This window comes from Lygodium microphyllum, chromosome 1, assembly GCF_053477565.2.
Source record: "Lygodium microphyllum isolate KBCC chromosome 1, Lygodium_microphyllum_v1.1.10, whole genome shotgun sequence".
In the NCBI taxonomy this organism is placed as follows: domain Eukaryota; kingdom Viridiplantae; phylum Streptophyta; class Polypodiopsida; order Schizaeales; family Lygodiaceae; genus Lygodium; species Lygodium microphyllum.
The window spans coordinates 147,744,748-147,888,926 of NC_141135.1; the positions used below are offsets into that span (position 1 = coordinate 147,744,748).

Genomic DNA, 144,179 nt, shown 5'->3' on the forward strand with positions numbered 1-144,179 from the left:
GATATGATTGCTAAAGTGGGATATTCATAACTAAGCAAGCTAATAAGAAGAGTAGAGCATTAGATTTTAACATTAATGCCTTTCCTTGGCTCTATATTCATGATCACTTTAACACAAAGGTATTGAATGTTATTCCTTTCATTTATTGTAAATGAAAACTCTTATAATTGGTGTGATACACCTGATGGTAGTCATCTAGGAGGTAGGAGCAAATGTCTCCCCATTGTCAATGCCTTTCTTTTGTGCGTAGCCCTTGGCCACAAGCTTGGCCTTATATTTGTCAATGGATCCATCTGCATTCCTTTTCAGCTTATAGACCCATTTTGTACCAATGGCTTTCTTCCCAATAGGCAAAGACACTAAATCCCATGTTTGATTCTTTATGATGGAATCAAACTCAGCTTGCATTGCTGCCATCCAATGCACACTATGTTGTGCATCCTCAAAACATTCAGGCTCATCATCAAATGTATTTGATGCCTTAACAAACTCCATGGTATGTGAACCATCATGCATACGAGCTTGCCTTCTAATACGGCCAGCAATAGGAGCATCCAAATGACTATCTTTCACAGTCTACAAATACCATCTAGGCATTTGTCTAGCCTCCTGACTATGTACAAGCTCTTGTTGAATTTCAGATTCAGCATCTTGCTGAATATTCAGATCACCCATGGGCTAATTTTTTGCATTACAAAATGGAGCAACTAGATGAACATTAAGTTAACTTGCTGAAGCTTCAGCTATATCACCGAAAGAAATGGGCAACAGCCCTTCGAATACATCATTGGCAGCCTGATATGTGTCAAAACCAGCAAGGGATAATTCTGATGTTTCATCGAAAACCACATCCCTACTAACAAATACCTTTTTAGAGACAGGATCATATAATCTATATCCTTTGATCCCACTGATATACCCCATAAAAATGCATTTGACGGCCTTGTTATCCAACTTCTTGTTGAGTACCTTAAGAAGGAGTGCATATGCAATGGCGTTCTTGACAAGAGATTGTTTGTAAAGAAGTGGCCATAAATGTATTCATTTATGTTTTGAGAAATTACACATATGAGGTTAATCCCCAAAAAATTTCAACATAAACAAGGGTGCACTATCACACACAAGAGCTTTGCCCTTTTTTTTTAGAGAGAGAGAGAGATTTCATTTTCTTTAATTTTCCAAAAATAAACTCTTCTTTCTCAAAAAGCAAGATCTCCATACATTTTGAGGCTAAGTGAACCGCTTAACTAAAGCTAACAGTGGGTAAATTTTTTGGGACCTACACCACCTTGTCACTACACCATTGTATAAGTATATGCCCTAAGGGCAATGCTAACAAAATGATGTAATAAATAGTTACAAGTATTCATAAACAATAAACAATCTATAATCACAATTAATACATGTTTTGATTAAAGTTCTTTAAAATATGGAGAATAGGTAGACAAAGGAAAATTAATATAGTAGTATGTCGTAGGAAAAAATTTTGAACAAAAAACTATATAACATCACATGAAGCTAGTCAATATATTTGTCATTATGCTTTTAAAGAAAGACTTGTTAAGATGAAAAATTGGAACAATTTCTACAAGGAAATACTTAACCTGAGTATTCTACAAGATGTGCGATGCATATTGATCTTCATCTATGACAAAATAAATGTTCAAGGACATGTTACTTTCTTAAATAACATTTCAAATGTTTGGCTTTCTTCTTATGGATGCTACCATTTGAAATGTTTTTGTATAAACTTTGTAGACAATATTTTGAATAATTATTTTGTAATCTTTCTTTGTCTTGTCAATATAGTTGAACTGTCTCGTATAGATGAGTGTATTTTTCCAAGATTTTTTAAACTACTTACAAGTGTAGTGGTATTTTGGTTTGAAATCATCATTTAAGCTTCCTAAAGTATGCATTGTTACTTATTCAATCATGTGCATGTAGTCCATATGCAAAATAATTACATAATGCAAGTGTTAAACTATTTATACATTGAGGAAGGTTCTTGCAATAACTTGTACAAGTTCTCTTTTGTAAAATCCACATTTATAGGATATGTTTAGTGGTTATCTTAGAGATATTACAAAAAAGAGATACATGTCTAATTGATTAATTATAAAATTTAATGGTACAATTTGGAAAAATGTGAGCTACCAATAAACACATGGTCAAACAATATATAGCAAAAAATAAGCTATGAAAAAGCATGTGATTACACAATCAGCTATAAAATTGCACATGTTTTAAATAATTAAATATCAAAATGAAATGTTGCAAACTATTGTCATGATTGAAGCATTAAATACTTGCAATTTCAAAAGTTTGCATATATAATAATATAATAAAACATATAACTATCCTATGGATATATTATTTTTTAGAATATACAAATTGCATATACAAAATTGTTTAAAAATCATATTTATGGAACAACAAGATTGATATTGTTGTTGTGACCAAGAAAATGTTGTTTTTTTAGCATTGCTTGTTAGACCATGTGCTATTATATAATGTCGTGATAAGGTGGTTCTTCATTGAAAACTAACCCTTGGTTGACTTGTGTTTAGTGGCCCACTTTTAGATTTTTAAATGGCTAATTTGTTTTAGCTTAAGTATCTCACCTCTCTTTCCTTTTAAAGGAAAATATTGAGAAATCTATTTCTTCGAAATTAAATTAGTTCTAGGACCTTAAAGGGCAACACTTTAGTGCATCATAGACACACTTGTTTTAAGAATACTATTTATAAGAATTAAATGTTTATTTGTATATGAAAATTTTCTAATGTTAAGAATATGGCAATGTTGTCTCACTGATGTTAGTGAATAGTTGTTGCCTTGTTTCAAGGATAATTACGAGTTAAAAAATGCTACAATATTGAGATCACACCAACTCATGCCAAAACCTAGCAATTTTCCATTTTTTTATGTAAATTGATGGATGGTGGAGTGAGCATGACACATCATATTTCAAATATATGGCTTGAACCACTTTTATTGGATGCTCGAGTAACCAATTATAACATCTTTTATTTGATAATCTTTTGATGAATGGATGCAAAGCATAATACAATAGGAGTACTTCATAATAGTTCTTACAAGAAAAGCAAAGTTTGTATATTGCACACTCGCTCAACATTTTGTGCTTCACAATCATGAGTACATGAACAAAAAAATTGAGTGATCCTATTGCTACATCACACACACACACACAAATAATGTGTGTGTTTGAGAGAGAGAGAGAGAGAGAGAGAGAGAGAGAGAGAGAGAGAGAGAGAGAGAGAGAATCACACATTGCATGATAGGCACATGCACATAAGCCTTGGTGAAGTCTTGTTACAAGTGAAGTGAAGCTACATCTTGGCAACTTTGTTTCACTGACAATGAATCATTACTAATGGTGTGAGTAAGACACTAGGATGCACCTTCATGAATAATGTTGTAATAGTTCTAGCACTCTAATACGTATCATATGCTTGAGTACAATGTGGTAAGGATAGAGAGAGATATAGAGAGACAAAGGGAGGTGGGTGTGTAAATATAACATGGAGAGATCAACCTCAAGATGCCTTGACGTATATCCATGTTCAAGTTATTCATTTACATGCCACCTCCACATATTCTCATTGAGCTTCAATGGTTTGCATTGACTAGGGGGTTTGATATCCCATGCGAAGCATGGCATCATTGCTTCACTATCATTATGAAACTTTCATGAAGCTATGTGCAAAATTAGTTATGCAAATAACTAGGATTACAATCATGTACATGTAGGTTTTAACATGGAAAATTAGCATAGGCTCTTTATTTATGTTTCACTAAAATATTGCAAGGTATAGAATTCAAAATTATACAATGTGAATGCCTTAAAAATTAATTTAAACTCATTTTTCAAAAAATAAATATAATATAATATAATGTAGGTATAATTTTGACTTTCAAAATGTATACAAATTACACTTTGATAGTGTATATACTTTTTTTCTCAAATGTATAAAATAGGGAGAGACAAAAAGAAAATTGATTTTGTCAAAACTAGTTCTTGAGGGTAGTTTTTTTTACTAGAGTAAGCGGAGGGTCCAACTATTACCTGCGTCCACAGAAAAGAAGAAGGTGAGAGCCTTACCATCTTAAGCGTTGCAAGTTTTCTCACACGATTCATTTGTCATCTTGGTCACGTCTATATAAATTACTCAATGAGCACAAGCACTTGGTCTTTGATTGGGAGATAAGGAATGGACTTGGTTTACTAGTCTAGACAATGCTGAATGCAACGACTTCACTCATCAAAAGGATCCTTTCATCAAGAGACTCTCATAGGCAGGGTACTCCAATAACCCCATTGTTAAGCTGGTGAATGTCAACTAAAAGAACAAAGAGAATATATGAGACTACATCACCCATGTGAGGAGTCCCTAAAGAGGATACATATAGCTGAGCAACCCAATGAGAGAGAGGTCTCCACCGTATTCATCAACAGGATCCGCAATGAAGAACTATATAAGGCCTTAGCAAGCAACTTGAACGTGAAAAGGGATGTGCTCACAATAGTCTTTGAAGAGGTCATATGAGTGGATGACTCGCTCATCAAGACAAGCTCTAGGGCTACGCAGCAAGGAGCAACACATTTGGAAATGCCTAGAGAATCACAACCCCCAGCAAGCAAGATAAAGGAAAGAGCATTGACCAGACCCAAGCAATAGCAGCTGACTGAGCTAACCAGACTGCAAGAGTCAATACAAAGTCCAATATGACCTCATATGGTGCATTGTGGAGCCAGAACCACCTGCCATCAAAATGTCCTGATCCTAGATCTTGGCCTTCTGCCAACTACGAAAGATTAGGGCATGATGCTACACATTGCTGATTATCGAGATGATTTCCATACTAGCAACCTTATGCTCAGCCATACTATCCAAGAGTTAGGCAGCCTTACTTTGAAAGGGGAGTCCCTTTGGCTCTCCCCATACCTAATGATTCAAAGCTAGCTTCTCCAAGGATAGACATGAACCCAACATGAATCCCTAGACCACCATGACCTATCGTGACCCATCCACCAAGCAGTGCTCCAGTGCACTTTGTGGAGGAACCACTAGAGGAAGACTCATATGTGAACCCTTATGTCTCTTATGACGAAGAGGATAATCCCATATTGATGGACTTTAGGCCTGTGCCAGTTATGGCCTTAGGCAAAAGAAGAGGTAGAGGCCTAGGAGGAGCTCAGAACCATGAGACCATAGCATGTTGGACTTGTGGCCATCCAAGGCATATCTCATCTCACTACCCTAAAAAGAAACAAGTGAATAGGGAGAAGGCCAACTTGAGATGCCTCAAATGCAGAGTTACCCACTTTTTTTTCTCTTTTCCTAGGTGTAAACCCTCCACTACTTTGACAATCGTGCCATCTGTGCTACTTGGACTCTTTTGTGTCGAGTCACCTAAAAAACAATGCCACACCCATCCCCATAAATGTCATGGCACGAGCACAAACAAAGCAGGCATGTATCTCATTACCAGGATCCAACAACCTAGATGCATCCTTTGTAGGAAAGAAGAACTAACGAAGGAGAAGAAAGAGGATTGAGGCAAAAATAACACTCAAGACAAATAGCAATCCCACATTAACAAAGGAAAAGTAGGTTACTAATGTAGAAGTAGAAACATCTTCTGCTAAGACAAGGGAGAAGGAAAGTGCTAAGGTTGGAGAGTGTTGGAAGAGAGGGAGAGAGACAGAGTGGAGTGGAAGATGAGCCTCAAATCATTGTTGTTCTTCTTCCATTATTCTTCCATCATACTAACTGAAAGAGACTTACACACATAGGTATGACTAACCAAGACTAACTGTGGTTAAGTCATTGACTACACCGACTTATTGAATGTCACATATGTGTGCAGATGTATCCAGTTAACGTCGGTCACACACATAAAGATAGACTGACTGAAGAGTAACGAGAGCTTGATATTCTAACACTCCCCCTCAAGCTCAAACCATCTGATAAACTGCAAGTAGTTGTCTGAAGTATATGAACTTTTCTTTATCGAGAGACTCGGTAAATATGTATGCTACTTGGTCTTCAGTCTTCACATGAATCAAGTCAATCTACCCTTTAAGAACCATTTCTCTTATGAAATGATAGTGAACCTCAATATGTTTGGACCTAGCATGGTAGACAGGATTGCTAGCCAACATAACAATGCTAAGGTTATCTCAATGCAATCTCACTCTGCTTTCCAACTATATTCCCAAGTCTTTCAGTAGTTTCATCAACCAAACTGCTTCGCAAGCTGCTAAGGCAGCTCCTCTGTACTTAGCTTCTATACTAGACAATGCAACAGTAGGTTGTTTCTTACTCTGCCAACTAATCATACTGCTACCCAATCCAAATTCATAACCACTATGGTTGACCTCCTATCATAGGCACAACCATCCCAATCAGCCTCAGTAAACCCTATTAAGTCAAGGGATTTTCCATATGCATAAAACATCCCATAACCTGTAGTACCCTTTACATATCTCATGATGCTCCTAACTGCATCTAAATGTGGTTTGCAAGGCTTTTGCATGAATTGACTAATCAGCCCCACTGCATAACATATGTCAGGACGGGTAATAGTCATGGTAATAGTCAAGCATATCAAGTTGTCCACCATCTGTCGATACATGGTCACATTCTCTATGTCATTCCCAACATCAATCTGCAGCTTGACATTCTAATCAAGAGGTATCTCCATAGGCTTGCATTCAGCCATACCATACTTCTGTAACATGTCATGAGCATATTGCTTTTGTAGCAGCCATATACCTTGAGGCATAGAGACTACCACAATCCCAAGAAAATACTTTAGTTCACCAAGGTCTTTGACTTTGAATTCAACTTGTAAACATGATTTAATTTCAGCAATGCCCTCTTCATCATCTCTAATGATGATAAGATCATCTACATAAACCACTAGAAACACATATCCATGATCTGTCTTCTTCGTGAATAGATTCAAGGGTTCACAATATCAATAGAATGAGCCATGTGGAACTCAAAACCCTAGATGGGGAGGGCATGGGCTTTTTCAACAAAAGTGCATCAAAAATTATTACCCTCCCTCACATCCACTTCATGAACCTCCAATGATAGAACCACCAATGAATGTGAGAGTTGCAATTATCACTGAACTAGAGGAGGAGAATGAGGAAGTAGTAGCACTAGCCTACCTATGAATAACCATGACTACTCAAAAGGGACATACTTTTGACACACTAATTGATGAAGGAGCTAACTCTGATATCTTAACGTATGATCACAAAATCACCATGGGTCAACCTTAATTGCAACCAACCAATGCAAAACTCAACCCATTTGGGAGGCAGCCCTATCCACTCTTAGGGAAATGCAAACTAATGGTTTCTATCGAGACTGAGCCTACCCATCATCTTTTATGTGCTACCTAACAAGAAAATTGTTGGTAAGGAATCACTATTGGGTCACATGTTTAAAAAACAAGTTCACTGTAATGTTGACCATGATGACTTACATGTAGCACATCCACCATTGCCATTGGCAATGTTAGACTAGTAATTGATTTTAGCAAGGGCACCACAACCATCCGAAGGCATGTAGCATCACGGGTAGTTAAACCTAGTGTCAACCGTAAGGAGGGGGGTTGTACACCACAAGGTACTCCCATAGTAAAGTCACACCATCATCTAGAGGCCACAATTAAATCTACGATTCAAATACTCAAGTGGGTCACTAAGCATAAACCATAGCCTCACAAAGGTTGATCATTCGAAACGCATACTTTCCATGCCTCACACTCTAGGCCTAAATAGAGGAGTTGGCGCTCCTATAACTCACAGATGACTTGACCGCACTAGGTCATGAAAGCTCTATTGCAGGTCCAAGGCTACTATCAAGGTAACTCCTTGATGTGGCTACCTAAACTCTCAAGTGCCACATATGATTCTCAATCTCATGCTACAAAAACCAAGGCCCTAAAACATCAATCAAAATAGAGGAGGAGAAAAACGAAAAGGAAGAGTACTCAATCCATGAGTGCTCCAATGGTTTATCAACCCAAATTTCAACCAAGAGAATAAGCAACCACTCATGAATGAGCTCCTGCCTAATGACTCTAAGGCGATCACCACTACAAAACATGACAACAAAGCATCAATCTAAGTCCAAACTTCTCAAATCAAGCTTACCACACCCAATGAGAATCCCAAAGTAGAAGTACCACATATTATCTTGTCTAATCCCAATAAACCAAAGCCACACCAGTAAGCCTTAGACCATTGCAGCAATGATGATCCATTCTTGATGAAGTGGCTTCCAACATGGCCATGGACCCAGGGGATGACTTAGTAACATGCATCCAATGACTAGACTCAACTTTCACTTTACTTGCTAGGAGTTACAAATGTTTGGACCTAGGCCTACTTGATAAACCCATAGCAAATGAGATATGTTCCTTGTCGTGTTCTTGGGAAGAATACAAATTCATCTTCACGAAGGCCTCTACCATTGCACAAGAGATGATTGCCAATGAAATCCATCTGTTAGCCAAAATTAGGTCTGTCTGTTGCAGCCACGTCAATCCTAGCTTGTCATTAAGGAGAGCAAATTTTCCATTCCACCATAGAAACTTGCTGAGCTTCAACGATTAGTTGAGTCTGAGCCCAATTTCTTAGCAAGTGGTATACTTTGCACATTTTATGGGCTCAAGAGAGTTATCAAATCATGAACAATATAGAGCAATGACATGCCATCAAGTCTTCTAAGTATGACCACATATATGTGGCCCCAACTTCATTTCAAGTATTAGCAATGACATGAAGTTAGCCATTAGAAGACAATATCATGCTACATTCATATTTGGATAGAATCATAACGGAGGAGAAACTCCACATTGCAAGCTGAATCAACTCAGGTGACCTCTTGACTAATGTATTAACTTATATTACACAAGTGGGAATACCTCCATAGGATATGGGCTATTATGCAACCCTAGAGTATAACCCCAAATTTTACAACTAGCTCCTGAAAAAGTAAGGCATACCATGCACACACTTAAGGCCCTTGAAACCTTTACTTCCACAATCCTAGGAAGGATTTTCATCATTTCCAAGGGGGAGGGGATAAACTGGAAGGTGAATAAAAATGGAAATAGGAACTAAAGTTCAAAAATGGAAATTTCTTCTTCTTTTAGTAAAAATGTTCCATGAAGTTCTTGTGTGAAATTTATGGGTCGATTCATGTGGACTTCTCATTTCCTTATTTATACATTTCATCATCTGACAGTGTTTTTCTAATCACTTTACATTTTGTTCAAGAAATGTCCTTTAAGGAGAACTAATGGTGGGTTTTCATGTGGTGTACAGGAACCCAAATGGCAGGACAACAAGATAAAACCAACAGGCTTCCATTCTTGGAGAAAGAACATAAAAAATACAACTTAGCCATGGAGATACGCACCTTCAATCAACTGAAACACCATAGCATCCATAACCTATGGGAGTTGGTTACATCTAAAGAGGAAATCATGCTAATAATAGAACAATGCAACCTTGCCAAATACCTGGAGAAGGTGGGGCATGACATCGACCATTGCAAATGCACTAAGTTCCTGAGAACCTTTGATGCCTAGAGGAATAGTGGCACGATAATAATCAAACAATAAGATGCCATGACAAGGGTGAAAATGGAACTTAGCCCAAAAATGGTGAAGGCCCTATGACTAGTTGACAAACCGAAGAAAAGGCCCAAGAGAGATGTCTATGAGATGTTGGGAATAGACAATAAGAAATTCTACACAAATGACGAAATTAGCTTGGCTAATGTCCTCAACCCCACCATTAGACCAAGGCAAAGATGGTCCACACCCTCATGAATAGAATAGGATTGCCATTGCTAGAAAGCCTCGTAGCAAATGCATTGGACGAGGTAAACTAGAATGCCTACATCTAATAAACAATCCAAGAGATAACAAAGGCGCTGACAACATTGTCAAGGGTAGCACGAGGAGGGTCTTCGGCTACAATAGTGGAGTCGAAAAGGAAAATCTAGTGTCTAAAACATCAACCGTAGGGTTTGGAGGGGTACTAACAGCTATAATCCGGGAAGCCCTGGGGTAGGTGAAAAGAGAAGAAGTAGTGGAGGAAACCCCTCAATAATCACCGATCCAGGAAGAGCATCTCTCTCCCACTCTTGTGAGCCCTCCCGTTTCATTTTCAGCATAAGAGTTGGGGAGGAAGAATTCAATAGAGATCAACAAGAGAAAGCACAACAAGCTGCTAAGGAGAAAGAAGTCGACAGCACTACTCAGTAGAGCAGGGAACCTCAAGTGAAAGGACAAGCAGCAAAAACAACAGGGCTCAAAGCTGTCAAATCAAGGAGGAAGAAGAAAGATCACGTTGAAAATCCCTATCGGGAGAACCCGGTCCACCATAGAAGAAAACAGAGAACTGCAGAGGCTGGAGAAGAATCTAGGAGGCTCAAACAAGAGCGCAATAAGAAGCAAGAGGAAGAGGAAGAAAGACTGAGATAAGAGGAGGAGAAGCAAATAGCCTTGGCTATTAGAAGATTAGTGGAGCAACCCTCCAAATCCAAGAATTGGCTATGATGAACCCCGCACATGGGAGGACATGCCAAGCGTAAGTGCAATGACAAAAGAGACAAGACAAAGACTAGTGAGGTGAAAGGCAAGGGAAAGGCCCGTCCGTCTACACGCAATCCCATTGGTCATAGTCACCCCGACAATCATCCCAACACAAAGAACCACTGAAGAGGTGGTCAATGAAAGCAATGTCATGGCTTGGGTGCAGTATTTAGCTGGCAAAGTGCAAGAACTTGCATTTGCACCAAGTAAAGGAGGCCCCCTTGTAGGAACTAAAAGGCAAGCAATGCTGAATCTCACCAAGGGCACTCAAGAAACCCCACTTGGAAGTACCAACAACTTTGGTTCCCTAAGCCAATGTGCGACACAAAAAAATTAGACGACTTGGTAAAAGAACCTTAGAGCTAACACGACAAGATGACTGAAGAGAAAAATGTCACACTTACAAAGCTAAAAGAAGAAAAAAATGCATTTGCAACCTACATAGTCAAAAGAACAAGGGTAATGACTATCATAACCAAGGAGATGATTGCATTAAAACATGCCTTAAAGGCAAGCAAGGTGAAGAAAGCCTAAAAGATCTGTATGATGACAACCATATGGCTCTAGAGAAAATGTGTGCCTTCAACTCTAGGGAAAATAGACGTCTAGAGCTAAAAAATGAGGAGTTAAAGAGGCAAAGAGAGGAAGCAAAAAAGGAGATGCATGCCAAAAAAATGGAAAAAATGAAGAGTCCACGAAGAAGTTAGTAGAGCTACATGACCAACTTCAAGCAGCTCTCCACAAACATGCAATCCTAAAGGAGCAAGTAGAGCACTAAAACCTAGAAAAAGAACAAATGAATACATTATGGTGGCAGAGCAGGAGTAGGTAAGCGCCACTCTAGCCCAATACCAAAATCAAGGTTTGGAGCTGATGAAAGAGAAGGCAGAAGAATGGATAGCCAAGAATGAGGATAGAATCAGAGACATAGCTTACCAACTGGCCCATTCAAAGAGAGTGAACGTCTCATGGCAGAAATCAAAGTTGCAACCACAAAGGCGATGATATTGGAGCAACAAAGAGCCTTATTAAACATAGTGCTAAATATAACACAGTCAAAAGAAGAAGAGACCCTTAAGGAAGTCAAAATGAAGTTAGAGTTGCAAAGGAGAGCCCTCCAACATGGCCTCCATGCCAAGGCACCCAAACTTAGTAACAGCTTAGGAGTGGAGGAGCAAAGAGCCCATTTGATCTATGCCAGATTAACCATGCAAGAACTTGAATTGCTAGGATTTGGAGAGCCGAAGCAACAAGCATAGCCTCTCCCACGAGAGCCAACACAGTCAATCCGTGAAGAGGGGCTAGATTTTGAGCATGACTAGGAGGAGGACTCTAACTCTGCAACCATAAGCATGACCAGAAGAGAAAGGGGAGAAAGCCACATCACCCAAAAGAATGGTGGACATGAGGCACAAACAAAGAGATCAAGTAGAACTAGCACGCAGAAAGCTCTGAGCGAAGCCACTACAAGTTTCACAAGTGTCCATCCCTCAAGGAGAGGAGTGAGACCCTGTAAACTAGGGCCAAGAACTTGTGGTGTGGGAGTAATGGGAGAACCGCATCTCCTCTTTCAAATTCTCCTTCACCTTCTCTCAAATGCTAGATAAGATATTATCTCCAAGGGTGGTGGAGGACATAATAAAGCTCTCAGCAAGCAAGGCTAGGAAGGAGATCATTGGAGAAAAGAATGAGACACCCCACGAGGTGGCAACAAGAGCCTGCGGATTATTGGGAAGACAAGGCGGTGGAGATGTCCCAAAGAGTGGAACGGTATGAGGCTCACCCTAACTGGCACAAAAACATCTGGGACTCTAACTTAGAGAGGCTTGAATGGCTTTCACCCTACCACACAAGAGGGATGATCCTACCTACATGCCCTATCCATGGAGGATCGGAGTTGACTTCAACTAGGAGGTGCATGCTAGGTATGACTTCCCTCTAATTTATAATGTGAATGCCTCATCTCCTGAAAATTGCCTAAGCTTCACTGAAAGGGATCTCCACCCACTATCAATAGCAGGTTCAGTCCTTTTCTCTAACCAATTGAGCTACCTAAACCATAAAAGAAATCATTGCCAATTATTATTACGTTATCTCTAAAGATTGTTAATTCATTTTGCATCTATTAGCATTGAATCCGATCTCTCTGTCCTGATTCTTGCCAATATGAGACGGAGGGTTCCTCAAAGGTTTCTCCTCGTGCTCAGATCTCATTTTCATTACCACCTGTAAGTATCTTCATCTTTTGTGAATAGTACAAAAACAAAAGCCTACTACAGAGGAATAGCGATTACCACCCCTCTTTTTTTATATTAATGCAAGAATAGATAGCTATGCAATGGCCTATCTCATGATGAGAACCACCCTATTGCCAATGTTTTGTATGAGTCTATTAGAAGATATGAGTGACAGTAGGTTCACTAGGTGCAACCACCCACTTTTGTCATCTACGTCCCTCAATGTAAGAGTTAACTTGAAGGGCTATATGCAAAGTAGGACCTTCCTAATCAAATCCCTTAAGCCTCCACACAACTAGGCCCCTATCCATAAATGGGATGCTACTTAATGTGCTCCCTTGTAATTAAAAAAAAGAAAATCAAAAAATCAAAAGAAGAGAAAGAGAAAAAGAAAATAAATAAAAGAAAGATGTGGAAAAGGAAAGAAAAATAAAAATGAAATCCGTCCATCTATACTCTATGAGCATCACATCCACTACACCTAGGGACCACCCTAGCCCTTCTCCACTTCACAACTTAGGGCACATCAAAAGCAAGACATTTTGATAGAGCTGTCTCCCTAGTTTCTCACAGCACCTTCCTTTACACGAACTAGGTCCTCAAGTGTGGGACAACACCTTAGGCTCTCTCCCATACAAGTTGTAAACAATGAGAGGCATGGGTTAAGACCAATGCTAATAGAAAGGAGGAAGAAAAAGAGTAGAGAAATGGACAAAGGCCCAATGAAAAAGGGGATGGCCGTCCAAGGAGAAGATAGGGCATGTATAAAAGTCAAAAACAAAATGAAGAAGCTCGTTCTTAGTGTGTGGCCAAATTCGTTCTCTTCTTGCTTCTTGCTCTTGTTTCTTATGCATGAGAAAGATAGAGAGGGTGTGAGAGAGGGAGAGTGTGTATGTGAGAGAGTGAGAGACCATGGAGAAACTCTTCGTCGTCTTCTTTTTCACTTCTCCTTTCTCATGCGAATGGCTATGGAGGTCAAAGCTTGGAGCTTGGAGACGGAGCATGCTTGAAGTGCATCTTGAATCGTGGACCTATCAATGAATTCCTGGGAAGAGGCAACACGATCGAATTCAAATGTGAGATCACTACATTTGTGTATGGAAGAGTGGGCATGGTTATGTGAGAGGTAGCCATACCTCTCAACTTGAAATGCTTGAAGTAATAAGCAGTCTGTGGGTCTTAGCGGTTGCTCGCGAGGATGGCGACAGTGAGACTACATTGTAGCAAAGGGATCAATGCATAGCTCCCTCTCGTTGATACTTTCTTTGAACCAAGTGTGGGGCTAGCCTTGGTCTTGATTGGTTGCAAAGTGGCCCTTCTCGATCAAATACTAGATTGTTGAGAGAGATCAAGAAGTCATAGGAATCTCAAGATGATCTGAGTGGATCACAATCAAGCACTTTGCTTGCATAGCAGCAGACTTAGAGACTACCCAACAAGCTAAGTTCCTCAATTCGGTTAGATCTAGATGATGCTAGTTCAGAAAGGTGTTGAAGTGACTAGCAAATGTTACCTCTCTAGCTCCACTAAAGCAAGTAAAAAGTTATCATTGAAGTGATGAGAAACATACTTGATTTTTTCAAGCTCATAATACTTATCTTAAAATAATCTTCAAACTAGACAACAAACCAAGACAATACCTTTTTTGCATCTTTACTACCATCATAGGTGCAAAAGTTGGAGGTTCCTTTAGTAATCTTCTCAAAGTTTTCACACTTGAAAAGTGATGTTGATGGTGCAAAGAAAAGGAACTTTGAGTTTATCTAATGGTTGAAAACTTAAAAGCATAAGAGAGGCAATTATTTGTTGAAGTTTTGTCATTAACACAACATGAAGACCATTCTTCTTCAAGTTCCATAGAATAGATCCATGCATTGCTCTATAGTCATGAAAGGTGCAGCCTAAGTGGAAGCACGAGCAAGCAAAAGCAAGAGAGATACAAGCTATGGTGGATCGAGAGAGAGAGAGAGAGAGAGAGAGAGAGAGAGAGAGAGAGAGAGAGAGAGAGAGAGAGAGAGAGAGAGAGAGAGAGAGAGAGAGAGAGAGAGAGAGAGAGAGAGAGAGAGAGAGAGAGAGAAATGATGGGCACCTGCCACCTTGTAGTGTACAGTTGTGTAATCACTGTGTGCATAGTAAATACAGGACGGTACAGGTACATGCACCTTTATAGCCAACCTCACCACTTAAAGGCAAATGTGCATGTAGGGAGCAGAGAATAAGAAAAAGCAACAAAGTACGAATGTACATAAAGTACAACAAGATGAAGAATGGGCATCATCTCATCCTACACTCATCATCTTTCTATGGAAGGCAAAAAGTTCTGCTAAAAGATATTTAGTGAGTAAACCTCTAGGGTTCTCCTCAAGTCGAGATCTGAACAAGCTCAACAAACTTGTCCTCTATTACCTCCCTTGATGAAGGAATAACGCATGTCAATATGCTTTTTCTTCGCATGGAAGACCAATTTCTTGGCCAATTGAATAACACTCATAAAATCTAAATGCAGTGTAGAAGTAACGGTAATAACAAGGTTTGCCCCACTAGATGGCCTAACCATAGAGTCTCCTCTGCAAGCATTAATGGGCTACAATATACTCTACCTTAGTGATAGATAATGCTAAGCATTTCTACACCTTGGACATCCAAGAAACAGCACCTCCAACAAAAGTGAGGACATATCTAGAGGCAAACTTTCTATTGTTTGCATGCCTTTCATAGTCGAAGTCAAAGTAGCCCACAACTATCGTATCCTAACCACCATAGCAAATGCATGTATCTGCAATGCCTTTCAGGTACCCTTATGATGTACATTATGCAAAGTACATACCCAATGCAAAGTCATTTCCAAGTCTCACATAACCTATCATGCTACAGTAGAACTGAAACCAATCCCTATACAAGGTAACATGAAAGGAAGCCCCGAAATCAAGCAATCAACACTGAGAATGTGTAGATATAGCATTTGTTGATTGAAAAGCAACAAGAGAGGAAGTTGCTAAGATGTACTTATCATCTAAGTGACGCTGCATTACATTTATCTCTTTAATCTTTACACTAGATTTACTAGGGACAATGTTATGATCATAAGATTTTTCTTGCATTTTTCCTTTACCTTTCTCATTGTGCTTATCATCGCACATCTTATGGCGCTGCAATCAAATATGACCTTGCTTCCCACTGTAATAACATGTTAGAGAGGACTTATGACGGTTGGACTTACTACGAGACTCCTCATGAGACTAAGACCTCTATGAATCTCTACCATAAACAATCATTACCACTCTTACCATCATGTCTTCCCCTAATAGTCAATGCATGAGAAGCATAACCTACATCTATATTCTTTTTGTTTATCTCCTTTGTGAGTAAAGCACCCTCAACATCCTGGACTTTCAAGTCATCATTAGGCATATCAACACGCTTGGCTATATGAAAGGTGTTTCATGACTTGGGAAATGTCACAAGCAAGAACAAGGGAGGTATATTCTCTTTGAACTCAATGCCTTGCAAAGTAAATTGGCTGCAAATCGAATGAAATTCATTCAAATGCACAAACATACTAGTCTCTTCCTTCATGCGAAGATCCACAAGTTGTTTCAATCAGTGCATCTATGACACTAAACTTTGCTTTTCACAATTCCCATAAGTACCAAGCATTATTCGCAGGTGCCACAACATTGAAATAAACCTATTTAAACAATGATAGTATAATAGTATAAGGGTGGATTTACATTCGTTCTTTACACTTGGTTTCCAACGGCCTAATTTGTTTTCTTTTAAATTAGTACATGCCATACCTACATCTTCCAATGCAAAAAATTAGTGCCATCAAGCTTTTCAATATTGAAAATGGCACTATCATTAGAAGAACCAACCATAATGACAATATACTAATAAAAAAATCTAAGAGAATGGCCTGTTGTAAATGACTACAAATCAGCCCCAAAAACTCAGCCAAACTAAGGAAAAAACAAAAGGGAATACCAAAGTAGAGAGTTGTCCAACCAACTGCAAGCAATAGATCTCTAAGACAATGTTGAAAACAGTATCACTTTTGTAATAAATTTAGAAGTATGACCAAGACCATTGTGGGCAAATAATAAGAAAATACCAGGCTCCCACTGTTAGGAATATTCAAATAACAATCGGGATATATAAGAGCAACTAGCAATGAATAGGCATACAACTAGTACTAAAATCTATGAATAGGCATACAACTCAAGGGAGTCCGTAACTAATACATCCCATAGGCATAGACATTGTGGATCTAAGAGACCTCAATATTAGGTGCAAGGATCCTTGTCAAATACACAACTAACAGAGTAGAGAGGAATGAAGCTTAATACATAATCAAGCATGTATACATCACTAACATCCTACCGAGAGAGGTAAATGTCGATGTCCAAAGCATGTAAAATCAAAACAACACACCAATAGGTGTAATTGCACCCAAGGATATCCAAGAGAGCATGTATTTAGCATAGAAAAAATCTAAACCTCTAATGTGGTGCATCCAAGTAAACGCAAATATCTCCAAGGCACACTACTAAAGCATATCTAGAGTGTAAAACTGCACTGCAAGGCTTAGTATATCAATTCATAGACATCAACCAATATATTTTGGAGCATAAAACCTAAATCATCTTCAAAATCGTAATGTCAATCATCTCAGTGAAGCAACTAAAGTATATAACCAAAGCTCCATAAATATGAAAGGTAGCACAAATCGGAGTGCCAAAGCATTCCATAATCATATCCAAGCTCATACATCAATGTAAACCACCAATACATTCATGTTACATATGGGTAGAGCATATAGACCTCAAATGCATAAAGCTTACTCTTAATAGCTTGCTAACCATAGTATTTACAATAAAGAACCATGCTCAAAACACAATTAAGCAAACTCAAACCAAGCCAAATAGCATCTCAAGAGACATATCAAGCATCCCAACATCAATACATAGATGTATGATCATCAATGGAGCTCAAACAGTGACAAATAGTTGTTCTTGTTTGTATGACGACAAACTATGTATACATGCAATTGTTGAGGTATTCACTTGCAAGGAGTACTCAATTGGGTCCCAAACAATGTTGACAAAATTGCCAAGCCTTTGACCAAATACTGCAGGAGCCACAAGAGCTGCCAATCTCTACAATAGTATCAGAGAGAACATGAAGCTAAAATCTGGCACAAATCACACTAAACTACCTAGTATGTCTATTGGTCTTGTTTTTTACTACCAAATCTCGAGCAAAGATAAACAAGGTCCTTTGAAACCTTTGGAGAAAGCCTTATTGGTGAAAACAAGCAAGGAAGAAGTGGGAGCACAATCCAGACCTTTTGGAAGACGAGGGCTAAACTACCATGAGACCTTCAAGCTCAAGCTTTTGTCAAAATGATTAGCTTTGATGCCAATTGCAAGGTGAACCCCGTGTGAAAGCAAGAGAGAGGCAATCTATGGTGGATGGGGTAAGAGAGCAAGAGAGACAAAGAGACATATAAGATGTGGAAACTCAAAGAGTCACAATATGTGACTAGCCTTCCCTTATTGAATCATCACTAAAATAATAAAGAATAAAGTGATAGTGATGGGTGTCCACTACCTATAGTGTACATGTGCGCATTCACGTTGTGTTTAGTAAAAATAGGGCAACATATGCACATGCGCCTTTATTCCACCAACAAGTAACACGATGAGATGAACCCCTAAATTCTTCAATGTTGGATAGTTCTACTTCAGTCATGATGAGGTCTGGATGATTGATTTAATACTTGCAATAACCTATTGGAAAAAATACCAATTCAATTATTATCAATCCTAAGTTATCAAATTTCAATATCCAAAGCACTTGTAGATAAGAATATTAGCTAAACAATCTAAAATTTTGGAAATCAAAAGGATTGGAGAAGAATTATTTTAAATTAGCAATTTTAGCAAGCACTTGATGACTTGACAAGCTTCTAAATGCATAATTTGATGGTGAAAAATTCCCAATTATGAACTTTTTGACTAGCAAAAAATCAATAGTTTCCGAGCAACATTTCACCCAAGTGGAAATAGAAACCTTAGCTACACAAATCATAGGCTTGGGATTGTGAAGGCCCACAATCATGATGATATAGAGGATTTTTATGGAAATAGAAACCTTAGACCCTACAAGCAATGTTTTTTGTTTTTTGGGGTAAGATTTTACGAATTTAGCTACCAACAAGGTCCAAAAGGTAAAACCGTCGCTCTAATTCATGCAAAAAATTACCCCTTGTAATCACAAATTAGTATAAGCCAACCTCATATTCAAGGCTTAAACTTGAAGCCATTCGTGGAAAATGCATCATAACCTTGAGTGGCCAAGATTACTCTCCCTAATTGGTTTACTAAATAATAGATAAATAACTAGTGACTTCGTTCTTTTCACAACAAAATTTTTAGGCCTAATAAAAGAGACCAACTCAAAGATTACAAGTGTAGAGTAGTACATGAGGTACATGCCAAATTATAATGGAGGATTCAATAAGCACAAGGCATCTGTTGTGATAGCACATAAATAGCCATTTACCTTTTCTCATAGATTTTGGAGGAAATTACAAGAATACTTTTGAGCTCAAAACATAATTTAAAAGAAAGCATCAATGTCAGTGGAGATTGTTCTTTCCCTTATCCTCATACTCCATCTCAATACTTACGACGTGATTTTCAATGCTCAATAGAACACAGCTCTCCTTTCCATGAACGATAGTGTTGCTCTAAGTAGATCTTTCCATACTCCATCTCAATACTTACGACGTGATTTTCAATGCTCAATAGAACACAGCTCTCCTTTCCATGAACGATAGTGTTGCTCTAAGTAGATCTTTCTATAAATCTTAGAGAGAATCCCTACTTATTATATGGTGATCTTGTCAACTCATTTTCTTCAACAAATGTGTTTCCCAATTACTCTAATCCTATAGCCTAACATAGGTATAATGATACTTGTTTTTGCAAGATTAGAAGAGAGCAAGAGGGACTCCACACATGCAACTTTATTGTATTTGTTTTCTAAAAGGTAAGGAAAAGGGGAGAGAGAGAGAGAGAGAGAGAGAGAGAGAGAGAGAGAAAGAGAGAGAGATGATAGAAAACTAACTCAATTGTAAACACAAAGAGCTTAAAATAGCAACTTAAGTAAAAATACACATCCATAAGGCTACTTCTCAAATTCGCATTTTGAAGAATAATCTCAAAAATATTCATTTTCCTCAGCACCACATAACAAAAAGAGATTAAGCTAACCTTCCAAAGCCACACAATCACTACCCCATTCACTACAGTAACATATTATCTATACTATCCTACTCAACATTAAGTTCCATGAGCTCTCTCTCTCTCTCTCTCTCTCTCTCTCTCTCTCTCTCTCTCTCTCTCTCTCTCTCTCTCTCTGTCTCTCTCTCTCTTTATAAACTCCTAGTTCTGTCATCACAAAAGCCCAACATAGCTCTCAATTATAATCCCTACGTTTTCCTTTCTCAATGGCAAACTTCAACAATAGTCCCCAACACTTTCACTCTATATCCCCTTTCTCCATAAAGACAATTCGGATGCATTGGCTCGGAGCATTTTCTACGCTTCCCCATCACCTTCCCCAAAATGTGCAAGGGCAACACCTAGGTAGCAAAATGTATGTGAAGATTTTACCAACAATCTTCCATCATCATTTAAACCAAATCGAGAGCCAAGATCATGAGGCGAAACCCACATCAATAAGCTTGCAACATGAAAGTAGAGAATGTGGCTTTGAGAGGCTCATGAAAGTGCTTACAACTAGAGAGTTAGCAACAAAGTGATTACATCTAATAAGAAGATTAAAGATGAGTACCAAAGGTGACAATCTAACGATCGACACTTCAATACATGTTCAAAAGGTTGTGGGATCAATTTTCCCTAGGTGCACCACTCGTATGGACACCTTGATTCACTGGTATGCTCATGTAGGACTCCTTTCTGTTCAAACACTCCACTATCCTCCTTCGTAGGGTCACACTAGTGGATCTCAATGTAATCAAGCTCTATTGTTCAACCAACTTGTGAGCTATTCTATCTACACATAGAAATAGTGTTAACTTGGCTCTTGCCCGCTACTCTCTTGGCAATATTGGATGGTAACATGGAAATACACCTAGCAAGGAAATGGGACTTACACCAACATAGGTCAAAGCACTACTAAGAGACATTGCCAAGAAGGCAACTAGAAAACATGGGAGGGAAAGGACAATTTATCAATGTGCCAAAGCCATCATAAATAAGTTCTAACGGCCTACGCACTAAGCTTCAGAGTTACGGTAAATTAACTTTTGTAGCTTTTGCAATTGGTTCTCTTTTGGTTGCTAATAGCAAACCCAAGTGGATTTGTAACCAAAACCTTGATGTATTTCTTCTTGCCATATACACCTTTAAAAGGGCACACCTCTCTCTCTCTCTCTCTCTCTCTCTCTCTCTCTCTCTCTCTCTCTCTCTCTCTCTCTCTCTCTCTCTCTCTCTCTCATATTATTCCAAAAAAGCTATTTTTTATAAAATGAATCTTACTAGGACCTTAAGTCTTAAATTCTTCCTACAATGTGAACTGGGCCTTAAAAGTTTTGATGAAGTCAAAATGTACATTATATTTTATTACGCATGAAAATGCATGTACATGCATTTGTAAAATGAAATATACACCTAAGTGCAAGACTCAAATCACACAAAAATGATGAGGATTTGTTTTAGGTCTGTACACTCTGTGTGTGTGTGTGTGTGTGTGTGTGTGTGTGACCCTATAACACAGCACATGCAAGTAATCCTACAACATAATTATATTTGTAGTGTGAGGTAAGCCTCTTAACACATATAGAGTCATTATTCTAATGTTAGTGGTCTATATGCTCTTCGTGACACCATCATCAGTACACATTGTGTTTGCATCAACTATTTTTTTTAACCAGTTGACTTCAGTTAAAAAAATTAAACAGAATTCAAATACATAAATCATCACATTGATCGGTCCCATGAATTGTTGAATACTAAATACCCCTCAAACATAAATATCCAAGAAAGTGTGAAGGAGAGATGGCCCAAAGAAACTCACCTAAGACCATAACCCACAATTTCACCTCAAAGTGTTGGGATGGTATAATAGAAGCACTTCACTGTTGATGATGGTCTAAGATAGAAACTTTCAAATAGACCTACAGCTCCTTCCAGACCAGCCCACCTCTTAGCAAATTGGCAGAGCTCATACTTCCTAGCATGCTCAGGCTGTAGACTCTGACTTACAACGTTCATAATCCAAGTTTTAGCATTAAAAGTCAGCATCTTTAATTTGTGTCCACCATCTTGCAATTTTTCTTTCCAACACCAATGCTGCAGACACAAGTATGGCAGTTTGTATTTCCCATGTTCTATAGACAACCAGGGACAGCTGCTGCATTAACATTGAATATCAGGGTGTATAATTGGTTTGCATCAGCAATGGGCATACATTGGTTTCAATGAAAAAGTCACATAAGGCTTGCCCTATTTTTTGATCATTCCAAATATGGAATATGTTTACAACAAAAACTTGCCATGCAATATTCTCATTTTTACAACAAAAACTTGCCATGCAATATCCTATTGAGTGAACTGTAATTGTGAAGACTCAACCCTGCGAGGCCGGAACTTGTATGCACATTGAATCCCTACCACTCAGACTGCAAAGAAAAGTAGGTCTACACTCTGAACCCATAATCTTTACAACCTGTGAGGCTGGTACTTGTAAACGTGTTGAATCCCTACAATACAGACTGAAAAACAGTAGAACAATATTTTCAACCACTAAATGCTTAAGGAGAATATTGAGATTTTGGCTATTGAGATTCGCTGTATCTTATGACTGGACACTAACTTCAGTAATCCCATCTTCCAACCTTGGTTTCTTAGTTGAAACTACCTTCACTGTATGTTCAGTGTCACCAACACCAGTTGATGTTGACTGATTGTAGGATGCCACATGAACACCTGTTGCAGCTCGACCAGAAGGATCTGGATTTTTTGACCATGCTTCATCCCATTCGACAGCTTTTGCTGTGCTACAAGCCACACTTGGTCCTCCAGGGACGGTTAATCTAGCAGAATTCTACATAAACAGCACTTTGATTAATCATTGCCTACAATCATTTCTATCTGTGAAAGATCAACTGCAGAAACTTATACAAGAAACAATACTTGTCACAAATACAGAAGTCGTTCTGAACATTCACCTGTGGGAAAAGCCCTTCAAAAATTTTACGGTAGTAAAAAGCTTCCTTGCTAGTTGGAGTGTTGTGAGGATAAAGATAGTGTGCATTTGCCAGCATTTGATCAGTAACCTGCAAGCAAGTAATATTTCTCACAAAGATTAAAGCCTACCAAATGGGCAGACAGAGGAACCCATGTGTGAACAAGACTCTTTACATTAATTGTCTACATCCATTTGAGTGTCACACCTTGAAGTACGTATGCACAAAAGGAAAATAGACATCTTAGCCCCACCATTTGCAACTAAACACAAACTAACTACCGTGCATGTAAGAACAGGTTGAGTACAGAACTATGAAATATTAATATGAATTATGGTTCAGCCAAATTATGAGATTGCGCTGTACACATGCAAAAAGCACATAACATCATACTAGCGAGTATGCAAAATTTAAACGAGCGAGTTGCCTAATCCAAACAAACTTCTTCACATTTAAGACTTTCTCCGAGGCTGGAATTGATTACATCACGTACAAACAGAGAATCAGCTTCTCCTCAGACAGCCAAACCTGCACATAAGCCTCATCCCTATAGCCCTTGCAACATGCAAAAAGTGCTAGTTTGTTAAAGCTTTAATGTGTTTTTATCTATGTTTTGTGAGAAAGAAGTATGCTTGGACAATTCTTAAGTGTATTAGTTATCCTTAGTTGAGCCTTCCAAGTAAATTACCTGTTTCTCAGCGTGCGCTTTTAATCCATCTATCCAACTGTAGCCAACTCCATCACTGAACTGCTCCTTCTGCCTGTACAGGATGTGCTGCAGATACAACCAGGAAGTGACATCAGGAGATGGAGAAACTGAACCCTGTTAGAACAAAATCAGTATTATGAAAGTTAATGTATATACGTGTACATATGTACACCTATATACATACATACGCACATGCACACACAGGCCACCAGCAGCTCTTTCCTTCTCTTGTTCATAAACACAATGCAAGTTAGTCCAAACTCAAGAAACTTCTAACCATTTGGGGGATTCAACATACTTGCATCCACTTTTCTATAGAATATGGGCAGGCTAAGGTTCTCTTGCTTTGGAATAACTTCATGGGTGTGGATGACAAGAACCCATCGCAGGAAAGCGATGGAATGCGATTAAATTTTGCTCTGCTTTACTACAGTTTAATAAGCACAAAAGTAGAGAAACAGGCATTGTATAAATAACTCACCATAAATTATTTAGCTTAGCTACAAACTCAATACCTGTGGGCCTGCACCACCAACTAAAATCACAACTTTATAACTTCTACATGAATAATGAATTGATCATAGATATGTCGCTGTTTTTTAAACCTAATAGCACTTTAGAACCACAATAAAACCAGATGGTCAGGAATACTGGGGGTAAAGGCCCTTAACGCTACTCCCGTGTGTATATTACTTTACACATGTGAACTCACCCTTGCTGGTGTAAGTGTACCGTACCCTAAGTATAAACACATTCTTTTATTCTTTGTGTGTACCACACTGGTACACACATATCTGCCGACTCTCACTCTCACACTCACTCACTGTTCACTAAACTCCTGCTGCACCTAGATCGACGTGTGTGTTCTCTTTGCTTCCGCTCGTACTCTTCAAACTGGTATCAAAGCACAACGGTCCAAGCAGGTAGTCGTAACAGGCAGCTGCAATAACATCTCCTACAGGCATGTCAGACTGGCAGGTCTTTCGAGGCTGGTCAACTTGACAGCTAATAGACTACACGATTTGGACTAGACAAACTGCACAACAGGTCAAGTGTGACAGGCAGCCGATAGGCACAGGCATGGCTGAAGGTCATCTCGACGGCTAGCAAGCGATGGGTTAGGCAACGGGCGACAGGCCAGAACAGTCAACGACTTGACTTTTTTTTTTTTTGAAGAATTAGGCCCCTCATCTTACCAGGTGTTCGCACGTGCGAGCATAGAACACAAATCTATGCAAATTTGCTCCTAAAAGTTGGGGCTTTTTCCAAATTTGGTGCCGAACACACATAGCAGTGACTATTGACCCATAAATTGTAGACATTGCATGCACAAGCCTCAAAAATTTTGCGACTTTTCACATGTAAGTGAAATTTTGCTCCGTTGAGCCAATTTCATTGAAATTTGTGCACTCTTCTTGAACCTCGAAATTTCAGGCTTTTGCAGAATTCGTGAAATTTCCGCAACATTTGCCCACATTTGATGCTTGAGAATATGTATTGATGCAATTGGGGCAGATTTACTGCAAAAATTTTGGAGCTTTCCACATCGGTGATGCACTTTGAGTCGATTGACAATGAAACTTGCAGCAGATTTATAGCTGAGTGGGAGAAATTTGAACTTCGAACGTTTCAAATGTTGTAAAGGGCAGCTTCTCTTTGTATATGTATTGCTGAATGCTCATTATACAGTGAAACAATGGTATATACAGCACTTGGGCTATTGCATTTGGAAATCATGGTGATGTATTACTAAAGTGGGAGCTGTCGTCAATGCAAATGTATCAAATTTGATTTGTGTACATGCTGTAATCAGTAATTTGAGACTGAAATTGCAAAAAAACTTCTGCTTCTTGGACATCTTGGAAGTACAAGTGTGTGTACTTGCTATTACATTCAGCAACCTTGCTATTGGCTGAAAGCATTCAGCACTTTATTGCAGTTTTTTATTCCTGAAGATGATTGGCAATGCATCTACATCTAACACAAAGAATCTCTTTGAGATTCGTCGTAATTTAATGGCAAGGGCTTTGATCTTTGGAAAGATCGTATGCAAGTATACTCTTTCTGAAGGATTGTGATGGTGCCATGGCAAAACATAAGCCTGTTGATTTGCTACTGACGTTAAAATGGCTGTCACAGATGATAACTTGGTTGATATAAAGGGACTTGCTACAACCTATGCAGTTTGGGAGAAACTCAAGGCTACTTATGAGAATACAACTCCTGTCAATCAGGTACATCTCATGCAAAAGTTAGTTAACTTCAAGCTTGATGAGTCTAAGCCTACCTCAGAGCATTTGAATACTTTCACTGGTATCTTGAGTCAATTACAGGATGTAGGCTTACCAACTTTTGATCCTAAATTGAGGGCTATCTTCTTGCTCATGACTTCGCCTGATTCATGGGAAGCATTGATTGTGTCATTGAGCAACAACCTCAACTTGACATTTGATGATGTGTGTGGTTCTATTCTCAATGAAGAGATTAGATGCAATGCAAGTGGGAAAAACAGTGGATCAGCCTACAATGTAAAAGGAAGAACTGAAAAAGGATCAAATGCTACAAATAAGAACAAAAATCGCAGCAAAAGCAAGGAAAAACAACAAGATGTAACTTGCTATCAGTATGGTCACAAAGGGCATAAAAAGCCCGATTACACGTACTTAAAAAGGGAAAAAGAATGCGGGAAGCAAGCTAATACAAAAGGTAAAAAGAATGAAAAGGATAGCAGCTCTACCGCTAAAGAAGCAAAAAAAGTAAATGTGGTATCTAGTGTTGTTATTGAGGAGATAGAAGAAGATAAAGATATCGATTTGCTGGTTGCATCTTCACATCCACATGCTATGACAGTGGAGGACATGTATATCACTAAAACAGATGTGACAGATACTTTATTGTCAGCTCATGATGGTTTGTCACAATTGTGGATTGTAGATAGTCGTGCTTCATTTCATTTCATGTAAATCTATCTTTGGAGTGTTTTTCTTCTTATGCAAAAGGTAATCTTGGAAAAGTTTACCTAGGCAACAACCACGCATGTGATATTGAAGGAATGGACACTATACACCTAGCTCTTGAAAATGGTCAAGAATTAATCCTTCATGATGTTACGTATGTACCTACATCAAGAAGAGCTTGCATTCTATTGCGCAGCTAGACAGCAAAGGTTACTTTTCTACTTTTCGTGGTGGAATGTAAAAGATACAAAAAGGGTCTATGCTAGTCACTAGAGGTGGTAAAAAGGGTACTTTATATTATCTCTACTACATGGCACTTCCTAGAAAGTTTGTTACAGTTGCTGAAGTGCAGTCAAACATAAAATTATGGCACAAGCGTCTTGGACATATGAGCCAAAAGGGTTTGTAGGCACTTTCTTCACTTGCAAGAGTTGACGTGAAAAACTCAAAGCTTGACTTTTGTGATAACTGTATTTTGGGTAAACATGTACAGAATCCATACTCTCATGGAGCCTCTAGGAAGGTATGTATCTTTAATGCCAATAAAAACTCATGTGGAAGATACAAAAAGGGTCTATGCTAGTCACTAGAGGTGGTAAAAAGGGTACTTTATATTATCTCTACTGCATGGCACTTCCTAGAAAGTTTGTTACAATTGTTAAACTGCAGTCAAACATGAAGTTATGGCACAAGTGTCTTGGACACATGAGCCAAAAGGGTTTGCAAGCACTTTCTTCGCTTGAAAGAGTTGATGTGAAAAACTCAAAGCTTGACTTTTGTGATGACTGTGTTTTGGGTAAACATGTATAGAATCCATACTCTCATCATGGAGTCTCTTGAAAGGCATGTATCTTGGATTTAGTTCATTCTGATGTATGCACCATGCCAATAAAAACTCATAGTGGTTTTCATTATTTTGTATATTTTATTGATGACCATTCTAAAAAGCTGTGTTTACTTACTTAAGCAAAAAAGTTAGGCATTGGACGCTTTTAAAAGGTTTTATGCATTTGTTAGTACTCAAAAGGGTTTTAAATTAAAATACATAAGAACAAATAATGGGGGAGAGTATGTATCTAAAGAATTCAATAAGTTTTGTGATGACAATGGGATTCAACGGAAACTTACAGCTCCTTATAATCCATCATCTAATGGTGTGGCTAAGCGAATGAATCACGCATTATGTGAGAAAATTCAGTGCATCCTATCCATAGCTCATCTCCTACAATCATTTTGGGGAGAGGCACTTAAAACCACGGTGCATATTTGCAACCGATCTCCATGACCTGCACTTGAAACTGACATACCTTCAGAGCTTTGGTTTGGCAACCCTATTTCATATGACCACTTAAGGATCTTTGATTGTGAATGCTATGTGCATGTACCTATTGATCGCACGACCAAACTTGACATGAAATCTCATAGAGGCATCTTTATGGGCTATGGAGATGAAGGTGAAATGGGATATAGAGTTTGGGTTCCAAGCATAGAAAAGGTGCTATGCAATCGAGATGTGGTATTTAATGAATCAAAGCTGTTTAAAAATGTCACATCTAATGACTTAGACAAAAAGAATGTGCAATTTCAGTATGATCAACCCCTTGAACAGCTATCAACCACTGAAAATTCAGCTCCATTTGATGCTAGTTATGATAATCAATGTATCATCATTGAGCCGAATGACTATGGGCAGCAAAGGAATGCTCAAAATCAGCTTGGGCAACAAAATCAGTATGCTGAAAATAACTTACAGCAACCCGAAAATGTATTGCAGCAACCTGAACATGCAGTTCAGCAGCCAAATAATGAGGTCATTGATATTCCTTTGGATGTGGATCCATTACCAGATAACATAGATCGTTGGGTAAAAAGGTCTACACGTGTTAAAAGACTTATACAAAGGTTTGATCCCTCTTTGGACTGCATTTTGCTCACAGATGAAGGTAAGCCCCTTGCGTATAAAGAGGCTTTATCATGTGATTTAAAGAAAAAGTGGGAGCTAGCTATGCCCAAAGAAATGAAGTCATTGTATCATAATGATACCTAGGATTTGATTCCATTACCCAAAGATAGGAAAGCTATTCCTAATAAATGGGTCTATAAAATCAAATGTATTAATGGCAAACCCAAATACAAAGCCAAACTTGTAGCTAAGGGCTATACACAAAAGGAGGGCATTGACTTTCAGAAAGTCTTTTCCCCTGTTGTCAAAATGACCACTCTTCGGGTATTGTTTGCCATTGTAGCATCTATGGATCTTGAACTTGATCATATGGATGTTAAAACTGCATTCTTGCATGGTGATTTGGAAGAAGAGATGTACATGAAGCAACCAAAAGGTTTTATTATACAAGGAAAGGAGCATTTGGTGTGTAAGCTTAAGAGAAGCTTGTATGGTTTGAAATAGACTCCTATCCTAGACAATGGTATAAAAAGTTTAACACCTTCATGCTCTCACATGGGTTTAAAAGAAGTAATGCTGATCACTGCTTATACATCAAGAACCTTGATGATGGAAGCCTTATTATACTTGTGCTTTATGTGGATGATATGCTTATTGTTGGTAAGCATCAAAGCCAGATTAATTCGTTGAAAAAATAGCTAAATTCAGCCTTTTGCATGAAGGATTTGGGTCCAATTTGGGTATGCGTGTGACAAGGAATAGAGAGCAGCAGCTCTTGTTTCTCTCACAAGAAAAGTACATCGGTAAAGTACTTGATCATTTTTCTATCGCTAATACTAAGCCACTTGCTGTTCCTTTACCACCATATCTTAAGCTTAGCAATAAGACAACCAACTCTAAGAAAGGTGTTCCTTATGCTTTAGCTTGTGGTTCACTTATGTATGCTATGGTTGCCAATAGACATGACATTGCTCATGCAATGGGAGTTGTGAGTAGATTTATGTCAAATCCTAGCAAAGCACATTAGGAAGAAGTGAAATGCATCTTACAGTACCTTAAAGGCACACAAAGAAAATGTACTTGCTATGGAAAGGGTACGTTAGATCTGCAAGGGTATTGTGATACAAACATGGCATGTGACTTGGATACTCGCAAGTCTACTAGCGGGTACATTTTTACCTTGACTGGTGGGGCAGTTTCTTGGTGCTCTAGATTGCAAAAGATAGTAGCACTTTCTACCACTGAGGCTGAATATATTTCAGCCACTAAAGCTTTAATAGAAGCTATTTGGCTTGGTTGTTTAGTCAACGATTTTGGGCTGCCCACCAAAACACCTGTACTTGGATGTGATAGTCAGAGTGTTGTATGCTTGGCTAAAAATGCCATGTTTCATGCGCATACTGAACATATTAATATTAGGGATCATTTCATCAAACACGTTCTTGATGATGGTCTGGTCACACCGACTAAGATCAAAACACGGCATTACCTTGCCAATATTCTCACTAAAAGTCTTACAAGGGCTTAGCATGAGCGTTGCATTCGACTAGTGGGAGGTGGTTAAAGGTTTGCTTAGGACCTTTAAGTGGCAGGTTGTTGAGGGTAAAGGCCCTTACGCTACTCTCGTGTGTATATTACTTTACACATGTGAGCTCACCCTTACCGGTGTAAGTGTACTGTACCCTAAGTATAAATACATTCTTTTATTTTGTGTGTGTACCACACTGGTACACATCTATCTGTCGACTCTCACTCTCACACTCACTTACTATTCACTAAACTCCTGCTACACCTAGATCGACATGTGTGCTCTCTTTGCTTCCGCTCGTACCCTTCAAGGAATATGTTTTATACATCTTCAAAACGTATCAAGCAAAGCCCATTCCAGGCTTTTCTTTTACATGGTGACTCTCCTCCCATGCTTCATGAACACCTTATTTCATGGAGGGATTTGTTATGGCTTCACCCACCCATTATGTTTTTATCAAGCAAAGCCCTCCCACAATTTTGAATTCATCATGGAACAGTGTTCCTATAAGGGTTCACAAAAGAAGGATAGGAACATGGAGAGAGAAGGGAAGAGCAGACTGAAATAAAGACAGAGAATGGTGAAACAAATCTGCACTGAACTGAATGGATTGCTGAATACAAAGTGGACTGATCAGTCCCTACACCTGCACTGGACCAGGCTGATGACCGAGAATGCACTAACTGGGGACACTGTCCACTGGCACTGAGAGTGTGCTGAACCCAGCAAAGTGCTGAAAGGAATGATGATCAGCCAAGTGTGGGGCTTGCCTTAAATAGGCAGTAGGAGCTCACCAACCTGCTGCATAAACTCCAACTGGTCCAACTAGCAATGTCCGACTGTCCCAACTAGTCTGCCATCCAACGGGGCCAACTGTCCAATTGGTCCAACTACCAAAAAAACAGATCAGCACTAAACCAAACCATGACTAAAACAACAGCATATGTTATGATGCCATTGATGTTTTAGCCATGGTTTATGCTTGCTTACGCTATACTATGGTTTGGTTTTGCCAGATGAGTTAAGCTCGTGAGAAGTGGACATGTCACATGATAATCTGGCAATGTTTTTGAGATTTTTTGTTAGTCTTATGTTGTGTTATGTTAGCTGGTAATTTTCTGTTTTAGCCATGGTTTATGCGTGGTTACGCTATACTATGGTTTGGTTTTGCTAGATGAGTTGAGCTCATGAGAAGTGGACATGTCACATGATAATCTCGCAATGTTTTTGAGATTCTTTGTGAGTCTTATGTTATGTTAAGTTGGCTAGTAATTTCCAGCATATGTTGGGCATAAGGAATGGTTGAACAACAGTGCGCAATGTTGTGTTGACTATGATGCCCTATGAAAATTCCATACAAACAGGGAACACTCGTTCTGGCACTTAGGAACGGATTAACGCATTCTGAGAGGTCCGAGCCCAAGAAACGCTGGGGGAATGTTCCAGCCCATTCCTTGTCCCGTCCCCGCCTGTTCCGGACCGTTCCCTGTTTGGAACGGCCATTCCAGCAGCATGGCATTTTTTTAAATAAAAAAATCGTCAATTGTGTCATGTCCCACCTCGCGCTAGCTGGTCCGACTCCCGCCTCTCGTGAATACTGTCGCGGCTCACCAGTCATGACTCTTGCCTCGCCTCGTGCCAGCTAGCCCACTCCCGCCTCTCCCACCTCTCTTGCCTGCGTGACATGCCTCCCACCTCTCTCCACTGCCTAGCTGCCCCCGACTACCGGGCCCGCTTCCCAACACCCGCCTACCTATAATTTCTAGATGAATCTAGACTTAAGTGCTCTCTCTCTCTCTCTCTCTCTCTCTCTCTCTCTCTCTCTCTCTCTATCTATCTATCTATCTATCTATCTATCTATCTATCTATCTATCTATCTATATATATATATATATATATATATATATATATATATATATATATATATATATATATATATATATATATATATATATAATGACGTTCCCTCTATTCTCGTTCCCTAACTTTGGGCATTCCCCCCGTTCCAAGGGGTCTTGTTCCTCATTCCTGGTAACTATGAAAAATTCCAATATAGTACTTTGCTTTTGATACATTTGGCAGTGCAATCGAGGATGATTCCAAGGATTTTAAGGGGAAGGGCTGTCATGAGGACATGTATTTTTGAAACGTCACTTAACATGTGGATAAACTTTTAATCACATGATTAAGTAAATGTTGCACATGTGAGGTGCAACTGGGGTTAAAGTAAATTAACCTAATACGGCATCAAGTGGAGAGGATGCATCACTCCTTGGTTAATCACGTGGTGAAGAGAAAAATGCAATGATTGATGTTGGGCTTGGTTCTCAATATGGACAACATGCTGAAAATGTGGAAAATGTCCCACATGTTGGCACTTCAATGCATAAAGAGACTGATGACCAGTAAGGGGAGGGGCTAGAGAATTTGATGATAGCTTCAAGGATCGAATGCGTACAGCAACAAATATTTTTGCTGAATTGGCAAAGGATCCCCAATTTACTCGATTCTTGATGATCCAAAGAAGGACAGCAAAGGCAAGAAAAAGATGTCTTCTACACATTCGGGACAGCAAGATGCACCAAAGATAATGCGAAACCCTTCATTTGAAGCTCCCAAAGATGCTAATGAAATAAAACAGCTGGTACTTGCAGGTCGAGGAATGAAAATACAAGGCCATCACATAAGTGCCAATCCAATGAATTTTGGACAGCCAGGTATGCATTCTATGATGGGGCAACCATGATATTTTGGTGAAAGCACGATTTTTCATGCTATGGTTGGACAAGCACCACATAGGGGAGTGTATGGCACAAACCCCTATGATATGCAACAACCAATGCATGGAGTGCAAGGCCCAATGTATTCGGGTATGGTTGGAAATATGCAAAACCCTATGTATGGCAGTATTGGCTTGATGCTAGCAGTACAAAATAGCATATTTGGTATTGCATCTGCACCCCCGAATGCTCATGGGGCACAAGGAATGAATGTTGGCCATGCAAATGCTCTGTTTGGCATTGGTGAGGCAGCAAAAGACTATGATGAGGGTAGAAAAGGAGTGAAGTTTGAGTCCTTCAGCGGTCTATAAGATAGGCTGAAAGCTTTCATTCAGTAGTTTGATGCAGTCTATTCAGGGGGAAACTTCACAGAGTCCTCAAAGATTCGAAAGGCAACCACTTTCTTGAAAGGGAATGCATAGGGTAGTCCACTCTTTTGATGCAAGATAGAGCACCATCAACATGGGTACAATTCAAGCAAATGTTTGCATCGAATTGGTAATACCATTGAGGTGGACATCATAACAGCTTGGAATAAGGTAGATGCTAAGGAATGTAAAAATTTGGAGCAATATAATAGGAAGTTTTGGGATACATTGCTCCCTATTACTTCTTATTGCCCCGTACCCCTTCATAAGCAAGTGGAAAAATATGTTTGTGGGCTGCCCAAAGGAATCAGGGATTTTTGCATTAAATCCACCGTGTCTAGCATGTCTCAGATTATAGAGGCTGCTGCTACAGCCGATGCTTTCCTGCGTGGGAAGGATTCAGGCTTCCTAGAGAGTGGGGAGAAGCCAAATAAAAAGTTGTTTAAGGTTGAGAAAAGGAGCAAATCTGAAAATTAGCCTAAAAAGAGGCCAAAACAACAAAGAAAGGGCTCGAAAACATTGGCACAACGTAGGGAATTGATGGCTGCAAATAAATGTTTTATTTGTGAACAGGAGGGTCACATTGCAAGGAACTGTCCCAATAGGCATCAAGCTGGAAAATCAAAAAATCAAGGAGATTCTAAAGGAAAGAAGCCTAAAACATCAATGGGATTGGTATCCAATATTGTTGGTGATCAGTCCAATGATGATGCTACTAAGTTGTGCAAAGCATGGGGAAAAATTAGGGATTAACATGCATTGATTTTCTTTGATAATGGTACACGAGCCAACTTCATCTCTGTTGGCATGGCCGCCCATCTAGGCATCAAAGAGGATGAGATGGGACCCATGGGAAAAGTTGAAATGGCATGTAAAGGCCATGCAGATCCTATCACACCACTCATTGGAAAGCTTTGGTTGCACATACAAGGATATGTAGACAACAAAGAGTTCTTCATTGCTCCACTTAAGGGTTGTGATGTATTGTGGTATGCCATGGTGTCATCGTATGCATGCAATGATTGATTCTCATGCAAAAAGATCACTATTCAACATAAGGAAAAGGTCCACTTAAGGGTTGTGATGTATTGCTTCGTATGCCATGGTGTCACCGTATGCATGCAATGATTGATTCTCGTACAAAAAGATCACTATTCAATATAAGGAAAAGGCACTCACACTTGATGCAAAGTTGAAAGGTGAATTTATCCCTGTTGTATCTATAGTTGCCATTTCTAAAGTAATGAAAAATCATCTTTCAGCATACTTGGTTTTTACTAAGGATAAAGATGATAGTGAGAATGTTGGGAACATGTCTAAGTTAGAGAAGGATCGCATGTCATTTCTGAAAATGTATACTGATTGCTTCTCTCAATCACTTACAGAACGCTGCCGCCTGAAAGAACAGAATATCATCGCACAGATCTTATCCCTTGAAGTAGCCCATCTAATAAGCCACCCTACAAGGTCAGTGCAGCCCAACAGGAGAAGATTATGAGTCAGGTAAATGAGTTGTTAGAAAAAGGGTTGATTTAGCCTAGCTTATCTCCTTTTTGTTCTCTAGTACTTTTGGTGCAGAAAAAGGATGGTTCATGGCGTATGTGCATTGATTATCGTCCTCTGAACAAGATCACAATAAAGAATCGCTTTCCGATTCCTCGGATCGATGATGTTACGGATAGATTGCAAGCGGCACCCATATTTAGCCATATAGATTTAAAAAGTGGATATCATCAGATACGCATTAGAACAAAAGATGTGTCTAAGATAGCTTTTAGGACATCTTTTGGATTGTATGAGTTTCTTATTATGCCTTTTGAACTTATGAATGCCCTTGCGACTTTTAATCGGATGATGGATTGTATCTTCAATCCATATAAAGAATTTGTAGGCACTTTCTTTGATGACATGATTGTCTACTCAAAGAACAAGGTAGAGCATAGAAGACACTTGGATATTGTGTTCAATGACCTGCGTGACCATAGGCTGGTTGTCAATGACAAGAAAAGTGAATTCTTCTTGCATGAAATCCACTTTTTGGGGCATATTGTATCGACTGATGGTATTCGCATGGACCCTGCAAAGATTGAAGCAATACGATCATGGCCACCTTTGAGGAATGTGCATGAGATCCACAGCTTCTTGGGTTTATGTTCTTACTATAGAAAGTATGTACGTGGGTTTGCTGAAATTGCATCTCCATTGCATGCCTTGCAGAAGAAGGATGTGCCATTTAGATAGACAGCAGTGGAAATTTCAGCATTTGAAAAGTTGAAGGAGAAGATGACTTCAGATCCTTTCCTTGTGTTGCCCGATCTAAGGAAGTCATTCATAGTTCAATGTGATGCATGTGGTAACAACATTGGGGTTGTTCTTATACGGGACAGTCGGGTTGTGGCTTCTGAGAGCCGAATTCTCCACAGTGCAGAAAAGAATTTGCAGATCTATGAGAAAGAGCTCTTGGCTGTAATTCATGCACTATCTACGTGGAAACATTATTTGTTAGGGGCTGATTTTACAGTGCAGACAGACCATCAAACTTTGAGGTACTTTCTGACGCAGACAAAGTTGTCACACAAGCATATGAGATGGTTCATGCTTGACGAATATGTGACATGCAACCTTTTCTAGATACAATTTCATGAAGTTCGTGCATGACGAATGTCATGAGACCAACATTGACTTAATCTGTTCTATGGCACTTAATCCGTCTTAAAAATACAAGCACCTTTGCATGTAACAAGCAAGTTCGTGGTTTCCTTTTCATACCATGCAAGTCCTTGGACAACATTCTAACGGATGTTTAAGGAATATCTCTTACGAATCATATCTAGGAAATCATGGCCTAGATGCATTATGCGCTTGTTCTTTCATGCAAGGAAGACAAGGATGCATTTAAACAATTTCATCTTTTTAAACCTAAGCAATATGCGCTTTGGGATTTGCAATTTGGAAATGCAAGCAAACCCAAACGCACGACATGAACTAATTTTCATAAATCAATGGAGCATTTCTTTTATTGCCCAACTTTGAGGCATAATGTAGAACAATTTGTTAAGACACGCATCGTATGCCAGAAGATAAAGCATGAAAGATAAAATAAATATCCCGATTTATTGCAACCCTTGCCTATTCTAGATAGGTCTTGGTAGAGCATTGCAATGGACTTTATTTTTTAGCTTTCTAAGACACCTACAGGGAATGATGGAATATGGACTATCATTTGCAGGTTTAGCAAACAAGCCCATTTCATTTCGGTGAGGAAGAAAATAAAGACTGATCATATGGCACAATTGTTTTTACATCACATCTTTAAGTATCATGGTATGCCAGAGTCAATCATTAGTGATCGAGACCCCTGGATGACCAGTTTATTTTGGAAGGGCTTGTTTGAGAATATGGATACTACGCTGAAATTCTCATCATCCTTCCATCCGCAGACACATGGTCAATCTAAGGAAGCAAATTCCACAGTATTAGATCTTTTGAGGTGCTATGTTTCATACTACAAGACACAGTGTATTTGCCCTTGATTGAGTTTGCTTATAACAACACAGTGCATAGTTCTACGAGCAAAGCTCCATGGACAACAACTACAAATTATGCAAAGTTCCATGGACAACAGCATATTTTATGATGCCATTAATGTTTTAGCCATGGTTTATGCTTGGTTACGCTATACTATGGATTGGTTTTGCCAGATGAGTTGAGCTCATGAAAAATGGACATGTTACATGATAATCTGGCAATGTTTTTAAGATTCTTTGTGAGTCTTATATTATGTTATGTTGGCTCGTAATTTTCAACATATGTTGGGCATAAGGAATGGTTGAACAACAGTGAGCAATGTTGTATTGACTATGATACCCTATGAAAATTTCAATATAGTACTTTGCTTTTAATACATTCGGCAGTGCAATCGAGAACGATTGCAAGGATTTTAAGGGGCAGGACTGTCACGAGGACATGTATTTTTGAAACCTCACCTAACATGTGGACTAATTTTTAATCACATGATTAAGTAAATGTTGCACATGTGAGGTGTAACTAGGGTTAAAGTAAATTTACGAGCCCAGGACCCAAGAAAATCACGAGATGTCAAAGGCAAAACCGCACAGGTACTTCGTGATATCTGGTGCCAGTTGTTGGCCTAGGTCATTCATTTGGCCATAAGTGTCAGTTGTTGGTGACACTAGAGAAGTGGCGTTTAATGGTACCTAACGCCAATCTAATGGTCAAAGATGACGCAAAGACACTCAGGAATAGAAGTTTCCTAGCCAATTTAATTATTGGCCGGTGAGATTTTTTTTTAGGGCACCACCAAAATAATTACTAGATTAATTTTCAGCATTCAAAGACTGAAATTCAATATTTAAATATTGAAAAATGCTGGAAAAACCATTTGGAAAGCTTGCCACTTATCAAAATTGCCCATGCAAGACTAAAAAACATCTTTAGAGGCTGGAGATAGGCAATTTTATGATTCAGCTTGTAAGAGAGAGAGGAGAAGATGCTACTTGTCTGATTTGCAGCTATTGGAGGACCTTCTGAGACAGCCAGGGGCTGTAGAAGACCAATCAACAACAGGTGACAACATCTACAAGCTATTGAGACACGGCAGCAGCAGTAAATGACAGATTTTCTTCAGTTCTTCGCGAGGAAACTCTGAATTTTCTCTCTCTATAGCTTTCTCTCTCATCTCATAGCCATTTCATAACCTTGCTCCGAATATCTCAGCATTTGGACTCTTGGAGACTAAGAAATTGCAAATTTCTTTGCTGTAAACCCTAATTTACAGTAGAAATTAGGGTTTAGCAGCAGCAACCTAGAGAAGCATGCTAGAAATTGGAAGCTCCAAGACTTGGATTTTTCACGGCTAAAGGTAAATTTCAGCTAAATTCAGATGGTGGACTAGCCACCCATTAAATTTGGGGCATTTCCATCGTCTATGAAGTGGGTGAAGTCCAATTAAGTGCCCGAATCAAGGGGCAAATCAAATTGAAAACTTGCTGGTCACTTTGGATAGCAAGGGGAGTTTGGATTTCAAAGGGGATCGGGGGAATCCCATTGTAAATCAACTTTTCTTCAAAAAAGCTAAAGAAATATCAAAAGGGGCGCCAATTTTGGGGCCAATCGGGTGTGCATTGTCCAAGATGAGTAGGTAAATTTATATTTTCAGATTTTCATTTATTGTTTGCTGCTGTAATTAAGTTGTAATCAGGGATTTACTACCCATCCACGGAAGGAAGGCTGGTTTCAAGTGAACATCAACAGTGGGTAGCCTTAAAATTGAAGTCACATGTAGGAGATAATTCTGCATGTCTCAAATGTTCGCTAATGCCCACTCTCATATCCTAGATGTGGTTGAAGGCCAAAGAAGATGGAATCAATCTAGGGATAGTAGGAGTAGCCGAGTCCGTTGATGGGGCCCATCGATAAAGAATCTCCTTACAATCTTAGGAATCCATCTCTAGAACACAAAGACCCAAGGAATCCACAACAATCCACACTTGCTTCACCAATACCATCCCCCTCTAAAAGAAATTGGGGGTACGAGGGAACCACCAAAGGAGATCGTGGCAGATGAAGTGGAACTTGTGGGATGGATGGTGCACAATCGGAAACATGCACATCAATGGAAAGTTACCTTGAAGGGCATTGCTCAACATAAGGGCAACAAAGCCTATATATGGCAAGAATAGCTCTTGTAGTAGAATCCTCAACAAAGACAGCTTGCTTGGTGAAGACAACTTGAGTACAAAGCCTAGTAAGGCCATGAACTAAGAGGAGATGAGATCCCAAGTATGGAACATGTAGGACTTCCAAAACAGAGCTCAATGGATGGTCGGGCAATAGCAGCAAAGTGCCAACACCACAAACAAGCACCGAAGAAGTGTCACCAATAGCGACTATACCCTTTGATGGACAAAGATTTTAGAGCCAATCTCTTTGAGGTGGCATATGACTAGATGCAGCACTATCGATGAGCCAAGGCCTCTCTTTCAAAAGTTGATCCTTCATGCAATGTGGAAAGAACACACACCAACATTGAGGGTGCTAGAATGGCCATGTGGGGTCCTTTTAGAAGGAACCCTACTAGGAAGATGTAGAAAACTTGGAAAACAAGGCCAGTCCATTCTTTCGGAGCGATCAAAGTGGTGATCTCTGGATGATCAGAGTGCTCTGATCTTCTCTGTCTTCTTCGCATTGATCTTCACAATCTTGATGATTGGGAAGGTCTTCGCAGCATTCTAACTGACAAGAATGTTAGTCTTCAAAAGATTCGATGGTTTCCTCATCAAAGTAATCAAACCTAATGAACTGGAAATGTATCTTCCTTCAAAGAATTCGCAAAATACACAAGAAATTGCTGCATTTCTCAATGTTAGTCTGCCTGAACAGAGGAGAAATCAGCTGCACTACTGCATCATGGTGTACAGATGCTCCAGACACATCAAAGAAGGGCCAAACAGTTCAAAAAACGTGTGCTCTTCGCAACAAATCTGCACAAAACAGTAAGTAGGGTGGGGGTCTCCCCTCTTGGTAGAAGCTCTGGGTCCTCTCTTTTGGCAACAACACTATGTGAGAGTGCGCAATGGAAGAACACGAACACAAAGAGCAGGGAAGAGAGAGACTGAAATAAACACAAAGAATAGAAGAGGAAACCTGTTCTGAACTGAATGAAATGGTGAGTATAAAAGGGACTGATCAGTCCCTGCACCCAGTCCAAAGCATCAATGGGGGCAGCACATCAGCTGCCCCTCCAAAGTGCTGAAAGGAATGATCACCAGCCACACGTGGGTGCTGCCTTAAATAGGCACCCCAACTAAAAACTGGCTAACCTGCTGCATAAACTCCAACTGGTCCAACTAGCAATGTCCAAATGTCCGACTGTCCCAACTGGTTTGACTGGTCTAACCGTCTGACTGGTCCAATTGACCGACTGGTCCAATTGCCAAAAAACGGATCACCAACAGCATAGTGTGAACACAGGCAGTGGGCAGTCTGAAACTGAAAGAGGTGCCTTATGTCAAAGACTTGAGCTTGGCTTTGGCTGAGGTGTCGATGCAGAGCTCCTTTTAAGGCAACCTCATCATCAAATCTTTTGCGTTCTTTGTTTTCACAAGTTGAGAAGTGCACTCTTCCCACCTTGGTGTTCTATCTCATCTTTTGTTTCAACCTCTCACTTTATCTTGAGCTCTACAGCTCCAATTAAGATTACTAGGCTACCTATCATGCGAGGCTGATCAAAGCCTAGAATAAGGAAATAATAGTGCAAACCATATTTCCTCATCACTCCACGGATATGGAGACCCTAAAAGAAGTTCATGATCAGAGCCCAAAGTTTAAAAAGAATGCTTAAAGCATGGGAGAATTTTATAAGTGATTTAGAAGCTCATTGAAAACAAGGCTGAAAAGGATCATGCGATTGTGCTGCCACTGCAATTCAGTTTCGTGGAAGAAAGACATCAAAATCTTCCAAGGTCCCATTGATTGCCAAAAGCTAACTGGCAACAAAAAGAAAAAGCCCATGCAAAAGTATGTAGACATTCAAGGCAACACAAGCGAAACAACATACCAAGGTCACATGCCTCAAATACCAAATGATTAGTGAGACTCAACCTTGAAGAACTAAGAAGACAACGCAACCAAGAAGTTAAGCAACTGAAGCTTCCAGGTCATTGGTTCAGCCCCAATTGGTGCATTTGTTACAACAAGTATTGCAAAATTTGTTACAATGGAGAGAGCATGCAAGGGAAGAAGGAACAAGAACAAAGACAGAGAAAGAGAGCAACTCTACAAGAAAAGAAGAAAAGAAATCTACACTGACCAAGGAAAGAACGTCAAATACAAGAAGATGCCTGATTAATCCCTGCACGCAGCCCACAGTGTCAATAAGGGCACAAGCTCAAGTTGATGATGAAGGCAGCCCTGGAGATGGAGGACAATACCAAAGTCGGAGAGCACACTTGCCAAGTGAAAGACAAGAAAATAATGATGACCAGCCAACTAGGAGCTATAAATAGCCTAAATCCCAAAATGCTAGCCAACCTCCATCGAGGGGCCCAAAATCTAGGCCAACTGCATTTACTGCAGTTTGACTGCATTAAATGCAGATGCAATATGCTAACATGCCACTACAAGGTAAGACAAATCCTGGTAGGGATGGACAATATCCGATAGGTGATGGCAGACTGGAAAAATGCAGAAACTGCCCAAGAAATACCCACAAAAACTCGACTAAAGGAGGAAATGCATAGAAAGGCAATGAAATGGGTCCTCTAGAATGAACTACCCCTTCCGTCAAAAAAAGAGGCAGACATGTCAGAGCTCCTAAAGTCCTCACCTAACTCAAATTGAGACTCACACGTAGGAGATGACAAAGCATGGCAATCACGATTGCTAAAACCCCCTATCAGATCTTGGATGCAACAGAAACTCAAAGAAGAAACGGATCCTGGGGTAGCCAAAAGAATGCCAATGTCAATGAAGTCTGTTCATGTAGGATGTTGATGAAGAGACTCCTCACAATCTTGGGAAGGCCCCTTTGAAACACTAGGGGTCAAGAAATCCACAACCACGTCACCAAGATCAATCCCCTCTAAAAGGGATGGGGGATACAACAGAACCACTGAGGGAGAGGGTGGGGGACCAGAAGAAACATGTAGAATAAATGGTGCACAATTGGGAACGGCTATAGCAATAGACAACTGCCTCAAAGAACCTTGCATAAGAGAAGGGGAACGGAGCCTATAGAGCTCACTCTCCTACCAAACTGTCACTCAAACAGCTCCTGAAAAAGTGTCCTCCATAAGCACATCCTACTCGGTAAAGACAACCCGAGTACCAAGTCTAATGCCATAAACAGAGAGGGGTGGAAAGCCCAAGTCTAAAACATGTAGGAATTCTGAAAGGAAATGCCAGGTACGGTCTGGCAATAATAGCAAAGTGCCAACATCACTAACAAGCATCGAATAAACATCACCAAACAATGACTAAGCCCTCAAATGGACAAAGATCCTATAGCATATCTCCTCGTGGAGTCATATGACTTGAAGCACCAATGTCAATGAGCCAAGGGGGCTCTGTAGACGAGTCATCCAACCATTGAAGAAGGCTTCTCTAGTACATGGATATGCCAAAATACGAACTCATGGGTAATAGCTCAGTGTAGAGGTAGAGAAAGGCTCAAATGATTTATCTCCATCCTTCGCTCCTGGACAAAGGTAAGGATACTTCTTCCAACATTTCTCCTCTAGATGTGTCCCTTCCCACAATATGGGCATTTAGGCTTCTCCGAATTAGAGTCAGTGCCTGAAAAACTCTCCTGGTGTTTAGCCTTTGACTTCCCTTTCTTCTTCTTCCCCCCTCCGGAGCCTGCAATAAAAGCTTTGGTGGAGATGGATCCACTAGCTACCTCCTTGGCTCCCTCATCGTACTTCCAAACAAGCAAGGTGAGCTCCTTCCATAGAAGCTTCTTGCATATCCTCAATGTAAAACGCTGGTATAGAAGACATCAAACTAGGGAGATGGCAATCGAGTCAAAAGAATCATAACCATATCCTCAAAAGACATCATCTTGCGAAGGGATGCAAGCTCATCCCTTATATCCTCCAACCTATTGACGTGGTCCTTCACCGTGGAACAATCATCAACAGCAAGCATCCATAGTTTCTTCTCGAGAGTAATCCAATGGACAGTTGTCTTCTGATGGTACAAAGAAGCAAGCTCATAAAGAGGAAAGATCGATGGTACACTTCCATTGCTTGCCACAACCTATGCACATTCACTAGGACAGAATCATGTAAGCTCATAAAGAGGAAAGATCGATCTCGATAGTTGAGCCAATTCCATAGAGCTACACGATCCATTGATGATCCCATTGTGTAATCCTCCGTTGGACGAAAAATAGGGTGGGTAAGAAACTCCCAAAGATTGAAGGTATCAAGGATATCTTACACGACCAAAGCGAATAGTTGGAACCATCAATATAGAGGGTGCCATAGGTGGCATTTTGAGGCCAATAGAGTGGGCCTTCTATGAAACATGGAGAGAACGGGGAGAAGAGGGATCCTATACAAACAAGCAAGGTGACCTTCGTCTTGCTTCGCAAGCATTGCCTCGCGGCATCTCCATACACTCTTCACAATAGTCTTTGCAATAATCTCGTTGTCATTCGGAGGAGTGATGAGAATGCTCTGCCTCTGAATTATCAAAGCCTCAAAACTGGCTATAAGACATCTTTGATATCCTGCAAGACACCCACCAAGCCCCAAATCTGCAGTAGACAGGAGAAATCAGCTACAATCACTGCTATCGCCTGCCCAAAAACCTTGTCACCTGGGGTAGTAGTGATGTCGCCTACAGCTAGAAGCAGTCGCCTGCTGCAGAGGATGCTGCATTTGCAGCAAACACAGATGCAGATACTTGTGTTTCAGGCTGGGGTGGTCACATGTGCAACACTCTCCACTCTATCCTCTCGTTAGGCGATGATACCATGTGAGAGTGTGCAATGGAAGAACAGGGACAGAGACAGAGAAAGAGAGCAACTCTGCAAGGAAAGAAGAAAAGAAATCTGCACTGAATCCACTGAAATCACTATCAAGATAAAACATGTAAAATAAAATGAGGCCACAATCTGAAATTCCTTCATTCAAGGTGCTTAAACCTAAAATTTCAGATCTGAATCTCAATTTGGCTCAAATTTCAGCACCTTGATTTGAAAGTATTGTGGGGTGCACTGATGATCTGGCACCAAATAGTGTGGCTACTGACATCACCTAAATTGGGTGTTCTGGCATGGCAGTGGCTGCATGCTGATCACACTCACTCACAACAAAAAGCCCATTCTGGAGTGCACTGATGATCTGGCAACAAATGGTGTAGCTATTGACATTCCCTAAATTGGGTGTTCTGACATGGCAGTGGTACCATGCCAATTGCGCTCACTCACAACCAAACTCCTTGCAACATATCACTTTTGAATACTAGAACTGAGTTTTTATTGTAGTCTCTGATCTTTCCCGTCTTGATAGACATCCTTCTAAAATTCGTATAGATGTTTTCACTCCCCTCAGACTTTATTTTGGTCTCATAGACTGTGGTCCAAAAAGTTAAAAGTTCAATACAATTGTTCTTCCATTATCTGTGTAATGTTTGATGTGTGTATATGGGAAATATGACAGTCAACAAAATAAATTCAATCACAAAGTTTAACCGGTGATATGATTTCAACCTTAGGTAGATAAGGATTCTCAGTATCATCAAAAGCATTGCGAAGAACCCACTTCTCTATTCGACCCTCCTGAGGCTTTATCTGTAGCACAAAGGCAAATACAGAAACAACGTAAGTAGGAATTATTCCGGTAACTTAATTTGACACAACTTTCTAGGGGTCTTACATGTTAATTTGACACAACTTTCTAGGGGTCTTACATGTTTTTAAGTTAGTAGTGCAAGAAAAATAATCTCCAATCACCAATCTTTATCAACTGCACATGCTGTAATATGTAATTGTTTACTGATGTATAGCAAGACTCACCATTTTCCACTCAGGATCCATGCACATGGCAACATCTATAAAAGCTTTATCTAGGAAGGGTACACGAGCTTCAACACCCCAGGCTGATGTAGATTTATTAGCCCTTAAACAATCATAGAGATGAAGATCTTTGATCTGTAACAACAACATAGTGTTCACTACCTGAGTCATATCAAAGGTTGGCTTTAAAATACACAAATAAATGACCATAAAAACAACAAGAATCACACAGAAGTCTTCAGATTTCAAAGAACAGAAATACCTAATGAAACATACAAACCAAGTTATTAAGGAAAAAACCAACTTTGTGAACAAAGTCATTAATACAAGGTATTTGCTATACTCAGCACATGCTTCATTCCCAAGTTTCCGATTGCCCGTGCACTGAAACCCAAACAGCACTTATGAAAAGAACGCGTGCATGACAAAAACTCCATTGATTAATTCATGAACTACTACAGTCTGGACAGGGCCACTCTACCTTTAGTTGAGATTCTTTTCCTTTTTGCTTTTCTGTTCAGTTAGATGAAAGGATGCTTATAAAACCATATTATCCAATAGATACAAACAAGCAAAAGCGAGCAATTATTAATACCCTTCTCCAAAATCGTTATGATCAACAGTGAACACTTTGAGTGTAACATAGCAAGCCAAGTTCCCAACAAACCAATCCTCTGAGAAAACAATTGGTGAACGGCACACTGTGCTGCGCACCGCCTAACTCTCCCAAACACAAACAGAAAAGTACTCTCAATGATTTGAGTCATGAAAGACTCCACTCTAGCAAGAGACACCCTGTTTTAAATAAAGATTTGTCCCCCTTTTTCTTTTGGGTGCAAACAAAGCATGCATGCTGCACAATATTATCCAGCAGAAAGTAACAAGCTAAAAAGAGCAATTAGCAATACTAGTCCTGATAATCTCTACAAAAAACACCCTTCATTTAGCATAAGAAGTCAAGTTCACAACAAACCTGAAATATCTCCCTAGGATCCAACCTACAAACTAGACACCAAACAAGCCATAACTACGGCAAAGAACATAAAGGGAATGGATACAAACTCACCTCCCGCCCATAGAGACAAACAGGTTCACCCCCAGCTTGGGAGCAAGCAGCGTACCTAGGTCCATGGTTGTTATGTCCGATGGTTGGGGTCAGATTAGTACCATCTGATGCTAGTACCATACTAATCAGGCTAATAAATCTTGGACCTACGTCCGATGTTAGTTCCAATGATAAAAAAATTGTGACCAATGTTGCAAGCACCCATCCAGATTTCCAAAATGTAACAATTACCACTTTATGAATGATTGTTACCCTTAGCACTATCTTCACGAATGAAGCGAGGATAATGACTCTTCAACAAATGTACCAACTGACAAGTTGCCTTTACCTCCAAAGGTTCTACCACTTGACTAAATACTCCAGAAAAATGGACTAACGAGATTGTTTGGTCCTCTAGTCAAGAACCGATTAAATTTTGAGTAGCTTGTAATGAGCAATATCTTCCAATCACTACACTTCCTCAATTGGCACAATCGTTTCACCTTGTCCCAATTGTTTCCTTCAAACAACTCGTGAAACACCAAGGGAACTCATACGTCTAGCAAACAATCCAACTAATAGGATATGCTACTTTTTTCTTGCTAATCTGAAAAGGTCCAAAGTACCTCAAAGATAAATTATAGCACATGCCAGTAGTTATTGAATCGGAGTCTTTTGGGACTTTAGGGTAAACTCACATGCCCTCCTAGAGCTCTCAAGGAGTACAATTTTGATTATCCTAAGACGTAGCACAATCCTGAGATGTTTTAATGCTTTCCTTTGCAATCATCAACATCTCAAGCACATGATGCAAGAAAAAGACCACACACTGCTTTTTTACTCCCTTGAGCTCAACACCAATCAATGGTTACAGCTCATAACCATACATTAGCATATAAGTAAACTCAATATGTAGACAATAATGCTCCCAATCAAATTATTTACAAGAGACATGCAAGTAGCATACCCTCCGTAGTTAGAATTGTCCTCTTAGTCTATCCACCAATCTCAAGATGCTCCATGGACAAAATGGGCAATCAAGTCTCCGATTTCTGGAAGACCATTTACCAAAAATGAGTAATAAACTTAGGATCACAATCAATTACTATTTCCTCAAGCAAACCATAAAGGTTATGTAAAGGTCTCAACAAAGAGACTAGCCAAATCATGGCTTTTAATGGTTTTCTTCGTAGAATGAATCGAGCACAACCAATCAATCAACCAAAACCAAGATTCCATCATAACCCGGATTCATACAAGGGAATCCTGCCACAAAATCTGTGCAGATCTTACCCCTTCCATAAAATCCATGGAGATATTACTCCACCTTTTATCATATATCTGTCAAGAATGCAATATTTCCCCTTGCTTGTGTTGTTCAACTTTATTAAGCTAACACTAGGCACTCACCTACGTAGGACTCAACCAATGTTTTCATGTGTGACTAATAAAAACATTAGCTAACCAAGACTGAAATCTGGTGTATCTAAGGGTGTCTTCTGCTTGACACATCATGGCACTCCTATAAAATCTTCATACGCATATCCACATCATCAAGTGCACACACTTAGCCTTGTTTAGACAGTTAATCCATTTTTAATAGGATACTTTCCGCCTTTCTTACAGTATTCGGCGTTCGAACATTCCGATTACCAACGATTCTTGGGCTACTAGGACCATCCTCAACTAATTGCAACATCCTGCTAAAATAAGGGTATGTTTGGCAGCTTCATCCATCTCACCTTGCGACCACCGAGACCAAGCTAATTACATAGGAATTTTAGTGAATGGTGGTCACTCCAAATGATAAATTGGAAGCCGTGCAAATAATGAAATCAAATTTTCAATGAATCAATGATCACCAATTCCTTCTCTCAAGTGGTGTGTGTATCGCTTACAACTCTAAAATACAACAAGACAGCTGTCCTAATAAAGAACAACCACTATAACATAATCACTAGCATTTATATGAACAAGTCATTTCAATGTTTGAAATTAGAAATAGAGCTCACTCCTCCTGATAATAAGTGGACTTGCATACTTCTTGCTTCAAACACCATTGAGCAAACATGTCAAGGGCTCAACAATTTTACCATAGTTCTTAATAAACTTCTGAAAAAACCTAGTGAGACCTAAGAAAGATTTCACTTGCCTATAGTTCTTAATACCCTACTTGTAGATTTTAAAGGTCAAATTGGATGCCATCAACCATGCAAAAACTCTCTGAAAAAGAATTCTCACTTTGATAGCTTCACAATCAGCACTCCCACTAGAGATGTAAAATGATACACGGATCACTTGTGTATCACTCCCATGACATACAATGAACCAGTATATCACAAACAAAAACAACTATCCACTTTCCAAGATTCGAATGCAACGAATCATTCATCATCAACTAGAAATTTGCAGGAGTATTTGTTAACCCAAAAGGTTCCTCCTAAAGTTGAGAGTGTCAATGGGTTGGAAAGGTAGTTTTTCAAACATCCTCACAAGTTATATGTATCTAATCATACCTAGACCTACAATCGATCTTAATCAAGTAACTCGTACCAAAAAGTCAATCAATGAGATCATCCATCTAAGATATAATGCATAATTATTCTTGACGGTCACTCTATTGAGACCTTTGTATCAACATAGAAGCACATCACGCCATCCTTTCTTTTTTGCAAGAAGGACAAGTATACCCACGAAGATTTACTAGGTTTAAAAAACCTTTTGCAAGATAATATTGTAATTACCTAGCTATCTCGACTTCCTTTTTCCCGCTAAATCAATATGGCTGCCAAGAGACTAGATGGCTACCCAATAACGTCTTATCATGTACTCTAATGCATTGTGAGATGACAAAATTGCATCATGGTAATTCACACAAAAAGACGTCAACGAATCCATATAATAAACGATCTAGATACTTATTAACATCAGAGTTTTTATTGACATTATTACTAAAATGTTGGAAAATGCCTACCAACTATGGAGCAGAGAAAAGAGAGACAATGAGATGTGTGTTGAAGCAAAAGAGTAGAATGTACTTTTCTGAACTGAAAGAATAAGAATGAAAGATACAAGTCAAGTCTAAGATAGATCTAGCTCTAACTCAACTAGAGTTAACTGACTCTAACTCTAACTCTAAGAGTAGTGACACAACTTATAACTTTAGTTGTGTTCACACTAAGAACTGAAAAAGAACAAAAGTCTAAAGCATTAGGCATTGCCTATAGCTTACCAATGTATAGTATGTCGGCTACGCACATATTTGAGATATTGTATATTGAATGTCGGTGCGTGTGTTGAAACGATAAATAAGATAGCCAACAACCTGGCTGTAAATTGCAACATCATACATCTCTTCACCATCATGCACAGACAGCTTTAAGCATGGCTCCATTGAAGTGCACATAGGTTTGCAATCTTGCATATTAAACCTATGTAACAGCTCATCCACATACTATGATTGTGATATGATAATACCACGCTGATTTTGGGTGAATTGAATCCCCAAAGAATAGTGCAGACCGCCCATATCTGACACAGCAAATGCATGTTTTAATTCAGCCTTGAAATCTGTAATTTTTGCTTCTAAATGTCCAATGAGCAGCATGTCATCTACATAAAAGAATGATAATCAACAAGTCCCCCCCTTCATTCTTAATGTGTAGAGCGGGAGCACTTGGACTGTTTTTGAACCCTTTGTTGACCAAATATGCATCAATTGTAGAGTACCATATATGAGGAGCCTATTTGAGACCATACAGAATTTTGTTTAGCTTGCATACCATGTGTTATTTCCCCTTAACCACAAACCCTAGAGGTTGTGACACATAAACATCCTCCCACAAACCCCCATTCAAGAATGTCGTCTTAACGTCCAACTAATGTACCTTCCAACCATAATTTACAACCATAGCAATTACACATCTCACCGTACTCATACACGATGTAGGAGCAAAAGTCTCTTGATAATCTATGCCCTTCTTCTGTGTATAGCCTTTTGTTACCAACCATGCTTTGTATATGTCAATAGTACCATCAACCTTGCGTTTGAGATTAAAAACCCATTTTGTGCCAATGGCCTTCTTACCAAGTGGTAAATCCACAAGATCCCATGTAGAGTTAGCGGCAATAGAGTCTAACTCATCGTCCATGGCTTGCATCCAATGTACATCTTGTTGGGCTTCGTCCAAGGAAGTATGCTCATCAATGTACATCTTGTTGGGCTTCGTCCAAGGAAGTACACTCATCATCATCCAACAATGAGCTCATAAATACATGCTCATCACAATCATCTACTTCCGTAAAATTAGCCAAAAAACCTCCCCCTACATCATGTGCTTGTTGCATGTTCAACAGTCCTTCTAGTGTGTTGACCTAAAGGAGCATCCATTTTACTCTCTTTGAGAGTTTGTAACATCCATCTAGGGACTGTTTTTGCTGCATTTACAGCAGCCCTTTCATGTTGTATTGCATTTTTCACTACATGTGGCAAACCATCATCAATACGCTGCTCTTCACGTGCATATGGTGTAGCAACACCTTGTTGTATTACGTTTGTCCCCGGCCATTTACAATAGGCACGGACTCCAAAGAAAGTGGCGAGAGACGCTCAAAGACATCACCAATGTCATAGGTGGCTGGCATTTGAAACTCATCATGTGAAAATGCAGCATTTTCAGTAATATAACATCCCTACTGACAAAAACTTTCTTTGTACATGGATCATACAGGCGATAGCCCTTGCTTTCCGAACTGTAGCCAGTAAATATGCAATTTACAGCCTTGTCATCAAGCTTCCCACAAAGCTCTTTCGGAACATGTGCATGCTATGTAACCAAAAACCTGAAAGTAGCCAACCTTGGGTTTCTTGCCACGCCAAGCTTCAAACAAGGCTATCGTCTTTTACACCTTAGTGGGTGCACAATTCAACACATGATTTGCACACTGAAGGCCTTCTCACCAAAATTTAAGAGACAGCCCCTTGCTTTTGAGAATACAACAAGTCACCTCCATAAGAGTGCGATTCTTCCTTTCAACAACATCATTCTGCTGAGTCATTCTAACAGCGGCTTGATGTGTAATGCCATGATCAAGAAAATATGTCTCAAAAACACAAGACATGTACTCTCCCCTCCCCCTCTATCTTGTGAAGTGTCTGCACTTTCAAGCCAATTTTTGCCTCAAGCTTTGCAACAAGATGTTTAAAATGCATAAATACATCAGATTTTGCTTTCACCTATATACCCATGTATACCGAGAGTAGTCATCAATAAATGTAACAAAGTAAAGATGACTTCCAAGTCCACGTGTCCTCAAGGAACCACAAACATCAAAGTAAATAAGCTGCAATTTCCGAACAGCACACACTATACCATCCTTTTTTCACACAAATCTGTGCATCTTGCCCAAAATACATCCCTCACATGCATGAGGAGATGGAGTCTTCATTAAGGCAATGCATCTACCATATGACACCTCTAAAGGGTCATCAAACTCTCAAAACCCATGTGTCCATAGCAGGCATACCATAGCTCCGCATTCTGCATAGCGGGCCATAGAGGAGTGACTACCAGAGCATCATGAGACTTTGAATCATAGGTATCCAACAAAAACAAACCCTTATGCGAGGTCCCAAACAGCCTTAGTGCATAATCCATCTCCCAGTCTCTGACAATGCATTTGTCATCCTCAAAGATAACCTCAAACCCATGTTGTTAAGCGCAAAGATAGACAATAAGTTCTTTGTGATGCCAAGCACAAACAAGACATCTAGAAGCATGAAATCAGATGGTTGAATGCAAAGAGATAAACAAACACTTCCAGAACCATCTACAGCAGTAATAGTGACTATCCCAATGCCACAAACATCATAACTATTGCTATTCATACATGTATCACGCTTCCCAACAGGGGTTGAATGCAAAGAGATAAACAAACACTTCCTAGAAGTGACGTGCTTTGAAGCTCCACTATCAAAATACCATGTTTTCTGCGTTTCACCAGCATTAAATGCTGAATCAACCATTGAAAAATCATAACTGCAAGTCAAAAATGCATATTCCTCGTCCACAAAGTTAGTTGAAGTATCACCAAAGTAGATTTGTTGGCTGATCACTCTTGGACAGCCAAATCAAAGTCCTTTTTCTTCTCTTTGGCAAATCTCTTACCACATTCATCAATATAGTACCCTAGCTTCTTGCAATAATGACATTTCCCATTGTTTTTAGACTTTTCTATATCTTGTGACAACCTTATTCGATGATTGTCTAGCCTCACCCTTTTGCTGAATTTTTGCATTTTGGTTGACATTTCCTTTGCCTTGGAACTTGGAAAGCATAGCCACATCTCCTAAACACAATGCAACATTCTTCCAAGTCTATTCCTCTGGCAACCAAAGACCTTCCAACTCCACAAATGTAAGGGGCTGCTGCTGCCCCTCGCCCCCCAGGGCCCCTCTCTCAAAGACAACATCAAAGACGTATGGAAACCAAGATATGACCCTGGAAGAGAGTTCAATGTGATGTTTACCATTTCAACATCCTCGATGATTTCATACACATTCAATAGTTGCTCGCACAAATATTGTAGTAAGGTGATCTGTCATACAATCACCCTCATCCATGTTCACATTGGCCAACTCTCTACAAAGATAAGATATTCTAGTCTCATTACATGTTGCAAGTATACGCTCAAGTACATCCCATGCTGATTTTGAGGTCTTACAAGACCGGATGTATGGAATGATCGATCTTTTCACTAACAAGGCAATCAAAAAAAGTGCACCTACATCTTTTGAATCCCATCTTGTCTGATCCTTGATAGGAGGGGGAGGAGGGACAATAGCACCAACTGCCTGTCCTCTAGTGTTACGCTGAGGTGTTTCAGATACAAGACCTCCTAGTCACTGCAAATCACCTATAACATAGTCCCACAAGTCCTTCATTGCAAGAAGGTTACAGACCATAAAACTCCACAAGTAGTTTAATCCATCAAGTTTGTCCTCCTGTGTAAGGACACCAAGGATGTTGCTCTGATCATTAGTTCCCTGATGTGCCATACTATCAATAATGGACCAAAAATCTGCTGCTAAATACTTCTCTCTTGAAGTATAGATTGTACTCCTCAGAGTACCAAAAATCCCCTCAAGATTATGCAACAAGTACCAAATTGTCATACAAATGCCAAAGTGTATCCATTTTGACCCAAATCAACACTCAACCAAGAAATAACACCAATGCACTATTGTATCACAGCTACCTCCTAATGCATGCCCTCAAAAGTACAAATTACGGTAACTTAATGCAAGTCATGTGTTAAAAGTTATGTCAGTTCAAGTAAATTGGACTCGAAACAAGAAAACAAACAGGATAATAGCTTTTCGTGTAGACTTCTACGACATATTTTTTGTCACAATTACTCACTCTTGCATTTCTGTGTTTCTACCAAAATTAGCCAAATCATCATCTATTCTTGGCCAAAAAGTAAAGTGATAATGTTTTGAGCGTTGTTCATATTTCTCGTTTATGTTGGACCGATTTCTTGTCACACACGTTTTGTCTATTTTGAATCGCTTTATTCTTGCCCACGTTTCGTCTATCTTAGATCTCTTTCTTTTGGAGTTTTTTTTTTAACTAAATGTATTTCCTTACAACATAGCTTCTATGTATGATCTGTTGTGTTGCACTTTCGTCTCGTCGTTCCATATATGGTGTGCAGATTCTGTGATCTTATAGGAAGAGCATGCTTGGAAGACCTTTCAAGCATGTGACCAAATGTGATGTGCACTATGTAGCACACATGTGAATAAGCCATATTAAGACCAAAACGCTTCAAAAATGGTAGTTTTATTAATCATTGGATTAAAAAAAGGGCCAATGAGAGTTTTCCACATGTGCAAAAATATGATTTTGTTGTCTCCCTTGCTTTGGAGATAGTAAAGACCATTTCATGGATTGTTCCTCTTTTTTTGCCAAAATCTTTGAGATCTAACATATTTTGGTAGTTCCAAAGCTCATAAAGCTAATAAAGGCTAACAAAAGATGAGATAAAAACAAGATGCAATTAATACTGTCGATTTTGTAACTTTCTTACCAAAATTTACTGAATTTTCCCAAAAAAAATTGCTCAATCTAACTATAACAACAATTAAATGTTGTTGTATCGCTTGTTTGCTACCTAGAATGCATGTCGAGAAAAAGCCTTGAATTTCTTTCTAAAATTTCAAAGAAATTGAAGAAATTTGTACCTTACAACTCGAACTTCTACAGTAATGTCACCTCGAGGTATGTGCCAATAGCAGACAACATCTTGAATCTGCAACTTGATGCATACTAGAGCCTTTAAGACAAAAAACCCCAAATTTCTTGCACAAATGTCAATGATATTGTGCAATGCCAGTGTTTCCAATGAGCATTTGCAAGTGGGGCTGCAAATTGGGCTAAAAAGCCCCAATTTTTTTTGCAAGAATATCAAAGAAATTATGAAATTTCTTCGAATTGGTTGTCAATTTGAACTCCATGGGCAAAATTTGACAAAAGCCCCCAATTTTGGGCAGCACAAGCTAAGATTCGGAAAGAGATCGCCAAAATGGATAAAATTTGCAAAAATTCTGAAAAAAAAAAAACCCAAATCTGAAAATCAGGGTTTTTACACTTTTTAGGATTTGCAAAAAATTGCATGCAAGGCTGAGAATATGGCACGCACAGGTGAGAAAATAATGGGCAAAGCTGAAAACAGCATCAGCTCCTCCATAACAGTAGCTCCTTGGGCTACGTACAGGACTGCGTATAGAGCTGTGTACAAGCTGAAAACAGCAGCAGCTCGTCCTTCTCTTCCTCCGACTGAGAGCTGGCTGACGACAACAACAGAGATTAGGTGGGACGGCACTGACTAACAATGAGAGAAAAGAGAGATAATGAGAGTATGCTGAAGCAAAAGAGTTAAGTGTATTTGCTGACCTAAAAGAATGAGAATGAAAGGTACAAGATAGGTCCAAGATAGACCTAGCTCTAACTCAACTAGAGTTAACTAACTCTAACTATAACTCTAATAAGAGTGGTGACACAACTTATAACTTTAGTTGTGTCCACACTAAAAACTGAAAAAGAACTAAAGACTAAAACATTGGGCACTACCCATAGAATTGGCAAATTCTAGCATTCAAAACAAGAGAATTCAATTGCAATGTTGATGATTGAACTTTTCCACTAAATTATCTATATCTAAGAATATCCGAATCAAAAAAACACTTGTGAAATTCCAAGATTGATATGGTGTTGACATTAGATTTGGTGATCCCAAAGGGGAGAGTCTTTGATCACATAGATACATCAAATTCATAATCAATCTATAGAGAGTGAGGGCAATCTATCAAAGAACCACCATATGTGAAGGATGACATCGCCATGATCTAGGCCCATTAATCAAGAGTCCATAGCCTAATATTATAGCTAAACCAAAAGATCCAATTGTAGTACTGAATAATTCCAACAGTCTACAATTAGGGCCTCCACGTAACGTACAAGATACTCTCCCTTAGTTGTTGCAAGAAGAAAGAAAATTGTGAGTGGAACCTTGGTCAAATTGTAACATACCAAAATGGCCATAAACAATAGAAGTCACCTTTAAAAGGTCATGTGGGCTAAATGCGTACTTATTCACAAGACAACAACTACTCACATCTATGAAACAATTCTTTGCTGGAAAGTCAAAAGATCTACCTAGATCTTCAATGGTATTTATCGATGCCTTCGGCTCATCTTCAGTTTTATTTTGTTTGTGAACAGTCTTTGTCCTCACAAGAGTGGCCAGTTTAGTGGCACACAAAGCTTCAATCCTTTGATCGATCTTCACTTCAAGTCACCTTATAGGACATCATCATCCCCGAAATGGGTACATGCATGTACAAGGCAATGTAGGGTAGTTATGCAGTCCCATTTTGTTCTAGACCAGGCCGGCCAGCAATTTTGCAGTTGCAAGCATGTTCAATAGGGTTTCAAGCAGGGTGGACAGTCATTGCCATGTGACATGCAGCTGTTTGCTGCATTTTCTGCATTATTTTATTCATTTTTCCGCACTCGACCATATTTGGCAACAATCGGCCAGATTTAGATGGCTGACCTAGTGATTTTCTTGTATTATATCATGCATATATAGGCAGCCTTGTCCAATGGTCATGGTCACTTCTGTTTCTTGCACGTGAGAGAGAGCTTTGGCTGGTGATACTCCGACAGCCCATTGCATATATCTACTTCAGCATTAAGCATTCATACTCAACAGTCTTCTGCGTTCTACTTTGTGTGTGTGTGTGTGTGTGTGTGTGTGTGTGTGTGTGTGTGTAACGTACCGCCCTAACAGCTATTCAAGCACGTTTTTAGTGGTCCATCAAGAAACGAATCTAAGCGTCGCTGCCCAGCACTCCCATGGAGTGTTCTAAGGTTTGTCGCTTTGGGTTTCACAAGTCTGCCTCACAACAGAAAGTTTGCGGCTGAACCCACCTCCCATGGAGTGTTCTAAGGTTTGTCGCTTTGGGTTTCACAAGTCTGCCTCACAACAGAAAGTTTGCGGCTGAACCCACTAGGATTAACTCGAAATCGGAGTTCCTAGTAGCCAAGGTCCCCTAACAATATTCTAGTATCGAATCCTAGACATCCTACTTTACGCAAAAATACCCAAGCCGAAGCAAACCCATGCCGCACTTGATTCAAAGAGAATGGAAAACAAGAGGGATGCACTGCTCAACCTCTCTGCCCATAGGGCATAGTCCCATTCCGGTCCCCTAAAACGGCATGAATCGGGTTCTAACCTAATATTGTCCAAGGGTCGTACAACTATAGAACCTTGTGAGAAGCCTCTCAGTTCTTTGGGACCACCCTTCTGTAGGACGGACCCGTCAAGGGTCTCGCCCACCCGCTTCCCTCAATGGGCGTTCTTTAGTTATCTGATTAGGTCCTATCACATTTATGTGAGACATTTAAAAATAGCTTCCTTAATTAAGCCTTTTAGGAAACAGGGTTTGTTTGCGTAACTTATGGCACTAACACAAGAACAATTCAAAGGAGTTCCCTGGAAGTTAACTTTATTTTAGAATTTTAAATGAAATACAAATCTCGTCCACAAACGACGAATCCCGCAATTCGTGAGGACGCACCTTATTTCCTCCAAGTTTCCGCCCTGTACTAGTAACACGGCCTCGAGATTCTATCTCAAGTCACGTAGATCCTTTGAGTAGGACCCGAAGGCAGGGAATTTATAACCAGAGCCCCCCCTAGCATCCAAGCGTACTCCTATATTCAAACTCAACCACAAAGAGATCTCTCGTGGCGAGTTCGGTCCACGTTCCCGTCACAGCTATTTGGAACCCCCTTGGCTAGGGTTGGCAGTCAGCTGGGGGTAGCTTGGTGCGCCATCCATGAATTCAACCTAATTCATTATTCAAATTTCCTTTGTGAGTTGGGTCATACGTTCCTTTCACAGACATTGAATCTAGTGTTACAAGCACAAACAACAATGAAGACAAGTGCTCATACATCTGCTAAGGTGGAGTCCCTATCTTTGACACTTAGCGTTTGTCCTTCTTATATTGGCGGCAATTTCCAATATCCTCTGAGGGATAGGGAACACCTTCTTTCCGACTCCACTCCTATGTGATAGAAGCAAGCAATTATGCAATAGGATCTATATCCGATAGTTCTCGGATGGTAGCTGTCCTAACTTGCTAGCCTTTAGTCCAAGGTTCTTGTCTTGGAAAAACGTCACTCGAGCATTTCCAACATGATTGAATAATGCAACCTAATCGGTGGTTAGTTATCATAGATTTTTACTAGAATACTTCTCCCTTCCCAATGAAGTCGATCTACATTTTTAAGAGTTCCCATCAAAGTAGGATTTATGGGACGCACCTGGTTACCAAGTGTCGCTGTTCCTTGACCCGCAGCTCCATCGGTTGAAGCGCGATTCACGCTCGATTGGACCTTACTTCGCTTGGGAGGCATCGTATAATTCAGCTTTTTCTTCACGACTACATACCCAGGCTACAAGAGAGTTGACTCCTTGTGGAAGGAAATGACTCGTGAGAACCCTCTCAGAGAGGAGGGTAAAAAAAAAAAAGGAAAAGCTCGGAAGCCTCCATGGAAAAATCTCTCTCTCTCTCTCTCTCTCTCTCTCTCTCTCTCTCTCTCTCTCTCTCTCTCTCTCTCTCCGTATTCATTTCTTTCTTTTAGTCCAGTTATACGCTTTCACATTTGCTACACTCTTAAATGTTATCAAAGTAATATAGAAGGGCAGATTGATCGTGAGAAGATCTGAAGAGCAGCTTTCAATGCAACACCAAGGCCGTGTTTTAAGCATATGAGGGTCAGCAAAAGGCTATGCATCGACACAAGCCAAAAGCAAGCAAAGACACACGGAAAATGAAATTTGTTTTCCTGTGCAGGTTTTACTATCAAAGAAGGGGAAAAAGCTATGTTTTCAAACTTTACAACAGGTTTTGTTTTTTTTAATCATCTCCTATTAAAAGGTTAAGAAATATGGAGGAAGAGATGAGAAAGCCCTGGTAGGCCTTTTTGGAGTCCAAGGGGGCTACCCTTTGTTTTGTGCAAGCTATTTAGGAGCCATGTTGTCAAAAATCAATGTGGAGTTCCAAGTGATTATGGACTAAAAGGTCCCCATGTTACCACCTCTTCCCCACAAGATGAAAAACTAGACCGGGAGAACTACTGCATTTGGCACGTGATGATGCTTGGCATCTTGGAGTCTTATTATTTAGCAAAGCTCGTAAACAAAGGCCATTGACCATCCATCAACCTAGGATCTTTCCCAACTTTCTTCTTTGAAGAAAGTAGAGTTAGTAAAGCTACAAGCACATTGGGACAAGCTAAAATGTCACATGCATTCTTTGTTATTTCTTTCATATACTCCAAACATGATAGCCCGTATTAAGCACCTTACCAATGCTCAAGAGATATGGCTTAAACTAGATCTTCTCTATAACAAGATGATTGTTATGAAGAGAGTCTCTTTGGAGATGCAAATACCAACTTTGAATCCAAACAAGTTCGCTTCCATGCAGAACCATGTGAACAAGCTACGACAGCCACAAATGCAAGTTCAAAATGCAAGTAAGATGATCATCTCCAATGCCACACTTGCCCCCCCAGATTCAATGCATTCCACTTTGCCCTAATTGCTTTTGGACAAATGGAAACCCTTGAATGGAAGGAGCTAGTTCCCATGCTCTTGGACCAAAAGAAACAACTGAATGGTATGAATTCCCAAAAATTTGAGGCTCTAATAGGTCATGCTCCCAACAAGATTAAGCAAACATTAAAAGATAGATCAGACTTCTTATTTTTGCTTAATAGGATATACCCAAATCTTATGCAAATAATCAAAAGGACAAGAAATCCACTTTTCACATCTGTGGTAAGATTGATCACTGGAAGAAAGATTATCTCAACAAGGATAAGGATGATACCAAGAAGAAGGAGAAAAAGACTACAAAGGCCTCAAGAACGATGACTCCTCCTCCATCAACAATGCTTCTACATTTGGAGGTTTTTGAGCCTTCTTTATAGGATCCATCTGATGCAGCATTGATGGCCCCACAAACTCAAGAGTGCATTATAAACAATGGCACTTCCTACCACATAACTCCTCCTCAAGATCACATTGCGTCATATGCGCCCGATGCATGGCTTAATATCCTATAAAGGTGTCATGAGAACATGTATTTTTGAAATCTCGCTTAACATGTGGATTAATTTTTAATCACATGGTTAAGTAAATGTTACACATGTCAAGTGTGATTGGGATTAGAGTAAATTTACGAGCCTGAGACCCAAGGAAATCACGATATGTCAAAGGAAAAAGTAACTATAAGTTATACCACACATGTACTTGGTAGTATCTAGTCCTAGTTGTTAGCCTAGGTCATTCATGTGGCCATCAATGTTAAATGGTGACACTAGAGAACTAACGTTTAATGGTACCTAGCGTCAATATGATGGTCAAAGATGACGCAAAGATACTCAAGAATGGAGGTTGCCTAGTCAATTTAATTATTGGCCAATCATATTACTTTTTTGAGCATCGAAATAGTTATTAGATTAATTCTCGGTATTTAAATATTAAAACTTGATATTTAATTATGGATAATGCTGCAAATGGAATTAGAAGGCTACCACTTGGCAAAACTTGCCCATGCAAGTGGAAAAAACGTTTTTAGGGGTTCGTGGAGTCTATTCAACCATTATGGGAGAGAAAAAGACTGCTAGAGAGCAAGGAGATGTTGTCGGCTGTTCTGCAGCCATTGGAGCACCTTTTGAGACAACTAGAGATAGGAGAAGACCAATCAACAACAGGTGACAACATGAGCACACTATTAAGACAGGGCACCAACAATAAATGACTGAATTTTTTCAATTCTTTACGAAGAACGTATAAATTTTCTCTCTCTTCAACATTCTCTCTCATCTCCCAAGCTTGCTTCAAAGATTACAGCATTGAGGTCACAAGAGGTTAAGGAATTTCAGGTTTCTCTACTGTAAACCCTAATCTGCAGCAAAAATTACGGTTTAGCAACAACTTGGAGAAGCATGCCAGAAACTGAAAGCTCCAAGACTTGGATTCAACAAGGTTGAAGCTGTTTTCAATCAAATTCAAGTGAAGAGACCAGCAAATCAATGAATTTGGGGCATTTTCCATCTCCATCAAAGCAAGTGAACGCCAATTGACTGCCCAAAAAGGGGCAAATCAAATTGAAGACTTGCTGGTCATTTTGGATAGCAAGCAGAGTTGAATATTTGAAAGGGATTGGAAAAATCTCATTATACATCAACTTTTTCTTCAATTAAATTAAAGAAATACCGAAAGGGACACCAATTTTGAGGCCAATAGGGTGTCAATTGTAATTCATTTGCATTTCTCAATTTTGTAATAAACATTGCTACTATAACTAAGTTGTAATCCAGGAATTACCACCCTTTTCAAGGAAGGTTAGTTTCCAAGGGTGAGAGTGATATGCGCCTGATTCCAGATGGGTGTGGCAATGCTCATACTTTGAAAGTTCTTTATGTTCCATGCATGGGTTGTCATCTTGATGACATGTTTCAAGTTCTTCATGAAAAGATCAATGTCTATAAGATGCAGAGTTCTTATACCTTGCTTCTCTTCTTTTTGCTTCTTATCTCAATCCGAGCTATGGCATGCTTGGTGTGGCCACCTCAACTATGAGTATCTTAGGAAGGCAGCTCATGTCCAACTTGTGTATGGATTGCCAAATGTTGGGGTGAGCCATCCGCCATGTGTATCTTGCATCCATGGTAAACAACATAGAGATGTGATTCCCAACAAGGCTTCGAGATGAGCAAAGGAGCCCTTGGAGCTTGTTTCTACAAATTTCTGTGGAACAATGAGGATGAAGTCTCTCAAGGGGAGTCTTTACTCAATGTTGATTGTGGATGATTATATCATGATGATATGGGCATATTTTTCGGCTCTAAAATCTAAAGCTTTCTCACACTTTAAGGATTGGCTCATCTTCGGGGAAAACCATTCAAGCAGAAAGCTTAAGACAATGAGATCTGAAGAAGGTACAGAGCCTGTCTCAACTGAAAGAGCTCAATTCTATGTGGATCATGGGATTCATAAGAACTGTCTAACCACAATACTTCTCAAGAGAATAGCATTTTGGAGCAAAAGAACACGAGTGTGATCGAGATGGCTCAAACCATGATGCAACATCAACAGATACCTCAATGTCTTTGAACTGAAGTAGTGGCCATTTTAGTTCGACTCCTAAATTAGTCACCTATATCTACTATTATCGCTATAACTCCTTGTGGAGGGATGGTAATAACCTGATTATAACTTAATTACAAAAAGCAGTAATTAATGAAATGCCGAAACACAAACATTTACCAATCAATCTTGGATATTGGACACCCTATTGGCTCCAAAATTAGCATCCCTTTCGATATTTCTTTATCTTTAGTTGCAACTGAATTCGAATACAATGAGACTCCTTCAATCCCTTCGCAATCGAAAAGCCTCTGGCAATCAATAATTACCAACAAGCCTTCAAATTGATTTGCTCAAGCAATTGCCCTTCACCAACTCCTTGGAAAATGAATTTGCCCCAAATTTGAATATTGGCTGGTCCCTCACTTGAATCTTGTTGAAAATTAATTCTTAACCCTCAAAATTCAAGTCTCAAATAGAAAAATAAAATTTCTCAACCTTCAAGGATTATAATGCTGAAATCTTTGGAGCAAGGCTGGGAAATGGCTAGAGAATGAGAGACAATGCTGAGGAGAGAGAAACTTTAGAAATTCTTTGCAAGAAGTGGCCCGATTTCAGCCAAAAACAGCTAAAAACAGCTGCTACCCTGTCCTAACAGCCACGAGAACTATTGCCAGCAATCAGAGAAGCCTAGAATTGCTGCTGCCTAGTGTCATCCAGTCGAGAGCCAAAAACTGCAGCCTCTCCACGACTAAATTCAGCCAAGAACTCTCTCTCTCTCTCTCTCTCTCTCTCTCTCTCTCTCTCTCTCTCTCTGTGTGTGTGTGTGTGTATGCCAAGTGGCAACCTTCCAAACTCAATTTTTCAACATTATCTGCATCATTAAATTATTTTATTCATCTTTAAAATTCTAAAAATTAATTTAATAATTATTTTAGTGCCCAAAAAATTAGTCTGACCAACCAACAATTAAATTGGCTAGGCCACTTCATCTCCCAAGTGTTCCTCAATCTTCTTTAGTCCCCCAGCTTGGCATTAAGTACCATTGATGCCAAATCACTAATGTCACCAACAACTAACACTTGTGGCTTAAAAAATGCCTTAGGCCAATTTCTGGCACCAAATACCACCTAGTTTATGTCCAACATTACTTAACGACTACTTTTTCCTTTGATATCCATTGATTTCCTCGGGTCCTTGGCTCGTAAATATGAAATGATCTCCATTGCACTTCACTTGTGTAATACTTAAACATTTGATTAAAAATTAATCCAAATGTTAGTAACGCAAACAAAATTTCACATCCTCATGATAGCCCTCCCCCCTTGAAATCCCTGCAATCGTCCCCAATAGCACCATCAAATGCATCAAAAGTAAAGTACTACACTCGAATTTTCACAAGGCATCATAGTAAAGACAATATTTGCCACTTCTACCAAACCATGCCAAACACGTGCTAAATATTACCAGCGAGCATAACATAACATAAGACTCACCAAGAATCTCAAAAGCATTGCCAAAATATCATGGGATGCATCCATTACTCATGAGCTCAACTTATCTGGCAAAACCAAACCATAGTATAGCATAAACCATGGCTGAAACATGAATGGCATCATAACACATGTTGTTGTCCATACGATGCTGAATACCACTAAAAACTAATGACCATTTACTACAAATCAATATAAAATAAGCAATCTATAATGATCAATCACCAATGATCCAATGCTAATCATAATTGCTACTACACTAAGCATCAAGTGATGCAAATGTATAGTTCGAGAGCTACATATAATAAAACATAACGTATGCATACCAAACATAATGACTAGTACAATGAATAGCAATCCCCTAGCAAACATACCGTTAGCTACAGTACCTTGAATGTATGCTGAATACAGCAAGGTTGTAAATCGGCAGTAGCCTTCAAGAATTCCTCTTTTTCATCATCACTTAATTTTTTTACCATATTGACTATTTCAATGATAGCCAGTCTGTAATGTGGTGCAGGTGGGGCAACATTGGTAAGAACATACTCATACTTGATGTAATGCTGACAGGGGAATCTGTCCTTGTTGTATCTATAGCTGCCATTTCTAAAGTAAAGAAAAATCATCTTTCAATGTACTTGGTTTTTTTTACTAAGGATAAAGATGATAGTAAGAATGTTGGAAATATGTCCAAGTTAGATAAGGATCGCATGTCATTTCTGAAAATGTATATTAATTGCTTCTCTTAGTCAATTCTAGGGAAACCACCACCTGAAAGGCGATCATGGCATAGATCTTATTCCTGGACATAGCCACCCTACAAAGTCAATGCAGCCCAACAAGAGGAGATTATGAGTCTAATAAATGACTTGTTACAAAAAGGGCTGATTTATCCCAACTCATCTTCTTTTTGTTCTCTAGTGCTTTTGGTGCAAAAAAAAGGATGGCTCATAGAATATATGCATTGACTATCATGCTTTGACCAAGATCACAATAAAGAACCGGTTTATGATCCCTCTAATGGATGATGTTATGGATAGATTACAAGGGGCAATTATATTCAGCCGTATAGATTCGAAAAGTAGATATCAACAGATACACATTGGATCCAAGGATGTGCCTAAGACGGCTTTTAGGTTGTACGAGTTTTTTGTAATGCCTTTTGAACTTACGAATGCTCATGCCACATTTAATCAAAGGATGGATCACATCTTCAGGCCACATAGATCCTTTGTGGATACTTTCTTTGATGACATGATTGTCTACTCAAAGAATGAGGCAAATCATAAAAGCACTTGACATTGTATTCAATGAACTACATAGCATATTGTATCAGTTGATGATATTCATATAGACCCTACAAAGGTTGAGGCAATACGTTCATGGCTACCTTTGAAAAATGTGCATGAGATTGGCAGCTTCTTGGATTTATGTTCTTATTACAGGAGTATGTACGCAAGTTTACTGAAATTACATCTCCATTGCATGCTTTGCAGAAGAAGAATGTACCATTTAGATGGACAACAATGGAAATTTCAACATTTGAAAAGTAGAAGGAAAAGATGACTTCAGATGCTGTACTAATGTTGCCCAATCTAGAAAAGTCATTTGTGGTTCAATGTGATGCATGTAGTAACAACATTGAGGGTATTCTTATGCAAAATGATGGACTTGTGGCTTATGAGAGCCAAATTCTCCACAGTGCACAGCTCTTGGCTGTAATTCATGCACTGCCTACATGGAAACACTACTTGTTGGGGGCTTATTTTACAATGTAGATAGACCATCAAACTTTAAGGTACTTTCTTATGCAAACAAAGTTGTCAGAGAAGCATGTGAGATGGGCAAATTTTCTCTCTATGTTTCATTTTCAAATTGTATATATTAATGTTAAAAAGAATGTTGTGGCTAATGCACTATCATGTAAGGCACAAATTTCAACTGCCAACATGGTTTATCACACTATTGGATGCAATAAAAGAGCAATATGCTGCGAATTCGAACTTTGCTAAAGTTTATGATTAGCTTTGCAATGGCCAACAACACTTTCAGCTTAGAGATGGATTTCCAATTATGTAGACAACTATGTATCACAAAGCAATTGAGGACTAGAGTTATCACTTAAATTTATGCTCTTCCATATGTAGGATCAAAGGTATTGATGCATCAGTCAAGGCACTAGAGCATTTATTTTATTGGCCAGCTGTGAGGCATGATGTAGAGCAGTTTGTCAAGACATGCATTGTATGTCAGAAGGTAAGGCATGATAGGCAAAATGACGGGCTTGTTGCAATGCTTGTCTATTCCACATAGGCCTTGGTAAAGCATTGTGATAGATTTTATTTTGAGCTTCCTAGGAGACCTACAAAGAATGATGGGATATGGACTATCATTTGCAAGTTTAGCAAACAAGCCCATTTCATTCCAGTAAGGAAGAAAATGAAGACTAATCATATGACACAATTGTTTTAGTAGCACATCTTTCAATATCATGGTATGCTAGAGTTAATGATCAGTGATCGAGACTCTCCAATGACCAATTTATTTTGGAAGGAGTTGTTTGAGAATATGGATACCACACTGAAATTCTCATCATCCTTCAATCCACAGACAAATGGTCAGTCTAAGAAAGCAAATTTCACAATATCGAATCTATTGAGGTGCTATGTTTTGTTAGAGAGATCACAGCCAGGCAGGAGGTTTCAGCCTGGTGCAATCCAGGCGGACTGCACAGTCGGACTGCCACGTGGCAGTCCGACCTGCAGCAGGCAGTCGGCTGCAGACTGGGCATTTCTGGCGCCCTATTTCCAGGCAGTTCTCGGCTATTTATACCCGACAGTCTCAGCAGTCTGACACACTTCTCTGACGCAGATTACAGACCGGTGACGCGCAGATTCTGTCTCTGTTCACAGATTTCAGACAGCAGACAGTGCAGACTGCAGCAGACTTCGAGGTGGACAGCAGGTTGCATCGTCGAGGTGGAGACACACAGTCCAGCGCACTGCGCCCGTGTATATCTTTGTATTCAGCATTCTTTATACAGCAGATCTTCATCGTCCACTGTCTCTTTCTCTCCCTTCTCTCTCTGCGTTCTCTCTCTCTCAGTCCTACGCTTCCGCACCGCTGCACTCTGACATGGTATCAGAGCAGTTTTTAAGGGCTGACTCAGCGCAAAATCGACCTGAAGAGGAGTTTCCATCGCGACACAAATTTGTGTTTTTTGCGTTTAAGGGCAGACAGGAGGGCTGCGCCTTGGAACAAGGCTGAAACGAGTGTGGGCGCACAGGAAAGGAGTATAGGTGGTGGATTTGCTGCTGTTTACTGCTGTTTGACGCGGAGGAAGTTTGAGTTTTCAGCCTACAAGTGCAGGTTTTGCTTTTTCATCGCCTCCAGCGAGTGAAAAAGCTTCAGGACGCGGAAGAGCCTGCTAAGGCTGAGTTTTCCCAGTCAGAGGGGGCTGCTTTTGCGTTTGTGAAGGCATTACAGGTTAAGATGTCTACAGAGATGGACTTGGAGTTCCAGGCGATTATGGACCGGAAGGTGCCTGTCTTACCGGCTCTTCCTACAGATCAGAAGCTCAACGGCGACAACTACCACATTTGGCGCGTCATGATGTTGGCCATCCTTGAGTCCTATGATTTGGCGGAGTTGGTACAGGAGGAGATTGACTGGCCCTCGGTAAGAGATGAGTCCAAACTCTCTTCTGATGCTCGTGCGGAGTTGGCCAAGGCCCAGTCTCATTGAGACAAACTGAATGCCAGGATTCGATCCTTTCTCTTTCTATCATGCACTACAGCCGTGATCGCTCACATCGAGCACTTGACGGTGGCTCGGGAGATATGGCTGGAGCTTGATCAAATGTACAATCGGATGACCCTGATGAAGAGGGTTTCTTTGGAGGTACAGATGCGGACCTTGTCCGTCAATAAGTCTTCTTCGCTACGGGAACACATTAACAAGCTAAGGCAGCTACAGATGCAGGTTCAGAATGCGGGGAAGCCGATTTCCTCCGAAGACATGGCGATCACACTATTGTCCCAGTTGCCGCCATGATTCGGTACATTTTACTCTGCCCTTATTGCCTCGGGGCGAGAGTCTACTCTTCGGTGGGAAGAGTTGGTTCCTATGGTCTTGGACCAAGAGGAACAGTTAAAGGGACAGAATGCTTCCAAGTCGGAGGCGCTGACAGGTCAAGCCTCTCAGAAGAAGGGGAAGGACCAAAAGAAAAAGAAGGGGGATAACAAGTCCAAGAAGGACAAGGAGAAGGACAAGGACAAAGACTCCACATGCCATATTTGTGGAAAGGCTGGCCATTGGAAGAAGGATTGCCCTGACAAAGACACGAAGGACACCAAGAAGAAGGACACTAAGGATTCTGGAGCGGTGGCTGCACCCTCATCAACAGCATTTCTTCATCTAGCTGTCATTGAGGATGCTTCACCGAATGCTTCTGATGCTGCGATGACGGCTCCCCAGGCTCGAGAGTGGATTGTTGATAGTGGTACCTCACGGCACATGACTCCTTCATCAGATGGTGTTGCCCAGCTGCGACCCTCGCGTGGGCAGATTCTCATTGGAGACAGCTCTTCGGTTTCTATTGCAAGTCGGGATAAGATGCAGCTTATTCCGGATGGACGAGGTGGTACCCATACCTCAGAGGTTTTGCATGTACCAGGATTAGGGTACCATCTCCTTTCAATTCATAAGATTTGCTCCCTTGGTCTTTTGGTGGAGTTTGACAGTTCTACGGTGCGAGTCCTTGATCGTGGATCGAGGAAGGTTCTCTCATCCGGGTATGAGGAGAACGGCATTTACAAACTAAAGTCTTCCACCGCCCTATCTACTCTTCTTCTTACCTCACAGTCACAATCAGAATTATGGCATGCTCGGTTTGGTCACCTGAACTATGACTATCTTCGAAGGGCGTCACGTGGACAGCTTGTTTGAGGGTTGCCGGATATAGTGGTGAGCCAGCAGCCATGTGTCTCCTGCATTCGGGGGAAGCAACATAGGGATGCCATTCCCCACACAGCTTTGCGGCGGTCTACTTCCCCGATGGAGCTAGTATCTACGGATCTATGTGGCCCTATGAGGAATGAGTCCCTGCGTGGGAGCTCGTACTTCATGCTGATCGTGGATGACTATAGCAGGATGACATGGGCCTACTTTTTGGCATTAAAGTCAGAAGCTTTCTCGCACTTCAAGGATTGGCTTCTCTTTGAGGAGAACCGATCAGGCCGGAAGTTGAAGACCTTGCGATCCGACAAGGGAGGTGAATTTGTGTCTAATGAGTTTGCTCGGTTTTGTGCAGATAGAGGAATTCACCAAGAGTTTGCCAATACTAATACTCCTCAAGAAAATGGTATTCTTGAACAGAAGAACCGCAGTGTGATCGAGATGGCGCGCACCATGATGGAGCACCGACAGACCCCTCAGGTTCTGTGGGCCGAGGCTGTGGCTACTGCAGTCCACATCCTCAATCGATCCCCTACTTCGGCCGTGGAAGGGATGACCCCATTTGAGGCTTATTTTGGGACGAAGCCAGATGTTTCTTACTTTCGGGTCTTTGGGTGTGATGCCTATATTCACATTCCCAAGGCTCACTGTGATAAATTTGAAGCGGCTTCCCGAAAACAGGTATTTGTTGGCTACAGCTCCCAGTCCCAAGGCTACCAACTGTATGATCCCGTCAAGCGGGATGTGTACACTAGCCGTGATGTGCGGTTTGTGGAGGTTCCAGCTACTTCAACGGGTGAGGAGCATCCCGTTCTTGGAGATCCAGGGGAGAGTTGGGCTCCTTCTACAGTTCCATTGGAGCCCATGCCTTTTAATTATGATTATGTTTCTGACACAGAGTCTACTGCTCAACCCGACACCTCTGAGGAGTTACCACCGGTGGATATACCAGAGTTTTCTGCTGATGGAGAACGACGGGGGGAGGTTCGACCTCCTCCACGCTAGGCCCGTGACACACTCCATGATTCAGGGATCGAGGGGGTTCCTGAGGAGTGGGGACCGCAAGATGGTCCGCGGCGGTCACGGAGGCACCAGGCACATTCTACGGAGCTTGTTTGCTCCAACTATTGTTTGATGACCCGTGTTATGCAGGATCGAGAGCCCACCTCCGTGAAGGAGGCTTTACAGTCTGCACCATGGAAGAAAGCTATGGAAGCTGAGTTGGAGGCTATTAAGAGGAATGGCACTTGGTCACTCGTGCCCCACCCCCCGAAGAAGAAAGTGATTGGAGTCAAGTGGGTCTTCAAGACCAAATACCTCAGTGATGGTACTTTGGATAAGCACAAGGCTCGCCTTGTTGCTAAAGGTTTTGCACAACGCCCAGGTATTGACTGTCATGACACTTTTGCCCCCACAGCTCGTATGGCGACCATTAGAGCTGTTCTTGCTTTGGTTGGCCATAGGAGATGGCTTGTTTATTAGTTGGATGTGAAGTCGGCCTTCCTGAATGGTGATTTGAAGGAGGAGATCTATGTTGAGCAGCCTCCTGGCTTTGGTTCTTCAGATGGGAAAGTCTACAGGTTGAAGAAGGCCTTGTATGGCCTCAAGCAAGCTCCACGTGCATGAAACGAGAAGATTGATTCGTTCCTCCAGTCTCAGTTGGGATATCGGCGGTCCAAGGCCGATCTGCAGCTGTATGTTCACACTTCCGCGGATGGATATGTGTTGTTTGTATTATATGTTGATGATTTGATTGTCACAGGAGATGATGCACAGCAGGTACAGGAGACGAAGTCAGGTTTACATCGGACGTTCGAGATGACGGATTTGGGTCTACTCCATTTCTTTTTGGGCCATGAGATTTATCAGTCTCAGAGGGGGATCTTTATCTCTCAACAGAGATATGTACAGGAGCTTTTGGTGTCTTTTGAGACGGAGGATTGTCGGGCCCTCTCGACTCCTATGGATCCGAACTGGAAGGCCACTTCCCATTCAACTTCTTCTTTGGCGGATGCGTCCCGCTATCAACAGTTGATTGGGTCCTTGATTTGGCTTCTCAACACGAGGGTTGATCTATGTTTTGCTGTTGGGCTCTTGGCAGGGTTCATGAGTGAACCTAAGACGGTGCATTGGTAGGCTGCTCAGAGGATACTTCGGTATCTGAGAGGGGCGTCTAATTTAGGGATTCATTACCCCGCAGGGACAGATGGGTCAGATCTTGTACTTGCAGGTTGGAGCGACTCGGATTGGGCCGGTGACGTGGACCACAGGCGGTCCACTACAGGTTACTGTTTTACTTTGGGTGCATGTGTTATTTCATGGAGTAGCAAGAAGCAGCCCACGATAGCCCTTTCGTCTACTGAGGCGGAGTATCGGGCCGCGTCTTCCACCACATGCGAGGTTGTGTGGCCTCGGAGATTATTGGAGGAGCTTGGGTGTCCCCAGACTCGTCCTACATTGCTGCGATGTGACAATGAGAGTTGCATTGCCTTGGCAAGGAACCCTGTTTTTCATGCCCGGACGAAGCACATTGAGATCCAGTACCATTTCATCCGAGAAAAGCTTCTGGATGAGACCATCACTGTGGAGTACTGCAAGACGGAGGACAATCTTGCGGATTTGTTAACGAAGGCGCTTCCTCAGGCTTTACTTCGGAGACATTCCAGATCCCTCAAGCTTCTGCCCTACCCAGGCTCTAAGAGGGGGTGTTAGAGCGATCACAGCCAGGCAGGAGGTTTCAGCCTGGTGCAGTCCAGTCGGACTGCCACGTGGCAGTCCGACCTGCAGCAGGCAGTCGGCTGCATTTAATGCAGCCGACTGGGCATTTCTGGCGCCCTATTTCCAGGCAGTTCTCGGCTATTTATACCCGACAGTCTCAGCAGTCTGACACACTTCTCTGACGCAGATTACAGACCGGTGACGCGCAGATTCTGTCTCTGTTCACAGATTTCAGACAGCAGACAGTGCAGACTGCAGCAGACTTCGAGGTGGACAGCAGGTTGCATCGTCGAGGTGGAGACACGCAGTCCAGCGCACTGCGCCCGTGTATATCTTTGTATTCAGCATTCTTTATACAGCAGATCTTCATCATCCACTGTCTCTTTCTCTCCCTTCTCTCTCTGCGTTCTCTCTCTCTCAGTCCTACGCTTCCGCACCGCTGCACTCTGACATGTTTTAGAGCACAAGACACAGCGGGAGCAGTATTTGCCATTGGTTGAGTTTCCTTATAACAACACAATACATAGTTCCACTAGCAAAGCTCCATTTGAGGTGGTTAAGAATGGCAAAAAGGTACCGCCTATCTTGTAGACCAAGGATAACATCTTTGAGGCTAATCGTTATGTGAAAACATAGATGCGATCTATGCAAAGATAAAGTATGCACTTTAAAATATCACAAAAAAAGCAAAAAAAGATAATTGATCACCATACGCGTGCTTTGCAGTTTACAAAGGGCAATACGTATTGTTGCATTTTGAAAAGGAAAGGCTGAAAAAGATGAAAGAAAGAGAGAGGTTGTATCCAAATGAGATACTACAAGCCCTTCCAAGTATTGGAAAAGATCACCGATGTGACATATCGGCTGAAATTACCTCCACATTGGCAGATACACAATGCCTTTTATATCACTTTGTTAAGGCCTTTTCATGGTGATGTGCTTGAAGATATATCTCTTAAAATTCAGCCTGAGGTTGAGGAGCTAGATGAGATCTTGATACATGAGCAGATATTGGCATATACGGAATCAAAGGTTAGAGGTAAAGTTTCCCAGAGATACTTGGTAGAGTTTCAAAATTATTCACCGATGGATGCAAAATGGATAGAAGGGGATGACTTGGTAGGCCATCCTCAATTATTGCAACTTTACCTAGATGCCTTTTAGTTAGAGCCAACTTCAATTTGGGCTCAATCAGGTTCAATAAAGCAAGGATCCGAAGTATTGCTTGATGCTAAGGGAGGTAGCACTTCCACTCCACCAATTTTCCATAACTCTTGCTCAACATGCATCCAAGGTACTATACTGGCAGTATGTCTACAATGAGGTCACTACTTTTATGTGCTAGCCACTATAAGATGTATGCAAATGAGTATGGTTGTTGTATGGCTCTGAGACTATACTTTCGCACCAATTTGGGATTGATCATCATGATCAGTTTGACATGAGCTTTTGCCTCAATTTTGAGATCAAATTCTGATCAGTTTCAGCTCAGTCTTTGATCAGGTTGAGAACCATATATAATCACTTTTACGATCAATTTTGCATCACTTTTTGCATCAACTACTAATCACTTTGTGATTAGTTTAAGGTCACATTTGCAATACATTGTGATCAGTCGTCAGATCATCACAAGTGATAAGTTTATGCTCAGTTTTCAATGGTTTACACTTGGTTCCTTGGACACCAGCATGTTGGTAAATACCATTGATAATTTCAGCCATGGTATACTTTACTATGGTTGTTGTGAAGTCAAAACAATTGAGAAACATGAGATACGGATGCATCCACTAGGTTTTTAGCAACACTTCTCAACTGTTTTTCAGATTTATGTCATGTTTATGCTTACTGAAAATTTTCAGCAAGGTTTGGGGCATGTGGTATGGTTGGACAATAGTGGCCAATATTGTGGCTATAATAACTTATGGAAATTCTAATGCAGTACAGACAGAGCAAGAGCCAAGTCAACAGTTTGCGCAAGTGCCACGTGGCAGCCTGCAGTCGGGGACAGTTTATCATTATTTTATGCAGTCGGCTGCAGCCGACCTGGTGCTGGGCACTATTTTTTCCTAGCTCTCTATAGTCAGTTTGTGGCACACTTTCAGATATTCTAATCTAACATCTGACAGAGTTGGTCTACTGAGACCGATAGTGCGCGGGTTGACGGAGGTCGAGGTTCTCAAGGTGGAGACACACGCAGATATTTTCTCTGCACCCGTGTATATTTCTACACTCCTATACAGCCTACTATACTACAGATTTTTTGCATTACACTGTCTCCTTTTCTCTCTCTCTCTTCTCTTTGTGTTCACTCTCTCTCAATCTTTGTCCTACGCTTCCGCATCACTACACTCTGACATGGTATCAGAGCGGTGAAATCGGACTGACTGATTGAAGAACCTACCTGAAGAGGAGATTTCAATGCGACACAAGGCTACGTTTTCAGCATTCGAGGACGAGCGGGAGGGCTGCGCATCGTAACAAGGCTGAAGCAAGTGTGGGCGTGCAAGAGAGGAATCTAGCTGGTGAATTTGCTGCAAGTTATTGCCGTTCGAAGGGGAGAAAGGCTGTGTTTTAAGCCTTCCACTGCAGATTTTACCTTTTCATCGCCTCCGGCGCCTAAAGAAGGTTCAGAAAGCAGAGGAAACAGCCCTAACAGGTTGTGTTTACACAATCAGAGAGGGCTGATTTTGCGTTTTTGCAAGCATTGCAAGTGAACATGTCTACAGAGATCGATTTGGGGTTCCAGGCGATCATGGTTAGGAAGGTACCTGTCCTACCGGCTCTTCCATCAAATCAAAAGCTTGATGGTGACAATTACCGCATCTCGTGGGTGATGATGTTGGCCATTCTAGAGTCTTATGACTTGGTAGAGGTTGTGATGGAGGAGATTAATAGGCCCTCAATAAGAGATGAGTCCAAACTCTCTTCCAATGCTCATGCGGAGTTGACCAAGGCCCAGTCTCATTGGGACAAATTGAATGCCAGGATTCGTTCTTTTCTTTTTTTGTCTTGCACTACAGCCGTGATAGCTCACATTGAGCACTTGACGGTGGCTCGAGAGATATGGCTAGAGCTCGATCAAATGTATAACCGGATATAACCGGATGACCCTAATGAAGAGGGTTTCTTTGGAGGTGCAGATGTGGACCTTGTCCATGAATAAGACTTCTTCACTTCAAGAACACATCAAGAAGCTTCAGCAACTTCAGATGTAGGTTCAAAATGCGGGAAAGCCTATTTCCTCCAAAGACATGGCAATCACTTTATTGTCCCAGTTGCCGCCACGATTCAGTATCTTTTATTCCACTCTTGTTGCATCAGGGTGAGAATCGACTGTTCGATGGGAAGAGTTGGTTCCTATGGTCTTGGACCAAGAGGAACAGTTGAAGGGACAGAATGCTTCTAAATCAGAGGCATTGGTTGGTCAAGTCTCTCAGAAGAAGGGCAGGACCAAAAGAAGGAGGACGACAACAAATTCAAGGACAAGGAGAAGGAATCGACTTGCCATATTTGTGGTAAAACCAGTCATTGGAAGAAGGATTGCCCCAACAAAGACAAGGACACTAAGAAGAAGGACATGAAGAATTCTGGAGCAGTACCTGCACCCTCATCAGCAGCTTTTTTACACTTAGCAGTCATTGAGGACTCTACACCGAAGACTTCTAATGCTGCGATGACAACTCCCTAGGCTCGAGAGTGGATCGTGGACAGTGGTGTCTCACGGCACATAACTCCTCCTCCCGTTGGTATTGCCCATTTGCGACCTTCGCGTGGGCAGATTCTCATTGGAGACAGCTCTTCAGTGTCTATTGCTGCGCGCAGTGAGATGCAACTGATTCCGGATGAACATGATGATACCCACACTTCCGAGGTGTTGCATGTGCCAGGCTTGGGGTATCATTTGCTTTCGGTCCATAAGATTTGTTCTCTTGGTCTCTTGGTGGAGTTTGACAGTGATGTTGTTCAAGTCCTTGATCGTGGATGGAGGAAGGTTCTCTCTTCCGGGTATGAGAAGAATGGCATCTACAAATTGAAGTCTTCTACAGCCCTTAGCTCTCTACTTCTCACCTCTCAGACACAATCCAAGTTATAGCATGCTCAGTTTGGCCATCTGATACTATGAGTACCTTCGGAAGGTGTCACGAGCATCATTTGTCGAACGTTTTCCGGACATAGTGGTGAGCCATTAACCATGTATCTCTTGCATTCGTGGGAAACTGCATCGGGATGCAATTCCCAACAAAGCTTCAAGGCGGTCTACATTACCTATGGAGCTTGTATCTACGGATCTTTGTAGTCCGATGAGGACCGAGTCTCTAAAGGGGAGCTTGTACTTCATGTTGATTGTAGATAACTACAGTAGGATGACTTGGGCCTATTTTTTGACATTGAAGTCAGAGGCTTTCTCTCACTTCAAGGATTGGCTTCTCTTTGAGGAGAACCAATCTAACCGACGACTAAAGACCTTGCGTTCAAACAAGGGCGGTGAATTTATGTCTAATGAGTTTACTCGTTTTTGTGCAAATTAGAGGCATTCATCAAGAGTTTGCTAACACCACCACTCCTCAAGAGAATGGCATTTTGGAGCGGAAGAACAATAGTGTGATTAAGATGGCGCGCACCATGATGAAGCACCGACAAACACCTCAGCTTCTATGGGCCGAGGCCGCGGCTACTGCAGTTCACATCCTCAATCAATCTCCCACTTCGGCCGTTGACAGGATGACACCTTTCGAGGCTTACTTTGGGACTAGGCCTGATGTCTCTTATTTCCGGATCTTTGGGTGACGCCTATGTGCACATCCCGAAGATGCAGCGTGACAAGTTTGAGGCGACTTTCCAACAACAAGTTTTTGTTGGCTACAGCTCCCAGTCCCAAGGTTATCGTCTATTTGATCCCATCAAGCGGAATGTCTACATGAACCGTAATGTGCCGTGGAAGTTCCGGCCATAGAGGGGGGTAAGAAGCACCCCGTCCTTGAAGATCCATGGGAAAGTTGGGCTCCCGAGACAGTTCCTTTGGAGCCCAAGCCCCTTAATGGAGATTCTTCTTCTGATCCAGAGTCTTCTCGTCCACCGGCCACCCCAGTGAAGCTACCACCGGCGGATGTTCCGGAGTCTTTGGCAGATAAAGAGCCACCCAACCTCCTCGTTGGGCCCGTGACACACTCCGAGATTCAAGTATCGAGGGGATCCCTGAGGAGTGGGAACCACAGGATGGCCCACAAAGGTCATTGAGAACCCAGACACATTCTACGGAGCTTGTTTGCTCTAACTATTGTTTGATGGCCCGTGTTATGCAGGATCGAGAGCCCACTTCAGTGAAGAAAGCTTTGCAGTCTGACCATTGGCGAAAGGCTATGGAAGCCGAGCTAGAGGCTATTGAGAGGAATGGCACTTAGTCTCTTATGCCTCGTCCCTCTCACAAAAAGGTGATTGGAGTCAAGTAGGTCTTCAAGACCAAGTACCTTAGCGATGGTTCTCTAGACAAGCACAAGGCTCACCTTGTTGCTAAATGTTTTGCTCAACGCCCAGGCATTAACTTCCATGATACTTTTGCCCCCACTGCTCGTATGGCGACTATTCGAGTTGTTTTTGCCCTAGCTGGCCATAGGAGATGGCTTGTCTATTAGTTGGATGTGAAGTCGGCCTTTCTCAATGGTGACTTGCAGGAGAAGATCTACGTTGAGCAGCCTCCTGGCTTTGGATCCTTGGATGGGAAAGTTTATAGGTTGAAGAAGGCCTTGAATGGCCTTAAGCAGGCTCTGCATGCATGAAACGAGAAGATCAACTCGTTTCTTCAGTCTAAGTTGGGATATTAGCGCTCCAAGGCTGATCCGCAACTTTATGTGCATACTTCCGAGGCTGGTCATGTGTTGTTTGTGTTGTATGTTGATGATTTGATTCTAACAAGAAATCATGAACAACAGGTGCAAGAGACCAAGACAACTTTACATCACACGTTCGAGATGACGGATTTGGGGCTTCTTCATTTCTTCTTGGGTCACAAGATTTATCAATCCCAGAGGGGGATTTTTATCTCTCGGCAGAGATACATTCAGGAGCTCCTAGTAATATTTGAGATGGAGACTTGTCGAGTCCTATGGATCTGAATTGGAAGGCCACTTCACACTCTGATTCTCCCTTGGCGGATGCTTCTCGCTACCATCAATTGATTAGATCCTTGATTTGGCTCCTCAACACTCGTGTTGATCTTTGTTTTGCTGTGGGTCTTTTGGCAAGGTTCATGAGTGAACCCAAACAGATGCATTGACAAGCTACCCTGAGAATTCTTCGATATTTGAGGGGGACCTCTGACGTAGAGATTTCTTATCCAACATGTACAAATGCTTCCGATCTTATTCTTGCAGGTTGAAGCGACTCAGATTGGACTAGCTGTGAACCAACGGAGGTCTACTACAAGCTACTGTTTTACCTTGGGTATAGGTGTTATCTCCTGGAGTAGCAAGAAGCATCCCACAGTACCCCTATCTTCTACCAAGGCGGAGTATCAGGCCGCATCTTCCACCACATGTGAGGATGTGTGGCTTTGGAGATTGTTGGAGAAGCTTGGCTGCCCCCAGACTCGTCCTACTCTACTGCCATGCAACAATGAGAGTTGCATTACCTTGGTACGGAATCTTGTATTCCATGCCCGAATGAAGCACATTGAGATCCAGTATCCCTTCATTCGAGAGAAGCTTCTGGATGGGACCATTGATGTGGAGTACTGCAAGACGGAGGATAATCTTGCCGATTTGTTCACAAAGGCGCTTCCCCATGCTCTTCTTCGACAACATGCAAGATCCCTCAGTCTTTTGACCTATCCAAGATCCGAGAGGGGGTGTTAGAGACTCATTTCCTGGACAGCAGAGTCCCACATCAACAAGACATGTCAGTAGCCAAGTCAACAATCTGAACAGGTGCCACATGGCAGCTTGCAGTCGGGCAATTTTTATCATTATTTTATTCAGTCAGCTGAAGCCAACCTCGTGATGGGCACTGTTTTTTCTTGGCTATTTATAGTCAATTTGTGGCACACTTTTAGATATTCTAATCCAACATCTAACAAAGTTGATCTACTAAGACTTACAGTGCGCGGGCTGACCGAGATCGAGGTTCTTAAGGCAGAGACACACACAGATATTTTCTTTGCACCCGTGTATATTTTTGCACTCCTATACACCCTACTATACTTCAAATTTTCTACATTACACACACACACACTCTCTCTCTCTCTCTCTCTCTCTCTCTCTCTCTCTCTCTCTATATTCACTCTCTCTCAATCTTTATCCTACGCTTCCGCATCGCTGCACTTTGATAGGTCTGTCGTGGGGACATGAAATTTTGAGATACTTTACACTTGCTAATAACATTTGATTAAGTTACTAATCAAATGTGCAAGGTTGTTTAGCACATGTGATGCACGTGGTAGTTATTTCATGGCATCAAACATTGTACATTGACTAAGAAAACGACATACAACTATTGCCAAAAAAAAGCATGTTATTCAAAAATGCAAAAAGAGGATGGCAAGTCAAAAAGGAAAACAATCAAGCATGAGTGTTATTCAAAATTCAGCAAAGATGTAGGATGAAACCACACATTTAGCAAGCTTGGATATCCGTTAGTCTTATGCTTTTGTTGTGTGTTGTTTGTATGATCCTTTTTCACATGATCATGGTCTTTCATTGACTGAAAATTGCAACACATGGTATTTTAATAGTAGAGCTTCCAAGCACATAACATCCTTTCGTGACTTGTTTGAATCATATACAAATATACAAAAGGGTGGATCCATTGTACATGCACACAATGCTTCATATGCAATCCAAGGCATTGGTCAGATTCCCATTATTGCAGTAGAGGGAAAAACTATCGTGCTTAAAAAGGTATTATATGTGCCAGGCATAAAGAGAAATTTGCTTTCAATTTCAGCCATTGCACGTCTTGGTTTGGTGGTTAAATTTCACATGGATCGATGCAGTGTCTATGACTGTAGTGATGGGGATGCCCTCATTGTTACTGGTACATTGTACAATGGACTCTATCAACTTGATTTATATGAGAGGAGAGTATCAAAGGATGCATTACAAGTTAATGCCACCATTATGTATGACTCTGAGTCATGGCATGCTCAGCTAGATCATCTTAATTATGGCAGTTTACTTTCCCTAAAAAACAAAAATATGGTACTTAATCTCCCTCCACTAAAAGCACCTACTCACAATGCATGTGAGAGCTATATACTTGGCAAAATACATCGTGCTTCGTTTCCCAAAGGTGTATCTATGTGTGTTGATCAAAAATTACAGCTTGTGCATAGTGATGATTGTGGATCCATGCATGTCAAATCCATCGAAGGATACTTTTACTTTGTTACCTTCGTTGATGATAAGACTTGTCATTGTTGGGCATAGGCTTTCATGCACAAATCAGAAATGTTTGCATGCTTTAAAACCTTCTTGGCCTTGGCTGGAAATGACAGTCGATGCAAACTGATTACACTATGTGCTGATCGAGGAAAGAATACATGTCACGAGAATTTAACTATTCTTTGGCTGAAAGGGGTATTATAGATCAATATACTACGCCTTACACACTTCAACAAAATGGTGTGCGTGAAAGAAAAAACCACACTTCAATTGAAATGGCACATTGTATGCTATCACAAAATAAGCTGCCCCCAAAATTTTGGCTTGATGCTATTATGTGTACAATGTATGTACTGAATCACAGCCCCACTAAAGCATTTGCTGAATATATGCCTTATGAGGCTTGAAATGGTTGAAAACCAACGGTGTAACATATTGGTGTCTTTGGTTGTTTGGCATATGCTTCAGTGCCATATCCATGAAAACATGAACTGCAAGACAAAGTTGTCAAATGCATTTTTACTGGTTACCGTGCAAAAATTAAAGGGTACTACTTGTACCAAGCCTCCAATAACAAGATTTTTGTTAGTAGAGATGTGATATTCACTGAACATGCCAATCAGCCCTTCACGGGCTGCAAAAATCAGCCCAATGTGGGGCCTATGGACATGTTTGACAATATGTTCCCATTATTTCAGCAAAGTGCACCTGATTTTGGTCGATTTCAACAACCTATTGAGGGTTTACAGCAGCAAAAAATCTGCAGCACACACATGCTGAACAATAACCTACTTTTCAGCCCATTGATCAAGGCATTGTTGAATAGGAAGTGGCCAATGAGAGGGCTGCTATTCGGGAAGCTAAAACAATCCCTAGATGGCTATTAGATACATTACAAGACAGCAAACACTCCATTCCACTTCTTGATAGAACTAGTGCAACCACTTACCATGCACACGGTAACTTGGTTGCGCAAGCACTCGTATCTATTGCATGCAATGAGGAACCTGTTTCTTTACATGATGCTTTGAAAAATGAACATTAAATAGCAACTATGCAAAATTAAAAATAGAATCTATTCATAAAAATGGCACATGGAAGATATGTGACTTGCCTATAGACAAGTGCGTCTTATCATAGTCAATCCCATGCTGTTGGGTATACCCTTTGCCAGCAAGACATGTCTTGTAGCAATTGATTTACATTTTAATTTGTAAACCCACTTTGTGCCTATAGCACGCTTGCCAACAAGCAAGTCCACAATCAGTCATCAAGAGAGTCGATTATCATGGCAACAGGCCTAACTTTGAGACTAACGACGCAAGTCAAAGAATGCAGCAAGCAACTGAGTGTTGATAACGAGCAAGGAGAAGAGAACCAAACCAAGCATAGAGCTCAACCGTGGCTCACGCAATGATGGTGGCAACTGAAAGGTATGCTCTGATACCGTTGTTAGGTTAGGGTTCAGCAGCACACACACAAACACTCATTCACAGTAAACAAGTGAAGAGCAAGAGAGAAGAGAGCGCTACAATGTTACATCCACTATGTAAGAAAGTACAATCCCTAAGGCACTAAGCACCACACACATTGATGGGTGCATAGGGAAAAAGTCCTCCAACTAGAAGGTAAAAAGTATCCATAGATAAGGGAGTGTTCACACCAAAACTTAAAAGGAACAAGATAAGTGTAACAAAAGAACCCTTTTGGTCCATCATAAATCTCCTCCACAAGAGAGGCCTACACTTGTCTATTAACATGATTCTAATGCACGTCCTCTTTCAAAAGCATTGGCTGCAACCATGCTCTGATACAAGTAATCAAGGGAGTCCTTCCTATGAAATAAAGGATGCTTGCTCTCTCATGAAAGGCACCACTTTGTTGTAACATTGTCTCTATTCCCAAAAGAGTTTGATTTACTTTCATTAGCATACACATAGTCATTCATGAGATTGTTAGCACTCACAAGCATATACTGAAAAGACTCATATAGTTGCAAGTGAGGAACACACATATCCTATTGAGATATTTCCGAAGCACCTAAACCGGAGCATCAACCATCAGCTTACGACGCTTGCTCATCTCATCCCGTTCCATGGGCTTGTGAAAGTCCTCAATCAAAGTGTCAACATTAGAATCTGCCAATTCTTTTTCATCCCATTACCCAACATATTATTCAAGAAAATCCACACTCATAACCCTATACACATGCAATCTCATACAAATTAGTGCCCAAGCTTGCCTTTCACCTGACAGTGTGTGTCTCTGAGTATATTACCTGCCCTACCTATGCAGAAATAGGTTTGAAGAGACTACGCACCTCTTCACAGTATGGTTGTGTGCCTATGCAATCGCAACCAATTGAGACCCTCTCTATGGATACCAATGCAATCGTTGTCTCCTTTTTTTCGTTCTCTTCGTAGATTTGTCTCTACAGGCTCATAGTACTGCAAGTCTACACTCCTACAATGAAGATTGCGCTTGACTACCTATGTAAAGACTGTTTAAATGAAGACATGAAGACTACACCTGTCTAGACATCATGACTCATAACATGTTGAGATGCAGTTTGCGCCACAAGAACTCCAAGCAGAACTGATAAGCGTGGATTTGTCTCTACAGGCTCACAATATTGCAAGTCTATGCCCCTATAGTGAAGATTGCGCTTGCCTGCCTGTATGAAGATTGTTTAAATGAAGACATGAAGACTACACCTGTCTAGACATCGTGTCTCATAACATGTTAAGAAGCAGACTGCACCAAAGGAACTCCAAGAAGAACTAATAGGCCTCTCTCTCTCTCTCTCTCTCTCTCTCTCTCTCTCTCTCTCCCCGACATTACACATGCACAACCTTGATGCCAATGAACATTAACATTAGTATTAGAATCAACATCACATTTGAAAATAACATTTAATCATAACATTAAGCATTAGAATTAAGATTACAAGGAACGATAAGCTATTAATGCTTATCTATGTATCAATGTCTTTCCAACTCTTGTTGATGGTCTACCATGACCTCCAAGTGGCAGCCACCCAAAAACTTACGCAAAAGCATTACCCTATGCCATCCCAAGCACAAGTACCGAACAAGAAACATATCTTGTCATATTACAACACATGCCTCCCCCCATGCATGCCCCTCTTGCTAGTAGCATTCCATACTGTCCTAATGAGACAAAAAAATGTTTGATAGGCAAGCACCATCACAATCCCATGAGTAAAAGGTGGCTTTGTGCATGCCATTGTATCCCATGCCAAATAGTAAGTCAACGCTCTTAATGGAACACCTCCATAGGATCCAACTTGCAAATAAAACACAACACAAGCCATACCCACCACAAGGAACATAAATGCAATGGACATCAAGCTCACATCCATACAATACGGTCAAATAAGCTCATCCCCGACCTTGGGAGCTAGCAACGTATTGTGTCAAAATCATGTCCCAAGAGTTGGTGTCCCATACTACCAGCACACACTCTCTCAATCTATGGACACATTGGCCTATTGGCAAGGAGTCCAAGAGTGGGGATCACACAATGAATGTGCACAATAGGGCCTGGAGTCCAATAAATAGGACTTGACTGCCCTAACCCTAAAGTGTCCCTAGTCTATTCTCACTAGGTTACTAAAACGATTACTATAACCAATGCTGCAAGCACCCATCCAGATGTCCAAAGATGTAACAAAACCATCCTTTGACAATTTACCATGTACCTCATTAAACACTTTAAATTATCTATCAGCTGTCAGGTCTATAAATGAAGGGTTGGGTGAAATAGAGAACACCTTAACAATTGATGCCCTCTACTAGCCCACACATGGAAGCCCAAAAACATCAGCTGAAGCATACTATGTGTTTTGCAACTATACCATGATAAAATTACATGCACTAAGAAATCTGCAGTAATCTTTGGAGACTTGTTTTTCACTGTGGATTTCCTTTTGATTCTGACATTCTTTGAATATATTCCAGCTCAGCTTGAATTTATAGCAATCTCAATACATCTGCCAACAGATTATCTTATTTAGTATTAATGGTGCAAAGGATGATGCTGTGCACTATGATTTGAAGCAAATGGCATTCCTAATGCATACAATCCAGTTGGTCTTCCTTTTGTTTACCCAAGGCAATATGGCTTGCAATTGTTATTTCAAGCATTTTTATATTGTATGGCTTGTAATGGCAAGGATTGGATTACACTTATTTGTATAAAGCTTCCATTTCTATAAATGTCATCTTCATTATGATTTTACAGATTATAAGGTCATGAAGAACTCAGACACAATCCACACCTTTCTGCAAGTTTCCTTATGGAATTCCTCTTTGTTAGGAGCCTTGTGGAAGTAAAGATAGCCACCAAAAAGTTCATCAGAACCTTCCCCTGATAGCACCATCTTTACTCCAAGAGCTTTGATCTTTCTAGCCATCAAGAACATAGGAGTACTGGCTCTGACAGTTGTAACATCGTGGGTCTCAACGTGATAAATTACATCTGGGATAGCATCCAACCCTTCCTGAGCAAGGCAAACAAGCAAGTACATTGTATGGCCAAAGAATAGTTGGAAAACAGCTCCAAACATTAAAATAATGAGACTCTAGCAAACCTGAACTGTGAAGTGAAATTCAGTATGCAATGTTCCCAGATATTCTGCCACCTCTTTAGCAGCCTTCAAATCAGGAGACCCCTGATGAACCCTCCACGCATACGATACAATTTTTTTAGCAATTTTAATTTTTGTTTGTTAACTCATCACAAGCTCCCGAATAGCAAGAGAATCAGTATCAAAACTTATTGATACTGCAAGACAACCCAACCTTCAAGCCAACACAGAATGAGTGAAGCTTTGAGCCCCACTGACTGCCGGCTTTAGTATTCCCAATGTGACGGCAAGCCACAGCAGCAACCAAAGAAGAGTCCAACCCGCCTGAAAGTAGCACTCCAAATGGTACATCTGTCATAAGTCTCTTTATAACAGCCTGTAAGACAGATGAAGAAAAATGGGGTACAGTAAACATGATAAAGAGACTGTCATCTCTTACATCCACATTTATTATAATGCATATCTTTACATTTATGTTAAGAACAAAAAGCTTCACTTCTAGAACAAGAAAACTTTAATGCTACAAGCAAAAAAAGGTAGAGAAAGAGAGATACAGTGCATGAGTTGAACCACAGCACTTAAAGCTATACAAGACTCTTTAACTGTGGGACCATTTCCTCATAATAGAAACACAGCTTACTGAAATAGGATAGGACATCCAGTCAACATGAGCCAACAAAAAAACTTTCACCAGAAAGATTTGACTAGGCCAAAGCAAGCATCTTGCATACATGTCCTCAATTTGACGTGGAGTGCTCTGTTGCCAATTTTGAGTTTAAAAAACTAAAAGGCAGGACAGACTCTTCATTTTGGTGCATGTGTCTAATCATTAGGTATCCAAATATTCTGAATGACTTTCCTTTGTCGGTGGAATTTGTAGTTTCATGCTTGATTTGGGTTGATTGCCCTATCATATTCAGCCAACAATACTGCTTTGCACATATGTCATAGCCATATTTAAGGAAGCTCTGGGTTGTTTGAAGCATGCACCAAGACTTTGCATACTTAGCGAGTATGTAAAGTTGTTGACTGCTGATCGTGGCTAGATGGTTTACGTTGAATAAATTTTTGTGTGCTCATGTTGTCTGAATGCTTTACTCTATCCTGGAAAACAGTATTGTTATCATAGAACTGTAAAGGAATCCTTTGCTAATTATAAACTTCTGCTACCTAGAACTGTAAAGGAATCCTTTGCTAATTATAAAACAATAATTTCCTCGACAACCTACAAAAATTGTCCAAATCTATCCCCACTACAATGTGAATACATGTAATAAATTGAGTGTACAATTAAACCTCTTTTTGTGATGAAGTCAGCCTTCAAAGGCTAAATAATAGGATGCACATAAAACAGGTGCAAAGAAATTAGATGTTCAATCAGTATTTACGTTCTTACATTTTCAAAAGCCTGCCTCAACATTAAAGGATCGTAAGAAGCCACCGGGATAGACTCTGAAAACCATTGAGGCTCATAGTACCTGCGTAATTTTCCTGGTCCAGCATCAAACATTTAAGTTTTTCATACCCCCAACCAAAACAAAACAAAAAAAGAGCTTGGTTCACACAAATGAAGCAGACTGTGAAGCACAAGTATGCAACAAATTCTCGTTCAACTCTAGCCTTAGTTATGATCAGAAACCATGCACAGAAAGCCAGGATCAACACTCTTATCTTTAACAAAGCCTTTACTAGTCTGAAATCAATGTGTAGCTTTGATCTCCAATTTGCAAGTCAAGCACCTGGCTCAAAGGGGTAGTCTGAAATCACCAGGTGTAGCTTTGATCTCCCATATGCAAAATTGCAAGTCAAGCATCTGGATTGAAGGGATATCAGCCCTGATAGTTATAGAGCCCCAGTAAAGATGAGGGATCAATGTACCTTCTTGGAAGAACCTACATTGTACAAAAGTTAATTCTCCCTTCGTAGCCAAGTTACCCACTAGAAGAGTTTCAAATCCAGTCAATCCAATTGTTGAAGACCCTTTATCTAATAAAACAGTGCTTGAGGCATCAACTTGGATGATGCCCTTGTATGACTAGACAATCCTTGATATGCTCAATTCAGGTTTTCTAATGCATCACTAGTACCTACATTCTCCAAAAAAATACTGAAGTTTTTTCACCATTTTTTATTTTTTCTTTTTCCTTTTTAAGGAAAAGAAAGCCCCTTTCTTTTGAGGTGAGACATATACACAAGAATGCCTACAACGAGGTGCCTATCATCCATATATTAGCCAAGAGACTGGCATTACTCCTATGCAAAAAATAAGATAGCTCACAAGCCTAGCGAACGACAAAGCTTGATCTCACCACCTTTCTCCTCCTCAGCAACCCTACTAAGGAGAACTGATTGAATATTTGAGCAAGCAATAGCCCAAAATTTCACAAACACCCCATGTGTTAAAGCATACCTGTCCAAACTAAGTGATGCATGTCGCAAGTTTTGAACCCCAATTCATCATGATTGTGAGCCTAAGTTTCAACAGCTAGACCATCACCATTGAACTGAAATTTATGTCATTGAATACCTTAGGAAAAAACCTTCCTCAAGGTAAAAATACACATTCATCTCTATATGGGACTACAATACATCAAAATGAAGCCTAATATGAGGGCTGAGTACACAGCCAGTCTAGTGGGCTGTAATGCCAAATCTTACATGGAAAAAGGTGCCAAATTCCCAAATAAAAATGAAGGCATCTCTCCTCCTCTTCATGTATTATAAATCGCCCTGAAATCTCTTCCATCAGCCATAACATGCATGGATTAATCTCTATCCAAATCCTGGAAAGGGTCTTCGGCATAGAAATCTCCCACAAATCACTAGCACAATTGCATCTCCGGGTCCAAATGAACCAAGCAATAATGGTACCAATCATCTCCCCACCTCTAGTGATCCCCCTCAATCCACTATCTGTAAGAAACATAATATGGGAATCATGCTCAAAGTGCCAATGATAAGAAAAGAATGACTCCCTTCAAAATCCTCATATGCACATGTTGAACTTGGGTCTCTCTCCATGACCAATGATAAGAAAAGAATGACTCCCTTCAAAATCCTCATATGCACATGTTGAACTTGGGTCTCTCTCCATGACCCAAGCTTTTCCTCTCCAAGTCACTATCACAATCTCAGCTATACTATGGAAGATCATCCTAAGGGTTCTCCAAAACTCCTAGCCCCTAGGGAAATCCCATAGACAGTGTCTCTAAGTTTCCTCTAGCTCTCCACATCTCACACAAGCTACACAAAACCTATCATAGCCAAGCCATGTGCCAACTACCAAGTGGGACCCCTTAGAAATAATTTTGAACTCCATAACCCTTCTTTTCAAGCACCAAAAAAGCTTCATCTAAAGGCAACAAGGTGGCAGCACCTAGACCCAAGCGTTAGCAAGGAGAGGGCAAAGTGAGCAATCTGACTGTGACAATTAATAATGATGGCAAGGGCACATGGAGAGCTCGCATGAGGTTGTGAGATAATGGGGATGAGAATAAATGATTCATTTTTAGATAACATTCTAAGCCATATCTAAGTTGTCCTACCAAAATCCTAGTAATTACAATTTAATTTAATGAATAATTCTTTGGGGTTGTAAAAGAGAAGAAAGAAAGCATGCAATACTACAAGTTTATCTTTTCCACTGACCGTGAATAAAACAACAAAAAATTAACAATGAGTTTCCATCTATCTTTTTTGTAGTAAATGCTACAATTTTATACTAAACACTTCCATTGAGCCCATGCATAGTATGAAATCAAACATACTGTGCAGAGGCATACAAACTATACGTATACTACCTTGTAGACATTACAAAGAACATATTGACTCACATGGAGTAACTTATTTTCGCATAGCTTGACTAAGTAGGCATAAGTGCATGCATTGTGGTGGTGATGGGCTAGCCTAGTGGCTGTCTTGAGTCTCCAAGCAATTGACTCTTGGGATGGCTTGCAATTAGGCATAGGAATAGTTGTCAAGCACAAAAGGTACAAGACGGTACTGTATGATAAAATAAGGTACTAAATGGTACCTTAAGATTCTATAACGTATAGTACAATATTAGTACCCAAAAAAAAGTTGAATTTTTATTAAAACTACAAATGATAGAAAACATGTTTGAAGTCAAGTAACAATGCCATTACAAAATAAGATGAATACGTGAGGTTACAAGCCAAAATTGACATATGCTAGGCCCTGTGGTCGCATGCAATACAAGAACATACATGGATAGATCATAGATAAGAGTGGATACAATCGTACAAAACAAAGATCTAGAGTGAGGCATCACTATCATCATCATCAAGACCATCTAAGTGCTCATAAAGAGGGTCTGAAGATGAGTCCTTAGAATCAAATGGTGAAACACTCTCATTCTCATCCTCATTGATGAGGTTACCATATTCATCAAATGATAGCTCCCTAAGCAATGCTTGTTGTGTAGACAAGGAAGGGATGTTATCACAAGGTGTAAGATGAGAGCTACTAGAGCTCCACTTCATATGTTTGCAACCACTTGAACCACCCCTCATAAAAAGATCAACCCCTTCTCATCAACCTCCTGCTACACGCTCAGAAGAGTATCAACCATCCACTGGAAGGTATCAACATTCACCTACACAATGCACATAAAGATTGTAAATACTAAATTGTAAAGTATAAAGTTAAAAATAGCGAGTTAAAACTTGACTCATCATTTTAAATTTATGAATCATGAGTTATGGTTAAATGTTTATCTACTTTGGACTATCCTTGCTAAAGCATGGCCCTCATCATGCATAAGTTAGTACGGCAATAGACTAGCTGCCCTAACTGTCGTGTGCTAAGTCGATTGCGAATCTTTGTGCATGAGAGAGAAGACACTCTAGTTTCTCTCCCATGAACCTCAAAGCAATCCTAGGCAAGGATTCTCATGGCCAAGGGCTGAAAAGTCTCCAACATGTATGTATCCAAACTCCTGCCACCAAAAGAGAGGCTTCATAAGTGAGTCTCTTCTCCACCAAGTCAAAGAATCAAATGCCACATATCCTCTTTGATTTACGTAGCATCCAAACTCCTCTAGCACTGCATTGTGGTCATCCGTAGGCAGCATAAGAGTCAAATATGCAAGCTAGTTTGAACAGAGATCTCTATCATCCATGATCGCCGACAACTTGTAGACCAGATATACCAAAGCTACAAAACCATAGATGCGCTTATGCATCCCTACCCATCCCCTCTCTGCAATCTCTAGAATGTGTACACTTTGTGTCTCTGTGATCATTGTGCACGTTTGCACCTCCACCAATGCCAGCAGTCTAAAGAAGTGACAATTGAGCATTCTAGGAAGAATGTCTTGATCTTGGACAAGGTATGCAACATGGACAGCAAGCTGATAATGTTGGTTTAGACTAAAATGTGGGTCCTTTTAAGGATCGACTGAGGACATCAACTAAATTGTTTGGCAATTGGCAAATAATCCTCAATTCATGCGATTTTTGAACCCCTTACAGAAGGGCAGCAAAGGCAAGGAGAGGAAAACATCTTTAAGAGCTTCGGGCCAGCAAGATGCATTGAAGGAAGAGCCAATACAGCAACATGACATTCCAAATGTGGGTAGTGAGCATAAGCAAATGATGCTCATGGGCAATTGATGCATATGCAAAGCCAATTGGGAAATGCCAATCCAATGCCTTTCGGGCAACCACGGTACTTTGGTGGTGACACTAGGTTCCATGCTACAATGGGTCAGGGGCCACATACGAGGATGTATGGCACAACTCCTTATGGTATGCAACAACCGATGTGTGGTGTGCAAATCCGCTATGTTTGGGACTCGTGGTATTCATGTTGATCGTGCAAATGCTTCATATAGTGTTGGTCATGAGGAAAATGTAGATACTAATGCATGCAATGTAGGGAAAAATGTATCTTGGTGTAATGACCAAAAATCGATGATCCAGAGCATAAAGTAATTGAAATGTATAGTTCCAGAGCTGCAGATCCAAACATAGTGACTAGTAATACTAAATAGTAATCCCCTGGAAAACATAATATTAGTGACAATACCTTGACTGTATATTGAATACATCTTAGATCCACTACATCTAAAGCTGTCCGTCACTAAGGAGTAAAGATGCTAGTTCCCTCACGAGAATCAAATAATACTCTGAACCCCTACTTTGTTGAACCTAACTGAGCTCCATTCAAAGTCCACTCTAGCTGAAAAGCATCAAGGTAAAGCTACAACAACTGAGGATGGTCTGCCAAGTCATCCAACTCCATCCATTTAGCATCCATTGGTGAATATTTCTGAAACATCATCAAATACCAACTGGAAACCTTACCCCTAATCTTTCTCTCTATGTGCATCAATATCTGGTCAAGTACTAATACCTCATCCATCTCCTCAATCTTAGGCCGAATCTCGGCATATACATTCTCTGGCACATCACCATGAAAAGGCCTCAATAAGCTCACATGAAAGGCATTGTGTATCCAACAGTGTAGACGCAATTTCAGCCTATAACATGCTACAATGTCCATGATAACCAGCACTATCACATACATTTGCATGACCAATACTAAATCCTTATGCTCCAACACCCCCAAGGGATGTAAATACACTTCCATATGCCCACTTTGTGCCCCAAGGATCATCCCTATGCTGCCATACATGGGATTGTGCATTCCACCTAACATACCCAAATACATTGGTTGTTGAGAACCATGCATTGGCTGTTGCATACCATAGGGATTCATGCCATACATTCCCGTATGCAATCCTTGACCAACCATTAAAAATGGTGCCACTCCCAAAGTGTCCTTGCTATCCCATGTTTGCATTTGCATGAATATCCTGTTGTGCATAATCCCAATAGTTGGCCATGCATTTGCATTTCTTGTCCCACAAATACCAAGTTCCAACTATTTGTGCTCATGAGCAACTTTGGGCTCTTCCAATGGAGGCTTAGGCATTTTCTTCTACTCTTCCAGCTGTCCCAAAGCTATAGAAACTGTCTTCTTCTCTTTGCCTTTCTTGTCCTTCTTTGGGGATTTCAAGAATCAAGTAAACTAAGGATCCTTTGCTAATTCAGCAAAGAGATTTGCTGCGCTCCTCATCTGATCTTTGAACCTATCATCAAATTCTTCATTTGCTAGTCATCAACATTTTAAGGAATGGAAGTCCTTGCATTTGGGTCATGTTCCACATTTTCAGCTTGCCTTTCACACTAAGAAACTTGTCCAAGATCATGCATTGCATTTCCCCCTTCACCACGTGAATGACCAAACTAAGATGCATTATCACCACTTCATTCCATATCACCAAGTGAAGACATACTTGCTGTAATCAGCAGCTGAGCACAATTTCAACAATAATGCAAAGCTTCTGGCTTGCAATCGGGTGCTTCAAGCCCACCAATTCAAAGGATTTGATGGTACTGTGGCAATGAAACCATGAAACCAACCTTCCTCCTTGAATAGGGTAGTAATAACCTAATTATAACTTAATTATAGCAAGCAATAGTTAATAAAATGCTGAAACACAAACATTTACCAATCAATCGACATTGGAAACCCTGTTGGCCCAAAACTGGCACCCGTTTCGATATTTCTTTATCTTTAATTGAATTGAATTTGAATACAATGGAATTTCTTCAATCCCCTTCACAATCCAAAAGCTCCTTGCTATCACAATGACCAACAAGTCTTCAAATTGATTTGCCCCTCCATTTCCTCAAGCAATTGGCATTCACTAGCTCCTTGGGAAATGAAATTTGCCCCAAATTCAAATGTTTGCCGGTCCCTCACTTGAATCTTTCTGAGAACTAATTCTCAGCCCTGAAAATTTAAGTCTTGAGGTTTCAATCTCCTAGCACACTTCCCAAAATTGCTATCAAACCTTAATTCTGCTAGGGTTTACAACAAAGAAAAATACAATTTCTCAGCCTCCAAGGATTAGAATGCTAAGATCTTCGGAGCAAGGCTAGGAAATGGATGGAGAATGAGAGAGAATGCTAAATAGAGAGAAAATTCAGACTTCCATCGCGAAAAAATGGAAGAAATCAACTGCTAACCTATCTAAAAAACTATCCCCATTGATGGAACACACCGAATATGATGTTTATTTGGCTAAAACAGCCCTCAAACTGTTGTCACCTACTACTGTAGTCTCTTCAGGGCATGTCATCAGCTCCTAAAGGGTCTCTTGCTGGCTAGAAATGGCCTATCAACTATTGTACCAGCTATGCCAACCTCCTATCTATCTCTTTCAGCTTGCATAAGGTTGGAATGACCCTCTCTCTCTCTCTCTCTCTCTCTCTCTCTCTCTCTCTCTCTCTCTCTCTCTGTGTGCCTCAAAAACGACTTTCCCACTCGCATGGGCAAGTTTTGCCAAGTGACAGCCTTCTAATCCCATTTTCCAACATTATCTACATTATTAAATCAATTTCAGCTTTAAAATTAAAAAAATTAATTTATTAAGTATTTTAGTGCCCAAATTTTTTGTCTGACCAACCAATAATTAAATTGGCTAGGCCAATTCATCTCCCAAGTGTTCTAAAGTCTTCTTTAGCACTTGGATTGGCATTAAGTACCATTACATACCAAATCCCTAATGTCACCAGCTGTCAATTATGGCTAATAAAATGTCTTCGACCAATTTCTAGCACCACATACCACCTAGCATCTGTGCAACATTCCTTAAGACAACTTTTGCCTTTGACCCATTGATTTCCTCGGGTCCTTGGCTTGTGCAACACATACTTAAACATTTAATTAAAAATCAATCCATATGTTAAGTAGAGCAATCAAAATTTCACATCCTCGTGACATAATTTGTCTTTTATTTTACTTTTTTGTTCATTGATTTAAAATTTCTCAAGATGTGGTTTTATTTTTTGCACATGCAAAAGGCAATTCCACAAATTCCACCAGTCAAACCAGTTCATAAGCCTACATTGGTGGCTATCTAGGATTCTTGCCATGATGATAGGAGTGTGTTCAATATGGAGCAATGCAAAGAGTTCAATCTGGAAGCTAGCACATGGAGCTTTGGAGCTTTGAAGATTCTTGTGGTTTACCAACTTGGAGAGTTTCATTGATAGGCATCCTAGGACTAGGAAGCTAGTAGCTAGATGTAGACTTGAAACCTATATAAAGGCAAGTAATGGTCCCATCTATTTTGATGTGTGCTTTGATGTCATCCAAAACTATGAACTAGATCAAGTTTGATGGGGTACTAGATAGCAAGGGAGTAAAAATTTGGTCAAGTCACTCTCACTCCTAAACTTCTGAAGCAAGCTTTAGGTGTTCGACGAGGATCAGGAAAGTATAAAAATTTGTTCAAAGTCTCCTTGTTCAACCAATAGTGGAGAGAGAGGTCAAATTTCACAACAAATGGATTATTGTTTGTAGCCATAGAGGAGGAGGATCTTAGAGCCACTACACAAGTCTTAGATAACTTGTTTACTTACCACAAACCCAACACTCATACAGAAAGGATACTCAAGGGCTTCATGGAGGATGTCCTATCCAACAAGCTATCTAAGGAGGATTTGAATGACTTTTGGTTAGATCAAGTATGTGAGTCTCTTGCCAAGGCACATAGGGCTCTTCCCAAAATTCCTGACGAGAAGCTCATTGAACCAACCTTCCTCCTCAGATAGGGTGGTAAATAACCTCATTTAGCACAAATTACAGCAAGCATAAAATTCACATAAACTAAAAATGCACACTTTACCACTTTAATCTTGGATATTGCACACCCTGTTCGCCCCAAAATTCACACCCCTGACCTCCTCTGCTAATCCAAGTGCCTCTTGCTATCAACACTAACCAACAAACCTCCAAACCAATTTGCCCCTTGGTTTGCTTCGAGATTCACCTTCACCCAGCTTCTTGAAAGACAAGTTTAGCTCCAAATCTAATATTGGTTGGCTAGCCTCTTGAATCTCCCTAAAATTCCTCAATTTTAGCTGCTGAAATTCGAATCATAGACCCTCATATTTGAGCATACACCTCAAGGCGGTTGTCAAAACCCTAATTTCTAGTATAAATTAGGATTTACAGTAGACATAAACTGACATCTCTTTCTCTGATGACTCACCGGTTGGAAAATACAGAGATAGCTTGAGAAATGGCTACAAAATGAGAGAGAATGCTATAAAGAGAAATTTCAAAGTTTCATCACGAAAAACAATTAAAAATTGTTGTCGCCCTGCTCAAACAGCCATGGAACTTATCATCTATATCTTAGGACCATTAGAAAAATTGTTGTCCCCTCCTATATGCTATCACACCAGAAGGTACCTTGGGCTGCTATCACCTACTCCTAGAGGGCTCTGAATTGCTATCACTTGCTGTAGAACCAATCCTTGGTGGTTGCAAATCACATTAACAACCTCTCCTTGCTCTCTCACAACCTCCTTCTCTCTCACAATGGCTCAAATAGACTCCATCAACCCCTAAAAACGTTATTTCCACTTGCATGGGCAAGTTTTGCCAAGTAACAACCTTCTAATCCTATTTTTCAGCATTGTCCAACTTATTAAATTAATTTTCAGAATATTAATTTTAAAATTTAATTTAATAATTATTCTAGTGCTCAAAAAATTAATTTCACCAACTAATAGTTACATTGGCAAGGAGGATTTGTCTTGCAAGTATCCTAGAGCAATTATTGACCCTTAAATTGACATTCATTAATTAATTAATGTCTAGTCTCTAATGTCACCACGACTGATATTAGTGGCCAATAAATTTGTCTAGGCCCAAACTTGACACCGGGTACCATCTCGTACCTATCAAACATAACTTATTGCAACTTTTGCCTTTGACATCTACTGCATCCTCGAGGTCCTTGACCTATTACCATGAAATAACTGCCATGTGTATCACATGTGCTAAACAACCTTGCACATTTGATTAATAACTTAATCAAATGCTATCGACAAGATTAAAGCATCTTGGGACTGGAGAGGTTGATTCAATTCATTCAGATTGAGAGAGAGAGAGAGAGAGAGAGAGAGAACAAGCTACTAATCAATTTGTGCAGCAATGAAGACTTATATGGGGAAAGCAAAAGCAACCAACACCTTTCAAAAGACGACAATAGAATTGACCTCTCTTGGGGCTAGCAACTGCATTTTGGAGGCTCTCGCACAGCAAGCGACAACTTCCTAGCAGTCCTAGACAAGGCGGCAATCATTCTAAAGAGTCTCCCACAAAAAAATCAAGCATTTCTCTCTCTATAGCATTCTCTCACCTTCTCCGGCCTATTCTTTGATAATATCAGCCATTTGGAGCACATCTCAACCAAATTCGGTGGACAACAAATGAATTTCTGACGCAGTAAACCCTAATTTACAATAGAAATTAAGGTTTAGCGACCACATTGGGACCCATGCCAACAGTTAGAGCATTGTAGACTGAAATCAACAGCTGGAATTAAAGGAATTTCCAAAGATTCCAGATGCCAACTCATCCCATTTGATTTGGGGCAGCATTTGACTAGTCAAGGGTCCAATTGTACAAGTCTAGCTGAAGATCAAGGGGCAAATTGCCCAGGAAGCTTGCTGATCATTTATGATAGCAAGGGGCATTTGGATCAGCGAAGGAGATTGAAAAATCTTAGGTATACTCCTTCCAAATGCACTATAAGTTAAAGAAATACACAAGGGTATCAATTTTGGGCCAACAGGGTGTCCAATGTAGAGATTGTATGGTAAAATGTGCATTTCAATTTTTGTGAATTTGCTAGTTGCTGTAATTAAGTGCTTAATCAGGTTTTTCACCACCCTCTCCAAGAAGGACGGCTGGTTTCATCAAAAGCATACACAAGAAGAACATTAGTAAATTCGGGTGGTCTTAGCACATTAGAGCTCTTATGCGAGAACCTGAAATAAAACAAAGAACAAAAAAGAGACTGGAAATGTAGAAAAAGTGTGAACACAAGAGAACTACCATCATGAATTCGAGACAACTACATGACCTACATACCCAAATTGAGGAGAAAAAAAAGTAGATGCAAAAGCTAAGAGAAAAGTTACAAGAAGTTGAAGTTTTGAGAAAAACAAATAAAACTATTCGAGCACAAATTGTAGATCTCATGATGCAACTTTCACCAGAGAGTTGGCAGGAGCTCATCAAGCTCAAGCACAAATGAAGGTAGATAGCCTTCATAGGGCTTCAAGACACAATTAGGACGAGTCTCACGATTGCAATCAATCAAGTGGAAGAGAGAGCTAAACAGGCTTTATGAGGAAATGCCAACTTGTTACTGACTTGGCACATTCCCTTCACAAGGAATGCCAGTTCAAGCTTCATGTGGCAACCTATAAACATGCACTATCATTGTAGAAGGGATCTATCATCGGGCCATTTGCATTCTATATTCTAGAAGCATAGAGGATGTAGAGGAACTAAAAGCTTAGTTGGGGCTTGCTATAAGTACCTTGGCCAACAGCTTTAACTATTTCAACTAAAACCCCAAAGGATGCATACCCATAGAGTAAGTATATAACCAAGTAGGCCTATTTCTTCCAATATCTCGAAGAATGCATACTCTATTTCTATTGCTTGCACATACATTAGGAGGGACTCAATTGGGGCCATAGCATAAAGGAGTAATGGCCAGTACACAATCATACATCCTTCAACTACCACCCAAACAAGGTATTGTTGCTTAAGCAACTACTAAAAGTCCACCATGGGTCTCCAAGGCACTGCATGCACTAGCTATCAATCAAAAAACAAAGAGAATTTATGCAACAGCATATCCTGCTGTTCACTTATCAAAAATATGACTTCATCAAACCCCCTTGGATCAGCCAAAATTTCTTCCACACATTAATAGCCTGCAGCCACTACTCAATCCATGGAAGCTAAGGTATACAAGCAGATAAGAACAAGATAATCCCTTTTTCATAGAAAGAAGCAAAGATTTTCAACACCTTCTTGGTGTCAATATGGTATAAATAACATCATGTTCATCAAAATCTGCCAAGTTATTCTAATTATGTTCCACATATTCATCAAGTAAAGTACTTGCAAAATCAAATAGATGTTCCCAATCCAATTCCTCAGAGGAATCCAATTGAGCAACTGCCTGGGCATTTAATAACAACTAATACATCTAAGGTGTCAGTGTGGTGATACATGCATAGGGTCAGCCTCAGTATGCTTAGTGCATTTACTGCATGTTCAGACTTTGTCTCATCAACATCTTCCTGCTCCACTCTTTGTCAAACACAATCTGATCAATCAGCTCCACGTTAGTCCCATTCTCCATAGCACACACAAACAGACGAATATATACCTTTGGATATGTTGAGTGACAAAAATGATGGTGCCCGTAGTGCTATCATGAACTCTGCTACATGAAGATCAGGGTCTTCATTGTACTCTCCCTTAAAAACTGGCAATGGGACTACATTTGCTGGCATGTCATCAATATTTTCAGGATGAATCTGACTAGGAAAGGGACCTTGAGTCGCCATGGGGACTTCTGTAAAGAGTGCTTTTAGGGCGTCAATGGAGGCTTCTGCTGCAAGCTCATTCTTAGCTTTGATTTTTACCTTCTCTCTTCTCACGTACCTTTGGACTCGTTCTAACACTTGCCTCTTTATTGCGTCATTCATCGGGGGGTTGGCTCCAACCAGTTGGTCTGGACTCAACAGGATAGTATCAGAGTGGGCTTCAGTCTCTGAGGGATTCTCTGGCCAACATCTCTTCTACTTCCTTCTTTTCAACATCTCTGAATTCATCTTTTAAACCACCACAGAGAGGAAGATATTTTGCCAACATCTCTTCTACTTCCTTCTTTTCAACATCTCTGAATTCATCTTTTAAACCACCACAGAGAGGAAGATATTTTGTTCTGAAAGTATCAAAACTTATTCTTCTTAGAATCGTTGTTGCGTCATTATAATAATGCCAGCTTCTGAGGGTTTCAAGAAAATTCAAGTTGACGTGACTGCAGATCACATGCCAATTAAGTCGATCCTGGAAAGACATACACAACTGCTGAAATTCACAATCTGATTAGAGGAGAGATGCCACCCCGCCGGAGTGGACCTTAGAACTGCTGTGACAGCAGTCACAAATCCTAGAACAGGGCTGACAGTACAGTTGCCTCCTCCAAAGACAGTCAAACTTATACCCTCAGACATATTGAGTGACTCAATAGGAAGAAACCACACACTGCTCAAAACCAGCAGAAAACTCTCAACACACTTCTCAAAACTAGCATGCAGATCCCAAAAAATTTAAGGCAATGTCACTCCAAATCAAATTGGTCCTGGAAAAAGACACACGCAGCTGCTGCAATATCATGATCTGTTTAGTGGAGAGATACCGTCCTGCTGAATGGACCTTAGAACTGCTATGACAGCAGTCACAAACACCAGAACAGAGCTGGCTTTACAGTTGCCTCCCCCTTCTTTCCCTTCCCCCCCTCTCTCTCTCTCTCCCCCCCCCCAAAAAAACACACTTTCGATGGAAGATAAAAACTAAAAAGGGGAGATGGCAAGGGGGAGAGGGAGACTCTTTACGATTTTTGTGGGAAATTTAACTAGCCCTTATATTTCCTCACCTCCAAATGGCATTTCATGAGTTAATCAGAAGCAAGCCCACAAGTCCACCAAAGTCCAACATAGAACACAAAAAGAAGAGTAACAGAAAATAGCCCAACTAAAGAGGATTGATGACTCTCCTTATGAATAAATGGTGATGTAATCAGACCTGTTTTACTTGAATAAATGTGACCAGGTGGAAAGGTCTGAAAACGCTCACAATCATCCTTCAGGGCTTTCATCTCTGAGGCAAACCAGATTGAACCTGCATTGCCACGAGCTGGGTAATTGGACTCTTAAAAAATAGAATTTACCAAAGTGCATGATCTAACAATGCATTGACTCGTCAAGGAAGAGAGGTGTACCATCTATGCCCCAACCCATATACAATGGTGTGATACCAATTGGATCACGAGCAGCCATGTAAGTATCATTCTCGGTATCAAGTAAGACAAACGAGAACATCCCATCCAGCATGGACACCATGTCCTCTCCAACCTCATTATACTGACAAGAAAGTCAAATAACCTCATTCTCAGCTTCTGAGAATGGTTAGTTATAAAGAACACTACATCCAGGGAAAATTAAGCCAAGTAACATGATTAGATATTTCTAATTGAACGAAAAAAAATGACTTGGGATGCAGGCATTGCTAGCTTCTATTCTCACATGTAATAATTACCTCCTGCCACATTCATGTAGATGATATTTGTGTCCCACTTATCATGGCTCACAAGGCCAAGTACCATGATTAGCTATTTCTAATTGAACGAAAAAAAATGACTTGGGATATAGACATTACTAGTTTCTATTCTCACGCCACATTCATGTAGATGATATTTGCATCCCACTTATCATGGCTCACAAGGCCAAGTAACATGATTAGCTATTTCTAATTGAACGAAAAAAAAATGACTTGGGATATAGACATTACTAGTTTCTATTCTCACGCGTAACAATTACCTCCCGCCACATTCATATAGATGATATTTGCATCCCACTTATCGTGGCTCACAAGGCCAAACACTAAACATGAAGACTTCTAAGCGATAGATTTCCATGAATCTCTGAAAGCTGCTGCAGATCCCACCTAAATTATGGTGCTTACTCATGACGTTACAAAGAGAAAATGCTAATGAAAGCTAAGTGCTCATGTATGCTTCGCTGCCCTAATACAACTCAGGTATTTCCATGCTTTCAACAAGCGAGTATTAGAATGAGCCAAGGAGTAAGGCCTTACTAGGTGTGCAAGAACTTCACAATCGCTCTGCGTCCCAAACGCGTGTGGCTTCTTCAATGATGCTTTTAACGATTCATGGTTGTATATTTCACCATTGACCTACGGTGAAAAATTTAGTTATAGCCAAAAAAACCTCACTTCTAAGTTATGGGGTAAATTAGGGATATGAGAACAGTGGCAAACCGTTACAACCACTTTCTTCTCTTCATCATACAGAGGCTGATCTCCAGACGTCGGATCAATGATAGCAAGCCTTTCGTGCGCGAGGAAATGCTTTCCCTGATGGTGTAGGCCACACCAATCAGGTCCCCTATGCCGAAGCCTGCATCATGCACAGTCTCGTCAGCTTGCACGTTCCGGAGACCTTACACTGTAAAGGACTTGGATTGTTACAATAATGATACACCCTGGGACTTTGACAGACCCAACCTGCGTGAAAGCTCGAGGATTCGCAAACGTTTGGCTTGTGTCGGCTCATGGCAGCCTAGAACAGCTAGAATGCCACACATCTTTGTGACACCACAGAGAAAACTCGAAATTCACCCCCTGTGATGCTGCAGTCAGGAACGGGCACCTGTTTTCAGAAGCAGTAAGGAAGGCCAAGTATGAGAGAGAATGTGTGTGTGTGTGTGTGTGTGTTCTAACCCGACACGTCTCGGCTCACTCTCGTGCGGAAGAAAGGAATCCCATACAATGTGGAGACGAAAAGTCTGTACCGTTGTTATAAGTATATATAGCCTACACTCTCGCCCTGCACGGAAGTTCGTTCCACAAACCCATAAGGAAATGCAAAATGAAAAGCTCATGCATCCCTTTCTACATACCCCCCCCCCCCCCCCCCCCCGTCTAGTTGGCTTTTTAGCATCAAAGCCTCCTCTCCTCCCATCAAGAAGCAGAATTACATCTCTTGCATTTAATGCTCAAAAACAATTTTTGTTCATGCGACAACTGAAGCCAAGGTCTTGCAAACAATTACTCTTTGGAGTATCGCTTCATAGTGGAAGCCCTTGATTTCAAAATGCTCCCTATAATATTCAAAGGTAGTGAGACATATGAAGCAATGGTCTACTTCTCTTAAAAGGATTGTGATCCTTAACAACACACAAACTACAAACTTTTGTGCAATGATTAATGCAAACTAAGCTACAAAATAGATTTTCATGCCACAATATTAATCATGATCATCAACTACATAAAGAAACACATGGCAAGTCATATCATAGAGAATGATCCTTTCCAAGTCACAAGTATGTTTATCATCTCATGCATGGATACTACTCCTTAAGACTTTCGTTCTTAGCATGCAATGTGTGCAATTCCCATCTCATCCATATGATGCATTAAAAATGTAACTTTTTCTACCATGTGTATCACCAAATACCAAAAACAATAGACATCATCAATCATTTCTTTACATGCCAACATGTATTAGATTAGTCGTCTTGAAATTTCCTGTGTTGTCTAAGCTACTATCAAGTGCAAACAATATTCCCTACCCAATTAGCAAGAAACATAGTTGTAATCCTAAAATTAGACAAAGCATTAAAAAATCCACATAATCATATGTCACACTCTACTTAAGGCTAACTCATAGTCATCTTTATTAGTGCACCTTACATCCATTATTGGTTGCAAGTTGTTCACCTTCTCCATCCGACCTTTACTTAAAACCCTCACAAATTGTAATCAAATTGTAAAGAAAAAGAAAGGGCAAGAATGGAGATGTAAAAGAAGGAATGATTCTTTGCCCAAAGTTAAAAGCTTGTATACCTTGATATGATAAAAGCTTGAAACTTATCCTAACAATTTAAAGCTTTGATCCATTGTGACATGAATTTTCCATCCAATTACAATATTTAATATCCATTTTTCTATAAGGTCAAATAATTCCTTTTGTTTAACTAGGTGTTTGAACCTAGCCTCTACTCTTGTCTTGTCGACTATTACGATTACATCACTCTATTTCTTTCTTGTGTGTTTAACGTGCCAAAGGTGATACATAAGGTTTGTTTTGAGGTTTGGTGATATTTCTTAAAAACTTTGTATTTGATTTTTTGATTATTTAAAATAATATGTAGTGGATCGCATTACCCTTAAGGAGCAAAGAAGGATGCAAAGTCAAAGCGCTTAGGTGTGACTACAGTCATGAATAAGGTGGAGTGCCTATGTGGCTATCCATACACGAGTAACCAAGTACCTAAAAGTGTATATGTGTTTGTGCTTATTCGTGTGAGTAGAGTGCAACTATTGATCTATGAGTGGTTATTGAAAATAGTGTGCCCAGCTTACTGCTCGTGCACAAACTCACACATGAATTAATTGATTAATTTGCAATATATCCATTTTTTCTCTAAGGAACTTGGTTTTGAACTATGGGTTATAGTGAGCAAGATTTTTTTTCTCTCTCTCTCTCTCTCATGGAGCATTGGTAATCAATACTTATTGAAGGGGGAAGATTGTATGTAGTCATGCAATTCCATTTGCTTTACATGGACAACACATGGTTGTGACTTATGTAATTGAACCTAGTTTGGGGTACGTCATTAATGAGTGATAGTACATATGAATAGTGTTGTTATGAAGGTGATCATCATGAGTGTGTGAGTATATCATGCAATTACGAGTGTGGATAGCAAGGTGACTATGCATGGCTAGATGAACTCACTCATGAGTGGGGTGTGGGTATCTTGTGAGTATTCCGGAAACGAATATGAGTGGGTGCATGAAGGTAACTACAAGCAATCGTACAATGATATCCCCAACCTTCATGGGCAAGGATGGGACCTTACAAAGGGAGGGGGGTTAAAGGTTACAAACAAAAACTTACCCCTTAATTTAATCAATCCCTCCTTGTCACACAAACTGCCACCACCTCATCATCGTTCACAATGTCAACTACTTTGAACTTTGGCTACCCTTAATTTAATCAGTCCCTCCTTGTCACACAGACTATCACCACCTCATCATCGTTCACAATGTCAACTACTTTGAACTTTGGCTACCATTACTATGCATCATCATCATTGAACCATCGTGAATTTATTGAACCCCCTTAAAATCATCATCACAAACTGAACCATAGCATAACTTATTGTTGAGTGAACGACCATTTTGCATTATCATGAATGTCATCGGGAACAAACCAAAATCATGATCATCACCATGCAAACACAAATTGAGTAATAAGATTGAAGTGAGTTGCAACAGTTGCTCTCCACAAAGAGAGAAAAAGGAGGAGATGAATGGCTATTAGCTAATATCATAGGATGCATGGGAAGCCTTTAGCTTAAGGTGTGGGGATTTTGGATGAATCACGAGAGAGAGAGAGAGAGAGAGAGAGAGAGAGAGAGAGAGAGAGAGAGAGAGAGAGGATCTACTCTACCCTTACCTTGGCAAGAAGAGGAGAGAGGGAGCCTTGTGTGCCTTCTAGGCAAGCATAAGGTACCCATTCTTAGTGAAGTCCATGAAGTAAGTTGAGTCAGGACGTTGGAGACTCAAAGGAGTATATAGCATGGCACCTAAAAGAAGTATATCTAGAGAGCAGTGAAGTTGCACAAACATAGGGAACCCCTTCGACTCCAAGCAATATCGAGGTGCCTTGGTTTAAAGTTAAAGAAAATAGTATAAGAGTAAATGATATTTGTATCATGGCTAGGTTAACTTGCTCAAAGCATGAGTTGATAGTTTTAGAATCACTACTTGTAAGTGTGGTCTCAAAGGACAAGACCCTTAAAGGCTCTAAGCATTAAGTATTTGTGGAAAATGTCATGGTCTTGAGAAGAGAATTATTGTAAAAGATATCTCTCATAGAAGAATAGTTGGATTTCTTGGTAAAAGGATGATTAAATTGCATTTGAGATTAGTGCTAGAAATCCATGCAAAGGAATAGATTTGCCTTTAGCTTTGCTATTATTGGTATTTGTAGAGACGAGAATTAAAAGTCGTGTTTTCCCCTAATAAGTGATTGATCATAATACCTCCCTAAATGACTTAACTACTATGAATAAATATAGAAGCCTTGTTAGCATGAGAAGTTGCAAAATTTAATGAAAACTTATAATTTTGTGACCAATTTAAGGATGTAAGAGTGAATTTTTTTGAAATCTTAATTAGCTCTGCTTCTTGCTTTAGAAAAGGCACGATTTCCTAATTTGAAGATAGGTTGTTTTGCCTTGTTTTTGGTTGACCTTGAAGAATTCCCTAAGGGGGAGAATTGTTCTCATTTTGAGGGGTTGTTGAATAAGTTTTGAGGCATGGGTGGATTGCCTCCATGATTGCACCATGGAAAAAGGATGCTGGTAAAAGCAATAGACTAAATTGGGTACTCCTTGATACACCGGTCAAACATCCAAGTGGTGAGAAGGCCACCATGGAATGTTGGTAAACTTTTACCACGACATGCAAGTTAGGGAGTCTTTGGACACTCCACATTGGGCCTAGGATAGAGATGGAAAACCTTTGTGGCCTAACATTTGCGGACATTGGAGGACCTTGTTCTAGATAAAGGGTGGATTATGGATTGTGTCCATGGGACTTGGACATAGGTATCCAAGTGTTTGGATGTGGGTCTTGGTGTAAGGGATAGAACACTAGATTAGCATTGCACCTTCGAGAAGGTGCGAATAAATACATTATTATTACTATCTTCTAAAGATTGTTTAATCTTGTCTTTGTTTTTGTGTGTAAATTACGTAAATGAACCTTGTGTTAAGTGGTCAATATTTACAACGGATTGACATGTGTTAGAACCCTTTCTTGCTCAGTAGCACACTTTCTAGTAGAGTTCTCGTTAATGGATATTAGAATGAAGCCAATGCTTTGGGTTGCTAATAATTGAGGTTTAAAAACACTAGAAGAGGATGCTTTGTACCTCTACAATGCTAGTTATGACTATTGTCTTGTCACCTGGATTCTCTACAACTCACGTGTCACTCTTTATGAAGTAGTAAATGATTCAAACCCATGCCAAGAAATCCTCCACCACTCTTGAGCTTGCCCACATAGATTTGTGTAGATCTGTATGCACTCCATCATTAGGCAAGGTTATGTGCCTTATGTTGATTGTTGTTGATTGCTCTATTAGTATGGGCATTCTTTTTCAAAGCTAAGCTGAGGCTTTTCCTCCATTTTGTTATTAGAGGAGAGTGATGGAACTTGTAGAGTTTGGACTATGATAGTGGATTATGGTGGGGAGCTTGACTCCTATGAGTACATGTGGTACTGCTTTTCCCATGGCATTTGGGTGGAGTATTTAACTATTTTCACACCATTAGTGAATGGTGTGGTAGAGTGACAAAACATGACATTGTTGGGGATGGCTCACTTCATGCTCGAGCATTGTGGGTTGCCTTATACTCTTTGGGATGAAGTTGTGTCCATCATGGTTCACATTTGCAACCATTCTCTTTGACAGCAATTGTCTCTAGCATTACTCCTAATGAGGCTTTTCATAAGAAAGGCCTTCATGTTTTTTGAGACTAGTAATGCTTATTTCCATGTACCTAAGGAGAAGAGGGGAAAATTGGACTCTAAGTTGAAGCTTCACCTCTTCATTGGCTACAGCCAAGTCACTCGAGGCTATTGCCTTTCTAATATTGTCTTTGGTGCATTTAGAGTTGGCTAGGATCTTACCTTTCTTGAGGATGATGTCCATCATACCACTCTACTCGATGGTCCTTCTACCTCTACTTTTACTAGTATGGAGGTACAACCTTTCATTATTTAGGAGCTACCCCTTCAACCTTGGCTTTTGCTCTTTCTTTTTAACTTTCCAGATTCCCCCTACCCCACTTCCACCTACACCCCAAGTTACTGCAAAGGTTTCGCTTAGGTTAGCTAGTACAGATCCCCCTAGGTTTCACCTATTTCTCCATTGAGGCTTGAGCCTTGGTCACACAAGTTAAATAGATTTGTTAGTGCTAGAGGAGGTTGTTGACAAGAGTGAGCTAGAGATTCAGGATTCAAGTGCCCATGAGGAGCCACATGCTTCATAAATGTCAAAATGTTGCAATACGAAAGCAAATGCATGGGTCGATTGGAATGCAAAAGATAAAGAGAAGAGGGAGAAAGAAAGAATCTTAATGTGAATGCTATTATTGAATCATGAAGGTAGAATACGTACAAGAGTGCGCAGTTGTATCTCACTTAGAGAACCTCATGTTGCCGAATATATGAATCTCTCGTACACTATCTAAAACAGTCAAACCAAACGTGTAGGTAATAAATATAACTATCCTATAAACAGGTCAAACTTGAAAATGGGATGATTTGCTATAATCAATTATATAAATAATAAAATAAATATCAAATTTCTAGTACTTAAAGAAATTATTTATATAGGTAGAATCAATCGTGTTAGGTAATTAAATTAAGATGCTCTACCATAAAAAGAAAGTGAGAGGGTGGATCCCCTAGGGATTTGTCTCATGGTTGGATAGTCTTGGTGAACTGAGAGTTTTCCTTTAAAAGTGCTAGATCCATGATGTTTTGGGAAAATCTAGACGATGATTATCTTGGAAAATATTATAGAGTCCAATCTCGTGTAATTTTCAGGGGACTAGGGTGAGACTTTGCCTCATGGGCAGAGGGGTTGATGCATTAGCTCCCCCTCATTTCTCTCCCTCTTTGAAGCAAGTGTGACATGGGACTACTTGGGTTTGAGTTGGTTTGCACAAGCATCTTCTCGATGATCAATGTTAAATAAACCATTAGGTGACCATAGTACTATTTAAGAGCCTTAAATTCAAGTCAACCGTTATGGGTATGGAGCAGAGCTTCCCCTACAAGGTAGACTCATGCAAGCCTAGCCAACAATGTCCATGATATTCCAAGGGAGTTTTGAACAACATCACCTAGGGCTATCTCTTGATGGATTATTCAAATCGTGCCATCAAGGATTCATTTGACATGAACATTACATGTGCCTTCACATGCATATCTATGAGGGTGGTGAGTGTGATGCTAACCAGAGGTCCATGATCATGATCATAGATGGAATGTGAGCTTTAACCTATGAGTGTCTAAGGTGGTGGTCATGCACCTACAAGCATTGAACCATGGTGTTGAGCAAGTAGTGGGTGGCAAGGTGGCTAGGGGTGCACCTACAAATGAGTGTATGTAATTGCGGTGGTTGTGATGATTACAAGTTAGTAGTCAATGTGTACATGCGTGTAGCGATGACACACCTATGAGCGTGTGCGGGTGTGAGTAAATATGTGTGGTGATGATCACAATAGGGAGAGTGATGAGATCATGAATAGTGGGAAGGAGACGGGCACAAGTAGCCTAATTTGGAATATAAGGGATGTGAAGAATGGTAAATCAATCAACACACATCAATGTACTTAACCAAATACAATAGATCATAGGGAGGAGAGAGAAGAGTGTACGTGAATATAGTATAATGAACCACTCTTCTCTTTTGCACACCCCATGCTTCCTTCTCTCTCTCTTCTCTAACCCCCACCAACCCTAGGCTTGTGTTGCTTTCTCCTCAACTCCTTTTGTGGTGATAGCTTCCTTTTGCTACTACTATGAGTGTAGGTTACGATTGATGATGGTGAGAAGAGTGTAGGCGTTGACTGGTTGGGCATTGTGAAATATTGTCATTGGTCAGAATGAGGAGTGGGTGTTGTTATGGCCCTATTTGGACAAGGCATTGGTTCTAAAAGACACTTGGTATATAGGTTGTGATTTTGCCAAGTCAATGGTGCTGAGAGTGATGCTAGATTATCCTAATGGTCCTAATGATGGAGATTGTAGTGTGAAACAAGTCTATCTTTTATGATGATTGCACTTTTTTGAAAAGTTGCTTTTTTGGTATGCAATTAGGTGATGAGCATGCAATCATGGTGGGAGGATGCTTTTTATAGCAAACCACCTTTATGGCACAGCTAGTCGTGGTGAGTTGGCTATCTAATGGTTTTGAGGAGCCATATGTTTTAAAGTGGGACACATGGGGAGAGGGTTCATGATGAGTTGATGCCGCTAATAGCAAGAGTGGCACATGGCAAGTTATTAACCACACCAGTGCTGTATCATGTTGGGACACAAGTGGCCAAGTGACTGATGGTGGCAAGCACATAACTCTATTTAGGGGGGGGGGGGGGGGGCGGGGGGGGGGTTATGAGGATGATTACTTGATCAATGGCAGTGAGTTTTGAGCCCATGAATGGTTTAATGACCCACAAGTGGTGGGTAACAATGAGAAGGAACCCACAAATATGAGCATGAGTGAGTGAGGGATGTGTTGTTTACTTCTAATGCACAATAGTATAGATGGGGCTAACCCATGCGTGAGGAGGAAGATGATGTGGGCATGAGTGAAACATCGGTGTAGCCATTAATCATAAGGGTAGATTGCAACCATAAAAAGAACCAAGTTGCCCAGATTATAAAAGTGACTAGGGTGGAGAGATGAGTAGGGAAATTTTGTGATGAGATGGCTAATATGATAGTGTATAGGGTTTGTGGTGGGTGTGATTTGTGGGTTAGTGAGGTAATTTCCCTCTCAATATCGACCTCATTTGCATGTGTGGAACATGGTCATATACAACAAAAGCACTTAAGATGACCAAACCTAATCTCTTGGATATTGCCCTTTGTAAACCTACCAAGCACCATAAATGATTTGCAAGGGTGATCATCCAATGTGACATCCAACAAGCACACAACAAATCCATACCACATTGACTGATAACCAAAAAAGTAAATTTTTTGGTTTTTAAGTTTTTGTTTCTTTCTTTTTCCCTCTCTTGCATTGATGATTCTACTCTATGCTACATCTATGTAATGTAGCACTAGTCAAATCAACAATCCATTTAAACGATCACCTAACCTAACCATGCATGTTTTCAAGTGAGCGAGCCATGAGAGCAAGGGACCAATTTCTCACCAATCCATCTCACTCATGTGTACAAGCCTCCTATTCTACAACATGGAAAGAATACAAGCACCTTGACTTGTTGATTTCATCCTTATTTTGGAAATAGAGCCGAAATGTGGTCCTTATGAGCACTTAACAACGACACATTGAAATAGCTCTTATTCTTTCAAAAGTCTTGGTTCACTATGTCTCATCTAGTTGCTTGCATTCCAACCTCCAAGCAACAACATATTTCTCTTTATCGACCCTATGAAAGATAAGAATGAATGAAGAACCAAATTTATAGTAGACTCACCACACCTATTACTCACCTTCTCATTGTAGTTTGCATTTGAAGGAAGAAGTATATGACCACATTCTCACAAGCCAAGCCTTTGATTCCATATCATTGTGCTTTCCTTCGAATCACCAAGAGAACTTAAACAAGCAAAAAAAAAGTCTCGAGGCTTCTCCTTTGTGGTCCCTCGCTCTTTCACAAACTCTTGACAATTATGGATAGTGCACGAAGAAGAAGAAGAAGAAGAAGAAGAAGAAGAGAGAATTGAAGAATGGATGCAAGAGAGAGCTTCACTCTCCAAGTCCCTCAATATCTTTCTCTCTCGTTAGCATTTATGGAAGTAAGAAATGAAGAAGAGAACTTGATCTCACAACATTGCACACACAAGAGTGAGGTCTCTATTCACTTTTTTGGCTTTTATATGTTAGGGTTAGAGGCACATAAGGAGACCTTTTATGGATCTTTTGAACACACACACACACACACACACACACACTCTCTCTCTCTCTCTCTCTCTCTCTCTCTCTCATGTGTGCGTGTGTGTGTGTGTATGTACACACACATTCTATAAGGGATGAAGGCTGTGTGGACAAAAAATTCTAACCTTTTGGGGAAAAAAAGTTATTATTGTGATATATACATTGAGATACACATTAGAAATGATAGAGTACTTACTGACACAAATTGTGTTGAAAATTTAATAATATATTTGATGCAATTTATTAAAAAAAATTGCCACACATACCAATGCTAGTAAAACCAAGGGGTTAAACCCAAAAACATTCTATTTTTTGGTCATTCTTTGACTTCATTTGAACACAATGAGTGTACTACCTTCTCTTTTTTTCTTTCCCTTGATTTCTTGCTTTGGTAAAACATAAAAATTTTCTTTCTTATTTACTTTGTTTCTTCCTTGAATTGGTTTGTGTTGTTTAAATTTGTGATAAACAAGAGAGAAGGAAATAGAGAGAGAGAGAGAGAGAGAGAGAGAGAGAGAGAGAGAGAGAGAGAGAGAGAGAGAGAGAGAGAGAGAGAGAGAGAGAGAGAGAGAGAGAGAGAGAGAGAGAGAGAGAGAGATGTTGGGATAAAGGGTAGTGCCCGTGTCCGCCCGTAAGGGCCAAGTTGTACATAGTACATATACCTATCTAAAATCATTATTGAGGTACACCCTTTAGTACCACAAATCGTGTGTCTCTATCTATTCTCTATCTCAACTTGCATCTCTACACATAAGCTCCGTTACAGCTAATTCAACAAAGTGGTATCAGAGCTTGGTTTAGGCAATCAAGAGCTTGGCATTTCTTCAGGTGCAGGAGCTTGAAGTTGAAGAAGAGTTCACAGTGAAGAGTCTGCAGGTAGGGCAACAAGGCTTGAAGCTTCTTCGTGAAGCTTGATGCTTCCCTCTTCATTTGAGCTTGTTGGCACTCATCATTGGCCACTTGAGGACCCTCCCCATCATCTCCAACACTTGGACCAGCATTCCAATCTCTTTAGGGCTAAAGATGTCATCAACATGGGTATGCAGATCTGGTTTTCAGCATGCTCAGGACCTACAACAACTGCTTCTCTTCATTTGGCATCATGGTTGTGCTCTAGACTTTGCATCTAATGCTTAGCATGGAGCATTGAAGTGTAGTATTACACTTGGTACAGATATACATTCAGCTTCAGGTCTGAAATACACAATATTAAGATTTGTAATAAACAAGGCAGCACCTATTCTCTTGAGATTGATGCTCATATGATAGCTATTTGGATGTATCTTGATGTTGCATGCATTGGTAACCATGTGGCATTGTTTTGAGGCCATTTTAAGCTAATCTTGGCAAGGATTTGGCTCATTTTGCAAACATATTTGGCTGCTGAAATAACATGGCTGAATAACATTTTGATTACATATGCATTATGTCTTGCTTCTAGACTTGGTCTTCGGGCATTCTAAACCAAGTATTCATGCTTAAGGTTAATGCTACATGCTTGGATTTGATTCTAGAATGCATTTGAGTAGTGATTAAAGCTCATTTTTTGGATTAGCTTTACCTACATGTCTATTGCTATACATATAGGACAGTTTCTTACATATTCAGGATAGCATACCTCACTGTCAAGAAATTTGATATGTTTTTATAGAACATTATGATGATATTTTGAGCATCTTTGCATGATCTTTAGAGCTCAATCTCAATCAGTCTGAGAGGTTATTTCAGTTTTGAATTTTCAAGACACATTTTTCCTAAATGTCAAGACTACACTCTTGAATTGCAAGACAACCACCTGTATTGTCAGGAATTTCAAGATTGCACTCCTGAATTGTTGGACAGCCATGCGTAGTCAAGAATTTCAGGATGCACTCTATTTTTGTCTGGAAATTTATATGTTGACTGTCATTGAATGCTTTTGAGTCATTTTGGGCAATAAATTGATGTATGTTTTTGCTGCTACATACTTGGGGATATTCCTAACATACTATCAAGTGGATTTTGGAGCTTCCATTGCTTGGCGTTAGCTGTCATTTACTATCATACAATTATTTGGTTGTGAATCGTGGCTAGTAGCAATGACAATCATCTTATGCATATCAAGAAGCTTGAAAGAGCACACAACTTTGCAATTTGGCAAAAGTAGTGCTATAATATATTGTTGTAGAAGAAGCAAGAAAAGCCAATTAAAGTAAAGGGAACAAAACCAAATGATGTAGAGTAGGACAACTTGGATGAGGTGAACGAGCTTGCATGCTCGACCATTGAGCTATCAATTTATGATGCTTTGTTGTTTAACATTCAAGGGTTGGATTCTGCTTATGACATTTGGAAGCGACTCGAAGAATTGTATGCCCAGAAGAGTGTTGCAAGCAAAGTCTACTGGCTGAAGAAACTCATGGATTTGCATATGAAAGAGGGTACTACAATGCCTACTCACCTTAGTGAGTTTAACTCCATTTTCAGCCAGCTTGTCACTTTGAAGTTTAATATTGATTATGAGTTCAAAGCTACATTCTTGCTTTGCACTCTACTAGAGAACTGGGATACCTTTAGGACTGATATGAGCAATTGTAATGCTATGCTTTTGTATGTTGATGTAAAGAGTGCTCTACTCATGGAAGAAATTAATTGGCAGAACAATGCATCCAGTAAGTCTTCCAATGCTTTGCATACTAGAAGCAGATCACAATAGAAAGGCAAATTTGATAGCAAGGGACGCACTAAATCATGTAATAAGGACGTTGAATGCCATCACTGTGGCATGAAGGGTCAATTCATGTGACTATTATAAATGGAAGAAAGAGAGAGGGAAGGGCAAGAAGAAGAATGACAGTAAGGAAGAGAAGAAAGAGAGTCAGCCTGCTAAGAGGAGCAGTGTAAAGATCGAAGAGGTGAATGTAGTTAGCCATGAGAGCGACAGTGGGAATGATGTACTCTTCGTCTCTTCATGTTTCAGTGCACATGCTTTGATAGCCGATATAGATGATGACATACACATTTGGATTTTGGATTCATGTGCCTCTTTTCATGTCACCCCTCATCATGTGTGGTTTACAGACTATACAGGAGGTCGACATGGTGTTATCCATCTTAGGGACAATTATGCATGTGACATTGCAAGCATTGGAAGTGTGCAACTGCAATTTCAACATGGATCTGTCTTCACTCTTTAGAATGTAAGGCATGTACCACAACTCAAGAAGAGCTTGATTAGTATTGGAAAACTAGATGATGATGGATTTCATACCACCTTTGGCGATGGGAAATGGAAGATCTGTAGAGGATCTAGGGTTGTTGCCAGGGGCTCAAAGAGCGATACTTTGTATCCTCCCCATGTATCTAGTGTGCGTGACCATGTTGTTGCCATGACTGAGGAGCTAAGTGTTTCCTTCTGGCATGGCTAGTTGGGACACATGAGTCAAACATGAATGAGAGTACTTTCTCATTTGGGTTACTTGCCTTGTCTTCATTATGTTGATTTTGAGCACTGTGATCATTGTGTTTATGATAAGCATATGCATAGATCTCATAAAAAGTCTCTTTCATTGAAATCTTTGCCTCTAGAGTTAGTACATTCCGATGTATGTCAGATGCCAAGGTTATCTCTAGGAGGAAATAAATATTTTGTCACATTTGTCGATGATGTTACTCGGAAGGTATGGGTTTACCCTATTCATAGCAAGGACGAAGTGCTTAACTAGTTTAATAATTTATTGGCATTGGTCGAGAACTAGATCGATAAGACACTGAAGTGTCTTCGCTCTGACAATGGTGGGGAGTATGTGTCCAAAGCCTTTCAAGCATTTTGTGACAACAAGGGGATAAAGAGAGAGCTCATTGTCCCTCATAATCCACCCCAAAATGGAGTTGCAAAGCGCATGAATCAAACCATATAGGATAAGGTCCATGAGAGGTCCGTACGATGTTTTCTCATGCTGCATTACCTCATGGCTTTTGCGTAGAGGTTGTTATGATAGTTGTCCATTTGATTAATAGGTCATCGAACAGGTCTTTAGGGGGAGAGTCCCTCAGGAAGAGTGGTTGGGCAAGTCACCTTCTTATGCTCATCTGTGAGTGTTTGGTTACCGCTGCGAGGCTTTGGTGCACATACGAAAAGAAGAATGCAACAAACTAGAATCAGTCCTGTAAATGCATATTCCTAGGATACAGTGAGGAGGGTAAGATGGGATATAGACTTTGGGATCCCAAGAAAAGAATGATAGTACACAACAATGATGTCATCTTCTGTGAAGATCGCATGCATAAGCAGCCCAAGAAGACTAAGGAAGTCAAGAGGGTGTTTTCAGGGAGGACGTACCATTTAGATAGTCATTTGTGCCTAGTGCAGCAACGTATACCTTTTGTAAATACTCCTAAAAATGCAAGAAATGGTGCTGGAAATGACTAGCAAGGTATTGCCCATGATACACCATAGTTTCAGCTTGAAAACATGCAGTTAGAACAACATGAATTGTCAGGACAACAACCTGTACATGCAGAATTGTAGGCTCGTATTTCAGGATAGCAACCTTTACATGCAGAATTACAGGCCCGTATTTCAAGATAGCAACACGTCAATGCAGATTTGCGGACCCAGCAACTAGCAAATGCAGAACCTTCATTTCGTAGGTCAACTCGACCTTCAAGGCAACCAAATAGGTTTATTCATGGTGCACAATATGCTGCAGATTATGTCATGTTGACAGATTGTGGTAAGCCATCATGCTTCAAGGAAGTAATGACTAGATCAGACAGCAATAAGTGGTTCAAGGCCATGCTATTAGAAATGGAATCAGTTGATAAGAATGGTACTTGGGACTTGGTGGCCTAACGGGTAGAAAACTCTTCCATGCAAGTGGGTACAAAGCACGGTTAGTTGCAAAGGGATACAAGTAAGAACATGGAATTGACTTTGATGATATCTTCTCTCCCGTAATCAATATGACTACTCTAAGAACCATATTGGGCTTGGTTGCAGCTGAAGATATGGAGCTCATATTGATGGATGTACAGACTACATTCTTACATGGTGATCTGCATGAGGACATATATATGTAGCAGCCTGAGGATTTTGTTGCTAAACGCAAAGAGAAGATGGTTTGTAATCTCAAACGGAGTTTGTACAGGCTGAAACAAGCACCGAGGGAATGGTATCATAAGTTTGATACTTTCGTGTAGTCTCAGGGTTTTCAAAGAAGTCAAGTTGATCATTGCTTGTACACTAAGAAGGCAACAAATGGCAGGTTGATTATCTTGGTTTTGTATGTTGATGACATGCTGATTGTTGGCAGGGATACTCATGGCTTGAATTCATTGAAGCAATGTCTTCATGGTAGCTTTGACATGAAGGATCTTGGTGATACAAATCACATATTGGGATGCAGATGCTTAGAGATAGATTGAAGGGGTTACTCTATCTATCTCAGCAAGAGTATGTATCCAAGATTTTGTAGTGTTTTAATCTGGAGGGGGGGAAAGCAATTGAAGTTCCATTGCCTCTATATGTGAAACTTAGTGCACAGGATAGCCCTACATCTCACGATAAAAATACTGAAATTGCCAAGATTTTGTATGCTTCAGCCATTGGCAGTTTGATGTATGATGTGGTTGCTACATGTCCAAACATTGCCTTTGTAGTGGGAGTGGTTAGCAGGTACATGGCAAACCCTGGCAAGAAGCATTGGAAAGCAATGAAAATGTATTATGAGATACCTCAAGGGCACAAAGGATTTGTGCATCTGCTTTGGTAAGCAAAAGACATCTGTCATTGGCTTTACGAATGCAGACTGCAGGAAATCCACTACCAGGGTATGTGTTTAACTTCACAGGGGGATCTGTCTCTTGGATATCTAGGCTCTAGAAGTGTGTTGCACTATCTACTATGGAGGTAGAGTATGTGGCTACCACTGAGGTGTGCAAAGAAGCCTTATAGCTATCGCGTTTGGTTGTTGCTAAGCTTGGGATTATTGAGGTTCTTGTTCTCCACTGTGATAGTCAGAGTGTTACTATGTTAGCACGGAACCCTGTCTTTTATGCAAAGACAAAACACATATAGATGAAGCATCATTTCATCAGAGAGGTACTTGATAGCAAGAGCATTGAGCTAGTCAAGGCGCATACTGATGATAACCCTGTAGACCTTCTCACGAAAGGTCTTCCAGAGCAGAGAGGTTTGCCCATTGCCGTGGCAGATGATGGGTATTGGATAGGTATAGTCTCTTCAGCTTTGTACTTACTTAGACTTAGTTGATTCTTTTCCTCTAGCTTTGGGCACGTTGTCTTTAGGGAAGAGGTTGTTGGGATAAAGAGCAGTGCCCGTGTCCGCTTGTATGTGCCAGGTTGTACATAGTACATATTGTTGGGATAAAGGGCAGTGCCGTTGTTTGCCCATAAGGGCTAGGTTGTACATAGTACATATTGTTGGGATAAAGGGCAGTGCCGTTGTTCACCCGTAAGGGCTAGGTTGTACATAGTACATATTGTTGGGATAAAGGGTAGTGCTCATGTCCGCCCGTAAGGACCAGGTTGTACATAGTACATATACCTATCTAAAATCATTATTGAGGTACACTCTTTAGTACCATAAATCGTGTGTCTCTATCTCTTCTCTCTCTCAACCTGCATCTCTACATAAAAGCCCCATTGTAGCTAACTCAACGAGAGAGAGAGAGAGAGAGAGAGAGAGAGAGAGAGAGAGAGAGAGAGAGAGAGAGAGAGAGAGAGAGAGAGAGAGAGAGAGAGAGAGAGAGAGAGAGAGAGAGAGAGAGAGAGAGAGAGAGAGAGAGAGAGAGAGAGAGAGAGAGAGAGAGAGAGATGTGTGTGTGTGTGTGTGTGTGTGTACGCACATGCGAAGAAAAGAGAGAGGAGATATGTAAGAGAGTTAGTGAGAGAAGAGAGGAAAAGAGTGGAAGGGAGAAGAGATAAATTAAAGGTATAGAGAAGGAAGAAGAAGAGAGAGTGTCTAGTTACATAGAGTACACTATGCTAAGGTGTAGAGTAGTGTACGTTGCATAAGCTAGGTGTAAGACTAGTGTATACTTAGCATATGCATGGCATCCTTAGTTAATCCTTGGTGTATGCTAGACTAAGGGTATGTTAGGTGTTTGCCATGTGCATACTAGCCTAAGGCACCTTTAATATATGCCTAGTGCCATGTCTGGCATAGGCTTAATACCATAAACCCTTTTACTATTTAGTTTAAATTTATTATGAATTACATATAATCTATTTAATGTCTTCCATGTGGAGATGCAAACCCAACACCTAACGTATATAGTCATTGCAAGAAAACATTGAGGTGTAATAGGTTTGCTAGCATTACTATAAAATTACCAAAAAAATAAATAAATTCTTCTTATTACGTTAGTCACTATATTTATTGAAATTATGTGTAGAACTAATCTTTAAATTCGTATTACCGTAAAATGAGGCATTTCCTTTGCTCTTTTGCTTCTATTTTGTGGCCCTAAAAGTTATTTGAATCAACTATATGCACGACATAACGAATTTGTTTAATTTATTTTTCCTGCAATAGCATTAAGTCACCTCATCAAATGCAATGGCATTTGGCCTACCCTTCAAAATAAATGTGTATGCAAACCTTGACAAGGGTTTGCTAAGGTATGTAAAACTCTTATCACTAAGGTGTTATTGAAGTATTTGTAACAAGTTGCTACTTGAGATTCTTAAATTTTGCGAGAAAAGCATCCATAGAATCACCCTCATTTATATGCTCAAATCTCATTTGTGTACATAAGTAGATAGTTTATGCCTCATTGTGTCCTTGATAGAGATTGGTAAGTGCATTAAAAGCTTGCTTGGCAACTAAAGAATGACAATTGTGATTTATAATTATTCTTTTGACTATTGAGCTAGTGTAAGTTTTGCTACTACTAGGACGTACCATCCTCCACCATGCCTCGAGAGATACTAACTAACTATAGACAATTCAAGCTATTCTTCAAAATGTTCGAAGTCTTTTGCTGTGTATATACTAGATAGTTATAAATTGGAATACTTCTACTTGGTCACCAAATTATTTATTCTTTAACTATGTAAGAAGATTTATTTCACCTAATTGCAAAACTAGGTTGATACCTAAAATGGTTGTATTAGCTCCAAGTGAGGATATTCAATGCAAACACAATGAGAATTACTATATCGAGATAACTAGTTACAAATTGAAATACTTTTTCTTAGTTACCAAATTCTTTGTCCTATGACTATTTACAAAAATTCATTTCATTAGGTTGTAAAACTAGGTCGAAGCCCAAAATGGTTGTATGAGCTCTAAGCAAAGATCTTTAATCCAAAACAAAACAATAATTCCTATATCAAGATGAATAATTTTTCCTCTAAGTAAAATAGGTATTTAATCCAAACATCATTAGATTACTTGGACCATGCATTTGAATTAGCTATAAGTACATGCTTTTAATCCTAACCCAAATATAATTACTTTACCAAGATGATTGATCTCTTGATGAAATTATACAAAACTATTTGTAAATAGTTTTAGGGAAACTTTAAAAGATTTTTTTTTTGGGTGTCCCTAATACCCTTTTTAAGGTCATTACACGCTATATGAAGCACTTTAGCAAATACACACTTGCACACCTATCATTTAGGTACAAGTTATGGCATGCTGTAATGCTTCCATTCTTGCCTTGGGGAATGGCATTGGAATGTTAATGTATCAACATCATCTCAATGCAAGTTTTTAGATGCCTTAAAGCCTTATTGACTAGAGAGAATGATGTGGTATAATGCCTCACTAAAGAAATGCATGTCAAATTAACTTATGACCATATGTCAACATGTCCTTATTGTTGTGAGACATTTGCTTTGGTTATACACATAAACCTTTTTACTAACTATGAGAATAGACTTGTGCATATATAGGTTTATAAAATAAAATATTTGGCGTTAAATATAATATATTTTGCCAACTCAAAAGACCTCTTCAAAGATCATTGAAGCTCAAATAATTTAACATTGTAATAGATCTTGTTTATAGGGTATTTATAGGTCATTGAATTCTATACACAAGCACATAATCTTTTCAATCAATATATTGTCGATGGCAATGTCACAAATCATTAACCTTGTGTATGATGGTGGTTGGTGAGTCAACATGAAGGACCGTCATTATAAGCGATGTAAGCATGGCTATTAATATTACAATCAAGCAAGGTTATTAACCTTATGAGACATCACAAACAATTAAACTCTTAAAAGCTTCAAGATTCTCTAGTACAAATTTTTATAACACGGTTTCTTTATTTCACAAATAGTTGGACCATAGGATGGATAGTTTCCAATAATCATGGATTAACAATGATAGATCTATAAATGTCATCTACATTAGTAATTGTAAAAATTTACTCACCTTTAAACATCATTTGAACTTATAATGATCACAAGTTGGAGGCAAAAAACTCATATTTGACATAATATTATTCAATATTTCTCACATTAGAGAAGCTAGATCAATTCAAGAACTCATCCTCTTGACATTGCAAGCTTATCCTCTCACCTTTAAGGTGCAAATATTGATGCAATCAAAAAATTTCATTTTTGAAAAATGATTATCTTTTGTGCTTGGTATGTTACTTTAAGCATTATCCAATTGTAATGTGTAGTTATAATTTATTCCCTATTACTCGATATATTTTGTGAGATGCGCTCACTCCCATGTAATTTGTAATATCTCTAGAGATAAGTCAAAAGGCTTGCAATGGATGGGAGGGTTGTGGGCACGCAACTCTAACCGCTTTTGCCTAGAGTAGGCCCAATTAACTTAAGGTCCATGCATAAGATAGGAATAGTCAAGAGCCCCAAGGAGGAGTAGGGAACCCTTAAGGAGCAAAGAAGGATGCAAAGTTAAAGTTCCAATGATTCTGTATCAAAAGAAGACACTAGAGTTTGCAGCTATCAAAGTTCAATAGCATGATAGAATCGCTAATCCATGAGAGACATCAAATGGTGTCTCAAGGAGCAACCACCCAAAAGGAGGAAACAAACCAATTGCATCCCCATGATGTTGCTCAATCCAAAAGAGAAATCCAAAAAAAGAATTTGTAGCACGATCTAGCATAGACAAAGAACAACATGAGGTAGTTGCCAGTTCATTCTAGTGCTCCAAATCTCCTATATCCAAATAACCTTCATCACTCAAGCCAAAATAGAAATATGAAGCATAAAAACATTAGCCATGTGTCATTGTCCAAGCAAGAAACCAAATCCTAAGGGGAAAGAAAAAGAGTCACCAAAAGGCCAACAATTGCAACTTGCTAGCATTGTCATAATCACATTTGAGACCTTTAAGCCTAAGACTACTTCTATTAAATCTAAGGATCTAAACAAGCAGTCACCTTGAGTACCAACACTACTACATCTATAGAAATTATAGTTATTACCTCCAATTTCAAAGCAGAACCCAAATAGTTGCAGCCCTCCAATCAACTAGGGCAAAAAACAAGACATTAGTGCCACAACTAAAGTAGAAGAGAACCCGAAATCTAAGGGCTAAATCAATAGGGCGTTTCCTAGAAAAGTCTTCCATTTGATTGGATGCTCTAGGCACTAGTTGAAAACCAAAACGGGCTATGATGTTTCTAAGGAAATGGTAGAAGAAAAAGCTCAAAAGGGAAACTTGCTCAGTAAACTAAGTGCCTCAAGGAACTTGACAATACATTAACATTACTTGCTCACGCACATGCTCAAGTCAACATTGGATTTTTAACAAAAGTATAGACATCTCTACATACATTTTAACCCCAATAGTTATAGATAAAGTCATGGAGCTCTATCTAAAGCTATCTTTAAGAATCTCTACTTGATTCACTCTTTTAATACAAAGCATTGCCAAAAGTGAACGAAGGAGATACAAGAACTGGAAAGGAAAGCAAAAAGGCAAAGTGAGTTTGAAAAGAAATGATTCGCATTATAGTAGCAAGAATTGGAAGTTGACTATTGACCATCGCTAAGCAAAAGATTAGCTATATGCAAGTCTACGAATGATCCAACATATGTAGTTCCCACTTCCTTATGAGTGCTTGGAATTGTATAATGCTTAGAGCTACTTGAACAACTCCTACACTACCATCTGCTTAACAAATTTCTCATAAAAGAAGAGCTAGAGGTTGCAAGTAGAATAGGCCAAGAACACATGATACTAGATGTAATTGTGTATGTATCATTCCTAGCTATCATACAAGAACTTCTTGACATTCCAATCCAATTTGAACTTGTATGAGTGAATAGTTCCAAAATTTGAGTAATGATGTGCCATAGTCTTATAACTTCACATGTATATAAATAACCCCTTGTATGTTATGATAGTTGCTATGAAAATAAGATAATTTTTATTTTTGTGGATTTTGATTGTCTATTTGCCACATGATTCATGGCTTGTTGCACATGTGCACGTGTGTGACATTGGCCACATTGTGCCTAGTAGATAGATGGTAGGAAACTAATGTGTCTTATGTTGTGGTAAGTAAATTATTAGATGAGATTATGTGGATTAATGAACTAGATTGGGATGCAATTTAACATGCATGAATTAATTATTTTTGGATGCCTCATAATGTGAAACCATTGTATTTTGGGTTCTCTCTAGCTAGAAGATATTATGTGCACACATGTGCAACTTATTTGTTTGGATGTAACCTTTGTGCAAGGCCTTAAGGGTTAGATTATTATTTTTGTATATATTTTGTGTGAATTAGATATTATTAGATAGAAGCATGGTGTTCATGCAGACAAAGTAAGAAGCTAAAAAAGGGGAAGCGTTTTAGCAAAAAAAGCTAATGCACATCCATAAATACATGCATGGGGAAGGTGCTAAGTCATCTATGGGGGGTTTTGTCCATATTTTCTCTATTTTAAATTTATATTTTCTCCAACTTTCAATTAATATTTGCTATTGAAGGACTACAACCTTGGTGTAAGAGCAAGGTGTTTGGTATGTGCATTAACATCAAACAAGAGCCACACATTCATTTAGCATTCATCATCACCAAGACATCAAGATTGCATATATTACCTATTGGAAAAATTATTGTTTTGTATTATTTTATTATTCCTTAATGATATATTTTGTGCCTAATAATAGAATCTAAGAGTGGCCACAGTTTTTTTGTTTTATTTGGTTTTCCCAAAATACGGCAATTGACTAAATCCTATCATGGACAATGAGGCGCCAAAGGAGGTTGATTGTACTTTAGGGCACAAAGATGGATGATCATATGTTAAAGGGACCTTTGTCCAAATAATATGGAGAAATTGCATCTCTCTTTTTTATTTTTCCAAATTGAAAGCTTTAGTAATAAATCTTTGAGTTTTGTTTTGCCTAAAAAAGGCAAAAAAAAACTCAAAGATTTATTACTAAAGCTTTCAATTTGGAAAAATAAAAAAGAGAGATGCAAATTCTCCATATTATTTGGACAAGGGTCCCTTATTAATTATGTGGTAGTCCATCTTTGTGCCCTAAAGTCAATCAACCTCCTTTTTGGCACCTCATTGTCCATGATAGGATTTAGTCAATTGCCGTATTTTGGGAAAACCAATGAAAACAAAAAAACTGTGGCCACTCTTAGATTCTATTATTAGGCACAAAAATATATCGTACTATATTAAGGAATAATGATGATATACAAAACAATAACTCTAAGAAGATGTCAAAGCACGATTGCCAATTCATCTTTGTTGATTTTCCCCCAAGTACTAGGATAGAATGTTCTACCACTTGACGTCAAGATCTACACTTGCAAACATCTTTCTATTATTGGCTTCCCATAGAGCTTCCAAAGTGAAAACATGAACAACTTGCATGTTGAAGAGCTTTGTGCCTTGTGTTCTGTGATGATGGGCAAAAATCACAAACAAAGTGTCAGACTAATCATCACCTTGTAGATGCAATCTCTACCTTAGTTGTTGCCAAATTATTATAGCCTTACAACCATCCCAAAAAATATTAATCGGGGTTTTCTATGCTCCACATGCACATAAGCCATCTGTGATGCCCCCTATTTTCAATTTTTGGGTAGAGGATAAGGCACCCATCATGACTTTCCAAACAAAAAGATTATATTTGAGAGGAATCTGCATGGTCTGTAATGTTAGGGGTAAAGGCGCCTATGCCTAGCTGCCCATGTATTAGTTACATTGATAGTACCTACACACATGTACACTTTAGGTAGTAGGCACCTATCATTGTCACTTCATTCTTTATCCTTTCAGTGACATTTGAATAAGGGAAGGCCGGCCACACATTGTGACTATTGGAGTTCCCACATCTCTTCTCTCTGTCTCTCTGTCTCTTTAGTAGTACATGCTCAGACATTGGTTGGATATTCAAATAGGCATGTTGTCTACAGGTGTAAACAATCTCTAACTCATTTTAATGTACTTCTGTGATGCTCATGGCACTTATCTTTGATGCTCGAATGGCTATCTAATGCTTGGGAGTCCCTTGTGGATTGGATTGAGCTCGAATAACTCAATTTTAGTACAGATTTTACTATTTTGATAGAGTGGTGGACAATAAGCTTTTCTCAAGGAACACTAAATGCCTATTACTCTTGGATGTCATTTGGGTGCTTCATATAAATGTATTGATACTTAGCATTGGTCTATGCACTCAAATATGGTATGGGATGCTCTTGAGCCTCAATTTTGAGCTTGGCAACATTCCTCTTGACAGTGGTTACATGCCTTGTTTGCTTTAGTGGCTTATGTTGTTATGGGCTTGAAGACTATTGGGTTTTATGCTTCCAAATGTATGCTTTATGGATCTTGGATGTATGAATGCCATCACCATGATGTTTTGAGATTTGCTTGCTCATTTGGAACTCAACTTCTATTTTAACGGAAGCTATTTGACTTTATGTTCTATTGAGTTGCTTGCTTGTAATTGGAAATTCTATTGCACATTGGATTGCAGTTGAGCTTGAGCTCTTTATAGTAAGATAGTGGGATCTTCACTTCATATCTATGCTCTCTTCATGTTGTATGTATGCAATAGATGCCTTATGGGCTGATCTAACATTTGTCTTTGGAATGGCACCTACCTCTGTCAAATCATTGTTAGTGATGTGCATACATCTGACATGGCTATGTATTGAGCTTCTGTTATTGTTACTCATTCAATTGTGCCTTTGGCATGTTGCTTTTGTTTCTCATGAGACCTACTACATGCATTATTATTATGCCATTGGATGTATTCCCCCTTTGACACTTTGAGGTTGATAGCTTTGGGTATTGGTCACATGATTACTGATTGCTAACTGTTTGTACATAACCACATTATGCAAGATCTCCATGGTAGTTCTAGTTTGTGGTTTATTATTAGTGATAGCTCATACTTGGCTTTGATTTCTCACTACTATACTCTATTTTCAACATGGTGTAATTGTAGTTCTCTACATTGTTTATGAGAGAAGTTATCTTGTCTTGACAATCTTTTGGCTATAGTCTATGGACAACTCATTATTTTGTTAGTAAGTATTGTTTCTGGCTTGATTTAGCATTGGTTTTAGGTTGATTTGCAAGAAATTATAGTAGCCTATTTTGCTCTTCTGTGCCCTTGCTTGGTCTCATTATGGTTGGTGGTTCTCATGACAATGCTATCTTCAATATTGAGAAACTATATGGGATCAACTACAGTTATTGGAAGACCTTGATATGGTAGGTTTTAGTATAGAATTTGTAGGTTAGGCTACTCAAATATGGGGGTGTCAAACTTGAAAACATTGTAGCCACCAAGGATTGGGATGAGTTGGACGTTGCATACATACAAGCTTTGGACATAGATTAAAAATCTTCATGACAAGCAAAGTCTTACATCTCAAATGTATTGGTTAAAACTATTGATGGACCTTAGCATGAAGGAATGAACTTCTATATCTACACACTTGAATGAGTTTTACTCCATCATCAGCCATTTAGCTTTGTAGGAGATTGAGTTTAATGATACTTTGCATTCGTTATTTCTACTTGGTACTCTCTACCTGAGTTGTGGGATACTTTCTGTAAGGCTTTGTGTGCTAAGGCTGGGCTGAAATTGCAAGATGTTGAGAGTGCCCTTTTGAAAGAAGATGTGAACCAAAAGAATGTGGATACTTCCCATATGTCATATGCATTGATTATGAGAGGCCAGTAGAATGGAAATGCCAATGATAGAGACTCTAACATGTCTCATTCTAGGACACATGGATAGTCTTGCAGTAAGTCTCATGGCTATAAGTCCCATCTTACTTGTCATTATTGTGGGAAAGTAGGTCATATTCGACCATAGCCATAAAATGTGGGAAGACAAGCACAAGGAAAAGGGAAAGGGTAAAGTGCAAGAAAAGAATGATGATTGTAGCATTGTGTATGGTAAGTCTAGCATCAAAATTAAGAAGATTAATGTGGTGCAGCCTGATGTGTTTGATGATCTTATATTGGCAGCCTCTTCCTTGGATCCTTCATAGTTGATCGATGCTTTATCAGGATATACTCAATGTTGATAGATTCAGGGGCTTCCTCTCATGTGACTACTCATAAAGAGTGGTTTCACTCCTATCACAATATGACTAGATCTGTCCATTTGGGTAATGATATGGCACTGGAGATAATTGGTATTGCTGATATCGAAGTGCATTTTGGTTCAGGCGTAGCATGTTCACTCTTCATGATATATATCATGTACTGGCTCTTATGAAAAGCCTCATCTCTGCTAGCACCTTGGATGATGTAGGCTATGTTGTCTCTTTTGGTGATTCCTCATGGAAGATTTCCCATGGAAATCTTGTTATTGCATGTGGTGCTAAGTCTAGTACTCTCTAGCCTTTGCTTATGTTAGGTCAGTTGACCATGTTTTGGATGTGGGTGCAATTCCACATGTATCTCGTTGGCATCGTCGCCTTGGGCATATATCTTTGAAAGGAATGAAAATACTTACGAGTTTGTAGTATCTTCCACCTTTAGACTATAAGTGTTTTGAGTCTTGAAATCAGTATTTATATGGCATGCAAACACATAGTATGTATAAGAAGTCTCGCATAAAGCACATGGGTGAGCCTTTGGCTCTTGTTCATTCAAATATATATGGTTCCATGTTCTGTTAGTCTCAATAGGTGGTACAAAAAGTACTTTGTCACATTCATTGATGATCACTCATATGAGGTCTGGGCTCTCCCTATTAAGTAGAAATCGGATGTCTTGTCTACCTTTCAACATTAGCTTGCTCTTGTTGAGAACTAGTTTGGGTCTGGGCTGAAATACCTAAGGTTAGATAATGGATGTGAGTATATCTCAAAAGCTTTTTTGAGTAGTTTTGCAATGAGCAAGGTATTAAGTGCATCAAATTGACCCCTCCTACACCCCTCCCCAGAATGGTATTGCCAAATGCATGAACAAGACGATTTAAGAGAGAGTGTGCAATATGCTTAGCCATGCAAGATTACCCCAGCACTTTTGGGCTAAGACAGTTACTGCTACCATACACTTGATTAACATGTCCCCTTGCACTACTATTGATTGCAAAGTTGTAGAGGAGGTATGGACTAAAAAACCTACACCATATACTCATATGCACATCTCTGGTTGTGAGGCATTCTACCATGTTCCCAAGGATAAGTGCAATAAGCTAGATTCTAAGTCCATGAAATGTATCTTTCTTGGTTATGGGGATGTGAGATGGATTATCACCTATGGGATCTGTAGGTTCACAAAGTTATCGTAACCACGATGTCATTTTCCATGAGAAAAAGATACATAGGTAGCTTGAGCAGGTAGTTGAGGTACGTAGGGTGATCTTTTAGGAGGAGCCTCCTCCTCTCATCCAACTAGCTAGAAAACCTACCAAAGTTGATGCTCCAATGACTGGGGATCCACCTATTGTGCAGGATCAGCTTACTTTGAGACACTTTGCTAGAGATAGATGTCTGCCTTACCGAGTGCTTTAGATCCTCCATGGATTATGTTATGGTGACAAATGTAGGTGAGCCTCTTTCTTACGATGAGGTCATGCACATAGATTATAGTCACTATGGGACAGGGCTATCCATTCAAAGTTTGACTCCTTATAAATAAAGCATATATGGGATTTGGTTTCTTTTCGTAGTGGAAAAAAGGCATTGCCAAGCAAGTAGGTATACAAGTTCAAAAGTATCATTGGACAACCCAAGTCCCCTTATCAAGCCAGATTGGTGGCTAAGGGTTTCAAGCAGAAACATGGTATTAACTTCGATAAAGTCTTTTCTTGAGTGTCAAAATGATGACCCTATGTATTGGTTGCTCAACTAGATTTAGACATTTACTAAATGGACGTTAAGATGGATTTTCAACATGGGGATTTGCATGATGAGATTTATATGGAGTAGTCTAATGATTTTGAGGAAAAAGGCAAGGGATACCTACTATGCAAGTTGAGAAAGAGCCTTTATAGCCTTAAGCATGCACCTAGGGAATGGTACCACAAGTTTGATGCTTTTATGCATTCATAGGGATAACCATAGTGCATGGATAGATGTCTATACAAAAGAAGGCTTGTGATGGTAACCTTATGTTTTTGGTACACTATGTGGATGATATGCTTATTGTTGGGAGTGCTCACGATGAGCTACATGCCTTGAAAACCTAGCTCAAGAAGAGCTTTGAGATTAAGGACATGGGACAATCCCTACAAAAATTCTTATTTTTCTCCCTACGCAACTCCCATAACATGATATTCCAAGGTTCTTATAGCTCCAACATTTTACCTAAAAGGGAGAGATGGATCGAAGGTTGGACTCGGGAGCTATGGCGGGAGAGTAAGAGTAAGAAAGAGAGAGACAAGAAATGGGAACTCCAATAGTCACAATGTGTGATTGGGCCTTCCTTTATTCAAGCTGTCACTAAAAGAATAAAGAATAAAGTGACGGTGACGGGCGCCCGCCACCTGCAGTGTGCAGTGGCGGTGACTGTCAGTGTAGTAATACACGGGAGGCTAGGAGGAGGCGCCTTTACCCCCAACAACCTCCCACTTAAAGGCGAACCTACCTTAGTGAGGAGTGAAAAGAAAAAGAAAAAGATAGTACAACATGTACACATGTACAATAGGATGATAAAATACGTCATATCATCCCACGCCCATCAACCTCCTGAGCAAGGCAAAGTGCTCTGTAGAGAGGCTTTTCGTGAGCAGATCTGCAAGATTCTGGTCAGTCGAGATCTTGACAAGATCAACAAACTTGTCCTCAACGACCCCACGTATGAAGTGATACCTCACCTCAATGTGTTTCGTTTTTGCATGGAAGACCAGATTCTTGGCTAACTGAATAGCACTCATAGAATCCGAATGCAATGTAGGGATAGCATCAATACCAAGGTCAGCAACCAAACGACCCAACCAAATGGCCTCCTTGCAAGCCTTAGTAGCTACAACATACTCAATCTCTATAGTAGAAAGGGCCGTGCATTTCTGCACCCTGGATATCCAAGAAACAGCACCTCCAGCATATGTGAATACATCGCCGGAAGTGGACTTCCTACTATCTGCATGTCCTGCATAATCAGAGTGAGTGTACCCCACGACTCCTGTATCCTGGCTGCCATAGCATATGCACATATCTGTAGTGCCCTTCAGGTACCTCATGATACCCTTCACGGCATCCCAATGCTTCTTTCTAGGTGTAGCCATATAGCTTGCCACAACACCAACTGCAAAGGCAATATCTGGACGAGTGGCTATCATAGCATACATAAGACTGCCCACTTCTGATGCATAAGGAATCTTGGCCATCTCGGCCCTCTGCTCATCTGTCTGTAGACAATCAGCCTGTGATACCTTCACATAAGAAGGCAATGGACAATCAATAGGCTTTACGTCCTACATGTGGAAGCGCTCAAGGACTTTATGAATATACTCTCTCTGTGATAAGTAGAGGAGTCCTTGATGCCTGTCACATCTAATGAGCATACCAAGTATGTGAGCGGTATCAGGGATAGGCCGCTCACATACCAAGTATGTGAGCGGCCTATCCCTAATGCGCATACCAAGCTCTTCTTGAGCTGAGCCTTAAGAGTATCTAGCTCATCATGAGCTTTCCCTGCTATCAGCATATCATCCACATAGAGTACCAAAATCAATAAAGAACCATCATGGTCTTTCTTCTTGTAAAGACACGGATCCATAGCACTCTTGCTATAGCCCTATGACTGCATAAAGGCATCAAACTTATGATACAGCTCCCTAGGTGCCTGTTTCAAGCCATAAAGACTTTTCTTCAATTTGCACACTAGGTGCTCCCTGCCAGGTTCTGCAAAGCCCTTAGGCTACTCCATATAAATCTCATCATGCAAGTCCCTATGTAAGAAAGCCGTCTTGACATCCATCTGGTATAAATCCAAGTCAAGCTGAGCAACCAAAGCCAAGACTAAGCGCAGGGTGGTCATCTTAACCACAGGAGAAAAGACCTCATCAAAGTCCACAGCATGCTCCTACTTAAAATCCTTTGCTACCAATCTAGCCTTATATGCCGGCTTGGGGTGGCCAGGGGTACTTTTTAGCTTATACACCCACTTGTATGGCAAAGCCTTCTTGCCCGTAGGCAAGGAAACCAAATCCCAAGTCTCATTCTTATGCAGGGAGTCTATCTCAGACTGCATAGCCCTCTCCCAGGAGTGATTGTCACCCATGCACATAGCCTCATCATAAGTAAAAGGCTCTCCTACATCTGTAACCAAGACATAATGCATCGAGGGCTGAAATCTATCTGATGGACGTCTGTCTCTATTAGACCGTCTCACGACAGGCTCTGATGCCTGCCCAGCTGCCTGTCCAACGCCCTAACCATGAGCATCTGCTGCAACTGTAGGCTGTCCAACTGGCTGTGCGGGAGCTCTCGGCTCCTCCTGAAATATGACCCTGCGGATCTCAACAACTCTCTCAGACTGCCTATGCATTTTGTCTTCATGGAAGACTACATTATGACTACGGATGACTTTCCACGCCTGCAGATCCCAGAGACGATAACTCATCTTGCCTGCATCCCCATAACCAAGGAAAATGCATTTGACACTCTTAGGATCCAGCTTACTTCTCTTGTCCTTGGGCACATGGCAAAATGCCTCACATCCAAAGACACGGAGATGCACATAAGAGGGAGGTTTCTAATCCATACCTCCTCTGCAACCTGAAGATCCAAACCACTAGAAGGTGATCTGTTGATGACATGCATAGTTGTACTAACTGCCTCAGTCCAAAAGCTCTGTGGTAGGCCTGTATGGCTAAGCATACTACGTACACGCTCCTGGATGGTTCGATTCATCTGCTCAGCCAAACCATTCTGGGGGGGGGGTGTAGGGGGCGGTCAACTGATGCTTAATACCCCTCTCATCACATAGCTGATCAAAAGCACGTGAGACATACCCACCCCCATTATCTATCTGTAAGCATTTTAGCCTATATCTAGACTGGTTCTCAACCAATGCAAGTCATCTTTGAAACACAGCCAAGACATCGGATTTCAACTTAATGGGATAAGCCCAAAATTTTTGTGAAAAATCATCTATGAACGTAACAAAATACTTTGCACCACCCATAGACTGACAAGGCATGGGCCCATAGACATCCGAATGTATCAATGCCAAGGGCTTACTCATGCATGGCCTACTAGACTTCTTGTGCGTAGACCTAGTTTGCCTGCCATAAAGACAATGCTCACACGAATCAAAACATGTATAATCAAGGGGCGGTAAGTACTGCAAACCAGAAAGCATTTTCATTCCCTTCAAAGACATATGGCCCAAACAGGCATGCCAAAGAGATACATGTGGGATAGAACCCACAGATAAAACATGATCAAGGGAAGAAGCTAATACAATTAGGGGATAGAGGTTGCCAACCTTGGTACCTCTCGCATGCAGAGTCTCCAAAACATACATGATATCATGCGTCATCAAGCTATCTAGCTGACATGAGATTGTGTGTCAAAGTAGGTATATGACATACATCCTACATAACAAAACTGTTGCCAGAAGGAAACTACAGCCTAATATCACCAATGTCCACAATATCAAGAGAGCTGTCATCACCCAAGCGCACAGAACCCGAAAGAGTACGGTGTGAATGAAACTACTCTCGACAAGGTGTCACATGAAAGGACGCACCCGAGTCCAAGAGCCAACACTCTACATACATAGAGTGTATCTCTGTCATCTGCGAAGCACTATAAGAAGCTGCTATGATATAATCATCATCATCAATATCCTCAGGCTGCATAACATTGATCTCTTCAATTTTAACACTGGACTTTGCAGGCACTATGCTGCGATCAGAAGACTTATCCTACACTTTGTCTTTTCCCTTATCTTTGCGCCTTTCATTGCGCAGTTCATGGCATTGGGGCCTAACATGGCCCTTTTTCCCACAATGGTGACAAGTAACATTTGCATTCCTGCCACGGGATTTGCTACATGACTTCCCACGAGACTTGGACCGAGATTTCTGAGAATCCCGTCCACGGCCACTACCACTGCCATGCTTTCTATATCCATCATTCCTTTCTCTAACTGTCATAGCATGAGACACACGAGAGATATCCAAATTCTTACAGGTAACCTCTTCGTGCGGAAGAGCACTCTCAACGTCAGATAATTTCAAGGTAGCAGTAGAGGCACATAAGGTAGTGCGGAATACATCCCATGACTCATAAAGACTACCAAGCAAGAAAAGAGGAGTGACATCCTCTACAAAAGTGATGTCCTGCGAAGTCAAGTTCTTGAGTATAGCATGGAACTAGCTCAAGTGAGCAAACATAGTCACATTCTCCTTCATGTGCAGATCCATAAGTTGCTTCAGCCAATACATCTGACTCGCTGGACTTTTTTGTCATAGAGATTCTTGATCTTGTCCCACAACTGCCATGCACTCTATTCTTCCTCAAAGACATTATAATGAACCTATTTTGTGAGAGACAATACAATAGTGGACTTGCATAACTCATTAAGCTCAAGTCATTCCTCATCTGGCATAGTTGTAGGTGAATGCCTGCTCAACTTCAAAGGTTTGATATGCAATTTTTGCACCAACACTTGCCAAATCTGGCTCTTCCAATAAGAGTAATTCATACCATCAAGCTTAGTGATGTTGAAAATAGCATGATTAGTGGATGAACTCGCCATAATGCAGGCTGGAAGACTGTAGACAGTTCAAAATTGCTTGCCGTTTATTGCAGAAAATGATAAAAAAATCACCAAAATTGAGGGAAAATGGCGAGAAAAGTGGAACCAAAGCTGCTGCCCAGCAAGTACCAATGAAAGTACATCATTTTAGAGTGTTTCAACATGAAAAATCCATGTCAGTCCATACATATATGCTTGCTGTAATAAATTTTAGATTTTAGTAAAAGAGAGCTAACAGTGCCAAAATCGGATCAAGGCAATCAGATACTGCCAAGACCAAAGCCGACATTATGAGGGCATAGCATAAGCATATGACGATCGATAAGCATGAATCCAATACCCAAGTATGTCATACAAACATTTGCCAGTGAGTAGGCACACCCCCAGTCACAACGGTGCAAAGTGTTCCTGCCACTACCAAAACTTGACACAAATAGGTGTCAGTTCACAAAGATACGAATCCAAAACTAAGACTTAGCTCATAAGCATACAGTGAACCAAGAAATATGATGTATCATCCCAAAGGGTAAGAAGTCCCAAAGTGTCAAGTGTCTATAACTGCTCAATAGCATGTAACGGCTCAATGCATAAAAGTATCACCTGCTCAATGCCTGATAAGCATTCAAGAATGCTCCCACTGGCACAAAAGTCGTATGTACGAGCTTAAGAGCTCAAGACAAGGCAAAATATAGTGCCAATGACATAAGTCCAAGACAATACATCAATAGTACATCCTAAACATGTAGGCAGTAGAGCATCCGTATGTAGCATCCATAAGCATGTAAGATATCAAATACATCCCAATTCAAACTCTGACAAGCCAAGTAACATACAAGACTACTCCAGATAATCCAAAATGCATCCAAGGTGGAGCTTCAATGAGCACTCAAGCTCAACGTATGCATAGGGTAATCAACCGTGACATGAGCATCAAGCCATAGGCAACGGATATGCATAAACCCAAGGAGCATCACTGTCAAAGCATATACCACGGTCAAGCACGAACATGTCAATGAGTGCGTAATGTCAAAACTCTTCCAAAAGTATCCGGAATGAAATCCAAGCTCGAAGTCGTACCCCAAATATCAATACTTCATGGCATATATCCAAGACATAGGCCGGAACCAATAGGCATAAAATAATCTCTGAGAAAAGCATTTAGCCTTGTCTATTCCAGCATGTAAAACCCTATGCAAACTGAGCAAACAGTGGCTCAATCCAACTCCAAAAGCATATCCAAACAATGGCGCATCATCCCCAAAGTGTCCATCATCAATCAAGCATGAATAAGCATCAAACAACCATGAACCACTGAGCATTAAACCTTCAGGATAGGGGTTGCCCTGTTTTAACCTATGGACTGCCTGTCATAACCAGCTCCTAACTGAGTATGGGCTGCTCAAATCAAGTGCCAACTATCAAGGCTCAATGCCAAGCATTAAAGTTCAATGCTAATGTGGTAGATTAAGTGTAATTGAGGTTGCTAATGTTAATGGAGCAAAGGGCTGCTGAAATCTGTCCATCGACTGAACTCGCACAACTTGCATGACCAGATTTGAAGCTCTTGATTGCCACGTGCTGTTGTGAATGATGGTGGGGAGGTAGATAGGCTCTAAGAGAGCCCCATAGAACTCTCATAGAGAAGTAGAGCAAGCCCATACATGAAAAATGGAAGCTTAAAGTGTAATGGATGCCCCTATTTCTCACAGATTTGAGCTGTTGAAGTAAACCCTAAAGATAATAATCAAGTACCTCTGATGTAATGCCCTGAAGGTGCCCAACAATGCCGGGAAGGTGCTCGGGAAGCCGGGGAGTGATGGGAGCTCGAAGGAGTCGGATATGGTTGCCGAGAAGGAGACCCAATGCGAGTAGGGAGTCGATGGGAAGCTGAGAATGCTACGAACCAAGCTCAAGAGCTGAGAAGCCAAGCTCTGATACTAGTTGAAAGGGAGAGACGGATCAAAGCTTGGACTCGAGAGCTATGGTGGGAGAGCAAGAGCAAGAAAGAGAGAGACAAGAAATGGGAACTCCAATAGTCATAATGTGCGACCATGCCTTCCTTTATTCAAACTATCACTAAAAGAATAAAGAATAAAGTGACGGTGATGGGCGCCCGCCACCTGCAGTGTGCAGTGGCGGTGACTGTCAGTGTAGTAATACACGGGCAGCTAGGCGAAGGCGCCTTTACCCCCAACATTACCCACCGTTTCATCTTGGCTTTCCTTGATTCTGTGTTATGTCCAACATGTGAAGACCTCCTTTATTTCCCTCTTTCTTAAGGCATGGCATAGCTATAGGAGATATAAACCTTTCTTCATTTCCTTTTCTCCATAAAAACTTTCTCATCAGACTATCCTGGGTCTTTTGTAGATTATTGCTCCATGAGAATAGAGGGAGATAGAACCTTAATGCTACATGGAAGATGGAGATTTTTAAGATCTTCAATTTGACATCTAGTGGCCAGTCGTGGTGCTCCAATTGCTAATCTTCTTTCTTATTTTCTCTAGCATCTAGTTAGTCCTATAGGCTTTAGTTATCCCAATGCCAATAGGGTATCTTAGATGTTTGAAAATTGAGCCTTGTTAATTACTTGTCCTTTGCTTCCCAATTCGATAAGAAAGTCCTCCGTCACATTAATTAAGGAGGATTTGAACATATTGATCCTCAAGCTAGTCACTTTCTCATACTAACTCAAGACTTGCATGGCTTTGTCCACTTTATCTTTGGATGCTTTCAAGACCATAATTAGATCATCAACATAACCTTCACTTAAGATTTGCTTACCATAGTACTATAACGCACGGAACTCACCTTCCTTCGCTAGAGAGTCCAGCATGTAGAAGAGGGGATGCATGGCGAGTGCAAAAAGCATTGGAACTAAGTGGATAGCTATGCCTTACCCCTCATCAGATGATCACTAGCTATGTTAGTGTGCCATTAACTGAAATTCTAGTATGTGCCTCTTCACCAAGTATAAAGGGGAGGTTGGTTATCCTACTATCAAAACCCATATGCACCCTAACCTTCTCGAGGTAGTTCTAGCTCACTTTATTAAAGGCTTTCTCAACATCTAAGCATAACCAACTTGAGATTCTCAAGCATGATCCTTTTGATTGAGGTTTCTATGATTTGCTCCTTCATGTCCCTTTGCCTCTGTGTCCAATGGGTATTGCTCTTTGAACCAAGTGCTAAATGACTGCCCATTCTTCTGTGTAGAGGTTCTAATAGTGAACTAATAAGATATCTTTGCTCTATAGAGACTAGCCCCCTCATAACATAGCTGAGCATCCATCCCAGAGTATTCTTGTCCAATTGATCCAAGTGAATTTTGCTAAGGTTTGTAAAGGTGTTCCCTTTGCCTTGATTGGACTTAGGTATGGCAGCTCGATTCCAAAAGTTCCTAGTTTGTGGTGGCTTTTCTCTGCTACTTTTGGGAATGGCCAAATCAAATTTGTTCTTCCATGTACCATTTCTGACAGTATGCCATCCTTCTTATTGACATTCTCTGATCTCAATATCTCGTGACATTGTTGTCTTGTGTGATTTGACAACATCTACCTAGGAGGATTTCCCCTATCTCATATTGGTATCACTTTTGTCCTTGATAATGTAATGGGCCATAGGAACCCTCCCCTAGAATTTTAAAAGAAAAATATTTTTTTAAAAATCATTAAGTTCAAATTTTTTTACTCCCCCTCTCTCCCCGCCGACAGCAGTCGGGGGAGGGGGAGAGAGAGCAGGAGTGGTGGATGATGGGGGGGAGGCATGCAACCTCCAGGTGGAGGGGTGGCCATGCCACCTACCTCCTCCCCTCCCATATATAAGGGGAGGACTTATCCCCTCCTCGAGCAAGAGAGAGAGAAGATGCTGCGATTGCCACCTCCCCCCCTCGTCAGCTACTGTGATCGCCACATTTTCCCCCCGTCAGCTGTTGTGATCACCATCTTTTACCCCCGCCATCAGCTCCTGCAGTGCCGTGGGCCTCCATTTGAAGGTTTTTCCCCTCCCCTCATCGGGCGCTGCATATTCCTCCCTGGGCCTTTGGCTATAATCAACCCCCCCATTTGCTGATGCTGCGAGACCCTCCCTGGGCCCTCCAAACAAGCCGTCTCCCCCCATGAGCGCCATCCAATTTGGCTGTGAGAAGAGAAGGAGTGAGGAGAGAGAAGAAGAAGGGTGTTAACTGAGCTGGGTTGGAATTAGAGATTAAAAGACCCTTGGTTGGGTTACGAATAAGGCATGTCCATTGCCTTGACTGACCGGCTAATGCTTGAGTTAGGGACTGAGATACCTTAAGGTAAAATCCAAGGGAGAAGGGCATGTATAAGTCAACTTACCAGGACCATTTGCTTGTGTAATCTTGTTTGAAATTATTGGGATCTCGCCAAGTCGCAAAAAGACCCAAGATTGGATGCTAGGAGCATCCGGGAAAAAAAGGAGTCACACCTTAGCAGTCGGTCACACAAACAACCTCCAAAAGGTTCGTGCTTGTACTTAGGTACATTATTTGATCTCTTTGCTTAAGGAATAATTCAAGGAAAATACCTAATGCTTTAGGTTGAAAGCCTGGAGGGAGAGGTAGGAACAATTACCTCTGATTGTTTGCCTGGCCCTATCCAAGGGGGTTGTTAGCCACGCCGGGTATATGGACCTAACTCGTCGCGAGAGGCCTCTCCGTGGGTGCTACTTGGAGCTGGAGGACGCTTGGGTGCTATGGGAGGCTCTGGCTGTAAATCCCTTGTCTTCGGATCTTGCACAAGGGACCGACGGGACTCGAGATGGGATCTCGAGGCCCGTGTACTAGTCAATGGGCGGAACTTGGAGCAGCAATCCTGTAGATTGCTGGGATAGCCTTCGGGCATGATATTGGATGTACTCTAGGATTTTGATAAATAAATACCAGTTATTGGAGAAAAAGGAACTTGCTTGGCATTGTTTTTGTGTCAGTGCCTAAGTTACATGAAGAAACCCATGATTAATTTGTTTAATTAAGGAAACTGATTTTGCATGTCAAAACTTGTAATGCATTAGGTAATTAGATAACTAAAGCAAACTGAGGAAAGTGCGGTGGACGTGACTTAGGTCCATCCTATGGAAGGGTGGTCCCGGTTAGCTGGGTACTTTTCTCAAATATTGAGATAATAATTTTCGATTTATTTTGTTTTAGGGGAAATGAATGAGACTATACCATACGGTAGAGAGGTTGAGCTTTGCATCCCTCTCGTTTCCCATTCTCCATGAACCAAGTGCAGCTTGAAACCGCTTTGTCTCTGTTGTTCCTACGAAAGGTGGTATAACTGGAGCTCGACGCTAGCTTCTTTGCTGATAGGAAAGGAACCCTGACCTCATGTCCATCCCAAGTGGGAACAGCTGGATTCTTTTGCTCGGGCAGACTCGGGAAGACCTAGATCGCAAACCCTGTGTCATTCCCTATGAGTGCTAGGCAGAGCCTTCTAGACCCTCCTCCCGATGGGCTGCTAAGACGTGTCCCGCAAGCGGACAAACGGGCACGTTACAATTGGTATCAGAGCGAACCAACGGGATCTAAGATTTATAAAGGAACTTAATGGAGAAAAGTAAAGGGAATAAGGGGACAGCCAGGGGAAGGTGAGTGGAATAGAGCGGTGTTTTCTGTTGAAAATATTTCCTTACTCACTTATGGATGCTGGGGTGCAAAGTCACAAAGTGTGGAACAAATTCTTGGTGTTCTAGGTTATGTTTATGACTGCAATGCGTGCTTCAGATTATTGACGGGGGCTAGGCATACTGAATATTCTGGACCGCATCTATAATCCTTCACCCCTGTATGCAGAACGGAGATGGACGGGAGAATCAAGAATATACTATATAGCAGCCCACCGACTTGAGTACCTTCAGACCAACTTGAAGAGAATCAAGTGGATGGAGGATTTAAAGATTGTGAAGCTGTTCATCTTTGTCGAAGCTCAAGCAAACACAACCCTGCATGTTGGCAGTCGACAAGTCAAGCAGAACAAGTATGTGTACGAAGAAGTGACTCAGGTGATCCCTGCCGACAGAATCAAAGTGCTAGGGCGCTATGAGAAGAACGGGTATCAAAGGAAGGGATACCCCAAGCTTCCTGTGGCTTATCATTTCTTGAAAATCCATGACCCCACTCCATATTATTACTCAGTCCCTATAGTCGATTATAACACAATCTTATTTTCCCTAAACTGATGTACCAATCAGCTTGTTCTACTTGCCCAAAATAAATGTACTCAAAGGGCTATGCCCTCATGAATGAATAAGACTTCTTACTATTGTTTATCCTGATTGTAAATGTTGGCAAAGGAGTTAAGTGATTAGGTCACTTGGCTAAAAGCTGTGCTGGTCATATTGACGCAATATGGAAAACATTTGATAAGTTTTAAAATAAAGAATCTTATTGCTAGGTGCAACCCCAAGTGTAGGTTCCAAATTCGACCCCTGCACTAAGTACAGCTATGATTCAAGAGAAGAAATTCCTTCTCAAACAAATCAAGCCACCTGAATTCAATGGCAAGGGAAGAACTATTCAAACTGATGCCGAGATCTGGATCGAGTCCATGGAGGACTATTTTGAGGCAGCAGGCACCTACTAACCAAGCTATTCTTGCCAAACTTAAGCTTACAAGCAAAGCAAGACTTTGGTGGAAATAGTGGTGCAGAGACCAAGGGATCTCAGAAGGGACAGTCACTTGGGAGAAGCTTAAGGAAGCTACGCGAGGGAGGTATTTGCCACCTGCCTACCGCACACGGAAGATGAATGAATTCTATTAATTGAAGTAGCTTGGACTATCCCTTGATGTGTTTTATTCAAAGCTCGTTTCTCTCTTAAAGTACATGCCACCAATGGATATGACACAATAGGTGTCAAAGTTTTGTGCTGGGTTAAATCCCCCCATAAACATCCGCTTGGAATCAATGCGCCCAACGGACCTACAAGACGCACTTATTCAAGCTGCACCAATAATACAGGAGGTGCAGACCAAGCCAAGGAACAACAGGACTTAGCCTTACAAGGATCAGAACAAGGGAATGTATAGGGCTCAGACTAAGAGAGCGCAGGGTCAGAATCAAGGACAAAGGAAGAAAGCTAGGACCAATGCTGTCAATAACTTCGTTCCTACACAAGGTAATGACCGAACCTCTAGTGTTGCCAACAAGGAGCTGGGCGATGAAGAAGATCCATCCATGGATGCTTACATTGAGAGGGCAACGGTTCACACCGCTCTTCACAAGAAGGGTCCGAATCGCCAATTCTCGGTGATCCAAACTCCATCAGATTACGAAGGTAAAAGCTTCAAAACCCTAATCGATTGTGGCATTACACATTCCTTCATTTCACGGATCTGTGCAAAAAGGCTAGGTATAACCACAATAGACGCACCTACTTTACTTGTGGAATTGGCCAATGGTCGTGAGGTCTCTTGTACTAGGCAAACTGTTAAGGTGAAATTCCTACTGGGTGGGAAGCCGACTTCGGTGAGATTCGGGGTAATGAACCTAGGTGTCCACGAATGTTTGCTCAAAATGGATTGGCTAATATCCAATGATGCCCACATCCACTGTGGAAAGGGCCAAGTCTCCTTTCGAAATTCAGCTGGCAAAAGCAACACGAATAATAAAAGGAGATAGAAAGGGCCTACCTGTCTATCTGATTAAACTGAATAAGCTAGATTGGAATCAGGAATCTGGGGAAGAACCGCCATGGTTAAAAGAGTACGCAGACGTATTTCTTGAGGAGTTGACCGAATTTTCTCCTCAAAGGGAAGTCGACCACAAAATCAAGCTGGGGCTAGGAGTTGCACCAGTCGCAAAGAGACCGTATAGGATGTCTATCCTAGGAGCTATTGAACTGAAAGAGCAACTCAAGCAACTATTAGACCAAGGCTACATCTGTCCTAGCAGTTCACCACGAGGAGCTCCAGTACTATTCCAGAAGAAGAAAAATGGAACGTTTTGGCTATGCATTGACTACAAAGGGTTGAATCAATCAACCATAAAAAATAATTACCCCATTCTAAGAATAGATGAATTACTTGACCGTCTTCAAGGTGCGAAGATCTTCTCTAAGATAGATCTCAGATCTGGATATTATCAGATAAGGATCAAGGAAGAAGATATCCCGAAGACTGCATTTAGCACAAGGTATGGACACTTTGAATTTCTAGTGATGTCATTCAAGCTGACAAATGCTCCTGCTACCTTCAACAGGTTAATGCAGGATATCTTTAGGCCCTATCTTGATGACTTCGTACTTGTCTTCTTTGACGATACCCTAGTCTACTCTAAACAGGAAAAAGATCATGAACCCCAGCTTTACATTGTTCTTGAAACAATGAGAGCACACAAGCTTTATGCCAAGAAGAAGAGGTGTGCACTTTTCAAGCGAAAAATTGAATATCTGGGATTCATTGTATTAGCGGAATGAATTTCAGTAGATCTAGCAAAGGTCAGAGATGTTCTGGAATGGCCAACACCAACTTCTGTCAAAGAAATACGTAGCTTTCTTGGATTGACAGGATAGTATAGGATCTTCATCAAAGATTATGCTTTGATTGTAGTGCCTCTGACTGATCTACTAAAGAAGCAAGTAGCAATTGTATGGTCACCTGCCGAACATACCAGCTTTGACAAGCTAAGGCAAAGCTTAGTATCAGCATCCATCCTGAAACTTCCTGATCTTAGTAAGGAGTTTGAAGTGGTAACTGATGCTAGCGCACTTGCCTTAGGATGTGTGCTTATGCAAGAAGGTCATCCCGTAGCATATTCTTCAAGGAAATTGAAGAGCCATGAAAGGAATTATGCTACCCACGATCTGGAGCTGTTGACTGTCATCCATGCTCTCAAACTTTGGAGACATTACTTGCTAGGTAATAAATTTTCCTTAGTGACGGACCACAAGAGTCTTAAATGGATCTTGACCCAGAATGAGCTTAACATGAGGCAACGTCGATGGATCGAAGTGCTGGAAGAATATGACTTTGAAATCAAATACAGGCCTGGAAAAGAGAATGTAGTTGTTGATGCACTCAGTCGCAAGGCATTTCTAAACTCTCTTATTTTGCAAGATCCATCAACAGCAAGGTCACTAGCCACAAAGGTATCAATGCCAAACAACCCAATTCTTGAGCTAGCTAGAGAAGAGGCATGCCATGACCTAGTCTACCGGAAATTGCTAAGGGAGATCCCCATCAAGGATCAAGACCCGAAGCTTAAGACGAAGTATCAAGAATTCTCTGTCAGTAGTGGACTTGTCTACTTTAGGACAAGATTATGTATCCTTGCAATCCAATCTCTCAAGCAGAAAATACTTTGGAAAGCCCACAACTCCCCTTTTTTAGGACATCCTGGCTATGCCAAGACCCTTAATGTGGTCAGGAAGAGCTATTATTGGGATAGACTCAAAGGTGACGTTCTCAAATATGTCATGGAATGTTTGTTTTGTCAACACATTAAGATAGAACATGTCAAAATGCCAGGGAAATTGCAACCACTTAACATTCCCCAAATGAAATGGGAATTCATTAGTATAGACTTTGTTGTTGGCCTACCCCAAGTTCAAGGAGGATACAAATCTATTATGGTTGTAGTAGATATGCTCACCAAGGTTGCACATCTCATCCCTGTCAAGACAAACTACAAAGCCTCAGACATCACAAGATTATTCATCAAGGAAATATTCAAACTGCATGGGTTACCCAGAAGAATCATTAATGATCGTGACTCTCTCTTCACATCACACTTCTGGAGGGCTATCTTCGAGGCTATTGGGACTCAACTATATTTCAGTACAACTTACCATCCCCAAACTGATGGTCAAACGGAACGAGTCAACCAAGTCATTGAAGATATGCTTAGGGCATACTGTTGTCGCGAACCCAAAAAGTGAATTCAATATTTGCCACTGGTTGAGTTTGTCTATAATGCTTCTTACCAATAAAGTATTCAGATGACCCCTTTTCAAGAATTATATGGGCATGATTGTTGTACTCCTTTGAGCTTCTTGGATCCAACTATGAGGGTAGAAGCTTCAAGGTAGATGCTGGAAGACATGGATGATCAGATCAAATCAATAAGACAAGACATCCAAGCCGCCAAGGATAGACAGAAGGCTTACGCGGACTTGAAATGGCAAGACAGATCCTTTGTTGAAGGTGATATGGTCTTCATCCGTGTACGCCCTAAAAAGAGTTCATTGTCCTTGGGAGAATACAAGAAGCTAAATCCAAGGTATTGTGGACCTTATAAGATCACTAAGTGACTAGGACCTAATGCTTACAGACTACAGTGCCTGCAACCCTAAAGGTTCATAATGTATTCCACGTTAGCCTATTGAAAAAGTATCTACCTAATTCGAATCATGTACTTCATCATCAGCAAATTGTAATGCCTAGCCAAGGAGTCCTTGAGCTACGGAATGACATGATAAAGTCCTAGATGTCAGGAAGAAGCATTTGAGGTCAAGGACCTTGAGAGAATACCTCGTCCAGTGGAAAGATTATCCCGAAGAGGATGCCACCTGGATGGACAAAGATACTCTCAAGCAACAATACCCCTGGGTCCTCTCGAGATGAGGACATCTCGATTCCTCTAAGGGGGAGAGAATGTAATGGGCCATAGGAACCCTCCCCTAGAATTTTAAAAGAAAAAGAAAAAATTTAAATCATTAAGTTCAAATTTTTTTCCTCCCCCCTCTCTCCCTGCCGACAACAGTTAAGGGAGGGGGAGAGAGAGTGGGAGTGGTGGATGATGGGGGGGAGGCATGCAACCTCCAGGTGGAGGGGTGGCCATACCACCTACCTCCTCCCCTCTATATAGGGGAGAACTTCTCCCCTCCCTGGGCAAGAGAGAGAGAAGAGGCTACAATCGCCACCTCCCCCCTGTCAGCTATGCTGCAGTGCTGTGGGCCTTCGTCTGAAGGTTTTCCCCTCCCCTCATTGGGCGCTGCATACTCCTCCCTAGGCCTTTGGCTATAATCAACCCCCCTATTTGCTAACGCTATGGGACCCTCCCTGGGCCCTCCAAACAAGCTATCTCCCCCTGTGAGGGTGGCATCCAATTCGGCCGTGAGAAGAGGAGTGAGGAGAGAGAAGAATAAGGGTGGGGGAGAGAAGGGAAAAAGAGGGAGAGAAGGACAAGAAGAGAAGAGAAAAAAGAAGGAGAGAAGAGAAAGAAGAAGGGAGAGGGAGAAGGGAAGAAGAGGGAGAGGAGGAGAAGGAGAGAAGAGAAAGAAGGAGGGAGAGAGAGAAGGGAAGAAGAGGGAGAGAAGGAGAAGGAGAGAAGAGAAAAAAGGAGAGAGGAGAAAGAAGAAGGGAGAGGGAGAAGGGAAGAAGAGGGAGAGAAGGAGAAGGAGAGAAGAGAAAGAAGGAGGGAGAGAGATAAGAGGAGGAAGAGGGAGAGAGAAGGAGAAGGTGAGAAGGAGTGGGAGAGAGAAGGGAAGAAGTGGGAGAGAAGGAGTGAGGAGAGAAAAAGGAGTGAGGGGAAAAAAGAAGAGGGAGAGAAGGAGAAGGAGAGAGGAAAAGGAGTGGGAGAGGGAAGGAGAGAGGTAGAGGAACAAGATGAAGAGTTAGAAGGAAAGAGGAAAGTAGAAGAAGAAGAAGAAGAAGAAGAAGAGTAGAAGGAGAAAAGAAGAGAAGAGGAAGAGAAAGAGAGGGAAGGAGCAGAAGGAGAAAAGAAGTGGGAGAGGAAGAAGGAGAAGAAGAGAGGGAGAGAGAGAGAGAGTAGGAGAATAAGTAGAGAGAGGAGAGAGAGAGAGAGAGAGTAGGAGATTAAGTGAAAGAAGAAGAAGAGAGAGAGGGAGAAAGAAAGAAGTGAGAGTTGGTAGCTGCAAGGAGCCACGCCCAAACCACCCTCTTGGCAAAGGACCCCTATCTAGCGGTCTTTTCTACCAAACCTGTCAACCCAAAACCCGTCAAGGTCCGGACTGCCCAATCTCCACAAGACAAATGGCTCCCAAGAAGAAAGTCGCGAGAAGCGTAGGCGCCCAGGCCACTGGTAATGTTGGAGGGGCGAGTGGAATGACCAACGCATCACACATGAATCAAGCCCACGTTCTAAGCTTTAAAATTAATTAGGAATTATTTTCTCATGGAAGGGATGAAAGGATTGATGACGTGTAGGGAACAAAAATGAGTCTTAGGGTTTTGTTTACTCTAAGAACTAAGTTGCATGCGCGAAATGATAGAGGTTGGAATTCGCATAAGATTTTATGCATAAAATGATAAGGTTATCGCCTTACCTCACATGAAATGATAGCTTTTACTCACATAAAATGATAAGGTTATCACCTTAACTGATAGCTTCCACACACATAAAATGATAAGGTTATCGCCTTACTTCACATAAAGTGATAGCTTTTTAACCAGTCCTGTGCATGAATAGTCATTTAGAATTCACGTTTTCGCAATCATGGTTAAAAGAAACACATGAAATGCTAGTTTCTATTCATGAGATACACTTGCATCGTTAGACAAAACCCTAGACTTTCATAGACGCAAGTCACATGTGATCCGGTGGTTTAGAATGAGTACTTGTTGCCAGGAATAAAGAGAGATAAAGTCGTTTGGGAGGTACAACTATACTAAATACACAATGTGCATGATGGTTAAGGTTGATTGGGAAATCCTGCATAGAACCGCACTAAGACAATTGAAAGGATCGCATGCATCTAGACTAAAGTCTAAATGAAGAATCATG

General features: G+C 40.4%; 1 protein-coding gene across 3 annotated transcripts; it reads right to left on the reverse strand.

Annotated features, from left to right (window-relative positions):
* Positions 1-22,393: 22,393 nt before the first annotated feature.
* LOC148041796 (asparagine synthetase [glutamine-hydrolyzing] 3-like) lies at positions 22,394-100,497 on the reverse strand. 3 transcript variants are annotated; one of them, XM_087682457.1, is made up of 15 exons: positions 100,396-100,497; positions 100,109-100,253; positions 99,863-100,001; positions 99,680-99,778; positions 98,805-98,946; positions 98,609-98,704; positions 85,284-85,378; positions 84,102-84,263; positions 83,891-83,971; positions 83,579-83,800; positions 44,954-45,088; positions 44,648-44,728; positions 23,855-23,941; positions 23,149-23,256; positions 22,394-23,024 (listed from the first exon to the last, which is right to left on the reverse strand). In XM_087682457.1, the coding sequence occupies exons 2-15, from the start codon at positions 100,186-100,188 to the stop codon at positions 22,776-22,778; spliced, it is 1,776 nt and encodes a 591-aa protein (XP_087538583.1). In that variant the 5' UTR covers positions 100,189-100,253; positions 100,396-100,497; the 3' UTR covers positions 22,394-22,775. The 3 variants fall into 3 exon arrangements, with proteins under 3 accessions (XP_087538583.1, XP_087538590.1, XP_087538575.1); XM_087682464.1 differs by having other exon boundaries at positions 100,109-100,233; positions 100,325-100,459; XM_087682449.1 differs by lacking the exon at positions 100,396-100,497 and having other exon boundaries at positions 100,109-100,389.
* Between the last annotated feature and the right edge of the window lie 43,682 nt (positions 100,498-144,179).

What these genes read in the sequence shown, in the direction of transcription:
- LOC148041796 (XM_087682457.1), bottom strand. Translation starts at nt 100,188, where the DNA reads ATGTGTGGCATTCTAGCTGTTCTAGGCTGCCATGAGCCGACACAAGCC. An exon ending in ATCCTCGAGCTTTCACGCAG is followed by an intron (nt 100,002 to 100,108) that starts GTTGGGTCTGTC and finishes TGCATGATGCAG; the next exon opens with GCTTCGGCATAGGGGACCTG. An exon ending in GTGAAGTTCTTGCACACCTA is followed by an intron (nt 98,947 to 99,679) that starts GTAAGGCCTTAC and finishes CTTTCTTGTCAG; the next exon opens with TATAATGAGGTTGGAGAGGA.